Genomic DNA, 106,401 nt, shown 5'->3' with positions numbered 1-106,401 from the left:
ACCAGTTCTATAGAACTGGTCCGAACCAGGGGCAACCCATCACTGGCATAACTGAACTCCAATAATACAATGAATTTAGTCAATAATATCAAGTTTTAGGCTTGATGTTGAATCATAGATTTCATATCAGAAATATCTGGATGTATGTTGGGATATTCTTGCTTTTTTTCCCCCCATTCCTCACCTTTGGTTGTTGTTAGTTGTGAAATCGTGTCCGACCCATCGCGACCCCATGGACAACATTGCTCCAGGCCTTCCTGTCCTGTACCATCCCCTGGAGTCTATTTAAGCTCACTCTGACTCCATTCAGCCACCTCATTCTCTGCCATCCCCTTCTTTTGCCCTCAGTTGTTCCCAGAATTAGGCTCTTCTCTAGTGAGTCCTTCCTTCTCATTAGGTGGCCAAAGTATTTGAGTTTCATCTTCAGGATCTGGCCTTGTAAAGAGCAGTCAGGGTTGATCTCCTCTAGGACTGACTGGTTTGATTGCCTTGCGGTCCAAGGGTCTCACAGGAGTCTTCTTCAGCACCATAGTTCAAAGGCCTCAATTCTTTGGTGCTCAGCCTTCCTTATGGTCCAACTTTCACAGCCATACATTGCAACTGGGAAAACTATCACTTTTAGGGGAATACAAAGAGGAAGAACAATACACACATATGCACACTTTTGTGCCATTTTGACTGGTCCTACTTTCGGTAGATTTTTGTTCTTCAACACCACTGATTATGACTGTTTTTTATCTTTTTTCTAAAATTTAGTTTTCCATGGCCTTAGCAGTTTTATAGACTCGCTCATTCTTTTTAGAATTTTGAAAAGAACAAACCAGCTAAGTTAAGAAGTTGTCACACAGAGCATTTAGTTCAGCTTGGGACAGATTTGTAGTCATTGGCAAATCTACTTGAATCAGGCATGGACATGCAAGGAATGGCAGATTTGCTAATTTATTTGATGCTAGTAAACCAATACAGTATAATTTGTCCACTGACTCAGATAAGGAAATGAGTGATTTGTGCCCCAAATGGTTTTTAGCCTAAATGTATAGTTGGGGGAAATGTTCAGGAAAGGTAGGCATATTGACAGCTGTGTTAGTAAACAAAGTCTCTGCTGAGCAATAATGTTTTAAGATGTAAGAACCTACAGTTGCTACTTTTCTAAGGGTTTGTGAACAGGCTATATAGATTGGAGCCTGTTAGGCAAGAAAATATTTATTTTCTTGTGAAACAGTGCCACCTGATGTCATTTTTTAGAAATTTGAAAATTAATGGAGCCTTTTTATTTAAAAATGAAACATGTTATTTGGATCTTTTTCTAGATAAGAATACATGAGATTGCAAGAATTGTTATTACCAGTAGCAGATAGTATGTCTATAGGTGAACAATAGACTAAAGTTAATTAAGTTGCTGGCCTAGAAACCAGGAAATTATGAATTCTAGTCCTACTCTAGGCATGAAAGCCAGCTTAGTGAGTTTGAGTCACTCCCAGTCACTCTCTCTTGCCCAATCCACCTCACTGGGTGATTGTTGGAAAAAGAAGAGGAGGAAGGACTATTATATATATTTGCCACCTTGAATTACTTATAATGGTGGGATAAAAATCTAATACATAAAATAATAATCTCCATCTAGCAAACAAAAGGCAGGCATTTATGCTTTTCTTTCAAGTTGTTAACTTCATGTGAACAGAAATTATTAAAAATATGATTTTGTATTGCAAAGACCATGGCTTATATAGGTTTCAAAGTAGTTCAGATTTGTTATACTTGTTTTGCCAAGGGCACTGAAAAAGAGTAATACATCCAGTATTACAGTAATAAACTTTCATACATCAGATGTGTTTCAGATTTCCCAAACAATATGGTAATTTGGGCTAATGTACGACGGACAGTAGTATCCACTTTCATCCAGGTATTTAGGAAAATGCAGCACAGGTAGATGTAGGCATGGCCAAACTGATCATAGCAATAATGCAGGAAGGAAGGGATGAAAGTGTTGGAATGGTCCAGGATGACTGCTTGACAGTGAGGGAAGAAAAAAATGGAAAAGTTCTGGAGAGAAAGTGGTTAAAAAAATAGGCTATTGCTTCCCTTCTTCTGATGTGCTGTGGCTCCATTTTGTTCATTTAGTATCAAACAAAAGATTAAGAATCCCACTCGGATGAGTGAAACCATCCACAGAACAATATCTGCTTTCACAGCATCAGCTATGTGGAAAAAACTACTGTGTTAATCTTCAGCCTTCAATTCTACAATTGGTAAGAGAATAACATAAGCTGCTGTTCAATAAAATAAACACATCCTAAAGAATATATTTAGAAAAATAAAGTCCATAGGAGATTAAAGTTAATCCAAATGAATTGGAGGACAAACAGATTGCTAAGAGATAAAATTCAGTGTACAAAGCATTACCTCAGTTTCCTTGTAATGGAATGATGGCAATACAAGTAAATCATCAAATATTATTGTTTGACGTATGCATCACAAACGTTCTTTAAAACAAACAGGATCTATGTATACATTACAATTTTTATCAAATATTAGCCATGAGATTAGATACTTTCTCATGATATTATTTTAAATATGAATATAAATGCATAATAACTAGCTGACAGAAGAGAAAGATATGCTTTATAGGACTGAAGACTATTTATGGTATCACAAAAAGTGCAAATAGATACAGATGCATAAAATAATCAGAATTATATGGTATCTGTGGATGCCAATGTGTCCAATATCTCCCCTAATGCCCACTAGTTTCTGTGCCTCATATAGTTTGGAATATATTTAAGGTATTTCATTTAAAGGAATAAATACATGGGAATACAGTGTGGTCCAATGCAAAGCACAAGTCGAGATCATAAGTCACTTGTTCAGCAAGGCTTCTGGCTTCCCTGCAAATTCCTAACTTATTCTTTGAAATTAAAATGTAGATAGTTTCAACCCAGTATTTCATTTAGAACTTTTTCCATCTGCCTTACCAAGACCAGCAAAAGTAACAGAAAGTCTCCTGAGTAGTTGAAAGGTATGATGGAGGCATAATCTCACTCATTTGCATTCTGATAATTGAGAGGTTGTGACAGGCCATGGCCATATGAAGTCACTTGGTGAGCGTGTTTTTAACAAGAATCTGAAATTCAAATTGAATTGTGAAAGCCTATGACCCTAACAAAATTACAATTACAAGTGATCAATTTGATGGGCAAACTTCAGTGGCTGAATGAAGTATTCCCATTTTCTCTGCACAATGGGAAGATATGTTAATATTAGTATCAAGAACTTCAATAGTTTTTTTCATTGCATCTTGTTTAACAAAGAATGTTGTGGGCTTACTGGAATCCTTTGTTTATATAGCACAAACTTGAGATAATCATTAAGTTTTAGAGATGCAGTGAGATTAAAGCATCTGTTTATATAGTTCTATTGTTCTATCCTTACATTTTGGAAGACTGTTATTACAGGTTATTAACTGAACTGTGAGACAAATTGAATACTTTTAGATAGCACTTTTTTAAAATTATGTTTCCATAGAATGGAAATTTACATTTGTATAAAGGAAGAGGATTATCTGTGCCCAATTTCCAGCTAAAAGACCTATTCTTTATTGCTGGAAGGGAATAGCCCTAAGGACTCAATGATCTGAAAGTTGATGCTAATGGCAATTTATAAACAAATACTATAAACCCACTGATAGAGATCAGTTTTGTATAGCTATGTTTCATAGAAATGCTCATGTGGAACATGCATGTATTTATCAGATTATGAAACCATTGCAATCATTAATCATTGATACCATACCAACTGATGGATAACCTCTTCCAGTGGCTCTGTAGTTATCTCCCCAGGATTGCTTAAACAATTTTCTTAAAAAAGAAAGAATGGGGACAGGGAAATACTTATCTAATATAGCTGAATTAAAGGAGTGAAAGTACATAGACACACACAGAGAAACACAAATATACCCACCTATGAAGAATGTTATGTTGGCAGTATTTTTAAAAAATATTTTTCATAATATTGTTCACTTCCTTCTTTCTTTTGTATTCAGTTATAATAGGCAAAAAATCCTTAAATGATAACAATGGTTCATTAGTCTGAGAGATACAACACTCAAGCCTTTTCATATTACACAAATGCCACTAAGACAAAAATGAAGAAAAAAAGTATCTATCTAATGAAGACAGTCTTCTGATATCACTCAAATGTTTGCTCGTCAGAAATGCAGGAACTAGAAAGGGGGAAATTATTAATTTAAATTTACAAAGATGTAAAACTTTAATAAAAACATAGATTTATATACTTCTAGCCCAATGTGGGGCCACATTGATGGCAGGGTTATTTCTGTCCAAGTCATTCTTTGTGCATATTGGTCCCAGGGCCAACTGTTGTTTGAATAGTGCCACATTCGCAGTAAATATCTTTAGAAACCCTCATTTTTCATATGGTTTTTAATTCTAGCCAAACCAGTGTGTGATCTATTTAAACATCTCCAAACTCTCCACTCCTCTGAACCTCCAGGCAACTCCTCAAGCAGTTCTATCCAATTATGAAGATATTTAATTTAAAGTTTCCATCTTTTTAATCATTCTCTTTGAGGTGTTCTTGCAGACAATTTGAAATCTTCTTGCAGACATTTCTTTGCTAGTAAAAATGTCTCCAGAGTTTTTCCAGACATATTATTTTCACATAAGCAAAAGTCTTGCTCCTTTTCAGAACACTTGAACGAGCTGATGACTGGGAATATTTATTGCCCACCTCAATTTGAATTTCAAAAAACTACCATTAATATCATCCCTATGATCTAATTCATTATGAAAGACCAAATAGCGAACATGTGTTTCCTTTTCTAGGTGTTTAGATTCAAATGATACGGTCCAGCAAAATGCATGCTGTAATAGTCATAAATTCATGATCCATAGATGAAGAAAAGTGTATCATTTGAATTGGAAGACATCACAATGAGGCTGATTGTTTCAATTACCTATTACCTGTTTTTAATCATCAGAGCTGCAAGTTAAAGAAATTAAAAAATACTATTTTTATTTTAATAAAAAATTATTCTGAAGCAAGAACTGACTCTTGATATTGTTAACTGATGTAATTCATTTTTTGGAGGTCTTGTAACTGTACCCATGGTTAGCAACCTAGATAAAAATATATCCAATGGCATTTGGTTTTACACATCAGGCCCCTAATGTCACTGTTTCATAAATAAAAGAACCCCTGCACCCACAAAGTCTCTCCAAATTTTAGGTGTAGGTCTACCATTGCTGAACATAAACCTGCGGTGGAAATTAACATATTGAGGTACATCCAGATTTATACCACATGCTGTCATGATTATGTCACATTCCAATATTCATACATTTTTTCTCAGAGTTAGGTCCTGATCTGACACAGTCTCGGGACCAGGAAAATAAACAGAACTCATATGGACCAAATCAAAACAGATTTGGGGAGGTTAAAGGAGATGGGCTGCTGGAACTGGACTACAAAAATCTGATCCACCAGATACAGAAATTCTAATGCTTTGCTACTGTTTGATGACCGTCTGCACTTTATCAGCCGGCATCTAATATCCTTTCCAGGAAGACCCTCAAGATCTGCAGAAACACAAGTCACTTTAGAAACTACTTCAAAGAAAAGAATCCTACTCGGTTCCCAGCATGTAGCAAGAGCAGAAAGGGAAAAAAAGCCTTCTTGCCCAGATAGGTCATTTTCTGACGCTTTGCACTTCTCAGGAAAGGAGAACTTCCTATATTGTCCCGCCCTCATTCCATCCCCCCCACAATCAAATTTAAAACCAAACCAAACAACAGTAGGTTTAGGTTTAGGTTTATTTGGATTTATATACCGCCCTTCTCCCGAAGGACTCAGGCGGTGAACAGCCAAAGATAAAACACATACAATATAAAATGTAAAAACAATTTAAAACATATTAAACAAATTTGGCCCATACTAATTAAAACACCCCTTTTTTAAAAAGCAAATTAAAATTAAAATTAAGCAATTAAAAAGAGTTAGGCCAGCCCACCTTGTTGGAATAAAAAAGTCTTGAGGGCACGGCGGAAAATGCATAAATCTGGGGTCCTCCATATCTCCGGGGGGAGCTCGCTCCAAAGGGCAGGTGCCCCCACAGAGAAGGTTCTCCCCCTGGGAGCCGCCAGTCGACACTGACCGATGGCACCCTGAGGAGCTCCTCTCTGTGGGAGCGTACTGGCCGGTGAGAGGCTACCGGTGGCAGAAGGCGGTCTCGTAGGTACCCAGGTCCTAAGCCATGGAGCGCTCTAAAGGTGATAACCAATATCTTGAAGCGCACCTGGAAGACCACCAGGAGCCAGTGCAGCTCGCGCAGGAGAGGTGTTACATGGGAGTGCCGTGTCGCTCCCATAACCACCCGCGCGGCTGCATTCTGAACCAGTTGGAGCCTCCGGGTGCTCCTCAAGAGGAGCCCCATGTAGAGAGCATTACAGTAATCCAGGCGGGAAGTGACGAGGGCATGAGTGACCGTGCATAAGGAGTCCCAATCCAGAAAGGGACGCAACTGGCGAATCAGGCGAACCTGATAGAAAATCCTTCTGGCCACAGCCATCAGATGTTCTTCTAAAGACAGCCGTGTATCCAGGAGGACACCCAAGTGGCGAGCCCTCTCTGTGGGGGCCTACGATTTGCCCCCAATAGTCAGTGATGGCACCAACTGGCTATATCGGGACGCCGGAAACCACAGCCACTCGGTCTTGGACAGGTTGAGCCTGAGTCTGTTTCTCCCCATCCAGATCCGCACGGCCTCCAGGCACCGGGACATCACTTCAAGGGCATCATTGGGGTGGCCCGGGGTGGAGATGTACAGCTGAGTGTCATCAGCGTACTGGTGGTACTTCACCCCGAAACCACGGATGATCTCACCCAGTGGCTTCACATAAATGTTGAACAGAAGGGGCGAGAGGATCGACCATTGTGGCACCCCGTACACAAGGCACCTCGGGGTCAACCTCTGTCCCCCTGCCAACACAGACTGCGACCGGTCAGAGAGAAAGGAGGAGAACCACCGCAACACAGTGCCCCCCACCCCCAACTCTTCCAACCGGCGCAGCATGATACCATGGTCGATGGTACCAAAAGCCGCTGAGAGGTCTAATAGGACCAGGACAGAGCAATAACCGCTGTCCCGATCCCTCCAGAGATCATCAACCAATGTGACCAATGCCGTTTCTGTGCTGTACCCAGGTCTGAAGCCCGACTGGAATGGATCTAGATAAACGGTTTCATCCAGGTACTGGGGAAGCTGTCGCACCACCACACTCTCAACAACCTTCGCCACAAAGAAAAGGTTGGAGTACTAACACTGCCAGGTCCAGGAAAGGCTTCTTAAGGAGAGGCCTCACCACTGCCTCTTTCAAGGTGGCGGGAAAGTCACCCTTACTCAATGAAGCATTAATAATCCCCTGGAGCCAGCCTCGTGTAACCTCCCGAGAAGCCAGCACCAACCAGGAGGGACACGGGTCCAATAAACATGTGGCCGTGCTAAGTCTACCCAGAATCCTGTCTATGTCTCTGGGAGTCACAGGGTCAAACTCCTCCCATATAACATTCTCAAGACCTGCCTCCATCACCCCTCCCAAATCTACCCAGTCAGTGTCCAAGTCTTCCCGAATTTGAGCGATTTTGTCATACGGATACTGCACAAAGTCCTCGGCCCTACCCTCCAAGGGGTCCTCCCGCGCTCCCAGATGGAACAGGGAGTGGGTCACCCTAAACAGGGTGGCCGGGTGGTTATCTGATGATGCAATAAGAGCGGAAAAATGGTTAAATTTTGCTGCTTTTATCGCCACTAGGTAGGTCTTAATATGAGACCTCACCAGTGTTCGATCGGATTCGGAAAGGCTGGCTCTCCAACCGCTCTCCAGGCGTCTTTTCCAGCGCTTCATCTCCCTCAGCTCCTTGGTAAACCAGGGAGCCAAGTGGGATTGGCGCCAGGTCAGAGGCCGCAAAGGCACGACCCAATCCAAAGCTCCAGCGGCCACCCTATCCCAGGCGGCCACCAGGTCTTCAGTCGAGTCGTGAGCCAGAGCCTCAGGGAATGGCCCAAGCTCCGTCTGGAACCTATCCGGATCCATTAGGCGCCTGAGGCAGAACCACCTCATCGGTTCCGCCTCCCTGCAGCAGGGTGTAGTGGTTCGAAGGTCAAAGCGAAGGAGTGATCTGACCATGACAAGGGCTCAATTACTATATCCCCTATATCGAGATCACTCAGCCACTGACCAGAGACAAAAACCAAGTCCAGAGTGTTTCCCCCCGTGTGAGTAGGGCCATGAACTAACAGGTCCATAGCCGTCATGGAAGCCATTAACTCCCGAGCTGTCTCAGACGTTTCACCGATGGATGGCAGGTTAAAATCCCCCATGACCATAAGCCTGGGGGTGTCAACCGCCACCCTGGCTGTAATGTTGAGCAGTTCGGGCAGGGCCACCGGCACATGGCAGGGAGCCAGGTACGTAATCAGCAAGCCCATCTATACCCATGACCCCACTTCACAAGGAGGGACTCACATCCGGCAATTTGAGGAACAGTGGCTTCCCTCGGACCAAGACCTTCTTTTATAACAACCGCCACCCCCCTCGCCCCTACCCTGTGACCTCGGCTGATGAAATGCACGGAAACCAGGTGGGCACATTTCAACGAGGGAGACCCCCCCTCCTGGCCCAACCAGGTCTCTGTGATATCCGCCAGATCCACTCCCCCCTCCTGAACAAGATCACAAATGAGGGGGGCTTTATTTACCACGGACCTAGCGTTGCATAACATCAGCCGAAGCCCGGGCCCTGAGGATCTGTGCAACCTGGGGAATGAGAAGAGCATTGGGGGCTGTAGCACGCCACCACTAGAAGACAGTAAGCGTGCACTCCAACAAGATCTGGCCCCCCTACTCCCACCATATCTGCCCCTCCCACCCACAGTACTGATGGAATGGCCCTCATCAGTACAAACTCTAACCCCCTCCTTGACCCCGAGCCCCGCACCTCCCATGCCACGACCCCCAGCCGGACCAGGCCCCACCCTCAGTGGGTTATCCCCCAAACCCACAACCCTAGTTCCAATCCAACCCTCCCCCCCCGGAACCCCTTAAAAATTGAGCTAAAAATTTAGATTAAAAACCCCTCAACCTCCTCTTCACCGCATGCCACCTCTCGAGGTTCCAAAACCCGTCATCAAGGTAGGCCTTCGATAGTGTGGAGGGCCAGGCCTATGAGAGGAGGGAGTCTCACAGCACAAGGAGCTTGGCCGCTGAATACATTCAATAGCCAGGGGTGGTGATAACATAACATATGGCCATAGGGTCAATGATGGTAATCCGAAATCAGAGAAAGGTCCCAGAGAGAAGTGCAGAAACTTCAGGTGTAGGTTAACTGGACTCCACTGTCCTCTCACAGCAATGGGAGGAGTCTCATACCGTTTTACCACAGCCGGAGAAAAATAACCAAAACCACCCTCTCACAGTGGCTGGCCAGGACTGGAAATGGCAATGGATATAGATGATCCGTCCTGTCCGATAGTAAAACAGCAGCAGAGGTCCGACTCCCTTAGTACATGCGTCCATAAGCAACAATTCTCTTTACAGCAAAGAGACACATGCTGGAATATAAAGCTGAGTACAGCTCAGAATATGGTGATATTAGGAGAGAATAAGATGGATAAGATGGATACTAAGGAGATATCCCAAAGCGGATGGAATTAGTTTTGATGTTAAAGGGCCATAATGAGGCCAAAAAAACCAGGCCAGAGGGGGAGGGAGGACGGAAAGCAGCATAAGGGCGACAAAATTGCCATTCCTCAGCGGCCTCCCCACCTCTCTCCCAAACTCCCTCAGATCTTCCAGGTCCCAGAGTTCAGTTTCTCGTCTCTCCCAGGTCTCAGTGGGGTTTTTTCAGTCAGTACGAGGGCTGGCCCCCTAAGATTGGGCCAAGCACCCTATGACAGCCAAACAATTCCAATACAATCCCATGGTAAATGTGTGTGCTGAATAAAGAGTATTAGCCGTCAGGAAGGAAGGAAGACAAGCAAGGTGTTGGAAGAAAAATCCAGGTCCAATTCCAAGCAGGGAATAATATGAAGGCTGCTTAAGAAAGAAAGGTCAATTTACTGATGAGCAGAATCAACACACACAGCGTGCAGTTCTAGGACAGCTGACATAATGGAGTTGAGAGTGCGTGGGTTTTTATACCTTCTTGATTCCTATGGGGTCATGTATGGGTCATGAATGGCTGTATAGGCAGAAGGGGAAATGCAAATCCTAGGTGTTTGTCTGAGCTAATCTTGTCAATTTTTGGATTGCCTAATTGTGACGCTTATCTGGAGTTTCTGTCTGACCCAGTCTTTCTGAATGGATTACCGAATCTGCATTTCTAAAAGCTGCCCTCCTCAATTTCTGTTTTGGGCAGGGCTGATTTCTGCCTCCCTTAAGATTTTTCCACATTTCTCCCTTAGGGGAAATATTCTATCCTGCCTTTTTAATATTCCTCAAAATATTTCATTCTCTAGGAAGGTGTTTTCTGACTTTCTACAAGGGCAACCGGATCCCTGGCTAGGCGCACATCGCAGTGTTACCAGAACGGAATCTCGTGTATCCAAATGACCTACTTAAGCCTCCCCATCCCCTTCACTTCAGCGGAGAACATGCACAGGGGCAGTTATTTTGTTGCGATCATCCAAAACGAGAAAACATGCAAGTGATAAGAGCCGGCGATCCCAGCATAGTCTATCTTCTACTCACGGAAAACACCAGACAGAACTATTGCAATTGCCCCCGATGGCCCTTTTTCCCCGTGCCAGGATAGGGCAGGTCAACGAGGCCCTTCCGACTAGACGAAATAAACGAGCACGGACAAGAAGGCCCCAGCCCAACTCTCTTATTTATTCTTTCTCAATTATTCCGAAGGAAGAGAAGCCAAAATACACGAACTGCATTCCAAAAGCCAGGGGACCTTTCTCTCCAAACAAGACTTGCGAAAGGCTTTTTTATCGGACCTTCAGCCTCTGGGCAAAGGAGGAAATAGTCCCGATCGAAAGGGAAATGAGATCAGTTCCCAACCCATTGCAGAACTGGGCTTGGTTTCGGCTGCCCGGCGATATAGACAGTCCGGTGCCGTAGCTCGGGCTTCCTCCTTCCGCAGACAGCCATGGGGTGCCGGACTGGGCTGCTATATGTCTGCTTAGCGTTGCAGTTGATGGGGGCACAAGCGAGTAAGGACCGCGGGGAAGAGGCTGAAAGTGCGGATTTCCTGAGCCACCGGCAGTACGAGCATTTGGAGAAGCAGCTCGGGGCCGTGCAGGACGTTTCCCGCCGGTACTGGCACTTGCTGGCCTGCCAGGTGTGGCAGGAAGGCTGCGAGGAAGAGGAGGAAGGGAGGACGCAGCGCAAGGAAGAGAAGGAAGGCAGCAGAGGCATCCTGGGACAGCACGGTAGGGTCTCCGCGGGGTTTTCCCCCTGGCGCTTGCTGCCTCTCTCCTTGGCGAATGGCCGCCGGCTGCACACTTGCAGCCTCCAACTCCCAGAATTCTTACCGTGGTCTCCAAGGAAGAGAGGACGCGGAAGTGCTGCTCTTTAATGCAGACTTTTAGCACCATTTCTAAGTCTATGCTGAACGTGCTATTACAGCTCAAGCGGGCATAGAAATAATTACGTTTTACATTAATATTTTAAAGCTTGGGGATTCAGTCGGATATCGCTCCCTTCCTCTAAGAAATGACCAAATAAATTGATTAAAGGCTAAAGTAAAAATGCTCCCTGAACTACCACAAGATTTTACTAACACCGTTCGTAGGTTTAATAAACTATTTTTATGCCGGTTTATCTAGGGATTTTGATAAAATCCCTAGATAAACGTGGGCGGTGAAAAAAATCCTCAAGAGTTTCAGGGGAAATGGATTTTTTAGTCTCCTAATAGGGAGCTAATTCTCTCATAAACAAAGGCATGACAATGAATGGGACATCAGGGGATAAAGACTTATCCAATTCCAATCTCATCTGAATTACAGTAGTGGGAACTTTCCATGTGTGGCCTCTTTATTTTCAGCAAAATATTATCCATCTAGATATTATCTATTCAGCAAAATATTATCCATCCATCCAGACTTAACCATTTCCTTCCTTCTTAGAACAGTGTTTCTCAACTTGGCAACTGTAATAGGCATGGATTTGAAGATGCTGGCCAGGGAATTCTGGGAGTTGAAGTCCCTGTCTCATAAAGGTGCCAAGATTGACAAACTTTTCTAGAACAAACGGATGTTCTTTGCTCATGTCTGGTCTACTTCTACAATTGCTTCATTATGGGTGAAAGAGCCAAAAAAGGGATCATAGGGAAAACACAGGCTTCGATTTCTTGTAACTTTGCATCTGATTACTGAAATCCCTGTGTTCTTTCAACTGGCTATCCCAGACTGGCTGGTTTAGTTTAGTGTTAAAAATAATAGTAAGCCCTGAAAAGTGGAATTGTAGAAGAAGAATAGTAGACAAAGCTGCAGCAAAAATGAAAAGAGAAAGTGTTGCCGTGCAGTATTGGTTACTTTGGGCAAGTGAATAGTTGTTCATCAGGCGCATTGAAAATATAAGAGCTAACAGCAAGATTTGTAAAACAGATTGAGAATGGGGAACAAGGTAGAAGTTTTTTCAAGCCAACTGCCTAGGAGCAATTCAAATATTTCTTTTCCCAATCTGGTGTTTTTACCTTTTAGATTGGAAGTTACCCATGGTGACTGAATTAGTCTCAACCTGGTACTGTGGTTTTGGCAGGTGCTGCCCAACAGGAGACTGCAGAGTGGTCAACAATATCACAGGTAAAGACTTTACTTTCTTCTTATTTTAATTCCTCCCCTCCTCCATGTTAAAAATACTGCATTACTGAAGGTCAGCATTTATGCTTCTGAAATTTAGAAATGTGATCTGGGAGTGCTACACAGCTTTATTTGGCTTAAAGGCTGATCAGCTTTGCTTTAAGCAGTGTGGATTTTGTGTATTTTTAAAAAATAAGTTATAGTATTCAATATTCTTTTCCTAACTGCATCTCTTTTAGTATAATACTATATCTTTCTGGAGGATGACAAAGCTATAAAACCAAAATCTTTCCCTTATAGTTCCAACACACTAAAGTTGCACTGTTCCTTTTTGATTTGACATGGAGACCAATTCTTGTCTTCTAATGATTGAAGCACTGAGATTGAATACATATTTGATCAAATTAATTGGAAAGAAATGGTGAACTGAAGGTGACTCTGCTAAAAGCAAATAGATTGGCTCTTCATAATTCCTCTCCAGACAAGGAGACAACTTGAGATCGCCCACAAGTGCTCTGTACAGTTTCTCCTCCAATTTCTCCTCCAATCTTCCTCTGGGAAATGAGGAAATAGCCATTTTGCTCAAACCATAATTTTCACCTTTAATAAAAACTGGGTGTGCATATTTCCTTCTCTAATCACTTTCAGAAATATTTTTTGTTGACTGTTTTCAGTCTCAATTAATTCTTAGGTTTTGTCATGTTTTCCAAGTTACTGGCTGAAGCAAAGGATCAGAGATAAGAGATAAGAATTTACATAGAGAATATGTACTATCAAATGCAGTTATCAGAAATCTTTTCTGAAGGACTATTAGAGATTTCACACCCACATTAAGCATATCTTGTACAGCTACAAGAACTACTAGTTTACATAAAGAAAGAAAGAACAGTGAGGTGTTTTGACAAGTGGATTTTGGAGCCAAGGCTATAATTTGTTGTTTCAGTGTGCTTTTATGCAATCCTTATATTTGACAGTTCGAGCTCAAGAGAATTCTAACTTGATCTTGTGAATCCTGATTTCTAGCAATGTAAGGCTTCTGCAGTTTCCAACATGCCATGCAAGAGATTCATCCTCTTTTTTCCCCCCACAGGCTTGGAACTGGTTCTGAGCAAACGACTCCATGGCCAGCATTTGGCCAAAAAAATTGTCCTGAAAGCCATTCAAGGTTTCTTGGAAACACCACAGCCAGAGAAAGCACTAACTCTTTCTTTTCATGGCTGGTCTGGTACTGGCAAGAACTTTGTAGCTCGTTTAATGGCAGAACATCTTTATCGAGATGGCCTAAAAAGTGACTGTGTTAAAATTTTCATCTCAGTACTTCATTTCCCTCATCTCAATTACATGGACCTTTACAAGGTGAGAGGATATTTGTATATTGTGTGTCTCTCTGGGTGTGTGTTAAGTATAGTGCAATTTTAGGGAGGGGGTGTTATTTAGAAGTCAGGCATGCAGAAGGTTCATGGATCAATTCTTTTATCTTGGGAAATGTACAAAATAAGGAACTTCAGAATTCCTGGATGTTTACGGAACACAACATTAGTGAAATTTGTACATGTTACAGCACATATCCGCACAAGTTGCCTTGATTGTCATTCCATGGGTTATTATACACTACTGGTTTTAAAAAGCCCTAGATTGCCTAATTAACTTGAAAGTTAGCTATGTTCATATGAATCTTCCTATATCCAAAGATCTGCTTGGGTTAATCCTGCTGCGGTTTCTCTCTCTAGCAAAGGACATAATGTCAATGGCCTGTCCTTAGGGATCCAAACAAAATAGTGTAGCTTGAGAAGACTAGATCAAAGCACATGAGTTATTTGGCTCAAGATACAAATAGTAAGGACAATATCATTGATTTAAGGATGCTCAAAGGCAGGTCAAAGTTTAAAAGTCTGGGTGAGTAGGCTGAATCATGGGCCCCTATTAATATGAATAACATCCAGAGTTAGGTGGCATAAAATTTTATTAATTATGATTGGCTGCGTAGTTGGCCAGATCTTTAGAGTGAATTTGGCATTTTTGTCCATTTCTTGAGTTCTAACCAAGGATCTGGGATAGAAAGATAGTGTTTAATAATATTAATAATATTGTTCCTGCTCTTAGCCATTGCCAGATCTTGCTGTTATCTGCTTAGTCTGCTAGTTTTTTGTTTACTGGTTTTGTAATCCTTTGCCATGCCATGTTTCTTTTCTTTTCTTCAGTTAGTCTTCTTGAGGGTCAGTTCAGTTTCTCTGATATTTAGTAAGCCTTTATAGCGTGCTATGAATGATTGTAAATGACTATGACTTTATGGCAGAGGTCTCCAACCCCTGGGCTGAGGCCTGCCTTGAGCCATTCAGAATCAGGCTGCGGAAGTGGTGGGTGAGCGCATGCACATGGTGTGCACACAGGCTCCATTTGCACAAGTGATGGGTGCGTGTGCCCACCACTCACACAAATGGAGTTGTGCATGTGCCTGCTTCTTGCATGGAACCATCCCCACTGCCACCCACCCCCGCTGGTCCGCAAAGCTGAAAAGTTGAGGAACTCTGCTTTATGGCATCTTCACTTTCCTCAAATACTCTGCCAATGTTTATCCAAGGAGCTAAGCATTTCAAACTAAAAAAAAGAAAAGTCCAGTTGCCATAACTGGACTTCTGCTTCCAGACAACTCTATCAGGATGACTGAGAATCTTAATTGACAGTTTAAAAGTTGTTTGTAAGCCAATAACTGGATTGTAGTTGCCAGGGGTTGCCCTTTTGTTGGATCTTTTATTATCAGGTAAGTTTTGCCAGAAGTTAGCCATTCTTCAATTTCACTTCCTTGTGGTATACTGTTAAACTGCTTGGCCACGAGTGAACACAGACCAATCATATATTTCAACCAAAAGCTATGCAATTCATCTTCATCTGGTCCTGAACAATTCTTGATCTTCCTTACCCTTTTCTCTACTATTTCTGCTGTTATTACAAATTCTTTCATTTCAATCTTTTTTTATAAAAATTCATACCCACCTCCTTTAGCCAGGCTGCATTCTTACTGTACTTCTTTGGGTTCTGCTCCAAGAAATGTGCTTTGTCAGGCAATCATAAAAGCCTTTTTGGTGGGAATCACAGACCTTTAGATCACTCTCCCTTGGAAAATATTTCTGGTTCCCTCACTAATAGCATATAAACAAAGATTTTTAAATGAAAAAAACTTTTGGATTTTGTTGATAATTTCATATTGACTTCATTTTTCTTGATGTTTTACAGATTGCTTTTAAAGGTTATTAAGGCTGTGTAATAAGCATCCATTCTAAAAGAGGGGATATAAAGCCATACATAAATCTCTGGCTACATCAATTTTATTTATGCCATTTTAATCATTTTTTCATGCCTATTTTCCCTGTTCACTCAGGTCGAGCTAACAAAACAAATCACTGAGACAGTTGAACTCTGTGAACAATCCTTATTCATCTTTGATGAAGCAGAGAAGCTGCACCCTGATCTCCTCAATGCCCTCGAACCATATGTGGGTCACCATGGCAATGCTGACAAGGTTGATTATCGGCGGTCCATCTTCTTATTCTTGAGGTAAATTTTGTTTTGAGTATAAGAAACAAATCCTAAGTCATATTTTCTGGGGTCTTTTCAGAATATTAAAAGTCTGAGCTTTTAATATTGAGGAGTAATAATCCAGGGTAAAAAAAAATGAGGTAGAAAAATCTAGAAACATATTAATACTTCCACAAGTTTATTTCTGAAACTTTCTTGCCACTTCCATTAGCAGATCCTGAGTTGCACTTTCTTTTGGCCTAGCCTAAAAGCTGAACTTTGCAAAAGCAGTAAGATTTATTTCTGTCCTTTTACAAATTCTGTATAGTACAAGTACAGAAACATACAGGACTCTCTGACTCTATTATCTACAATGTTGCTGATATTCAAGGATACACTTTAGAGAGGAAAGGCTCGTGTTCTTAAGAATACCTCTGTCTCTAATCAACTCACTAATGATACAATAAATAACATTTACTATAAAATATTCATGGGGTCCTGACACTAGGAATGAAAGTCAGGAAAAAAGTTGTATCACTCTCAAAATTGCTTCTTTGCAATTCGACTTGAATATATTGATTTAAATCTAATTGGTAGGTGGTGAGTCCTAGCTGAATTTATTGGGGCTAAGCAGAGTCAGTCATGTTTAAGACCGTGCTTGGAAAGCTACCAGGACTGTAGGTCGGATTAAGAAAACAAAAAACCTCCCAGGAAAAAGCATGAGCAGGAGTTAGCAAACTTACTTCCATACTACAGTGAAGAAAACTGCATGACTATGTTCAGGTAGTCAACAGAAGTTTTATTAACCAAAAGACCATATTTATCTTTGCCTAACATCTAAGAAGAAGCTTTGAACCTTAAATTAAAATCTCGTCTACCTTTATTAAAAACTGGCCTGCTGATAATGATAATCGAGTTTGAAAAGCAAATGCAGTGGTACCTCGGTACTCATTGTTAATTGGTTCCAGGAAGCGCAATGAGTACCAAAAATGATGAGTACCAGATCTTTTCTATAAGGAATAATGCAGTGAGTCACAAGGCATCCAGCGTTGACAAATTCTAGCTTGTGTGTTGAGTACGTGATGAGTACCGGGACAAAATTTTCACATCAAAATGCCTTGAGTACCAAATTTGATGAGTTTCAAAGCAGTTGAGTACCATTGTAAGTCAGTACAGATACCACTGTATCTGCCACTTTTTGCTACCTATATTTCTTTGCACTGGATCTTTGAAACTAGTAAGATTTGTGCCAATTTCTTTTTTCTGATTTATTGAGACCTAAAGGCCACTGCTTTTTCCTAAGAGGTTGGAGATTTACCAAAGTGAACCAAATCCCTCATTGAAAATCCTCTTTAGAGGGAAGATAGCAAACATGAATGCTATTAATGCACTAGGTGTCTTTGAACAAGCATTTTTTTTCTCAGTCTACCTATATTCCACAATAATAATAATCCCCCAAAAGAGTGAGAGAAAAAAGAAATGGGTAAAGAAATCATGCTCCACGTTTTTATCTCATTCCAGAAAACAGGAGGTTAAAATGCACATATGATTGCAGATTGCCTGTCCTTACATTCTACCGCAAGCCATTCTGGGTAATTCAAGTGAATTCAAACTGATTTAATGTGTCAGTAGAAATGAGAAACTTTCACCCTCAGGACTTTATTGTATAATGACTAACAACCTTGCCCTGTGATACTATTGTGAATATAGGACAAGATTTATATATATAGTTATATATAAAGTTTATATATAAAGGTTATATTTTGCTGCAACTGCTAAATTCTGTCGGTCAATGAAACATAGGTAGTCCTTGACTTATGACCACAATTGAGCCCAACATTTCCATTGCTGAGCAAGACAGTTAAGTCAGTATTGCAACTTTTTGCCACAATTCACTGCAGTTAAGTTAGTAACACAAACGTTAAGTGATTCTGGCTTCCTCGTTGACTTTGCTTGTCAGAAAATCGCTGAAGGTAATCACATGATCCCAAGACACTGCAACCATCATAAATACATGCCAATTGTCAAGTGTCCAAATTTTGATTTTGTGGGGATGCTGCAGTGGTTGTAAGTGTGAAAAATGGTCATAAGTCACCTTTTTTCCAGTATGTTATAACTTTGAATAATCACTAAATGAATGGTTATAAGTTGAGGACTACCTGTAATGTTTTTTTTTTTTTTTACCCAGTAACACTGGTGGAAACATCATAAATAAGGTGGCCCTGGATTTCTGGCAAGCTGGTAAAGCCAGGGAAGAGATCACCATGGAATATTTAGAACAATTCCTGCGGAGAGACCTGCTGGATTCCCCAGGTGAATTGCTGTTTGTTCCTAAAGCTTTACCGCCACTGCAGTTCTAACTCGGGTAGTAATGCATTGTCTTTTGCAAAGATATTGATTGAAAGCAAATGTAAAGTTATATTTGCCCATACACAAATAATATCAGTGCTTTTTTAAAAAGTATGTTAATTTTCACCATTCTAATAACTGCAGCAAGACTTTTGGTGGCGCAGTACTGGAAGAAGGAAGATCTACTATTCAAGAATGGACATTAAAAGTAGTAAATTTAGCAGAAATGGCAAAAATTTCGGCATATCTAAAGGACCACTCAAATGAGAAATATATGTTAGAATGGAAAAGATGGATTGATTATATTCAAGGCAAATATCGGACTAAAAAATTTCAAATAGCTCATGAATGATTAGAGAGATTTTATAAAGTACTTAAATTTAGTTTAGTAAAAGGGGAGTTAAAAGTTCAAGAGGGGGATAGAGGCTATAGATAATTAGCTTATGTTAGCTTATGATTGTCAAATGTTATACCCTGTATTTTGCTCTGGGAAGTGGAGGAATGGATAATAAGGTCACAAGCAATAATTGGAGGGATCTGTTAACACATACTGTGACAAGCCAGGTTTTATTTTTCTTCAAATGTATGCAGTTTCTCTTCTTGCCTGCTGATTAATAGGCACTCACAAAAGATACTAAGGCATGTTAGTCTAAAAGAAAATATTATAGCATCTTAATACCATGTTTCATGATATAAGCTTTTTTAAACTACCGTACTTTTCAGAGTATAAGATGCACTTTCCCCCCTCAAAAAAAGTGAGTGGAAATGTCTGTGCATCTTATACAGTGAATGTTGCCAAAGCCCCGCCCACCCGCCGGCCCCCACCCTTCGGCTTCTGCCTCCCAGCAATTTACCTCCTTGCAGCAAACAGCAAGGTCAGTTTCAGCACAGCCTGATTTAGCAGGAGCAGTTGATTGGCGGTTGGATCTGCATCCTGGAATATCACCTATCAGTTGTTGCAGGCTGTGGGGATCACTGCCGCCCATTGCCGCTGTCACCTGTTGCCACCTCCATGCACCCCGTTTTCAGCCTCTGCACATCCCATTTTCGGCCCATTCCAGGTGGCGGGGATAGGCGGTGGCGGCTATCCCCGCCGCCTGGAACAGGCTGAAAATGGGATGCATGGAGGCCGAAAGCGAGATATGCAGAGGCCGAAAATGGGGCACGCAAAGGCAGCGATAGGTGACAGAGCTGATGGGCGGTGCCGGCGCTGATGGACGGCAATGATCCCCGCAGCCTGGAACAGCTGATAGGAGCTATTCATTGGCGGTGCCTCTGCAAGCGAAAACGGAGCTTGCGAGGGCCATGTGCAACTCTCCCGAGCTCCATTTTCTCTGGCAGAGGATTGCAGGCCGTCACAGCCGAAAATGGAGCTCGGGAGCACTTTTTCGCTTGCAGAGTGCTCGAGCCACCACAGGCGCCTGACACAAGTGACATCGAGCTGGCCACGACCACCCTGGCTATGCCCACCCTGGCCCCCTGAGGTCAAACACAATCCTGATGCGGCCCTTAATGAAATCAAGTTTGACAGACACCCCTGTTCTAGATACTCCATTTCCATTTCCTTTCCTTTGTGTGTTTTACTCTGCAAGATAAGAGGTATAAAATAGAAAGAAAGAGGCAGAGTAAGCCTCTTCCCTAAATTCTACTATAGTGGCTCCAACCTTGGTTAGTCTACCAGAAAGTTTTCAGTTTGCCATTTATTCATATGGATTTTTACATTTAATATCTGTTTTTTTTATATTGCTGTTTTATCTCATTGTCGGATGCCACCCCAAAGTTGGTATTGGTGAGATGAGCGGCTATAAATAAATGATAGTGTTTTTTGTTTTATTATATAAAGCAGCTCTAAATCTACAACAAAGCCAATATAATCCTTTGTTGCCATTAACTTGCCTTCTCTTCCTCTTCATCAAATCGTTTTTTCCTGCTGTTTTTAAATTGCAAATGTATGGGAACAGACTTATTGTAGTGCTATGAGGTACCCTATCAGCAACCTGGTTTAAAATGCTGGCACAATGCTTAAGTTTCCTCATTCCACCCTCAAACAGTATGATCACATCACCCACACAATTTTTGACAAATCTACAAGGCTTAATGTGGCTCCTGAAAAGATCATTGTCTCCTTTGACATAATGTCCTTATTTACAACCATTCCTCCTTACTTAGCATACAAAGTAATAGAAAAAAAAACTAGAAAAGTACCAGACAGATCAGAACAGCGTAACCAGGACACAAATCATGAAACTACTCCAGTATTGCCAACAAGGAAAAAATAGCCTATCACTGTTGCTGGTATTATCTTAAAATAGGCCATGTGTATCAAAGATACTATTAAAAATAAACTATTTTGGCCTCCCCAGTAATGCCAAGTAATTAATTACTGTCTACCCTGGTCAATAACTAAAAAGCAGGAGTTACCAGATGAATTGTGCCTTTCTTTCTTTCTTTTTCCAGATGCCCACAATTTCCTTCATCAGGAAAACCTCATAGACTTTCTGGTACCTTTCTTGCCTTTGGAATATCACCATGTGAAGCTCTGTGCTCGGGATGCTTTTCTTGCTCGAGATCTACAGTTCACTGAAGAGATGCTAGATGAAGTTGCAAGGACGATATTTGCTCCCAAGGGGAAGGAATTATTTTCTGCTCAAGGTTGCAAATCAGTATCTCAGCGTATACACTAGTTTCTTCTTTGACAGGGGAAGGTGACGATGATTGCAATTGAGTTTGTTCTCTTTTATCTTATACAAGGGACACATATTTTATTTATTACACTAACTAGTGTAATATTACCTTCGTTCCCCATATTATTGGGGTTGCCCAGCTAAAAAAGGTAAGAAAACTCCATTATGGATATGGAATCTACATGAATAGTATTACTGAAATAGTAATATATCCAGAGTATTTTTCCAATACTGGTTACAAATGATGCTTTTGGATCACATATTGTTATCCATTACATTGAGTGGATTTTCAGATAGCCTGGGGAGAAGACCCCCATCTAGAAGATGTGAGATGGACTTAATTTTATTTCCAGGTCTTAGATAATTGACAATGATTTGAATCAAGCAACTTCCTATTCTGTATTCTTAGTGTGTGACTGGGTGAGGAGCTATCGTATTTTCTTACAATGCAATCTACCTTTTTTTCCACAATCCTTGTGTCGAACTAAGGTATGAAGGAAATATTTTGTCCCTTATTAGAGGCCTGTTGTCAATCTTTGTTTTATATATATTTAATATCAATCTTTTAAATATCATTTGATGTTGCTAAAATTGCACTTTTCAGAGTATACATATCAAAAGACAAAATATGTCCCATTCTTTTTATTATAACTTTTACAACAGGACATACAATATACTTCTAGTCCAGCACTGAAATTGAGCAATGAGGTTCCAGTTCTGTGATAAGCACTCCTTGCATAAGCCACTATTTGCTGGTATTGAACTTCTGTCAACCTTGTAGATTAAAATGTTGAGTGGAGTGTTGCTTTTGTGGGATACTGAAGTTTGGCATTTACAGCAGGACACTTGCTTTGTCAGAGTAAATATAACACAGATTTAGCTGCCAGATATACTCGGTTTGTAAGAGCTAAGTACAGTATGTACATAGACTGTACACACAATTTAAGTTTCAAAAATTACACAAACCTTGTGCAAAATTGAGCCATATGTGGAAGACCAAGTGTCTTTGGGGCAACGTAAGTGTCCCCAGAATCTGATTTTAGTACAATCCCAATTTAGAAGAAATGTTAGATTATAGATTTTAGGGCAAATGATAGAAATTGGGTTTCTTGTTCTCACATTTTAGAAATAATGCTTCACAATTGTAAAATAAAGGTAGATCTCACTTGGCAATTATCTCAAGATGATGAAGAAAAAGTAACTCTCAGACACATTTGCCATTAGAGTCAGTACATGTCTTGTGCCTGACCTTCCCATCACAACAACCCCCACTTAAACAAGTGATCTTTTCCTGAACTTTCTATCACAGTGTTTTTTTCCCCCAAAATGCTACCAGCAAGTTAAGAAGCCGAGATCTATTATTTTAATTAGCCAGTTGTCAGCTGCTGCCTGTAACTGACAAGTATTTAGTCACTTTCCCACATTTGGTTTTTGTCTCCTATACTGCTGGCGGCTCAAGGCCCCAAGTAAGCTAGGCAAACAGCTGGTGCTGGTGTGCTTCTTTACATGTGTATTTCTCATTGTGTAGCTGCTTACTCTCTTGTAATCCCTTTCTTTCCAATAAATGTAAATACAAACATTAATTCCCTTCTTGCTAATTATCCCAGCCTCACTTTTGGGTGAGCATTCCAAAAGGGAAAAGGGAACAACAATCATGGGCATAGTCAGAGTCATGTAGTGCTAAAATGACAATCCCAATTATATCTTTTAAACAAGATAGGGAATACTTTAAAATCTGCAGATAGGTAAACAGTTGTGCATTGTGTGTGCCAGGCAGTCATGTCCCATTTCTTCTACAGATTCTGTGAATGCAAGCACATAGACCTAAACCTCCATTTAATTTTCAGAGTGGCTTGTTATAAAAGCTGTGCAAAGCATTATGGCTAACCAAAAAGGTATTACACAAATTGTTGACATTTTGTTTGCTAGTCAAATGTCAGCAATGTTGTATTTACTCTCTAGGTTAGCTTGCTAAATGATATAACATTTGTAACCTGTGACTGGAGGTGAAGAAAGAGAAGATATACAGTGCAGAACAAAATGTGCCTTGTTATTCTAGAAATATGAACCTGTCTTGTGTTAGCAGCTTCAGCAGAGCCATTTCCATTTGTGTACAACATTTCAGCATCTGAATGGGTGCCGGTAAACTCTGTGGATGATTTCCAAAGAAAACCACTGAGAGTTCCTTGAATTCTGACTTGTAACAAATCATTTGTGACGGCTTTCACATGTTCAAGTCATCATACATGTAAGTGTGAAATGCCAAACCAGTTCCTTTTTTAATCTTGTAGATATGTAACTGCATGTTTTTCTTTGAATTTCATTATTCACTCAGTCACTATGCCCTAAAAGAAAGTAACATGTCCTGAAATTTAATTGCCAATAAAATATTGCAATTTTTATTTAAAACAAAATGCAAATTGGCAAAAATGTCTGGAACAGGCAGAGGCAATGCCTCTAAGGGCCTTACTTACATCAAGTTAACACTGTTTGCAGTTCACAGTCAGGAAATAGTGAAAATTTAAATTAGAAAAAAAAACCAAATATATTACAAACAACAACAAAAAACAAAATAACATTTGACAACACTAGTAGTGTGGGTTTTTCTGTGTGAGTTACACATTTCAGTTTCACCCATTTTAATCCTCAGTGAATTCAACTAATGGAGTGCTGGGTTGATTAATATCCTTAACCATCCATACCCACCCACCCACCCGCCCTCTGGAAATCTACTCCTTACACATCACACAATGTTGGCCATTTTTGCCCTAGGCAATTTCAGAGAAATAAGACATTCCTAATATGCCACCTTTCTGGATTAGAGGAAAAGGCCACATTTTCACATCATGAGTTGTACTTGAACCAACTGTGCACAGGTAACTCTTAATACAGTACTGTGAATGGGAAATAGAAAGTGGTGTCTGATCATGCTCATTGCTTTAGTCATGTCAGCATTTCCAAAGTCTGTATTTTAAAACAAGCATGCCATCCATGAAGAAGCAGAAAAGGGGTTAGCCAATAGTCTACTTGCTTAAAAGAAAGACTAAGTGTTTCCACGGTAATTTTTAACATAGGGGCTCATCATATATCAATAGGAGACTGAGCACTGAGTAAAAGAGAAGGGTTATTTCTCTTTAATCTTTTGTGGAGAGGGGTCATCTTAAATTAAGGCTCATTTCCTTTCAGTTAAATATAGTTCCAAGATCCACGCAGTCTAAAATAGTCTAAAATAGATACATTGGGATGTCCAGTAGCTTCTTGGGAAATCTAGCAAATGAGCAAAATCAAATCAATAAAAATCTTTCCTAGATTGCACTGAGAAGAGGAAAAAGGGATTGTGCTTCCATTCAAATCAAAAGTAGAGGGAAAGAAAGCATATCACAAAGGTTCATCCATTTTTCCAAAATACAAGTTTTGTAAATTGATCGCAACGTTTAAACAATACTTATATTCTGAAATACAAAGATTGGACAAGCTTTAATATTTAATTTTAAAGCATGTATGAAATATAAATTTAGCAATTTTTTTTTCACAAGATGAACAACGAAAGTTTTCCCTTGTTTTTGACAAAAAAAAAAAATTGAAGGAGGATTTGAAGGCATTATTTAGCCAGCTTCAAAGACAATGACCAAACAATAACCTGTTTTTAGTGTTTTCCATATTTAGTGTTTTGATGATATACTTCAGAAAATAGAAAACTTAGACTTCACATCTCATGCTACTCACATGGTGTCATAATATACTATTAAGCAGAACAACTTCCTTAGAGAATGAATGCTTTATCCTGCTTTAAGACCAGAGAATCAAGGAAAATGTTACTGAAAACGCTAATTTTCAATGCAGAGCTGTTGATAGCCTACAATCCTCTTGATTATTGACCCCCTAAAAACTGTCCTGTGAAATTTCAGCAGCAAACCACTAAAAAAACAGAGCAGCAATGAGAAAATCAAACAATAAAAATCTGTAGGTTTATATTTTTTTAAAAAAACCTGCATGACACAATTACCTTAGTAATTCTACCTCTAACAGCTTGCAAATTGTTCTTGCAACATCATTCCTTCACTGGAGCCCTTAGTTATCCAAAAATTAGAACTATTTTTTGAGCACATAAGATCCCTGCCTTAATGGAAAGATAATATTTCACTATTTTGCAAATCCATGGGCTCAGGAAGTTCCTGTCTGCCTAAGGCCTCCCATGGATTTTATTTTGAGACGATTTTACTGGAGAAGCCTGATATTTTTGTATACATTTTGTACTATATTTTGAACTAACTGGAGTTTGCCAATCAATTTTCAGTGCTACAACTATTTAAAAAATTAATTATAAAAAAGTATGATAGTACACTGCTCTAGAATTTCTGCCATTAGGAGCACAGCAATATTATTTTTGAATGAATTGTATGTAATATAAAAAGGCTATTTCACATTATGCAAGAGGACTGATTTGCTTCTTACAGTTCCAAGGCAATCTGGGAACATTTTGAATTGAGTAAGGAACCAATCTATGTATAGAACACAAACTATTCCACCAACTAAAACCAGAGTTCTCTCCTAAGATTCCGTTAACTATTAACGTCATCCCTTTTCCACAAATTGACTGTAGAAACTTCTACCAAAGGTGCAAATGAACAGAATGCATTCCTGTTATGTTTAGCCAGAAGAAAAAGAACTACACCTTAGATTTACAGTGAATTCATTTCTGAACCACTCAGCTTCAAGAACAGCATACATAATAATACAGTTCTGCCCCTCATATCTTCACTGTAGCAAGGTAACCAATAAAAGACATGAAGCACAAATTTTATAACAACAAAATAATAAAGGCAAGGTTTAAGCATTATTGCCTGAAAAGCAATTACTTGAGCAAAAGATAACATCTTCCTACTGTTATCAAGAAAGATCAAAATGGTAATCTGAAACTCATGTATAACCAGAAAAAATTCTCTGCATATCCAATGTTTCAGTACAGTACAATCTCAAGCAGCCTTCATTCAAATAACATCCACATTTTTGTTGGATTATGCTAAAATGTACTGTATGAGAGTTGAAATTAAACTATCATGAAGGTACCAGTTTGGGACAATGGCTTTAAAGCTTTCAATGCCTAGCAGATATTATTCACAGTCCCCTAATGATTCCTGGGGGGGGGGGGAGGGATTGACTGCATTTCCAAATATAGTGACTTTCAAAAGCTATTTTGCTCTTATTACAGAGAGTGGAATGTGAACTGTCTCTATATTTAATATGCAAAATAATGCCAGGATTCTGCTTCTTATTATGCCACCATCTAAACTGGGATGAGAAGCTAAAAACAGTCAAAGGTGATTGAGAAGCATCAGAAAAGATCACAGAAAATATTAAGAGATATCTGCCTCGAGTTGGAACTTGATCACCTCTGGTTAAACTTTCATATTTAGCAAATGTGGACTTAAACTATATAACAATTGAAATGGAAAAAGAAATAAAACTTGCACAATCATAACCATTTTGTTATAATTAGCTTCCTGTTTAAATGGAGTAAATTTCATTGATTTCTTATATTTTTGAATAAAGATGTTACCAAATTTCTTGACTGTAGAGTGTTGATTGTCAATAATTTATTGTTAAACCTTCATATAGTGGAAGACTGGAAATATTTCAATAAATCAGAATAGAACAGGGAGGGAAATTGGAGGTCTTCTAGTCCAACACCCAGCTCAAGCAGGAGACACTATGCAATTTGAGACAAGTAGCTGTCCAATCTCTTAACTTCTGAAGGCAGGTTAATTGTTCTCACTGTTAGGAAGTTTCTCAATTCCAGGTTGCTTCTTTCCTTGATTAGTTTCCATCCATTGTTTCTTGCCTTGCCTTCAGGTGCAAGTATTCTGGTACTTAATCCTTCAGATGTTATTGGGATTCTAAATTTCATCAGCCCTATGGTCAGGGATCAGGAAGATAGATAGAATTATTTATTGGCCAAGTGTGATTGGACACACAAGGAATTTGTCTTTGGTGACAATTCTAGTTAAGGAGGACCACACTTTCTGCATGAGAACATATGACCCATATGTTAACACAACATTCTATCTAAAGATGAGGAAAATAGCTAATTTAGTTGTTTGGATTTAGCTAGATATTAAATTTTACTTCACACATTCAAGGAAACTGCAAAAAACTGAGAAGTGAATTAATTTCAAGTACAAAGTGAGTTTTGCATTATAAATCCACAAACACACGAGACTTTGTATGCATAATTTTGGAAGGGTACCTGATCTACAAAATGCTGGAATGGGTGGTAATATAACAGAGAAGTACAACTGTCAATGTTTCTCTTAATTATCATACATATTAGTATCAACTTTAATCTTCAGTGTCATTTGCTTATCTAAGGCAGCACCCAGTCATCAGAAGAAAATAAAAGTTTGAGAAGTACATAAAACTAGGGAGAAAACCCGAGTGGGAATTCTCAAACTACTCAAGGACCAAGCATGTTCATTTGACATGAAATGCTAATAACTTGAAGGAAGCAAGGCAAGACAATGGCTGGAAACTAATTAAAGAGAGAAGCAACCTGGAATTAAGGAAAAACTTTCTAACATTGAGAACAATTAACCAGTGGAACAGCTTGCCTTCAGAAGTTGTGGCTGCTTCATCACTGGAGGGCTTTAAGAAGACTGGACTGGAGCCATTTGTCTGAACTGGCATAGGGTCTCCTGCTTGAGTAGGGGTTTGGATTAGACCACCTCCAAAGTCTCTTCCAGCTCTATTCTGATTGATTGAAACAGGTGAAAATGTCTTTGGGGTGATTTCTTCTATTCACTCTCCCAAATTTTGGAAATGTTCACCATTATACCAAAAATTCAAGTTTTCTGAACTAATGCACAGAATCTGTTTCAGCTTTCTTAGCTTTCCTCCCAAGCCATTGTCAATTATTTCAAATTTCAGAAATTAATTGATAGATTGCATTTTTTTTCACTTGGTGAACAATGTATAGCCTGATGCAGTCTGGCCTAAGAAGCAAAAGTGATTCTTTTCATTTTTCCATTAGCATATATTGTATTGTGTACAGATTCAATGACAACTTTGTATCCACACAATCACTAAAAGGTTCTCCATAAAAATCAATATGCAACATGCAATGTTTTAAACTTTCAATACTTAAACATGACCAATTAAAAAAATTAAAAGGTATGTGAAATTTGGCCCTAAATGAATTTAGATTAATGCTTCTAATTGATGAAAATAAGATACTAAGAAAGGTGCAGTGGCAGGTAGAACTAACTGCCCGAAAAGCTAATGAGAAAATGTACCAAGGAAACCCTAACAGAACAGTAAACAAAGGAGAAAAAAGATAGTAGAGCTTTTTCTCACAGACCTGTTATGAAGAAAAACAAAAGTAAGGTGTTCTATATATTCCTTCTTGTGCTCTTGTGATTTTCCAAATCACAGGAAGTAATTGTTCCATTCTGTTCTGAACTGGTCAGAACCACTTAAGTATTATGTCCACTCCAGTACTTAGCATTTTATTTATTTTATATCACACTTCTTAATCACCCATTTCCCTCAGAGGAATATAAGAAAAATATAGATGACTATAACAAGTAGAAAGAGAAGCAACAAAGATGATCAGGGACTGGAAATCAAGTGCAACAGGAGAGATTGAGAAACCGGTCAATCTTAGTCTTGACAAAAGACGTCTCAGAAGGGAATAAATACCAGGGCACAGAAAAATGGTCTTAATTTTCAGCAAGCCGTATTCCTGCTGAATGTTAGAATAATTTTCAAATAGGAGGACCAGTTCAACAGTCAAATCAGTTTTTGTGAAATAGTAGAGTTTCCATTCACTGGAAATCTAGTATAATCTGAGCAAACATTTGTCAGGGATTGGACTCAATGGTCTAAATAAACTATGTCAATGATATAATCTACAATTCTATGACAAACTGGATGATTTTAACAGTCTGGTGCAAAAGAAGTCTGCAGACATGAACTGCAGTATATACCTGGAAGGTAGGTAGGGGTGTGTGTGTGTGTGTGTGTGTGTGTGTCTGTGTGTGTGTGTATGTTTGTACATGTGAAATATCAGAGAAGTACATTTTCCCCACCTCAAGCTACTTGTTACTTACCAGAACAAAGTCAATTTATTTTGGAACAGTAATTTCAGTGACAACAGAATTAGAACTCTGTGAGGGAAAGATTTTTAGATCCCAGATCTAAGATCCCAGGCAAATATAAAGTTGCAGGCCCTTGCATTTTTAAGACAGATTTTGTATTAAGAGCAGCATATGGTGAACGTAAACATACTATATAAACCATTGTCCAACATGTAAATAGTATACGAATAACTCAAATTCAGAATTCTCTCAGGAAAGCAGAACAGTAACTGAAGACACAATGGGCACCAGAAGCCAATTCCAAAAGCCATCAAGAAAAAAAATTGTCTGCATGATGAGAATGGGTATCCCCTTATGTCAATGCGATTATTGTAGACACATGTATAGATATCCATTTTTTTCTTGCTCAGAAATGGAAGAAATTGTGCACTGGACATCTGCAGCATGTACTGTTCTCTAAGGCTGTGCAATAGTTTGGATTCAAAATGGGAATAATGATTCCAGATAGGGAAAACACTCCCATAGAACCCATTGAAAACTACTTAAAACCTCTGCATGCTGGCGTGTTAGCTATCGCATAATCCTAAGAAAAAAAGACAAACTGAAAACAAATACTATGTGAGTAGCTCTGGATGCTCTTTAGCATTTCCCCCTTTGGATCTGAAGCATTGTGGAGCCTGCTTATTCTCCACTATGTGAAGACCTTATTGTTCTGAATCAGAAATGGAACCCAAATGTGCTTTCATTCTGTGAGTTTTCCCTCCTCTAATAATACTGCTTGTTCAGTGTAATTTGTGGAAAACTTAATGGCAGGATTCTGGCTAGTATGAATGTGCTTTTAATCTCCTTCTCCAGACAGTAAGGCTAAAAAACCTTCCATTTATGTATGGTTTAAGGCTGAAATGAACCCACTTGTGACTGAGACCATACCATATCTAATTATTGGTAGCCAACAGCTCCAGAAAACAAAATGGTATCACCATGTTATGTGGGGTGGGGTGGGGTGAATCAGGATTCCCAAGACATTTCAAACAGGGACTCCATGATTTCTTTCTATTAAGCCTTTCAAATATCAAATATCTTCCTTGTTTTGTTTCTTGACAAAAAAATTAATGGGAAACCACAGCTCCATTTTTCCACAGTTTGTTGCTGAATTTCAATAAACAGAATGAGTTCAGGGGATCTGGGATAAACAAAAAAAGAGGCCTCATGGAAGCATATAGCCTGATTTCTCTATCTTTCAGAAGCAAATGTGTGGTGCAAATGCTAGTTTAAAGTCACATTAATCACAGAAAAAACCCAATATCATTTACTTAACATCAGTGGATCTTTGAAATTAGTGGTCCCGTAGCAAGCTGACTTTAGAAGATGAATGAGTTTTGCAACTGGACTACTTGAAGGGAGATGGCAGCATGTTTATAGACTAATCACTTATAATGAATCCATGTGCAGGCAGTGTCTTGAAACTATAAATAAAGCAAAAATCTAAACAAAGAATCCATATCAGCAATACACCTGAACTGGTATTCCAAGAGCAAATTTATAGTTCTACTAGAAAATATGAAGGCCTCAGGTCTCTAGTTTTCTCAAAAAGAAATGACATTAAGGTAAGCACAATTAAAATAGGAATGTAGAGAACACTAGCAGCATTCTGCAGTGTTTTTAATTCAAAAGAGCTCCTCAAGGTATAGCAAAGCCACCACTGTACCAAAGTTCAACGTCAGAGATAAATTAAGTTTCTTGGGCATGCTATCCTCCAAAGAACTCAAGTGATTGCCATTGGTTAGCTAACCATGCTATGCTACCCACATGGTGATGACCGCAGTTTGAGTGTAAGGTGTGATTGTGTGAAATCCAGTGGCAAGTCTGCTTAAATTGTCATTCAAGATGCTGTGAAAGAGTGAACGTGTGAGTGATTAATATGAGATGGGGATGATAAAGGGGGATGCATTTCATATTCCAGCTCTTTTGTTTTCCCTTTTTGCATCTATGATTACAGCAACCAATTGCACTGCAGAAGGTCTACCAGACAGGCTAGTACATGCACTTCCTACAGTGCCAATCTTTTTTTTATATATATAAAAGACTTTCTCTCAAAATTATCCTCTCTTTCTTGGAAAGATCTAGTTGACTTCCAATGGCACCTCTAAGCCTTTCTGATATGACCTCAGAAAGTTAAAATACAGAGTAGTGCAGAAAAAGAACCCCATCTCTTGTCCAGTAATTCTAATCAACTGGAAAAGCATCAAAGAGAATAAAGCACCTTATCAAACCAAAGGTACCTTCATGGAATCTCCTTCCTCCCAGAAGTGAACAAGAGCACAAGCTCTATTTTTGCAATTTTCTCACCAAGGCAAATTCTCAATATTTTTCCTGCCTCAGCTGCAATCATCTGACCCCTGTGAAACTTTGCTTCCCTCTTATCTGCCCCATGTACTGAGATGAACCTGTAAACATGTGAGCTCAGTGATCTGAGGTACTTCACATAAAACTTACTCAAGTATCAATCTCTTCTTTCAAAACATTAACATAGGGAAAAAATGATTAGAAGAAGTCACTCTGACTCTTCTCTCAATTTTGTGAACTTTTTTTCCTCCTAAGCAGATGGTTTGACAGTAGCTACCTCTGAACAACATCACTGATTTCTTGAACACAAGACAATAAGTTATTAAGTACAGGATTTGCTCCAGGCAGATTAGCAGCCATCGACGACACCTGCAGTTCCTGCAGGCTAAGTTCCAGTTTGCTTACGGCTTCCCGGAAGGCAAATTTGTTGCGCGTTTGGGGGATGCAATCCACATAACCTGAACAGTAATCTAATAGTTGGTGCCCAGTATCCACCAGCTGGCTATTTGTGGTAGGCTCTGCTATGGCACTGGAGAGGAGGTCTGCACATTCCAAAAGCGCCTCTTTGCTGATCTTGTCTGCTGAGATTCTCTCAGCTGTCTGTTTGGTCTTTCTCAGAGCAACTTTAGCTCCCGCTGTGCCATTTGCCATTTTAGCAGGTGACGAAGACAATGGCAAAGGCACTTGAGGTGGAGGCATTATTGGCCTTCCAGCTTTTCCACCAGTAGGTGCCACTGTTACCTTTTTGCTGCCCTCACTATCTTGCCCATGCTGTACCAATGCTCCATTATCCAACTCTTCTACTGTATCTGAGGTACCTGGAGGCTGATGAAGGAGCCTCAGGACTCCTTGTGGTGGCGGAGGCGGAGGAGGAGGTGGAGCACACTTTGGTTTTATCCGTCTGGGTCTATCCCTGTCACTAGAAGCAGTGCCCTGATGCTCAGATAAGAGCTTGAACCGATTCCCCTGAGAGTCTGTGCCAATGAGCTGCACCTCAGCTGGTGTATGCTTTAAAGTAGGTGAGATGAGAACGGGCACTTTGTGATTATGAGTGGTTGGAAGTATTGCTGCAGCCTTGGCTGGAGAAGGCCAGCCTGGTTTTTCTTCTCCTTCTACTGAACCTTGTCGTATCCCACTGTTTTTTTCTTTGCTTTTCAGGCTTGCTGCTGCTGTTGGCCCTTGACAATCCTTCTCTGAAACAGATGTGTCCAGAGAAGGAGTCCTGAGAGGAACAGCTGTAGCACCCCTCGGCAGCAGTTTAGTTTTTGGTCGGCTTCTGGTCAGCGTATGAATATCTTCACACCTTTTAGGGAGAAGATCATTGGACTTGTCTGTGTTCTCCTCGGGCTCGGAGGAAGTGGATACTGTCCTTTCCAGTTGAACTTTGGACCTGTGGCAATTTCGGGGAAGAGTCATTGCCATTCTCTCCTGCTCAGGAAGACCTGCAGACATGGAAGATGTGGAGTTTGATCGGGGAAAAGGTTTTGAAGCTTCATCACCTCCAGTGGGCCTCCCAGCTCGTAAACCAAATGTCTTTTTAATCAGGCGAGGTGTAAAGAAGCCTGTGAGGCCTGACCAACCACTTCCAATGCTTGTGCCCCCACTGCTGCCGCCACCACCACCATCTTCCCCATAGAAGTTCCGCTGTGCAAAGCTCCCAATGTAACACTTGGATAAGCAAAGATTTCCATCTTGCTGGGAGGGAGTAAATGAAAATCCATCAATATGCTGCAATGGACCAACTCCGGAAAAATTACCCGTTAATTCATACTTCTTATGAGCCTGGTTTTCCATTTCACGGAAGGAACTGCTGCGTTTGGGAGGTGTAGGGGCGTTTTTCTTTTTCATAAACGAGCTAAAGAAACCACCTTTTCTGTCTCTGGTAAAGGTAGTTTCTCTAGTATCTTCTAGCAGGCCACTAGGTGACTTGTCTCTCTGTTTACGAGGTAGTGCTGGGGATCCGCTGGTCTGCTGTGTGCTTCTGATAAAACCTAGACAAAAGAACAGAAAAGTCTGCTGTTCATGGTGATGCAGTAACTTTGTGCCTCCTTCACACTGAAAGGAGAGGAAACAGCCTTGCTGTTCACCAGAGAAATACTATTATTTAACTTTTAAAAGAAATAGAAGAATGGGATTTGGTCTGCAGAATTATCCTTTTTGCCCAGCAAAAGCAGAAGAATTGATAAGTGGCACTGAAGCCTTAGAAATCTTGAGTCTGTGCTCTTTGCTGTGAGGGAAAGCATATTTAAAAGGTTTCTTTTTCCTCTCAGCAATCAGGATATGTGGTCATGGATACATCACTGATATCTGGCACAGCCCTTCCTTACTTTTAATTTCCTAGTCTTCTCTCCTTATCTTGACTCCAGTGATATATATTGATTTCAGATATTCACTAGCATATTATACAAATGAGTAAATTTCTCTGTATTATGTTGCTTAAATTTCTTCTGTTTTATTATGGTTATTACTGCATTCTTAGCAAGAAAAGCAGTTAATCTACAATTGACTGGATTTAGGAGGGGAAATATTAGGGGGAAATATTACTACGACATTGCTTTTAATACAAAAGTCAGATTAATTTAGGAGCTCGCACATTCAAACTGATCTAATATATAATCTAAATAGCTGACCAGATATTCTGCTTCCTCCACCATCCATAAATACAGACGGATGTATCCACTTTTTATGTCTATTCACCAGCAGAACAAATGTAATCCTCATTTTAATTACTTATGGATATTTAAACCTGTTCCAGAAGATTGGTGCACCATTCACATTATATTTCAAGAATTTTTTTTTGAGAAGATGAGAAATCATGTGCTGCAATGTTAGTTGTAATCCAATTTTTCAGAATCTTTCCCTTTCTTTGAAATATTACTTCCCAGGACCTGAGTCCCTGAGTCTGGACCACTCAAATAACATACCTGGAGCAGAACTTGATGCAGAGTGCTCTATGATCTCCTGTGCTCCTTCAATATTCTCTTTGTTTTCTGTTTGTTTTTTTAAGGTTCTAGTCTTGGAAGGAAGTATAGGTAATCGAGGCAAATATGGAACTATTGAAGAAGAAGATGCGGTCCTTCCAAGTTCTTCTGCCACTTCTGTAATAAACATGCATGAAATAATTTGTATTCATTAATTACAAGTTGCTTCAGTCAACCAAATCTAAGCAAGAGGAGAATCAGCTGAAGTCAACGCAACAATAAAGTACTGTACAACGTGTACAACAAAACCAACATGGTATACGACTGCAATCAAAAGTTTATTATTAACCATGGAAATGATTAAATGTTCCCTGCGACACAAATGCCTTTTGAAACAGTGAAGTTTTTGGAATGTTATGTTGCCTCGGGGACAACTTATTCCAGAGGTGTGCTGCTCTTATAAAGAATACTTATTTTGAGGACCATTGTCACCGTACCTTACGTAGTTTGGATCTTTTGCACACATTTTCCATGCTCTCAGATTTGATGGGCAGATCTATATAGGATGAGTGGACTTGAAGAAATGCAAGGTACATAGGGCTTTATATATAATGACTGGCACAATGAAATGCATTTGGAACTATATTATTAGCCTGTGCACTTCCTACTGCAATGATATTATATGCCAGTATTGGGATTGCCCAACTGAAATTTCCAGATAGTGTTCAACAACAGCCCTGAATGAAATTATAATAATCCATAAGGGAGATGTAAGAGCAACTATCTTCCGTGTCCCATCTAGGTAAGGTTACATTCAGTTCAACAACCGAAGGTGGACAAATGCTTTCCTGGTTATAATGTCCACCTATCGTTCTAACAGGAGCTATGAGGACTATCAAAGTGCAGGTCTGCTCCCAATGGGGAAGCAATTTCACTGAGAGTAAAAAACGATATAATCAATGTATTATAGCAGAATTGGTGGGTTTCTAAATGAATACCCTCTTTCTCTTGCCAGGGCTAAATCTGAATCAGTTATTCCACATCCAGGCCCTGACAGGCAACAGATGATGGATCAGGGCTTTCACTGCAACCCACGTTTGGCCATAGGGATGCACAAGTAGATTTCATACTGCATAAATGGCACAATTAGGTATAAGACCAAGCCCTGAAGCAGCATGTGATAGATTGCACAAGAACCCATTCTATAACAATTAACTGGACTCTCCCACTCAGGAAGGAACACAACCACCATAATATACAGTGGGGCAAAAAAGTATTTAGTCAGCCACCAATTGTGCAAATTCTCCCACTTAAAAAGATGAGAGAGGCCTATAATTGTCATCATAGGTAGACCTCAACTATGAGAGACAAAATGAGAAAACAAATCCAGACAATCACATTGTCTGATTTGGAAAGAATTTATTTGCAAATTATGGTGGAAAATAAGTATTTGGTCACCTACAAACAAGCAAGATTTCTGGCTCTCACAGACCTGTAACTTCTTCTTTAAGAGGCTCCTCTGTCCTCCACTCATTACCTGTATTAATGGCACCTGTTTGAATTTGTTATCAGTATAAAAGACACTTGTCCACAACCTCAAACAGTCACGCTCCAAACTCCACTATGGTGAAGACCAAAGAGCTGTCGAAGGACACCAGAAACAAAATTGTAGACCTGCACCAGGCTGGGAAGACTGAATCTGTAATAGGCAAGCAGCTTGGTGTGAAGAAATCAACTGTGGGAGCAATAATTAGAAAATGGAAGACATACAAGACCACTGATAATCTCCCTCGATCTGGGGCTCCACGCAAGATCTCACCCCGTGGGGTCAAAATGATCACAAGAACAGTGAGCAAAAATCCCAGAACCACACGGGGGGACCTAGTGAATGACCTGCAGAGAGCTGGGACCAACGTAACAAAGGCTACCATAAGTAACACACTACGCCGCCAGGGACTCAGATCCTGCAGTGCCAGACGTGTCCCCCTGCTTAAGCCAGTACATGTCCGGGCCCGTCTGAAGTTTGCTAGAGAGCATTTGGATGATTCAGAAGAAGATTGGGAGAATGTCATATGGTCAGATGAAACCAAAGTAGAACTGTTTGGTAGAAACACAACTCGTCGTGTTTGGAGGAGAGAAAACGCTGAGTTGCATCCAAAGAACACCATACCTACTGTGAAGCATGGGGGTGGCAACATCATGCTTTGGGGCTGTTTCTCTGCAAAGGGACCAAGACGACTGATCCGTGTACAGGAAAGAATGAATGGGGCCATGTATCGTAAGATTTTGAGTGCAAACCTCCTTCCATCAGCAAGGGCATTGAAGATGAAACATGGCTGGGTCTTTCAGCATGACAATGATCCCAAACACACCGCCTGGGCAATGAAGGAGTGGCTTCGTAAGAAGCATTTCAAGGTCCTGGAGTGGCCTAGCCAATCTCCAGATCTCAACCCCATAGAAAACCTTTGGAGGGAGTTGAAAGTCCGTGTTGCCCAGCAACAGCTCCAAAACATCACTGCTCTAGAGGAGATCTGCATGGAGGAATGGGCCAACATACCAGCAACAGTGTGTGGCAACCTTGTGAAGACTTACAGAAAACGTTTGACCTCTGTCATTGCCAACAAAGGATATATAACAAAGTATTGAGATGAACTTTTGATATTGACCAAATACTTATTTTCCACCATAATTTGCAAATAAATTCTTTCCAAATCAGACAATGTGATTGTCTGGATTTGTTTTCTCATTTTGTCTCTCATAGTTGAGGTCTACCTATGATGTCAATTACAGGCCTCTCTTATCTTTTTAAGTGGGAGAACTTGCACAACTGGTGGCTGATTAAATACTTTTTTGCCCCACTGTAGTTACTTCAACTATCAATATTGATTGAGGCAGAATATAAATGTAATAAATAAATAATAAAGTAGGTGGTCCAGTAAGCATCACATAATACCAAATACTGCCAAAAGGTTTGGATTAGTATAATCAAGTGATCTGAAGATGAAAAATATGGTTTCAATTCTATGTCCAGGTCTAAATCCTGATTGCAACAAGTTTAGGCAACAGTTTTTCTAAAGCTCTTTGTAAGCTCTTTGTTTTTTAATATAAGGGCCAAATTATTTAATATGTTTTAAACTATTTTTAAACTTTATGGAAATATGTGTTTTATTGTGGCTGTGCACCGCCCTGAGTCCCTTGGGAGAAGGGCGGTATAAAAATTTAAATAATAAATAAATAAATAAATAACTGTTACCCTACTGAAATAGAGAGCAGCAAAGGAAAGGGAAAGAAAGAGCTGGTGCTAATAAGAGATGATACTGTGAAGTATATTCAGTATATATTCAGTTGCATAATGAGATAGTTTTAATGATTTCAAAATGCCAAAGAAGCAATATATTAGGCCAGTGATGGAAAACCTTTTCGGCACTGAGTGCCAAAAACAGAGCGCTTCGTGAGCACTCACGCTCATCAGGGTCATAGCCGGAAGAGGAGCTGCCCAGTGGGAATGTGCATGCCAGATAAGGTACTTCTTGTTTCCTGCGCACAAGTCTTCCACTTTCTGGCGTACATGTGCGTGCCAGAAAACGGAAGACCAGCTCTTCCAGTTTCCGGCACTGCTGCACACACAAAGGCCAGTTGTTCCTCGCATGCGCATGCACACCAGAAACCCGGAAGAGGAACGGGCGATGCCGCGCATGCCAGGCGACATGGCTCCCGGTGCCACTTCGGACACGCATGCTATAAGTTCACCATCACGATATTACACCATATAATATAGTACTAATAGCTAGTTAGCAACAGACTTTTTCAGACTCTAACAATTCTGAAGTATGGTTTCTAAAGAATCAAACAACAGAATTATAGAATATCTTGAATTTTATTTGAAAATTTTTTTTAGAATGTGCAGAAATAAGAACACAGCATCTAAGTGTGACTCATTGGAGCAGCTGTTTCTCTTTATAGAACCTCATATGGGAATCGTATGTTTCATAGTTTCCTTGCTCTGAACTAGGGGAAAAGAACTTGATAAGACTAATTTAAACCATTATTCTCAAATTAATAAGTGGACCGGACACAACTAGTTGTTTGCAAGGAAAATTGATTCGATAATTTTGTATCACTGTTGATTTAAAAAAAAAAACCATAGACGCACACAGCATGATTTGGGAAAAAATACACAGAAAAAGTGCATACTTGTTAGAATAAATGAATACATGCTTTGGCTTGTATATTCTTCCCCCCACAATTAACAGATGAGGAAAAATAATAAACACAAGATTTAAAATCTCTTCCTTCACACATTAAAAGCAAAGTGAGAATGAGGATAACTCACAGCCTTAGGTTTGTGTGCAAGTCTTCTAGTGGCTCAACTTTGTAATTCTAACATTTAGTATAGGTTTGAACTGGACAATTGTCTAGATTGTTTTATAGTAGAAATCCAGTAGCCTAACAAAAGGTACTCAAATTATTTTGATTACATTGGGGAAGCAAAAAAAAAAAGAAAAGCTTATTTCAAAAATATCATAGAAACTTCAGAATAAGTTAGCAAATAGGTCCTTACCTTCAGAAATGCTAGAATCATGAAACATGGTTTCAAAAGCTTGGTGAGTTTCAGCAAATGAAGGTCTATCTAGGGGATTCCATTTCCAGCCTACAATAATAATAAAAAGCAGCAGGGAATTACTATTTCCATTAGAATTTGCACTCTAATTCCCACTATTCTGGAGCAAAAGTGTCTTCCACTGTAACTCTGGCAACATTTTTAAGGTTCTTATCATGGTTTATTGCATTCTACTTCTCAAATATCTTAAAATTACTGCCAACATTTCTGAATGTAAGAAATACCTTGATATAGCTGTGTAGTCTGGTATTCCCTTTCTAGTACTGATCAGCCAGATATTTTTGGAAGACCCAGAAAAAGGGCCTGAAAGTAAAAATCTTCTTTATCTTGAATGTCTGGTATTTATGATGCTGAAGGTTCCATTTATTTATGATGAATAATAGCTGGCCATTCTACACATAATTAGCTAAACTCAATTAAAGTCATGTAAGTTGCTGGTCAGAACAACACTGAACTGCTACACGACAAATAAATATGTCTTCATTTACTTTGAACCTTTACAAATTTCTTCTAATAGCAGCAAATGGGTAATTGAAAAAATTTAGAACACTCAAGCATCATTTATAACTTAACTAAACACAACTTTTTGGTCTTTTTTTCTGACCAAAATAATCCAGATGCTTTAATTTTACCTTTTTTTCCAGTAGAATAGTAGAATATTTAACTTCCCGGTTGATTTGTAGCTGTTTTTAGTGCTCTCATTTTAACTAGTTAGTTTTTAAGGTAGAACAAAACGATATCGTACATCCTTAGGATTATCATTCTCTTCTACCTTAAAAGTTGTACTTATTCCACTTAATATCTTGAAAAAATATTTCTGAAAATTTCAACTGGCCCAGGTGGTCATTGCCTGAAATACAGGTAGTTCTCGACTTACGATTATAATTGAGCCCAAAAGTTATTTTTACCGCATTTTATGACCTTTCTTGCCACAGTTAAGTAAATCACCATACTTGTTAAGTTAGCACCATAGTTGTTAAGTGGGTTTGGCTTTCCCATTAACTTTGCTTGTCAGAAGATTGTAAAAAATGATTGCATGACCTTGGGACACTGCAACCATCTATAAATATCTGAATTCTGATAATGTGACCTTGGGAATGCTTCAAAGGCTGTAACTGTGAAAAATGGTGATAAGTCACCTTTTTCAGTGCTGTTGTAACTTTGAATGGTCAGTAAACGAACAGTTGTAAGTCAATGACTAGCAGTAGATCTATAAAATTGATAATACTTATTTTTTAACTTCCAGGTCTACTTCAAAGCATTGATTTTTAATGGAAAATTTCTCAATGAATTGGCATATTTAGAATGGCATGTCTAAAGTTATGTATTTCCAGCACCCAGAATCACTTTAACAGTGAGATGAGGTGTTTAAGTCTAATAATATATTTTTTTTAATTTGATTTATATGCCGCCCTTCTCCGGAGACTCAGAGCGGCTTACAATGCGCTAAGCATTGTATAAATAAATAAAATGAAATGTCTGTATATTAATTCAAGGAGTGACCCAGATTCCTTTACCATTTAAAGTAGGGTTAAAAATTGGGCACCTGGATTTTCCCAATTCTAAGACCTTTTAAATACTAAATTAAAATCTGCTTTAGATATAGGCTAAAGCTACTTTTTTAAAAATTTCTATTTTTTACACTGGGACTGCTACTCTCCTTTGAATATGATGCAGTTTTAATTTTAATATGTTCCTGTTTGTTTTTGTGTGTTTGGCTATTTATTAGTTCTTTAAATTTTGTAGTTACATTTTGATATTCAAATAAAACACTTTGTGCAAGTAAATTCAAATATGCAATCATGTAAATGTCACATGATTAGGACCTGAGCACTTGACAACCTGATAGCAGCATCACAGCAGAAGCAGCTATAATGAGCTTGGGGTGCCTCAGGAAGGTGGACAAGGCTCTGGGAAGCCCAGCACAGGCCACCAAGAGTGTCTCTCCACTCTGGCACTGAAAATTCTCGCTGCAAGCAGGATTTTCAATACTGGACTGGAAAGACACTCCTGAGAAACCTGTACTGGGATCTCCAAAGTCCCCCACCCCACCCTCAGGCACCCCACACTCTTTACATGGGATTCCATCCACTTAACCTACAAAATAAATTAATGATTGCAAGTAGGAATGCTGGGATTGCAGTCACTGACAAAAGCAGTCATGTGGGCAATCATATGACATCTCTCTTATTGACTGCTTTGCTCAATAACTGAGATTCTAGTCCCAATTGTGGTTGTAAGTTGAGGACTATCTGTACTTCTACTTCATAATAAATATATATGGTATTTGATCTTTGCCATCCTTTCTTAATAACTCCATGAGTGTTAACCTTCACTATCCATGGAGCTTAATTATATTTATACACACACACAAAGACACACACACTATGATTTCTTCTACAGTATCTATAAGTGTGCATATGTTTATATGTGTAAATGTATGCATGCATGCACACACACATCTCCATCCTGGACCTTTTTAAAAAAATCTCAGATCCTCCTGGAGTGCAATGTAATTTTTACTAAATTTTTGCACATATTATTTTGACTAAATTTAAGGTTTGACATAACTTGGATGTCTATTGGATAATCCACAAATCTAGATCCAGTGTTGAACTTAGAAATTTATTTTGATATTGTTATTGGGTCATTCACCCGTTTACTAATATTAAAAACAGCAGAGGAATCTTAAAACTCCATATAAACCCATTTGTTCCAGTGAAGTCAAATAAAAATTTGGGGTGGGAGGGGGGAAAAGCCTGTTTCCAAACATATTCAGAAGGTCAGGGGATCCCATCCAATTTTCAGCAATTCTCTTTTTATTGCAGACACCCATACCAAAACCTATACTGTTCAGGAGATTTCCTCATCTCTGTTAAACACATTGTATTTTTAAGAGGACGTAGCACACTACAATAAGGGAGCAAAAGTAACACAGTTTCCTTGATAGGCTACTGAATGAGTCCATATCTATGTTTTAAAAGGATCTTAAATGGTTTTGTTCCTGTAATCATGAAGTTATGTACTATGATTTTCTATCAATTCTATTTCAGTCATATTAGGAAACATGAAACATTTATTCAACCTCCTCAAAAGAAATCAATTTAAGGACCATTCAGTTTTACAGAAGCTGTCCACTAGTAACAGTTTTTCTGTTCACAAGAAACTGCCTGTATATCAACAAACTTATTATCATATATAATAATAAATGCTAAATGTACTTGGAAAAGTTACCAAGACTTCCAGTTGCATTTTTTCAATTTACATAAAAATCAGAGCATTCTACTCACATGCTCTCATGAGTTCATAGACCTTTGGTGGGCAACCTTCAGGCTGTTCCATCCTGTAACCTTTCTCCAACAGATCATAAACTTGAGAAAGGTCAATGCCAGGATAGGGGGACATTCCATAAGTGGCAATCTCCCACAGCAATACTCCAAAAGCTGCAAATTAAGCAAGAATGTTTAAAGCTGCATTGTTTAAACAACACTGATTCTTCTTATCAAGGTATATTGAACTTCTTAACTAAAGAAATACTATCCTGAGAATATAAAAATAGCCCAATGTAACTTTATAATCCTGATTTACTTACTGATACATAAAAGAACTCTGTACTAAAGGACTTTTTCTCTTACCCCAAACATCTGATTTGATTGAGAATGTGTTATAGGCCAGACTTTCCGGTGCTGTCCATTTGATAGGAAACTTTGCTCCAGCATGAGCTGTATATGTGTCTCCTGTCATCAGTCTGCTTAATCCAAAGTCAGCTACTTTCACCACGTGATTTTCTCCCACCAAACAATTCCGAGCTGCTAGATCCCTATATAAGCAAAAAATACGAGAAAATTAGCACCTCTATTTTATTCATTTATTTGTATTCCATCTTTATTATTTTTAGAAATAAGGCGGCGAACATATCCAACATATCTTCCTCTTTCTATATTCCCCACAAATATCCTGAAAGTGTATGACTGGTCCATACTAGGATGTTAGAGGAGGCATACAAATATTTTAAGACTGGATTCATGGAGATAAACTGGAAATTGTTAAATAATGACTTCTGAGATCCACAATTTTGGAACTGTGAGAATCTACAATAAATACAATATATTTCTTCAATAAAACATTCATTCAGGAATTCTAGGTAAGTAATAGTAATAGCAGATAAAGTAGCGGAGGGCATAGCCCATGGTTGCAGCAGAAAAGTTTGGTTCCCCAAACTCTTCTCTAGATCAAGGAGAGAACCAAGATCACCCACAAGTGGTCCTTACAGAGACTCCTTGTGAGACCATAAAGCAGCAGTCTTTGGTGGGTTTCAGAGATCTGGAAGTCAAAAGAAACTCAGCTTTGCCCAAGCAGCAGTTCGGAGCCTTCAAACAGACATTGAGTTCATACATTTCCTCTTAATCATTTCAGGAAATGCCTTGTTAACTGCTTTTGGGAAAGCAAGAAATTTTAGAATGACACATTTCATTTTACGGTATGATTTTCCTTCAATCCCTAGTGAAAGAAATTTTATGTAAGTTTAAGAATTTGAAGATTTTTTTTATTTTGAAATGAACAGTAAAAGAATGAGTGGAATGTTGATTTTGGAACGTTGCAAACGCACCAAGGAATCAGATTAATTACCATTAAGATTGAGAAGCTAATTATAAAAATCCTTACGAATTGTTTAAAATCCTATTAAAAATATATGAAAATTTTGAGTCTAAATGTAAGAATATAATAGATAAGCATTGGGCTAGAAACCAGGATATCATGAGTTCTAATCTTGCCTTAGGCATGAAATCAGTTGGGTAACCTTGGGCTAGACAATCCTAGGAGGGAAGCAATGGGAAACTACTTCTGAAAGCTTGCCAAGAAAATTACAAGTCAACATTGACTCAAAGGCACAAAAACAAATAAACCAATCCTAATTGGCTATGCAGGCAGGAAATTTGAATTTCCAACTAAAGTTGGAGCTTGTTTGATAATGCAATTAGGCATATCAGCAGGTTCCATACACAATTTCAACCAGATCAGAGAACCGCAATTTGGATGATTTTACCTCTGAGCAGTTTTATCTTCTAGAATGTACTAGGAATACTTGATATTAATGGGAACACACAATGTAGATCTACAGATTATGGGGATGGCAAAATAAGTTATTGCTTTTGCTCTAAAAATGGGAAAGACTACATCTATTGTTCCTACTCATGAACAAGATGATTCGTTTTGCCAGCATCTTTAGAAAAATCTTGAGTATAGGATCTATTCTTTCCTGCTGCAAATACTGCCAGCTTCCACACATTCAATGAACTCTTTATAAACTATCGTGATGGAAAGGAGACACTGGCATCTCCAGCCAGTTTTTAATTTATGTAGCTTTTTATTGAAGCACCCTAAATCACCCTTGGCAATTCCTGCAGTTCTTGTCAAGATGTTTTCTATGCACACAAGCAATTCAGTGTTTACTGGCAATATGGTTCTGTAATGGAAAAAGCACAAACTCACAAGAATAACTCAAATAAGTACCATATTTATTGACAGACATTCCTAGCAAAATAATATTCATCAGGTCAGGTCAGAGTTAACAATGAGTAAAGAACAACAAGGAGAGAAGAAATCCCCACAGAAAGTATAAATAAAAATAAGCCAATGAAACTGAACCCTAAAAGAATTAGGATACACAAGAGGATTTTCTTTTTATGCAACACACAATTTAATATTTGAATTTGCTATCAAGAGAGGTGCTGGCTACCAGCTTGACTTGCTTCAAAAAAGAACTGGACCAATTCATGAAAATCATGGGATCAATGGTTATTAGGCTTGACATTAGTGTGACTGCCTGCCTTTGAAGGACATCTGTGGGGAAACTAGTAGGCTTCATTGTGCAATCAACTGACCACTGTGAAAACAGAATGCTAGACTAGGTGAGCCAGGGATCTGATCCAGCAAGGCACTATTTATGTACTTATTCCTTGAATACATACCACCTTTGTAAGTGTTGAATGTTTTCCCTTCAGGATCTTGCCTCTATTTATGTCCTTTCTGACTGTTCTTTAAAAAGCCTATCCTTATGTTCCATCTTTCATGATCCTTAAATATAGCATTGGTTGGGCTTTTGATTCGCTTAACCATAAAGCTGTTCCTGTAAATGTTGTCGTTTGCCTGGAACCGAAACTGGGTGCTGTTGTTGTAGGGAAACCTGTATGCATCTGATGGGAATGTAAATGCTAGCCTATGTTAAGCCTATGGATATCTACAGGTCACCTGGTATAATGATTGCCAGATCACCATTTGATCAATCTATATAGGTTTAACTCTGCTGTCCAATCTCTGTTTTTCTTGGAAACAATTAATAAAAATCAAGAAGGCTCCTAAGAACAGTTTTTAAAATGGTATCATGACCATAATTTGTCCATAACCTTGGTCGCAACCCAACTGGTCGTGACCCGAACATAATTTTGGAAATTTGGCGCTTACAAAAAAAATGGCGTGGAAGGGGAAATCAACCGCGGGGGGGGGGGGGGGGGGGGAAATTGTGAATTTTTTGGTCAGAACCTGATTTGGTCATAGTCAGAAGCGTTCATGACCAGAGGTTCTACTGTACTTTCTTTATACCATTAATGTTTATTAAATGCTTGATGCACTGGGGAGGACAGATATCTAACTCAGTTTCTCAGAAGTTATAATGTTGTTCTAGGCACGTCTGCTAGTTGAGTTGGCTTTCTAGATACGACAGAATTTCTTGAAGTAGTCTTCCAAACAGATCTTTTTTGTGTCATATTGAAGGTCATTTGATCTTGTTGAGACTGGAAGAGTATGTTTCAGTTTTTGCCCAGCACAGGATCAGTAGGAATGTTAATGCCTGTTCTCTGAATGAAAAGCAAGTTTCTGTTGCAAATGTTGGACCATTTATCTGTCTCATGTTATTTTAAAGAATTATGGGCAAGATCTTTTCCTTCCTCAAAAATATAGGGAATACGGGGATTTGCCAAATCGGTTTTCTTCCTGCAAGATTTTGGAAGCAAGGATAGCTTTGGACAGATGGTCCACCTCCCAGATTTAAGTAATCATCCCAATGAATTGTCCTGCCCTACATTCTGGATGTTGAAACCTGGAGGTCATACATAGAAGATAAGCCATGAAACACTTGCCAGCTTATTCAGGCCTTTTCTCAAGTGCTTTATATCTGCTGGGAAATCTTGTAGCAAAAATCAGCCCCACAGTGTCAATGAACCATCACTACTTTATTATGGCTGTTGATGGGTGTTTTCTATTTTTAAAATCAGTTCCAGTGACTGGAGCCATCAGGAGAAGAAGGCAAAGCCTACAAAATAAAAAGGGGGACTTCTTCACTAGAGAATAGAAAGGAAGTTTCTTTTCACAATCATATAATTTTAATCTGAGGTCAAATTAATCTTTTCCTGTTCCTATTCTGATACTCAAGAATCTTCTCATTGTCAGTGGAACTAGTTCTATATAAATGCACTCCTGTAGGGAATGGTGTATGGAAAGCATATGGCTCTCCTAGGTCTCTAGTGCTGCTACAATGTCTCCCAAATTTACTTCTGAACTGCTAATGGATTACAAGAGAAAAAATATTAAATATGAGGTCACTGTATGAGTTGTATTTAATTCCATTTAAAATGAATTCCATTTAAAACACACTAAGATTTTATTCTGATTCTCATTCATTTGGTGGATAAATCTTATTACATTTAGGTCACAACAGATTCTGAATCCCTACACTAATTAAGAACTTTTTTTAGCTTCTAGTATTCCTAACTTAATAACATTAAGGCACCATATTGAAATTGTTTTAATATTTCAAATTTATGCCAAAACCTTGCACCTAAATTTCCATTTCACATGGATGTTTGGATTTTAATAATATACTAAGTTTAGCAATACATCCTTTTGAGTGATGTTTTCTTCTTTGAAATTGAAGCTCAGAGCTAGTAAATGTACAAGATGTGTTTAATTCTGCCTAAAATATTTTTTATCCAAAATTCATATTCTTGCCTGTATCAACAGAATAGCAATTCTGACAATAGAAAATCTAGCCCAATTCTGATGACAGAATACTCTAGCCCAACAATATATTGTATCCATGGTGGAAGTAATTCAGAATATAAAATGTAGTCTCTAAAGATTCATAAAACACTTATACAGTCAAGATAGGGGGCGTGATGGCTCAGTGGTTAAATTACAACTGAGCTTGTCAGTTGGAAAGTTGACAGCCTGGGTTCAAGACCCAAGCACTGCACAATGGGGGGATATCCCATTCTTGCCCCAGCTCTTGACCGCAGTTCAAATGCATTGAAATGCGAGTAGATAGGTACCACTTCGGAGGGAAGGTCCTGTGCACCTCAGCATATAATCATGTTGGCCACATGATCATGGAAACATCTTCGGACAATACTGGCTCCCTCGGCTAAGAAACAGAGATGAGCACTGTTCTCCTAGAGTCAGAAATGACTGGACAGGGAAAACCTTTACCTTTACCTTACAGTCAAGATGAGACATATTTGGGGGCAAAACATATACATAGGTTTCTGAGCTTTCAAATATATAATACATTACGTTACCGTGGGAAAGAAACTTGCTATTTGTCCTCAAAATTAAAACAATTATAAAACTAGGGCAAGATCCCTGAGATTTCCTTCAATTCAAATTAGCTTGGAATAAGTCTGATCAATCAAATCCTATTATACCTTCACCCTCAAGATAATGCACTGCAATTCACAGATGCATTCTTATATTCCTCCTACATTCCTGCTTTACTGAATGTCAAGGTTTTCTGCTGACCTGTGAATAAAATTCTTCTTCTCCAAGTACTCCATGGCAGAAGATATTTGGGTGGCCATATACAGCAAGACAACAGCAGTCACTTCTTCCCGATTGCACTCTCGTAGGTAGTCCAGCAGGTTCCCATAGGGCATATATTCGGTTACTATATAAAAAGGGGGTTCTAGGGTGCACACACCTGAAGAAACATAGAAGAGTTGGTAAATCCTTATGTACCTACAATTTTGCAATAAAATCTAATCAGTAATTGTCAAAACTGGTAGCACTGCAATTATGCCAAAAAGGAGGATAGAGAGAAAGGTCAGCAAGATGTGGTGGCAGGGGGAGAGAGTCATAAATGAAGCAGGCCCAAATCTTTATCATATGACTGTGGGGAATTGGTCATAATTTTGAGGACCAGTCATAAGTCCATTTTCAACGCCATTGTAACTTTGAACAGTTGCTGAACAAATGAATGCTAAGTAAAAACTACCTGTAATTATATATGGTCCTCGGTTTAATTTCAAATAAACTACTTCAAGAGTTCATTTTCTATTTCTGGTAACAGGAATCTCTCATCCATAACTTTCTACTTAGATATTAGAAACAAAACAAAACAAAGCAAAGCAAAACAAAACAAAACAAAACAAAACAAAACAAAACAAAACAAAACAAAACAAAACAAAACAAAACAAAACAAAACAAAACACAGCAAGACAGATTATATAGAAAAATCTGTTTGCCATCAAAATTAAGCAACAAACCATTCTGCTTTATTTTAATGATAAATTTGTTAGCAAAAAGACATCCACATCAAAGCCTCTAATGTGGATAACAGGTGGCGCAGCTCTGATACACATGAAGCAGTGGCAATTGTTTTTTTTTCCATTAGCAAGATGATTCTATAATCTGGAGGCCATAATAATATTTCTAGTTCTTATGGCTATGAAAAAAAGTGGGAATATATATTGCAATAAAAGAGATTATTTATTGAGAATAAACAGACAAAAGACTACACTAAATTTTGGGCTGGGAATGCAGGTTACAATTGGTTGAAGCTTGGAGGTTTTGTTTGCTTTAACCATGGTTCTGAATCTACTTTAAAAAATACATTCCTTTTAGGCATTTGCAGAATAGGAGATGAATTTCAAGCTTGAAAAATAACAAGGGGGCCTTAACTGCCAATTCCACCTCTGAACTGCTTTAAACACATTTGCACAGGTTCATAGATTGAGGGAAAACCAACAAACACACATTAATTAATTAATTAATTCCTTCCTTCCTTCCTTCCTTCCTTCCTTCCTTCCTTCCTTCCTTCACATAAAACATAGGAACCAAAAACTGCAAAGATTGCAGTGGGATGTCGTTTACTTTAAGCAGATGTAGTCTTTTCTAATAGTATATCAATCAAGTGTGTGGAAAGCTGGAGAGAAAACTCTCGTGCCTAATGAGCAAGATCAGCGAACACAATTTCATCAGAGGAAAGCTTTCCATATTTAGAGTTTTGTTCAAACTGGTCCAAAGCAAGTAAAATTTAAATACTATGCCTCAACTGTTTGATGTGTGCAGTTGGAATGCAACAAATATATATTTAAATAAAAAGAGAAGTGTGATCAGTTTTGTACACTCACCTAATAACTGTACTAGATTTGGATGCTTGATTTCCTTCATGACAGAAGCTTCTTTCAAGAACTCTTCTACCTCCATAGTATCTTCCTGGAAGTTTGATAAGACATGCCTCCTCTTAATAACAGCAATTAATTTGCACAGATATTTGGGAGCAGATGCCTTATTACAAGGAGGGCAAATGACAGACCAAGGTACATATCCAATTTCCCAGCTCTTTTTTTCCTGGTTGCCAACTCAACCATAATAACAGGAAAGTAGGAGCATACAATGGAAAGATCATATTCAGGAGATCAACACTTCTGCAATTGTGACTTTCTGAATGTTTCTAAATCCAAAAATGTCTATCTACTGGTTGCACTGTATTTCCAGAAGTGACCAGCTGGTATTCTTGGTTATCTGCTCCCAAAATAGGTATTCGCAGATACATCATTTCTTAATTTACATTAAATATTTCAGAAAGTAATACTTTAGTTACAAATATCTGAGCTTTTCCAAATGGATTAACAGTACCGTATTTTCCGGCGTATAAGAAGACTAGGCGTATAAGACGACCCCCGACTTTTCCTGTTAAAATATAGGGTTTGGGCTATACTCGCTGTATAAGACTAGCCCTCTTCCAATGCACACCAAATAAAAATTAAAAAACATCAACTGGCTCACCCACAATGTAAAAGCACCTGTGCTAGACCCAAAATGGCCCCTGAAACAAGCAGGAACCTCACACAGCCACAAAAAGCCCCCCCCCAAAAAAAACTTTCACACTTTACACACACAAAATTCCACATACAGCTTTGTGAGATTTTGTGTGTTTGTGTAGTTAGAATGAAACACTACAGAAACACACTAAATCTCAGAAAGCTGCACAAATATTATTTTATTTTATTTTTATTTTTATATGAAAGCTAAATTTAAAACTTCCTAAACTTTAAATGGCTAGGTCTAAAAAAAAACCCAATTAACTATTTTTTTAAAGCTCCCAAAGCGGAAAAAACTTATCCAATAGAACAGGGGTCTCCAACCTTGGCAACTTTAAGACTTGTAGACTTCAACTCCCAGAATTCCTCAGCCAGCTTTGCTTTGCTGGCTGAGGAATTCTGGGAATTCTGATTGCAGGCAGGGAGTTGCTTGCTGATGGAATGGATCGCAAGTAAGCGAAGCAAGGCAAGCGTTGCAACTAGCAGCTAAGGTAAGCAAGCTGGAGGGGGAAAACTTTTTCCTTTTACATGGCTCTGGCGATCCAAGCTGAGTTGATTAGCTTTTTTCCTTTTACATGGCTCTGGAGATCCCAGCTGAGTTGCCTGATTAGCAGGCACCTCAGCTGGGATGGTCAGAGCTTGGCTTGTCAGAGCCTTTCAGGCTGGTCTGCCTGGTTACAAGAGGACGGCACCCGGCGTATAAGACGACACAGACTTTTGAGAAGATTTTCATGTGTTAAAAAGTTGTCTTATACGCCGGAAAATACGGTACCTCAAGCAAATGATGGAACATCTTTTCACTTGTAAAAGTACATTTTTTGGAAGGTTAATCTCTGCAGGAAAGGTTTTTTACATATATATACTCTGAATTAGCCTGTGAGCCGTAGCAAGATAGAAACGAAGCACTGTAGCAAAACTGAGATGCAGGATCCATGTTACTGATAGCATGTGTTGTATATATGTATATGCACAGTGGCTGTCCTAACCAAGAATTTGAAATTTCCAGCTTACAGAAAGAAGGAAAATGTCAGCCAGTTTTAATAGGCAATTTCCATTTCCTAAATGTACGGAGGGAGAGCGTCTCTATTTGTACAGGTAGTCCTCAACTTAAGACCATAACGGAGTCTGGAACTTCCATTATTAAGCAATGTGGTCGTTAAGTGAATTGTGCCCAATTTTATCATGTATTTACCATGGTTGTTAAGCAAATCTGGCTTCTCCCATTGACTTTGCCTGTCGGAAATTGGCTGCTGAGATGCTGTAATCATCACAAATGCATGTTGATTGCCAAGCCCCTGAATCACAATCACGTGATCACAGGGATGTTATGATAAATGCAATGACTGGTTGAAAGTCACTTTTTTCAGCACTATTGCAACTTCAGACAATCTCTTCATGAATGATTTTAAGCTCAGGACTACCATTAAAAATCTGCCAATATTAAACAGCCCAAGTTCGCAAGGTTTGTGCTTTTGTAGTCACAAACCCCTGATATTCATGACATCAGTAGACAGACAAGTATTCTAGACCTAGCAGTGTACACTTCAGATGCATTTCAATAACACCACAATGCTCTCATGACTGCAGTCATACCTTGAGTGTTTTCACTGCAACTGTAAGGTTATATTTCTTCCATACCCCAACATACACTTCACCATATTGTCCTCCCCCAAGTTTGTGCTTCATGGTGATATCTGTTCTTTCCATCTCCCATTTGTCATGGATGGGTGACACTCCATAGACTGTGGGCTTATTGCATTTGGGTGCTGGGTAGTGCAAAGTTGTTACGAGGCCATCAGCTACCGTTGAGTGATGGTGAACTAGTTCTGCCAATGTGTTAAAGCGACTTTCAGCTGTTACATATACCTGTTAAAGAGGAAATGAAGACCTTATATAAACTGGTCAATGTGCGGCATGAAAACGTAAGCAAGTGAGAAAAAAATATTCTCTCCAAATCATTATCCTGAAACAAAATAAACAAAAGTTTATCAAAACAAAACAAAGCCTTATGAAATATTCTGAGTATTAAGAGATAGCCCTTATTTTTGAGCACAGAAAACAGAGGAAGCAAAGACAAAAATGAAAATTTGTGATTAGAAGTGGAGAAAGAAAAGATTACAACGGCCCTTGGGAATCTTTTGATTTTTGTCAGCAGCGAACCTATCATCTTCTTTCCTGTAAAAAAGGGCTACATGTAGAAATATAGACAAGAGTGATTTATGGGGAAGATGGTGGACTGAAGATGGCTCTGAAAAAAATGGAGCCAACATTTGCAGCCATGAATAGGAGCCAATGAGTAGATTGACTCCTACAATCCTCTCTGGATAAAGAGAGAGTACAAGATCGAAACAAGTTGTTCTCCTTGTGAATGCTTTTCATAAGGAAACTGCAAGATAGGGGTCTCTGAAAGGGGTATGTGTGAGTTTTATATTTGTTAAGAGAAGATGAAGAGATTATGATGAGGTAGGAAGCTGCTTTATTGGAGGACTTCTTTTTCCTTTTCTTTTTTGCACTTTTTTCTTATTTTAGTCTGTACTAGCTGGATACCTGTGCTTTGCTACGAAACTATGTGATTGGGCTTGCTAAATCAACATTTAAATCTTGAAAATTAATGAATAGTTACGATTGGCCTCTTCTCTCCCCTTCTCTTCTTCAGCCTTGCCCCACGGAACCCTATCCTATCCTATCCTATCCCCCTTCTCTCCCTCAGGCTTGCTCCACAGAAACCTCCCCTATCCTATCCCCTTCTCTCCCTCAGACTTGCCCCACAGAAGCCTCCCCTATCCTATCCCGGTTGCTCCTGTGCAAGTAAAACTCCTCTCCTCTGCTTGTGTTTTTGCATTTGGAACAGATTTCTTTTCAGGTAGGGAGGGGGGAGTAGAACTCCTTAGCATCAGAGTGTGTTAATCATAATATAGGAAATACTAATGCTCTGATGGTCATTTCAAAAAATCCTTTCTTAGTGAGCACGTAGAAGCCAAGAGGAACATACGTGGCAAATTTCAAGTTTGTAGGCTTTACGGTTCTGGAGATTTGTGATTACGGCGTGAGTATTTTTTGCTTTTATATATATAGATTATTTTTTATTGCATCTAAAACTTAATAAAATTATTACAAAAAAATAGAAATAAGTATTTCTCTCTTAAAATCTCTCTTTTTTCTCTTTTTGGGAATGCATGTATACCTTAATACTTCAATGTTACAATCTAATTCTTGAGTGGAAAGCTTCCAACCATTTGGCTTAATTCAAGTTTCCCAATCCAGTCCATGGAATATTTCTGACATATAGCATTTCAATCGCAATTCAGATAGTTTTTGACTCCTATCTACAATTGGGATTGGACTTTCTGCTTATAAACAATGTGATTGTTAGAAGAAACATGTGACTGCATTACTTAGTGACAGCAATTCTAGTACTCCAAGTTGAGGTTGTTAGGCTAGGACAGCCCATTGTTAAATAAGTGCCTCACACTTCTGCTATCCTGTGTTTCAACCACCTCCCCTGCATCTATCTCTCCCATCTCTGCCCTTTTGACTGCCCTGAACTCTGTTACCTGATCCTGCTGGCCTCTGACCTTTGCCAACTGGCAGCTGACATTTGCCATCTTCTTCCTCCTGGTACATCTCCACCCCAGACCACCCCAATGATGCCCTTGATGTGATGTCTCGCTGCCTGGAGACCGTGCGGGTCTGGATGGGGAGAAATAGGCTCAGACTCAACCCTGCCAAGACCGAGTGGCTGTGGCTCCTGGCGTCCCAATATAGTCAGCTGGTGCCATCGCTGACTATTGGGGGTGAATCTTTGCCCCCCAGAGAGAGGGGTCGTAATCTGGGTGTCCTCCTGGACGCATGGCTGTCTTTAGAAGAGCATATGATGGCCGTGGCCAGGGGGGCTTTTTATCAGGTTCGCCTGATTTGCCAGTTGCGGCTCTTTCTGGACCGGGACACCTTGCGCACGGTCACTCACGCCCTGGTCACCTCCTGGCTGGACTACTGTAATGCTCTCTACATGGGGCTCCCCTTGAAGAGCACTCGGAGGCTCCAACTGATCCAGAATGTGACCACGCGGGTGGTTATGGGCACGACTCATTGTGCTCATGTGACACCTCTCCTGCGTGAGCTGCACTGGCTCCCAGTGGTCTTCCGGGTGCGATTCAAGGTGTTGGTCACCACCTTTAAAGCGCTCCATGGCTTAGGACCCGGGTACCTTCAAGACCGACTTCTGCCACCAGTAGCCTCCCACCGGCCAGTCCGCTCCCACAGAGAGGGGCTCCTCAGGGTACCATCGGCCAAGGTATGTTGGCGACACCCAGGGGGAGGGCCTTCTCTGTGGGAGCTCCTGCCCTGTGGAATGAACTGCCCCCGGAATTGCGCATGATCTCCGACCTCCGTGTATTTCGCTGTGCCCTCAAGACCCTACTGTTCCGCCAGGCCGGGCTATCAGTGTAAATGATTTTAAATTCGGTGTTTTAAATTTTTGGGTTTAAATTTGGGCCGAAATTATTTAATAATTTTAATTATTTTTTAATTGATGTCTGTATACATCAATTGATGTAAATGATTTTAAATTGGATGTTTTAAATTTTTGGGTTTTAATTTGGGCCGAAATTATTTAATAATTTTAATTATTTTTTAATTGATGTCTGTATATTTTTGTGTTTTAATAGGCTGTACACCGCCCTGAGTCCTTCGGGAGAAGGGCGGTATAGAAATAAAATTATTATTATTATTATTATTATTATTATTATTATTATTATTATTATTATTATTATTATTATTATTATTATTATTATTATTATTCCAAGGTCCAGGTGCTGGGAGAGTGTGCAGCCCTGGGATATGCATGATAAATATGGCAGAGTGGTGAAGACTTGTATGCTGAAGGGGGCTTGCCAGGCCCTGCTAGAGAAGAGGCACTTGGCCAGCAAGACATGATGCTATCTCCTGACAAGGAAGGAAGCTGGTGCCACCTTTCCAGTGAAGGTAGAGGCCGTGTGGGAGATGTTGATTAGGGTAGTAGCAGAGGTGGAGGAAATAGTGGGATGTAAGCTTCCTGCAGATGCAGTATACACTCTGCAGCTTGTGCTGGAAGATCTTCTGGGAAAACTAGCCTGCAGGCTTCAGAGAAGGATAGAGAAAAGCCCTGCATGGGCAAAGCCTACCTGCAAGCTCTCTATTCACTCCTGGCCCAGCCTTCCTCAAGCAAAGCCTCGCAAAGGGCCAGTAGCTTCCAATATGCTGAAACCAGCAGGCCAGTTCTCAAGGAGTGCTTTTGGTACACACCCTGCAGCTCACGTTGCTGGCCATTCATGAGATTTGCAGGAGGAAGGCTGGGCTGAGACCAAGAAAAGGATTTGTGAGTTGGGCTTGCCTCCATCCCTCGCTGAAGTCTGCAGACTAGTTTTCCAGAAGCACTTTCAACACAAGTTGCAGAGTGTATGCTGTGCCTCTGGAAGTTTTACATCCCTGATTCCTCCAGTTGTACTGCCATCACAAACAGCCCCTCCCTCACAGTCTCCACTGTTGCGCAGGAAACTGATGCCTGCTTTCCTGGTGACATAAAGCATCATACCACACTGTCCTGCTACTTCCTCTTTGGCCAGGCCTGGTTAGCTTCCTTTGACAGATGAAGCTCTGCTACCCTACTGCACTCACCACTTGCCTCCCAGGGCTGTACATTTTCCCACAGCCTGGATCCAGGAAGAAGACAGTGAAAGTCAGGTGGCCAACATCCAAATTTTGATCAGGTGACCATGGAGGTGCTATAATGGCTGCAAGTCATAAGTCCATATTTTTCCAGTACTACTGTAACTTTGGACCGCTTGAATGAATGGTTGTAAATTGAGAACTACCTGTACTGTCATCTTAGACTTTGCTTCTTCTGTATTTTCTGCTTCTGATGTTTGCTCCAGGTACTTCGGCCTCCCAATGATCAAGTAGTTTGTCCAGAAAGCAACTGGGAGATCATTATTATTTTCTGGAATAACATGTGACTACTTGATCTTGCTTCCTTTGGTTATTTTCAACTTGATTATTAGAGCAATATTAGTCCCTCTTCACAATATGCCTAGCAACTGACCCTGCCTACTATCTCCAAGGGATTTATCTAAAGAATTAGGACTAACAATTTTTATTTTTCAAGAAATGAACCCACTATAAATAAGAATTTCTATGCTTTCTATTGTTCACCCAGAATGATCGGAGTATACATAACTTTTCAAACAATATTTCAGCCAGGGGACGTGGTCAAGGCAATGGAAGAAAAATCTTTTGCACTCAGTCTCCAACAAGCAAAGTGAAATACCCATGAGTGGATTGTCGGAGCAGTGATTCAGGAAAAAGATTAATAGAACCAATTTACACTGCTGTAAACCTGTCACATCAAAGTTAACTGAATTACTATAAGAGTAATTTTCTCATAGCTCAGTATCTGAATATATCTCAACTCATTAGTTATATAGATTTAACTTAATAGTTTGTCTCCCAAGATGAGTTTTTTCAATTTCTGCAAAATAATGCAGAGGGGAATGATGCTGCTAATGAAGAGAATAGAAAACAGAACCTATTATTTCAGTGCTTTCTTGATGTTTGATCAGTGGCTAATCAACTTGCTCATGCAACACAAAATCAGAAGAACATCCCTTGCTAGGAAGGCACTTATTCTTACAAAGATAGATGGAATTACAGAATAGGAAGCATTTGCTTAAGAACTTGTATATTTAAGATTTATTTGGCCCAAACGTTATATACATATATATTGTACTTATACAAAAAAAGTCTCTCAGAACAGATTTACCTTGCCATCTGTGGTGGTATTGATCCTGTAGTGGTAAACACGTCCCTCGTACCTGAGCGAGATTGACAGCTGTCCTGGACTGCTCTCACTTTCTCGAACAAGGAAGCTGCCATTAATGAGGCTGCTCAACAGATATTCAGCTGCACTGCGTGATACTGGTCCATGATACCAGGAATGCTTCTCCAGGCTGTTTACTGGAGTGATGTAGTTACTTGGCACCCATCCTTGTCCATTCTTGGAGCGTACTTCACTCCATTCACCATTCTGATTGTAACCCAATACACGTAGCTTCTCACCTAAGGCAAAGAGAAGACTCCAAATAGATAAAATGGGATTTATTTTAAAGTTGAACCTTGTCCTAATCATAGGACATAGTCTTGTTCACACAAACAAGAACATCATGAAGTAATAACACCTAGAAATTAAACACAGAGAGTATATCTTTGTGTCCCATGTCAACATCCTGAGATGTCTCTCACAAAACAGATAGAACAGGCAATTTATTTGTATTACTCCATAAATGATAGCTTTATAGTTTTTCTGCTCTATAATTTTTACCATGACACATCACCATATTGCACAACAAGTTTCCTTAATATTCATCATGGATAATCTTATACAATAAACATTGACCTGGTACACTAGTAATACTATTTCCAATGTGTTTAATTTAGCACAATATACGAACCTGCTTATAATGACTTAGTACTGCATGAACCAGGCCACAGTGAGTTGTTCATCAAAACACAGATTAAAATATTCTTGCGTTAACATGTGTGAACTACACCATTATGTACATCTGATATTAGGCTTATAAAAGTGTGAAACATTTAAAAAGTATAGGAATGAAAAAGTATCATAATTACGAGCAGTAGAAATTGGACAGCAGAATAGCAGACTTGGGAATATGAAAATCATATGCTTGAATGATCAAAGGAGACTGAATTCTGTAAATCAGAAGAATTTTTCAGTTCCAGTACACACCAGAAATATTGAGGATCTCAAATTTATTAGGACTGAGACAGATACTAGTTTGAATTATTATGATCAGACCAAACCAAGTAAAAACCCAAGGTTATAGAAAATTAACTGAATGAAATGAAGACAGATTGTTGGGTGCCAAGGTATCGACAATGCAGGATACCAAAGTGAATGCTTGCAGATCTTTAGATACAAGAGAAATAAGATAATATGTCCATTTACAAAATGGTTGTCAAAGGAGACTTGCCTAATCCCAAAATTATCACCAGACAATGAGTATGATCATCTTGAAATACCCATCTCTTATGTCACCCAGTTGGTATTCCAATATTTAATAATTTTACAGCATCAAAGATTTTAGGAAAAAGCTCCAACATTTTTTTAAAAATCTTCGTCCGAGAAGTATGTAAAGATAACCTGGGGCTTAAATACTATCTTGATATAGTGTTTACATATCAGGAGTTAGAGACTAGATAACCATTCTGCAAAGTAAAAAAAAAATTTTTTTTTAAGGAGCAGGTAAGCAAGGTAACTGTGATTGATTATAGTGAAAAGGGCATCAAGGCTAAGAATATTTACCTGGACAGAATGGGCAAGAGATACCACAAAATCATAGCAGGTCTGTTATCCAATGCAGTTTAGATGGAGAACTGCTGTTATGCCTCATTTCTTGAATCAAAAGTTACTACAGAAAAATCTACAGTGTGTTCTAGTACCAAATTAAATAGTACACTGTCACAGAGAAAATAATTCAATTTCTAATAACATATATTTACCAACTGGTAGATGCACTGACAATGCAAATATGGAACAATAAGTGTATCTAATGTTATTTCTGTAAGTGTCTTGTGGATTTGAACAAAAAATTAATAAAGTATAAGCCATGTTTATTGGCTATGCAATGAATCTGAAGTCAACCGAAGGCAAACAGGACTACTCTATCACATACATACCTCAAATTCAGGGAGTCCACTTTGAAATTCAAAGTGTTCTAGAACCCTGGCACATAATTCTTTTTTGACCAGGACAATCAAATTCAAGGTTTTACATATGATTAGTCATTTTGACATTCTAATAATAGTTGCCTATTTTTGACAAATCACATTATAAAATACTATTTTAGATAAAAAAATATTTTCACAGTTTAATGAAATAAAATATTGAGCTTTAAAATTTTAATTTTTAAATCAAATGTAAATAAATTTTGGGCTGATTTCATTTGCCAAGAAAAAGATAAAAATATAAAAGAATATATTTTCCTACATTTAAAGAATTTAAGAAAGTGCAATCCTCTCCCTTCTTGATTGAAAGTTGTAAGATATATTTAGTTCATTGTATGCTCAATGATTTTCCCACATTTTATAATCCTAAAATTTCTGTGCCCTTCATCTTTTCCTGTAATAATTACTGCTGTGGCATTTTCAATAAGTACATTTTATTACTACTGTTACTATTAAACAGACCTTACTATTAAGTTAGATCTGTTTCTTATTACATTCATACATACACTCATAGGCATAAACAGGAGGCAATTATGTTTTACCTTTGGTGATGCTGAGCGTGTTGTCACCACTTGCTACAAAATCATAAAGTGCAACAAAAAGATTGGGGTCACTCTCAGTGGCTCCTAGAAGATTCTCCTTGGAACTCCACCTGATGGCTTCATTCAGTGCCTGTGGTTCAGTGTCACAACCAAAAGGGCGGTGGAGAGCCTCTGAGAAGAGAAGAGAAGAGAAGAGAAGAGAAGAGAAGAGAAGAGAAGAGAAGAGAAGAGAAGAGAAAAAAGGATTATTTTATTTTCTTTGAAATATGATAATATAGTGAATGTAGTCCTGAATGGCACATAAAAATCAAGTTTAGATACAATTTCATAATCAAAAGACTAGCAGAAATAATATCATATAAAATTTAAAGTCTTCTGCTTAAAAGAATTAGAACTTTTAATCTCATACATGCAGTGATTAGTCAACAGGAATATTATTAAGCACATGGAACAATGGAATGGAAAAAAAGATTGTGGAGTTATTCTCCTGATCTGCACATAATCAGCAGCATCTAGCATCCACTTGCTTGCCAAGCTAGTGAAGCTCCATCAACTATTAATGAAACAAACATTAAGAGCAAACTGAATGACTGAGAAAATGTCATTAACATCTGATCACAATCCACTTTAAATTATGTATCTGTGCACTCTTAAGAGACATACACAGAGTACAGAGATATTTATACTAGATCAAGAATCAATATACTATTTAACAAATAGTATGCTTACTAATTGCCTCATTCAGTCTGTAATGGAGTTAGCCCATTATGTTCATAACTTCATATGTTGTGATAGTTGTAAAATGGTCACATTACAACCTGATTTTATGACCTTTTTTCCAACTGACATTAACAGTAACAGAGTTGGAAGGTACCTTAGAGGTTATCCAATCCAGCCTCCTGCTCACACAGGAGACTTGTATGGGCACAGTTTTGCCATAAATCGGAAGTGCTGGTTTTCAGCAAAACTATCAAAAAACATGGTCATATGACCTGTGGTATGCTGCAAACAGTTGTAAATGAAGTCATGTTGCCGAGCACCTGAAATTTGGTCATGTAATTGTGGAGGGCCCCCAACTGTTGGAACTTCAAATCTGGGTCATAAATCCTATTTTACAAGTGTGTCATAACTTTGAATGGTTGTTAAGTCGAGGACTACCTGTACTGATTATATCTTATCACATGCCAGTGGATGACCTCTTCTAGTGGCTTTATGGGGAGATCAGATAGCTGCTTAATGGAGGGCTGAGGTCTACCAACTGAAATCAAATGTAAAAAATTCTGAATTCTTGGAGATGATCCAGAATGTAACTGAGACAGCAAGCAGAATCAGAATGATTGTATTCTCTCATCCAAGATTTACCACAGACTGACCAATATAGTTTTAGTTTAACCTCCAATCAAAAATTACATTACAGAAATTGTCTATAGTAAGAAGCCAAAAGATTACAATAATCTCAAACATCTCAATGATTAATTTCTTTCTTTAATCTCTTTAAGAAACTCTCTTACAAATCTCTTACAAATATAATGGAAAAAAGAATGTTAAAAGGTCTTAATAATTACAATTGAAACAAATGTTTCTTCTAATATATTACTTTTAACAATGCTCACCAATTACTAATAAAAAGATGGCAAACTGCCCATCCTCCGTTCTGAACCAGTAAAATCCCTGTAAATCAAACTTTAATACACTTTTAATCCTTTCAAGAACCACATTTTTACATAGTGGTAGAATAAGAGCCATGAAAAATATTGTTTCTCAAGCATACCTTTCAGATCAAGAAAATTGGAAGTAGACGCCTCCTCAGAAAAGGAGCAAAGTTGCTCATCACACTCTCTGTCAAAACTACTTGACTGAAGCACTATCTCCACAATCATGCTGCTTCTTACAGAAAGCCAATCCAACCACTCTCCCAAATCCAAAAGTCCTCCTGCAACACAGCATGCTATGCACACTACTGAGAAGAACAGAAGCCAACAGGAAAGGCAAGACAGTTGGTGTGGGAGGGGAAGCAGTGAGCAAAGCATTCTTTTTAGCAACTGGAAACAGGAGACATGGAACTTTTCCAACTGCTAGGAATCAAAGAACAAATTATACGTTCAAGCATTTCTGAAACTGATAGGATATAACAGTGAAATTAATTCACAGTTTAGAATTAAGATTGCTGAATAGAAAAGATTCCCCCCCTCCCCTAGTTGACATTTAACATATATTGACAAGCAATATTTTTCAGTGTGTATAAAATTAAATCATGATTTTGGTGCGAACTCTTCATGAGCTACTAATTTATACCTTTAGGAAAGGACAAATGTCCAACACCAGCTGTCAAATTTGCTTGGCTTTCAACTTGATACAAGATTGCATTCGGACAACACAGCAAGCCTGGCTTATGGCTAGACACAAATGCATCTGGACAACTCACACTACAAATGGCAGAACTGTAGTTTTTACCCATTATTTTATTCTGTACATCATGAATATTCAGTGCAGGTAATTTCCATTTATGACCATAATAGTGCCTAGAATTACAGCCACAAGTCATGCCAATTAAGAGGATCATCATGTGCCCAATCTGATTGTATGACTTTTTTTTTGCAGCGGTTAAACAAACATAGCGGACATAAAGTGAATAGCCTGGTCATTAAACAAATGCCACAGGCATTATGTGAACCCATTGTTTACAATGGCATTTTTTAGCCAGAAACCAGAAGTAAACACTGGTTTCTGGAAAAAAACCCATAATAAATCATGGTCACATGACCGCAGGACACGGCAAATGGCTGTAAATGAGATATAATTGCCAAGCACACAAAACGCAATTCCATGATCTTAGAGGGAGGATGCCAGAACTTCAAATCTGGGTCAGAAGTATCATTTGGGGAAGTCTGTCATAATTTCAAATGGTCACTAAACAACCAGTTGTAAGTTGAGCACTACCTGTAACTGCACTATCAGTTTCTATATTTTCAGTGTCTATATTTTTAGGGGAGATTGTTGGGAGGGTGCTTGGCATTTAGCTACAGACAGCCCTGGATGAAGCAGACTAACTCTTTTGAGTCTAGGATCAAGCCAAGGTACAGTACTGAGATGGCATTGGTCACAGGAGCAGATGACCTCTGGTGGGCACAAGATGGGCAACCATCCTGGACCTCCTGAATTTCTCAGTGGCTTCCAATACCACTGACCATGGTATCTGGTAATGTTACTTTTTTCAGTGCCATTGTAACTTTCAACAGTCATTAAATGAACTGTTGTAAATTGAGGATTATCTGTACTGTTATTTTCAAAACAGCTACATCTCTAAATGTACTTTTCCAGTGAAGGCAGTACATTAGAAGTTGCAGTACATTCATTGTTGAAGGCATTGAGGAATCTTGTAAAAAAAATCCCTGAAATGATGACCCACTTGGTCACAGGTTGTCTAGATACAATTAAAGGTTTCCTGACATAGGGCCTAACTATCTCAGAGTCTGTCTATGTTCCTTAGGGTCTGCCCATCCTGTTTTGATCTGATCACTGGTATGCTCCAAGTACATTAAATAAAACAATGTCATTTGACTCAGGAAATATGCCTTCTTTGTCTGTTCCTGCCCTCTGGAACAGTATTCCCCCTGAGAGTTTACGAGTTCCACCCTAACTTGTAAAAATGCCGATGAAAGGTCTTAGATTAACCAACCATGGGATCCTCGAGAATATTCTTGTCCTAAGGGATCTTTTATCCTATGCTAAATCTTTTGTGTTGCTTATCTTTTGATATTTGATGTTTTTACCTGTTTTTGCAATATATAGCATCTGATATTGTTTTGGGTGGCCATACACATTTCACTAATACTTGTTTCAATGCAGCCTTAAATACAAATTTATATAAAATATAAAACCTACTAATATTCTAGTGTGTGCACAAACATCTGTATTTCCAAGCCATTATAATTAACCAGTAGAAAAAGACATATGAATTATGTGTGTCAATACATTGTTAGACTGTACAAAGACCTATTTGATTCTAGTATATTAAGAGTTTAATTTTCATAATAAACCATTAACATACATGACTGTTCAGGAACCATATAAGTTGCAAAATGTAAACTGAGACTTAAAATGGCCTGGATTTACCATTAATTCACCCTCATTTCCAATATCTATTAAATATTCCATACCTGGCTTTACCTCAGGACAAAGGGCACAAACATGTTCAGCAGCTTACAACATAGCAAGTTAAAACATTATGCTTTCTATCCTCTGTAAATCAAAGAAAACATCCACATTCATCCCAATTCAGGACATATTTCATTGATCATTATTTTAAGAACCTTCCTCCCACACAAAATGAAAGCTAACTTGACTGCTATTACATCACACCATCCTTTGGTGTAAGTGGAATGCCATAAAACACTTATCAGCCCAGTATCAGCTGTTTGTCTTGAGAGGCCCCAGTAACATTTGTCTCTACCACACCTGTCTTTGCAATTTACCAGTCTTAACATTCAGTTGTCTATACACACCAAGAAGAATACCAAAAAGAAAACCACAGGGAAAACCAATATTAATATAGAGCAAAGTCTCTGCTAATTTAGTTGTTATATACCCCCACCTCTGAAGAAATCAATTATATCATATTGCTGATGGCTTCTCAGAAACATAAAATCTTTGTGAAAGCAACCTTTGACAACACAGTATGCAGCATACTAGTTATGATTCTAATAGGACACAAATACTACAGCCCATATCTTTACTCAAAGTTGTATGTACCAATGTAAATCCTACTATTTTTTCTTACCCTGGAATGACTAGAAATATAACCTAGAATCCTACAAATAATTGTGATAACACAAGAAAAACATAAAATAATTAGCAATATTTTGCAAATTTTAAAATTTACTATACTTTTGCACATCCTCCAAGTCTAGCTGTGCTTCCTCAATGCATTGGTGGGATAAGTAAAGAATGCTGGGAAGAATATAAATAATCCTACTAGAATCATCCAAGACCTGAAGATCATCCCAACTGCCCAGCTAAACAAACAGCCACCTATAGTTGAGTCAGTCACCCTCTTTCAGCCCAACTCACCTCACAGGGTAATTGCTCTGGGGAAAATAGGAGGAGGAAGATATGTTGGATATGTCCGGGCCATGAGTTATTTGTAAAAATAATAAAGACAGGAAATAAATATATAAAGACTGTATTTGGCAGCAGCAAAATATGAAGATACTTGAGGTACAAGGTCATTTTAACAGCTAAAGCGTATTTCATATTTCATCTCAAAGGCAATGAGAATCCAATGCAAAGATCTCAGCACAGAAGTTAAAGTATTTCAAGCAAGTATTTCAGGCAAGGTAAGGTATCTTGTCTAAAGTATTAGACAAGAAACAATATTACAGCAATATCTGAAAAACATTAAAGAATAAAACAGACCAGGAAAATCCAAGGAAAGCTTTCCTATCCAAGGAAAATCAAAAGTCTTCCAAAAATCTCTGAATTCAGATGCAGGTTGCAACCTCAAATTGCTATACTAGAGGACATCAATGGACCAAAAATAACTAATTCAAAGAAGATCACAGAAAAAAGGAAGGAGAAATTTGGTAGTAGCCTCTAGTACTAAAAGATAAAGTTAGACCAGCATACTGGTCACTACCAAGTAGGAAGGCTACAATAATTAATAGAATATCTATAGCAAGGGTGTCAAACTCAAGGCCCGCGGCCTGGATCTGGCCCATCGGGTGCTTAAATCTGGCTCGCGGGGCTAGCTTGGAAATATCAAATGAGTGGCCCGCGGTACTTCTGCAGGCCAAAACACTGAACAAGTTGGAATCCAACACAGTCCTATATGGAAAGGGAAATGCCAGATATTGGAACTGGCATTTGAATAGGAACATGAGGAACTGGAGGAACATGAAGAACATGAGAAAGCCAAAAAATAAAAAATAAATAAATCAGTACGTCTGTAATTGATTATAGAGAGGCTTTGGTTGTGTTGACTAGGCCAATCTATGGAATGTCCTTAGCAAAAAGAGAATACCCGTATATCACATTGTCTTCAGGAGAAGCCTATATACAAGACAGAAAACATGATCTGAATGGATCATGGTGAAACTGACTGGCTTCAGATTAATAAAGGAGACAAGGTTGTTTACATCCCCTTACTTATTCTATCTATATATGCAAAATACATACTGAGAAAACTGGATTGAAGAAAATGAGTATGATTTTAAAATTGCAAAAAGAAACATCAATAGACTTTGTTGTGCTGATAGCTAAGAAGCAAATAGTCTGCAAGTTCTAGTAATAAAGATCAAGGAGCTCATTAAAGAAAATGGGACTAATATTATATATTAAGATGACCAAACTCATAACAAAGAGCAACTAGGCTTACAACTGACAGTGAAGAGATACTGGTGGATAATTTCTACATTTTAGGATCAACTGTCAATGTTAAAGGAGGTTAACAGTCAAGAAATGTGTTGCAGACTAGCACTTGTTAGAATAACAATGACAAAGGTGTTCATATGTCATGGTTTTGTGTTTATGCCTAAAAATATCAGAACTGTGCAGGCAATTGTTTTTCCTGTTGACACTACATGGAAGTAAAAGCTAGACTTTGACAAAGCTAGACAAAAGAGTATCGGTGTTGAGGATTCCTAAGAATACAATGGATAGCCAAGAAAACAAATCTATGACTTTTAGTACAAGTCAAACTAGAGTTCTCACTTGAAGCACAGGTGATTTGGGTTAATGGATCATACTTCAGACACATTATATGAAGCTCTCTGGAGAGATTTAAGATCTCTCAGTTCCCTTCCAGACCTATGATTCTATAATGCCAGGAAAGAAGATGATGACCAACAGCAAGCTGCATAAACCTAATTATAGCAGTGATGGATGCCCTGTTGTATGAGGGATCTTCCTGGAGAAAATCTATAGTATGGTTGCTAAGAGTTATCATTGACTTTGTGGCACAAAATAAAAAAAATACTTCTGCAGTGACATATTGGACAATTAATTTGTTTTTTTCCTGCCTCAAAAGCATATAAACAGGCAAGATCAAAGATTTGGATAGGAGGGAGCGAAAGAACTCCCAATTACTTACAGTTTCCAATTTGGCAGGCTGGAGGTACAGCTATAGCCTGGATCTAAGAATCTTGCAACTCTGGGAAGTTCCCCACAAACAGAGGAAGCACACCAGACAAGGTAGCTAATTGATAAAAACAAGCTAAGGAAATAGTGAATCCACCCCCCACCCCTCTCCAACTAAGACAGACAGTATGTGGCCAACTGGTACAGTTACTAATTTTAATAGAAAATTGTTTTGCTTAACGTAAAATTGTGTTGTTACAGTAGCTCTGATATAGTTTTATACCAGGATAAAAAGAAAGAAAGTACCACAGGTACTAAAATGCAGTGATTGGCAGGGGTCTCGTACCTCCTACCAACAAGAATATCTGAATTTCTGAAAACACACTGAAGTCATTCTGTAGTTATGACAAAGCACAAAATAATCATTTACCAGATAATAAATTGATCAGAATGCTACCTATCACTTCTACTCCAATCTTCTCAAATGTCACTTTTCACCTTAACTTGCTTATTTTGCCAAATGAACAATGGACAATTTTTCAAATATTTTCACCTGACCAACATTTTTTCTAAGAATTCCTTTTGGAATCCTATAAAGCCTAGAATGATTCTCAAAATTAACATAATACTGAAGGCTAGTACTATGATTTGTACCATGCTAATTTCTCTCCTTTTCTAATTTCAACAAAATTGAAATTTCTAATTACTCAAAGTACTATATATATTGTGCGCGTTTACGAAGGCTTCTATAAGTTGACATTCTGTGCATCGTTTAAGATCTGTAGCACACCCTAGTGGAAAAATAGAAGTAATTATTTCCCCAGGTGTTATTCTACTTTGCAATTTACTAAAATTGTTTTTAATCCCACCTTTAAAACATTAAGTCTAGGTATGAGTGAAAGTTATAGCAACCAGTAAAGTAGAGGTAAGAATATCTGATTTCTTGTCAGTTTAGCTACAGAGTTCAAATGAAATCCAACATTAAGCAAGCAGACTTCTACTGACACAGAACTGACTGGAGAGAATGCAGATTATTTGCTTCACCCAAAGCTCTTTGAAACTACAACCTGCTTATCTTCTCAATAACCTTGCTAAGAAAGGGAAAGTTGGAGCCTAGACAAAAGTCATCTAATAACAATTGTTGGGTCCAGCAAAGTAGGGAATGTACATTCATCTCTTTTGGAGCAGATGGCACTCACTTTCTCACACAAAGAAGCATTAACCATCACATGTAGCCATCACATGCTATCTCCTTGGAAATTTTAATCAATCAAGGAGGCTGTGGATCAAGCATTGACTTTAGGTCAGTAGAACTCAGGATCCTATTCACTTTCTCAAACACTTCCCAAATAACCAGACAAAGTCTCAATTTAATTTATATGATCTTGCCCAATAGGAGTGCAGTTTTAGACAAATCTGATCAATTTTTTGTACTAGATACTTAAAAACAGACCCCATAATGACACTGCAGATGTTCCTGTACTTCATGTGGACCCAGCAGAGAGTTCAAAACTTTGAATAGGGTTGTTAAGACAGCTATCTATGGATGCAATAAGAGTGAAGAAAATTCTTATCAACACAATATAATATCTGATATGGGCTCTTACAGATATTCAGTCAGATTCACTCTATTGTTTATTGTTTATTTATTGGTTCAATTTATATGCCGCTCTTCTCTGGAGACTCAGGGCGGCTTACAATGCGTTAAGCAATAGCCTTCATACTTTTGTATATACCTGCTTAGAAGGGCTTTCGGGGGGGCCCCTAAGTGGTGTTCTTTTTTATACAAAGTCAGTTTATTGCCCCCACAAACCGGGTCCTCATTTTATCTACCTTGAAAAGATGGAAGGCTGAGTCAACCTTGAGCCTGGCGAGATTTGAACTTGCAGTAATTGCAGGCAGCTGGTGCTATTTAACAGCACTTTAGTCTGCTGCGCCACCAAGACTCTTTTTAAAGGCTCTATTTTTTCCAATAGTGTTCTAGGCATCTCTTCTGTCACTCCATTCCTGAGACTCCTTAGAAAACCAAAAAATTCATTGGGATCTATGAATAAGGGACGGTCACATACAAATAACCTAGTCCAAGGTAGCAGCCACCTGCCCATTCCAGGTGGCAATTAATGCCTCAGTTGAACTAGCCACCAGATCTTTAGGAAGTTAGTTTAGAGCTTATATTCACACAGAAAAGGAGCTGCTTTCTTTAATATGCATGAGGGGACAAAAGAAGTATCAAGTTTAAACCCCTGAGAAAATACAGAAGTCCCTGACATCCTTGCAATGCACTAGAAAATAATACCTGCATGCAAGATTTCATTCTTGTCTTCAATGAAGATTCTAATCTATCCAAGCAAGTCTCTGATCCCATCAGCAAATCAGACTAAAAATATATGAAACCAATTATTTATTGCTGAGTTCCTGTATGTTCAGAGGTGAGTCTAGACTGTGCACTCAGTTCTGAGATTTGAATTTTATTCTGGAGTCTCTTATGTTATTGTATATCATTATAAACTGCATTCTCTATTATACAAAAGAAAGAGCAAGGTGAACAGGTCTGATCATAATGTCCCCATAATGATCTTAGTATACTGCAGTTTCGCTGTAAACATCAATAAGCCTAGATTGAAAGAGATGCCTGAAGATCAGACACTAAATAAACAATTATACTTCATAAACACAAACATTATATCAGCTCCCTGGAATCATGCATAGCATAATCCTGTGTTCAAGTTCTCCTTTTGAATGATTAGTCAGAATGAGAACAAATTGATGGATTAGGTCTGTGGTAGACCTCTTAATATCTCTTTCTGATCACTGACCATATATCAGGGAGATCTAAAAGATACTTGCTTGCCTCTCTGAAATATATCTTTAGTTCAATCCACCTTATTTCAAATGTGTCACCTTAAACTCCTAGAAAAGCTACATATTTTTGGTAAATAAATACTTTAGATAAATAGAACTTGAAAATGTAAAGAATCCCAAGTCAGGTTTTCACTATTCTATAGTACACTCATCCAATATCCCACAGTAACAAATTAAAAACTACACTATAGAAATAAACATTGCTAAATTTAGATTTTTTAAAAACGAATCCAAGAAAAAATGAATAAACAAGAAAGTCTTTGTAAAATGAAGCTTGAAATCAGGAGCTTGAACTGGGTTTGTTCCAGTAACAGAGCCAAGTTCTTTAAAATAGGCTCCAAAAGAAATTAAAAGGTCATCTTTCTAAGAGCAACTCATAGAAAAGACCAATCAAAATGATCAGAGAACTGGAGCAGTTTTGCTGCAAGGAAAGATCTCAGTGGCTGAGTTTTTTACTTTAGAAAAAGACAAATAATAATAGTTTATAAAATCAAAGTGCCCCATTCTCGCAATGCTTCACGAGACCTCATTTTCCAAATTGTGTACACCATTCATTCTGCAAATCAAGCACCCCCATTCTACATTTAAGATCTTGAATGTCAAGGTAGCTATTTCTGTTTCACTTAAAAGTTGCAATGAAATTTCCAAAACGGATAATGCTAATACAACAATGCTTGTCTTGTGGTTTACAAACCCTGCCAGGAAGAAACCTCAAGGAATTTGTAATGTAGTTAGTTGCCCATTTATTCCACAGAAATTATCTTCAGAAATCATAAGATCATTATTTTTTGTTAAAGAATGAGCCATTATATAACACTATATAAAATTTACAGCAGAAAGAAGTTTAAGATGATGCTATGAATACTGCAACTTATTATTTTACAGGGTTGGGATTGATTTATAGTGAGAACTAACTACAATTTGATTTAGAGCTAATACTGAGCAGCAGTTAGTCAAATCTAGAAGTGTCCAAAGACCTTACAATTTCATCTTAGTTTAAACTGGAAGGTATCCACTGCAGTCAAGAAAATTACTACAGAAGACTAGTTTCAGGCTGTGTGCAAACTCTCAGCACTCAGCTTGCAATTTTGCAACCCAGTAGAGCATATTTTTCATGTGTGTGTGTAGGGGTTTGTTTTTCTAGAAATAAAGATGAGAATGGAGGAGGAAGGCTTGGAGGTGGGGTGTGTGTGTGTGTGTGTGTGTGTGTGTGTGTGTGTGGAACTGAACTGCTCTAATTTTCACCTTTAAACTATTAAAACAAGGCAGCATCACAAATACTGAACTGACTGTTTTAACAGGCCATTGTTAACAATTTACCACTAAAGATAATCCTTACAATTGCAGTCAGAAATCTTGTTGTAAGTTGTTGCACTCATAAGTCGAGGCATTATGTAGGCACCTACATAACGGCACCTTTTTTAAAAAACATTTTTCGCAGTCATTAAACAAATGGCGTGGTTGTTAACTGAAACATCTTTCTGACAAAAACCACCAAAAAGCAGCAAAAAAATTGCAATTTACAGTCATGTATCCACAGGATGCTGCAACTAGTTGCAAAGACAAGCAAGTTGAGGACTACCCATATTCAGAAATTACAACAAGCAGCAGTCAGTCAATAATAGAAGCAAAAAGTTCCAAAGCCGTTTCTTCTGTTTTACAGAGAATGGGAAATCTTGAATCTGCATGTAATTTTGATACTAAAAGCAAAGGATGCATATAAAATAAATAAGACAATTTGTCACATCCTGTTGCCTGGATCATCGAAAGATGGCATCACATCATTTGTGATGTCTGCAAATGTTGATACATAATAATTGATAAAGACAATTCTTCTACTAAGAAGAAGATATTTTGCTAAATTATTTGCAATAATTAATTATTGTGAGAGTATTAAGACAAGAATTATGAATTCATTTACAAAAAAGGACAAGTGTATATATTGAGGGCTATGAGAATATACAAAAAACACCAAACAGAATATAATGTGGAAAAAAAAGCTGTCTACTAATTTGCCTTTTAGAAACTAACAGTTATTTCAGATTTGACAGGTACCTAATGTTTAGATACAAAAAAGTACACATTCAATTGAAAACTCAGATCTATGCTGGGAACGATTTTAATGAGTTTTATTTATTTATGTAAATTTAGATGCTGCTGAAACTCCAGCTGATTTTGGGAGGATCACAATATATTAACATAAAAATTCAATATAAACCAAAACAAGATGGGATCTCATCACTTTAAATATCAACAAAAATAATAAGTACATCCAACAAGGGGCTATACCTATCTCAAGCCAAGGCCTAGGAGAACAATCACTTTTTCAAGATTTTACAGAATGCCAACAGGTTGGGAGCCACACATATCTCAGGGCAAGTTCACTTTCCAAATGGTAAGCATCTTTTATCAGGCAGCAAATGATAAAATGTTCAGGTGCAGAGAATACACAACAATACCCATTCATGCATGGCATGAAATTTCTGGCTTTTTCTTAGTATAAGAAATTGAGCCTTCTGACTTTACTTGGCCACAGGTATAATATTGAACAATAAACCACTGAAGAATAATTTAAAATGCAGCTACCAAAAAACCTATTTTCATTTCCAGTCTTTTCCCTTTGGGTGGGGAAAATGATATCTGAAGGAAGAGCTTAAATGTTTGTATTACATTGATATAGAGAATTTTTCAGTACCGTATTTTCCGGCGTATAAGACGACTTTTTAACACATGAAAATCTTCTCAAAAGTCGGGGGTCGTCTTATACGCCGGGTGTCGTTCTCCTGTAACCAGGCTCCTGTAACCAAAAGACTCTGACGAGCCTTAAATGGCTCTGGCGATCGAAGCTCTGACGATCCCAGCTTTGCCTGCTAATCAGGCAACTCAGCTGGGATCGCCAGAGCCCAGAGCCCTGTAAAAGGAAAAGTTTTCCCCCTCCAGCTTGCTTACCTTAGCTGCTAATCGCAATGCTTGCTTTGCTTCGCTTGCCTGAATCCATTCCATCAGCAAGCAACTCCCTGCCTGCAATCATGCAGGCAGGAGTTGTGGACTTCAACTCCCAGAATTCCTCAGCCAGCAAAACAAAGCTGGCTGAGGAATTCTGGGAGTTGAAGTCTACAAGTCTTAAAGTTGCCAAGGTTGGAGATCCCTGTTCTATTGGGTAAGTTTTTTTCCCCTTTGGGAGCTTTAAAAAAAATAGTCAATTGGGTTTTTTTTAGTTCTTCTTTTTTAGACCTAGCCATTTAAAGTTTAGGAAGTTTTAAATTTAGCTTTCATATAAAAATAAAAATAAAATAAAGTAATATTTGTGCAGCTTTCTGAGATTTAGTGTGTTTCTGTAGTGTTTCACTCTAACTACACAAACACACAAAATCTCACAAAGCTGTATGTGGAATTTTGTGTGTGTAAAGTGTGAAAGTTGGTTTTTTGGGCTTTTTGTGGCTGTGTGAGGTTCCTGCTTGTTGCAGGGGCCATTTTGGGTCTAGCACAGCTACTTTTACATTGTGGGTGAGCCAGTTGTGTTGTGTTGTGTGTGTGTAAAGTGTGAAAGTAGTTTTTTGGGGGGCTTTTTGTGGCTGTGTGAGGTTCCTGCTTGTTGCAGGGGCCATTTTGGGTCTAGCACAGCTGTTTTTACATTGTGGGTGAGCCAGTTGATGTTTTTTAATTTTTATTTGGTGTGCGTTGGAAGAGGGGCAGTCTTATACGGCGAGTATAGCCCAAACCCTATATTTTAACAGGAAAAGTCGGGGGTCGTCTTATACGCCCAGTCGTCTTATACGCCGGAAAATACGGTAGTTATTAAAGTGAACAGCCAATGAAACATTCTTGACTTATAGCAGGGGTGTCAAACTCGTGTTGTCACGGCATTGTCACGTGATGTATCACAACTTTTTTCCCATTTGCTAAATTGGGTGTGGGCATGGCTAGCGCATGACACATCTGGCCCACGGCCCACAAGTTTGACACCCGACTTAATAGTATACCAAACATCAGCAACACACAAGGCTGTAAAAATACAGTCTCAAATTATGCTAACATAAAATTAAGTGCACTATTAACTACAAGAAGAATTCTAGGATCACAGGTAACAAGAAATTAAAAATAACGGAAATTTTGAGGACAATTCCAGAAAAGCAAAAAAATAAAGGAAATGGCTAACCCAATCATAGTAAAAACTAATTTTCCTGCCACAGCTTGTATGCTCAAGGTTTGGACTACTGCCTAGCACAATTAAAGCTGTTTAAATGCAAAAACACAGCAGGGGTAGTGTTCATTACAACACGGTTTTCCCAAATGAAAAACAAACCTCATCTCTCAAGTATTAATTAGATTCAGCCAAGTTGTAACTAAGCTGCTAGGTCACTTCTAGAGGGCCCGGGTATCTTTAAAGTGATGCTGTGGTCTGTTCTTGCAGCAATAGCAAACGTAACAGCAAGCTTCCCTCTATCCACTTCTTCTTCTTGTGACATATCCGTCATCGGATGTTGGTGATCATGTTGGCAATCCTATTTTTGTCAACAACTGCATGAAAAAGTGCTGCTGAGTTTTGTCGAATCCAGTCCCTTAGGTTTTGAAGCCATGATGTTCTTCTGCCTGGACCTTGTTTGCCTTCAATCTTTCCCTGGAGGATTAAATGAAGGATGCCGTATTTTTCTGGGTGTCGCAATATCTATCCACTCTATCCACTGCAAATTTGTAATCCTGGTATGATTTACAGTTACACTATTTATATATTTATATATTTACAATTTAGGGTTATATGCTGCAGCATCAGTTATAAATTTCAATTAGGATTTTAAGGTAGAATGTATTACACTCCACCATGGATACATTTAAGGTTTTGAAAGAATTTAATTTTTTTTAAAAGTGCAAAACAATAGATCAATTATTTTTTCTCTTATTTTTCAAACTATTGATAAGCTACATAGTAGAAATAGTTTTATATCAAGTTAAACTTTGTAAGTATGAACTACAACTTCTGACTCCTCTGCGTTTTAGTATGTACAGGTTGTTCTTCCCCTTCTGCAGATAAAACAGTGTATCAAAAGTATAAATGAAAGCATTTTTTCTAAAGTCCAACTTTCAGTTCTATTCAATCAGGCATCTTAGACATGTACTTGTGTGCAATTTATTGTATAAATTTAAAAACATGTACTCTATTTTAAATCTACTTGTATTTACTCTTTCTAATCTAAAAGTAACAGAAGGGTTTGCAAGTAGAGATAGTCCTCAATTTACCACAACTGAGCCCAAAATTTAAGTGAGTTTTGCCTCATTTTACGACTTTTCTTGTCACATTTGTTAAGTAAATCACTGCAGTTGTTAAATTAGTAACATGGTTGTAAACTGAATCTGGTTTCGCAACTGACTTTTCTTATCAGAAGGTCGCAAAAGGTGATCACATGACCCAGGGACACTGCCACTATCATAAATGTGAGTCAGTAGCCAAGCATCTGAATTTTGGGATGCTGCAACAGTCATAAGTGTGAAAAACGATCATAGGTCATTTTTTTCAGTGCCGTTGTAACTTTGAACGGCCACTAAGCAAATTTTTGTAAGTTGAGGACCATCTGTATTAATGGCAAGGTTTCCTCTTTCTCCAATTCAGTCAGAAAACTAGCAGCTGGCCTTGATCTAACTAGTGATCTTCCTGTAATCCCATCTTGCATCATTTCAACCTCACCAAAGAAGGTCCTACAACAGGTTCTCTTCAACATTTTCCCAATTGTGCTATTGAACACTATAGATTTCTGATTACTGGTACCCTATGAACTAAACAAACATTCACCAGACCTAACACTGCCAATTCTATTTTAGGATCCCTCATCACCCTTTTTCTGCACTGAAACCAACAATCTATCTTCAACAGCCACTACAGCTGTGTCCATGTTAACCATGTAAGCTGTCAGCCAAGACCTTCACTTCCAATCTTCTTCCTAGAGTCGTCCCTCCCTTTTGTCCATCTGTATCTGCTACCATTCCTTCTCATATGAGAACTGCTATCCATCAGAATTTAAACTAATATTTATTCTTAGCTCCTTATGAGCAAACCAAAATCAGGAAGTAAGTAAACTTTATTCAGTCAATGACCAACACAAAATAAGCTGAGGCACAGTCAAATAGAAAATACAAGACCTTAAAACATCTCAAGTCAGATGTAGAAGTAGCATAATAGCATATTATGACAGCAAAATGTATCTCTTAAGACCAGAGTAATTCTCAAGAATTACTTAGTTTTTTAATATTAAAACTGTAATATATAAAACTGAAGCACAATGAAATTAAAACCATTACAAAATAACACTTTAATTATAATCTATAAAAAGGTGCTATGAAACTGAATAAAAATCAATAAAATTATCCCTTTTGCTTTTATTTTTGCTTTATTTTCATAGGTCTCAAAAAATTCACAAGATGCTTATCCAATCTTTCCATTTGTTTGCATAATACAGGTAAAATAAGATTGGTTCAAAAAGGACAAAGTGAATACAAACATTTTTGTTTAAATATCTGTATGTACATATATTGTGAAAAGCCAAAAAGCAGCTGTTGATAAGAACACCATCATATCTTGTCATTCCCCAGAACAATATCTTTGTGAGATGGAAAGATATGTATACTGAAGAGATTTGCACTAAATCTTTAAATAGAATAGAATAGAATAAAAACGTTGGAAGGGACCTTGGAGGTTTTCTAGTCCAACTCCCTGCTTAGGCAGGAAACCCTATACCCATGATGGCGAACCTATGGCATGCGTGCCGGAAGTGGCATGCAGAGCCATCTGTCCGGGCATGCCAGCCGTCACTTGTTGCTCTTCCGGGTTCCGGCGCAACAGCTGGTCTTCATACCAGAAGACCAGGTGATCGGTGCGCATGTGCGCACTGGAAACCAGAAGCTCAGCTTCCCTGAGTGTGCATGCACGCTGGGGAACTGCTCTTCCAGTTTCTGGCGCTCCCACACGTGTGCTCCCATTTCGGCACTTGGTGTAGAAAAGGTTCGCCAATACTGCCCTATACAATTTCAGACAAATGGTTTTCCAATCTCTTCTTAAAAACTTCCAGTGTTGGAGCATTCACAACTTCTGGAGGCAAGTTGTTCCACTGATTAATTGTTCTAACAGGAAATTTCTCCTTAGTTCTAGATTGCTTCTCTCCTTGATTAGTTTCCATCCATTGCTTCTTGCCCTGCCCTCAGGTGTTTTGGAGAATAACTTGACTCCCTCTTTTTTTGTGGCAGCCCCTGAGATATTGGAATACTGCTATCATGTCACCCCTAGTCCTTTTGATTAAATTAGACATACCCAATGCCAGCAACTGGTTTTTATGTGTTTTCGCCTCCAGTCCCCTAATCATCTTTGTTGCTCTTCTCTGCACTCTTTCTAGAGTCTCCACATTTTTTTACATTGTGGTGACCAAAACTGGATGCAGTATTCCAAGTGTGGCCTTACCAAGGCATTATAAAGTGATATTAACACTTCACATGATCTTGATTCTATCCCTCTCTTTATGCAGCCTAGAACTGTGTTGGTTTTTTTGGCAGCTATCCCACACTGCTGGCTCAGATTTAAATGATTGTCCACTAGGACTCCAAGATCCCTCTCACAATTACTACTATTGAGCGAGGTACCACATATACCGTACCTGTGCATTTTGTTTTTCTTGCCTAAATGTAGAACCTTACTTTTTTCATCATTGAATTTCATTTTGTTAGATAGCACCCAATATTCAAGTCTGTCAAGATCCTTCTGTATGTTAAGCCTATCTTCTGGAGTGTTGAAAGCTTATTTACTAAGTTGAAACATTTTTTTACATTTACACACTAAAAAACTATTATATGAATTAATTTCAATAGTTTTTTCTATTAACTCTTAGCAGCTGGATTATACATTTTAATTTAAGAGACAGGTACATATTTATATCTATACCTACCTGTGCTTATGAGTCACACAAAGACAATCTGGGTTGGGACAATTGTTTCTCAACCCAGGAAAGATTCAAAGGGATTTTTATCACCCATAGAAAATATATTTCCTCAACAATGACTGTCTAAAAATCTGTACCATTATTAAGATCTTATACCATTTGCAATCTTCTCTCCAATTTCACATGTAATCATAATGTAACAATATAATCATAATGTTTCTGACTGAACATAAAGCAAGAAAAGCAATTCCTCTTTCTAATAAATGGAACCTGATGATCAACAGGGATACTTTAAGTTCTAGTTTTTCACCTCCTAGTCAGTCAGTGGAAAATTGTTTATAAGAAAGAAACCAGTGTTTATAAGAAAGAGGACTCACAGAAGTACATGTGTATTTTAAAGATACAAATTACAAAAATTAAGAAGAAACAAACATTGAATAAAATATTAAAAATTACTTAGTTAATAGACTTCTGATATAGCCCAAAAAGTTGCAAAGGCTGAAATTTAACAAATACTAAAAAGAAAGACTGAAATAAAGGGTCACAAGCATCAATCAAGATGTGCTTAGAATGTGAGCCCTGAGCACAAAAATATATGGGCACTGATTGTAAGGCCCAGGTACAGTCAGGGTTATGGGTTAAAGAAAACTTTTATAGAACCATAAATGTAAGTAAAAATATCTCCATGGGAACAAGAAAATGGATATAAATAAAACCACAAAGAACAGAAGGTTGAAAACTTTAATAAGAAAACAAAAGGCAGAGGGCATTTTGCCTTCAAGACTAATAGCCATTGGTCGCTGCCAGACGGTCCCTCGGGACTGCCAGCCCCGTCGCCTGTAAAGAGCCGCCTTTACATCTGAAAGGCGGCTCGAAAAACTCCATTTCCATAAGGAAATGTGAGACAGAGCAGGTGAGGGCAGGTAGAGACCTCTGCGAAGCCCCCAGGGTTTTTTTTTTTACTCTCGGGGGATGAAGCAGATGAGGCTCCCTATTTCCCTCGCCGCCGCTTCGGGCTTCGGGAGACCTCTGGCTTTTTGCAGAACCAGGCGACGAGAACAAGCATTTTAAAGAAAATTAACAGATCGTTTATTGAAAGAGGATGAGATCTGGACCTGTGACCCTAAATCGCAAGTATTCTCATTTACTTTACAAAAGATATTGAAGAAAGGAAAAAAGAATTTTAAAATGGCGACTGCCGAGGCTTGAGAAGGGGCTGAAAGGGAAAGTCCTTCCGTTTCTTAATAAGCCACAAAGTAGCGGAATAAATACTGCTGGCTACAATTGAAGAAAAAGTACTACTTTTATGTTTTCTTTTTCCTGGAGATCTGATACTGATCTTGTTTGGAAAGAAGCTTTCTTTTTTTTTCTTTTCTTAAAAAAGAGTTTGTCTGTGTGGAAGTATGGCGTTTGAACTTACAAAGCCAGATAAACAAGCAGTGGGGGGGATTCCCCTATCTACAAACTACGTGAACAAGTTTTAAACCTACAAACTCGGAAAAATGATTTTAATTTAATTGAATTTCTTTTGGAGGAGATTGTAAGAAGGGATGAGATTGTGAACCAGAATTTTGAAAAATTCAAGCAGGAAATTAAAGAATTGGTACAATCAAAGTATGATATTTTGCAACGAAAGATTGTAAAAATGACTAACGGTTTTTCAGAAATTGTTACAAGGTTGGCTACAAATACTGACTTATTAGAGTCTAAAATGGAGGAAACTGATGACAAGATTTATAATTTGGACAATAAAATACAAAGAATTGAAAATGATTTGATAAATACTCAAGACAATAGCTTAGAAGAAAAATCTAAAATGGAAGCTGATCATAAGACTTGCAATGTAGAAAATATAAAACAATGGATTGAAAAGGAAGTTTTAATGATGCAATATACCTTCACAGAATTTGCGATTAGACTGAGAGGATTACAGGAAAATAACAGAGGTGATTTAAGGAAAATATCTGCTGAAATTCTGGCTGGGATTTTAAAGGTTCATCCTGAGGAAGTATTTTGCAGGATTGACAGAGTGTATAGAGTAAATTCTTGGATTGCAAAGCAAAGGCAACTGCCTAGAGATGTGGTGATTACTTTACAGACAAAGAAATAAGAAATAATATTGTGCAAAAATCTTTTAATTCTACTTTACAACTGTATGGAAGAAAGATTTGGATATATAAAGAGTTACCGCCTAAGATCTTATTGGATAGAAAGAAATTTGGATTCCTGGTGACTGAGTTTAAAAAACGAAATATTTTATTCAGGTGGGATGTTCCAGTTGGTGTAATATTGAGATATCAAGGAGAAAGATACCAATTAAATACTGTTGAAAAAGCGGAAGAATTTTATCATAAGATTCTGAAAATGAGCTCAACATTTTTATGCACAACACAAGATAAGCAGGAGGAGTTGGAAATAATGGAAAAACATCGAGTTACAGAGGTCTTGGTAGATGAATTGCCTTTGGATCCTTTAGATGTTTCAGTTGGACTACCTATAAATAAGAGAGAAGCGGTGTTGGATTCTAATGTGATGACTCATCAAGTCACAGACAAGCATGAAAATCAATCAGTTGATACACAACTTATAGAAAAGAAACATGAATGGCGATCTAAGCCACAAAAGCAAAACCAACAAGATCAAGTTATAGATCAGAATGAAAATTGAACAGTTGATATACAAATCATAGAAAGGAAACCAGGATGGAGATCAAACCCACAAAAAGTAAGGAAAAAAAGAAATAGGTCTCACAAAAACAAAAATTTTTAAACTAGGCAACAGCGAAGCCAGTTATCTAAAAGATGATTGAATACATGAAAAGACAGTTGAGGCGAAGTATTGTTTAATATCATCCTGAGGAGAGTGACAGACCTCTGCAATGCCGTAATTTTGGGATGTGAAAAGGGCCTTAAACTGTTGGATTGGAATTATCTATTTTGGATTCTTTGATAAATGTATTACGTTTATGCTGAGTTATATGGCAAGAGAGCTACGTTGGGGCACGCAGAAGATCTGGTTGTTACCCCATTATGATGGTTGGATTTAATAATCTTGAAGAAAACCACTACTACAGATACTATATGGAATACAATTATAATGTCACTCGGGTGGTTGGTTTTTTTTTATATATATATACATGAAGATATTTATTACTGATGCGGGCAGATGATAACTGATGATTTCGAACATTCTGTTGGAATTAGGATGTGATGTTACCCTAATATGGGTGATGGAGTTAACAATCCAATGGAAAGACATCAAAGAAGATATTATATGGATTACAAGTTAAAGTCATTGATTTTATTTATATAAGGGAATATTTTTTCTTTAGAAGGGTGGGCAGAATAATAAAGATACCAAGAATTGTTATATATGGAAATTTTGTAGGGAAGTGGGTGGAGACAGGCTAGCTTACTGATTGTTTAGTTTTTTTTTTTTTTTAAAAAAGGGAAGTTTCAGAGAAATATTTATGGGAGTGGAGATGGACAGACTATGAGTTGAATGAATGTTGAATTAGGATTTATTATATAGATTTATAGTGGAAGGCTACTTTGAAATGTTATATTAATATACACAAAAGATTAAACGTTAAATTAGGATTTATTATATAATTTTAAAGTGGAAGGTAGTTTTGAAATGTTATATTAATATATGGGGAGGAGAAAAAGGGCAGATTATTGCTAAATTGGGAGTTATAATAATAATTCTATGCTAAACCAGAAGCTATTACATAATGTTATAGTAGAATGTTATTTTGAAATGTATAGTATAAGGGGGATATAATAATATTATTAGAAAGAAAGGGTCAATATTTGGGGGATGGAGTAAGGGGATGGTAAAGTATTATATAATCTGTTATGAATTTGGATTTTACTTTGAAGAAGTCACAGGGGGAGGGGTGGAGAGGGGGGGTTGGGGGGAGAAAAAGGGGGAAAAATCTGTATTTGAAAAACTTTTTCAATAAAGAAAACAAAAGGCAGAGAACAAGGAAGTGATGTTTAAAAAAGAACAGGGTATTTACTTGAAAACAGGAGTCAAACACAAAAAAGAATTATAAACTTTCATTAATTTTACCTGTAAAAAAGTCAGCAGAAGATCGGATAGATTTGTTTTCATAAGAACAGAAAGTCAAGATAGCAAATGAAATCATGCTCTTCAGAATGCAGGCTCCTAGGGCAAATGGTTTTTAACACTCTGAAATACCATACTCTTTTATTCTACAGTAACAGACAGCTTCCAACAGTAGTAATAAAGCAAGGAGGAAGAGAGTAGACTAGGGTAAAAGAATAAGAAATGTGAACATTTCAACTGACATTGTCTATCTCTCATTCCACTGTGCTAAAATAAATACTATTGCTCATTTCATTTATCTTCAAGAAAATCAATGAAGAACTATAAAACAGTTCTGCGTGTTTCCAATAGCATGCACATTACATCCTTGCTACATGAGCTGCATTGATTACCAATTTGTTTCTGGGTCCAAACAGAGTGGTTGGTGTTGACTTTTAAAGCCCTACATGACATTGGACTGGGTTATTTGAGGGACCACCTCTTCCCAATTTCATCATCTTGTCCCACCAAATCTAATGAAATGTGTATGTTATGGGTTTCACATCTAGGGAGTGAAATTATTTGATGAAAAACATCAATTTATACAATCTGAATTTATATAATCTCAACATTTATATATGATAGAAATTTATATAATCTCAAAAAAGACTTCAAGAACAAGTACAATACAGATAATACTAAAATTGTTACAAAATTCAATTTTGCATCATAGTCAAAAATAATTATCTGTATTTTTAATAAATTCTTATGGAAAAACATTGAAAAGCAATTCCAAGTTAGCAACATTTTCTCGTTGCAGATACTATTGAGTTTGTTATTACTGTTTCCTTGTTCTACTGTAGTAGATAAGAATTTGTTTCCACATCTGTAACTTGATTTCAACAAGCTGTGGAATGAGATTGAGAGAATAAGCAGCAAACTAGAAGCCTGATAGGCTTCAGGTCAATGATTACTTTCCTCTCTGCTTGGTATTTTAGATAAGAGATTTTCAAAATTTACTGCCAGAACCCCCTGATTTAGAGACAAAGCTCTAGTGAGAGAAAATTGGCTGTGCTAAAGTGAACTTTTTTTTTTGTCCTTAGTCTCTCATCAACTTCTCTCAGAACCCTAGGATTTCATAAAACAGTTTGAAAAGCTGGCGGACAATGGATTCCACAGTACATCAATGGAATGAATGTTGCTCCCAAAGTGAACAGTGAGCTAAGGGTAGGAATGAAGAGACTCCTGAAATTCAGCATGGCAAAGCTGGCTATTAAGAAAATAGTAAAGGGGTAAAATGGCTAACTGATAAATGAAATGCACCACATCACTTGCCAGTGATTCCTACACAAACCTTTCAGGAAGACAAAACCTATAGTCTTCAATTGCTAGCTAGCTAGCTATAAGGAAATGTTTTGTAGAACATAACTGAAGTTTAAATCCTGAGAACTTCTTGTTCTGTCATGACTGTTTTTTTTAAAAAAAAACCAAGCAAGAACATTTTCTTTGCTTTCCAATCATAGGCTCAAATGCATTTCCTGACTCCCAATCCTACAACTTTATTCAATGATCAACCAGAGATAGATACCGTAAAGTACATGTCTGTGTCTTCTCTCATTTACCAAGGCTTGTTTCTGGTTAGCAATCTATTTGGGAGAGTATTTTCCCTCCTCAACTAAGTATCATATCTCTCCTCTGAGAGAGAAGACTTTTTCTCGTTCTCTGAATGCCCCCTGCAAAAAAAAAAAACTATGCCCAAGTTCTATTAAATAATTTATTTTGCCTTACTTATCATAATGAAAAAGTTGTTCTTATGATTTGAATTGCTATCTAGTGGGAATAGTAGTAAGATCATTGCTACCCATAACATGGGAAGGAATTAAAGGGGACATTATGTTAGCAGTTGTATGGGTTGTGATGCAAGAAGATGCATTATGAGCATGTCCACATTGTTGCAAGTTAAGTGGTTCTTTCATATATGGAGAGCAAAATATCATTTATTAGTACAGCTATAAGGTTTTAACAATATTTCCATAAATTTTCTCCAAGTCACTGTCTATATGGCTTTTACTTTTTGTTTTAATGTTTTTGTAATGTTTTGTATAATTGTTCAATTTTTTTTGCATTAATTGTAAGCTGCCCAGAGTCATGAATGGGAGATAGCAGTTGTATAAATTGAACATACAAATAAATATATTTACATTTAGTGCCCTTCTGGGGTTCTCAATGGTGTGCTTTATCTTTCTATACTACTCAATAGAGGACATAGGAGCTATATTGATAGCATATCACCCCCAGCAATATGGAATGCAGACACCATAAAAGAACAAGAATGCAGAAAAAACCATTTTTCTTCTCTTGATGCATCAATAAGATTAAATACCATTGGACATGCCACTTACTAATTATCTTATCTATACACATTATGTATCCTCAGGGGAGTGACCTGTGTAATTGGCTTTCACATCACACATACATAATGAGTTCTTCAGAACAAGATGTACAATTGAGGTTCCACAGCTCAAGGAGTCTAGGAAAATGGGGTTTCTGAAGCTTAAAAGCCACTATTGTAAATTTGAAAATTTCTCTAATAATATATAAATATATAAACTCTTATTTCCTTTTATGTTCAAGCTGAATTTAAGTATCACTTGTAGAAACTCAAATTACAACAAATATAGCAAAATACAAAACAGGTATACAAAAACTACTTCAAATTATTGAATGCCATTCAAGATTGCAAATCACCCTGTGATATTTAGCTGAATAAATATTATTTGCCACTTCCAGACCAGATGCAAGATACAACATAAATCATATGATGGTGATAATGGCCTATTTGGGCTTTCTATAAAAATCACATGGACTTCCAACCATAGTAAAGTTGTACATGACCCTAGAATGTAATATTGCACAATATAATATTTCATTGTGTCTATCACATCACCATAAGAGAAAAAGAGTGACAGGAGAAACCTTCTTACCTTGCTATACCAATAAGGTCCAAAAGCATTGGTTCTCCCACCTTCCTAATTGCACAGCCTCCCAGTTAGAGATGCTAGCTTTTTGTCTTCTGTTCTCATTAATATCAATAAAAGTCATAATGAAACAGGTTGTTAACCTGAGAAGAGTAGACACATCATTGCAATTCATCCAAAGAATACAAAAAGAAATCATGATAAAATGACTATCACAAAACTAGAAAAAAAAGGAACATCTGGGGCACTTTCTGGGCTACACGATAGAAAAACTTTATAATTGCACTTTGTGGCATACATCTTACCAACACTATGAATATACTTGAAGCATTTTAAATGGGACCATATGACAGAAAACACTGTTTCAGATATTAATGAGGAGATAGGCCAACAAAAATACTTCAATTTTATTGTGACTACAAAAATTAACAAACAGGGAAAGTAATATTGTACTCATGAAGCAAGGATCTCATGTGAAGTACATTCAGACTGCAAACAAAGCACCGTTAGAAAGGACTAAAAAGCATCCCATGAGTGCAACCATTAACAAATATAACCCCAAAGGGTCATAACCCTGTGCAGTACCATATGCTACTAACATAAAAACACTCTTCCTAACAATTATCAGTATATGCACCTGGAAAGTAAACCAAAGCAAGTTATACTTCTGAGAAATACTACACACATTTCATAACCTGAAGGGGTAGCCATGTTGTATGTCCTCTGACACTTAAATTGAACATCAACTCATTTATGGGGAACAAGCACTTTTCTATACCGAACGAAACCCTCTTTATGAAATGCACGAAGCCGTTTCTTAAATATTAATCAGTGAAAATGAAGGGGGGGAGGGAATAGCGATTTGAGCCGACACAACACGCTTCACTGCAAGTGGTTTCTATTGTCACCTATGTGCTTAAACTGGAATCCTCATCTATTAGCATCAGATACTGAAGGCGGCACAAGAAGGGGAAGGCTGCTGCTGCTACCTGCTTGGGCGCTTCCCAAGGAGTTCTAGCCGGCCACCAGATGAAGCAAACCTTTGTCTACTGTGGGGAAAAAAATAAGTTGGGAAAAATAAGGCGAGGGGAAGCAACCCCAGCCCTGCTTCATGACACCCCCCACCCCATTTCCAGCCTCCGCTTTTGTGCCACACCCACCCGCCTCCAGCATCTGCCGCAACCCACTCCCTCCTTTTCCCTCCCTCCCGCCCTTCCTTCCTCTCTCTCCTGCCCTCCCCAGCCCTCTTCCCACCTTACCGTGCTGGGTGAAGATATTGAAGCCGCTGTCGGCAGCTCGCGGAGCGGCCGTTTCTCGCCTCCGGCTGGCAGGCCTACTCCCGCTGCTATTACTCCCACGAAGCCCTCTGGGTTGAGACTGTGGCTGGGAAAGAGGCAGCAGCTGCTGCTGCTGCTGTTGCGGCGGCGGCGGCGGCGGCTGATGTTGAAGCGCAGCGGCACCCGGCTCGCCGACGCGGCCCACCTGCTGGCCCATCCCCGCTCTCCTCCCGTTCTGGGCCCCCGCCAGAGCCCTCCGTCTCCTCCTCCTGCTCACATTCCGCCCCCTACCCCGCTTTAGGAGCCGCACCCGGCGCTTCCCAGAGCCGCTCTGCCTCCTTCCCCCTCCTCGCCGCCGTTCTCCGGACAGGCCGTCACGGACTCGCCCCCTCAACCCCCGCAGCCGCCATCTTAACCACCGAGCTTGGGGAAAAGGACAGAAGGACTCCCTCTCTCCCACCTCCGGTCTTCCAGGGACGTCGGTAGCTCCTCCTGGCCCCGCCTCGCCTCCGCCTGCAGCACCGCCCCGAATCGCGGGTCGTCGAGGCTGGCCCCGCTCATTCCTCACACGCCTCGGATCCTTTCTTTGGCAGCTTGCTGGGAAAGCCGAGAAACGGTATTTAAACAAATGCCCCAGAAGGTTCGGATGAAACAGATAAATGCTCTCAGGTTATTCTCAGTTCGTAATATCCCACGGTAAATATACTAACATCGTTTTTTATTGCGCTCTCTCAAATGTAGGATCGCGAAGTACATTTCAATTAATGACTGCATTTGCACAATCAAGTGCAATAATGAATTGTATCCTGAGAGGAATCTGTCCAGGGCACAGAAACGTTGCAGTTAAGAGGAAAGGTCTTAATTTCATTTCGATGGAAAGATTTAGTCAAAACTGGTATAGTTAATAGTGGTTTTTAAGAAAAGAACGGAATGGAAATGCATAGGAGGTGGAATGAAATGAAAAAGCTTTTCTCTCTCTCTCTTTTTGTTCTATTAAATAGTCTCACTTATCAGCCACAATTGGGACTGGCAACTTGGTTGCTAAGCACTGCAGTCACAAAGTGGAAAGCTGAGGGATGGATTTAAAATCTTACTTCCCATTCCATCATTAAGCAAAACATTATGTGGCCACAACTTTTGATTTTTCTTCCACCCTCAGCATTAATTCTGCTTGTCCAAAATTGGTGTCCCCCCACCCTGTCCCCACCCCAAAGGCAATCTCATGACCATGGAACACTGTAATGGTTGTAAATATGATTGGTTGCAATAGTTTTTTTTAAAACAGTCATATTATGAGCAGTCGTTAAATAATATATAACAAAGAAATGGTGAAACTAGAAAACTATTTTTAATTCTAGGATTATATAAAAAACACCCTAGTGTTTCCCCACACTTTTAAGTACAGATGGTTATTTTAGTTTTGGTATTTTGAGAAAATGAAATCTGGTCATCTGCTAAAAGATAAATTGATGATGACAAAATACCTCTGACTCATGTCTCATGATGGTTTATAACAGGAGTGTCAAACTCGATTTCATTGAGGGCCACATCAGGGTTTTGTTTGATCTTGGGGGGCCAGGTTGACTGTGGCTAGGGTGAGCGTGGCCAGCTCGATGTCATTCATGCAGGGGGTGCCTATGGTGGTCCAAGCTCTCTTCCCAAGCTCTGTTTCGGCTGTGAAATCGGAGCTTGGAAATGCCGCTCATGACGCTCACAAATTCCATTTTTGGCTGCAATGGCTTCCTGCAACACTCTGCCAGCAAAAACAGTGCGGGCGGGCCGCACACACTCCCAAGCTCCGTTTTCACTGGCAGAGGCACCGCGAGCTGGTCCTTTGCTGTTTCTAGGATGCCTGCGGGCCAGATCTAAGTACCCCGCAGGCCGGATCCAGGCCCTGGGCCTTAAGTTTGACACCCTTAAATGTTTGATACCAACAAGAGGGACAGTTTTCTTAGTTCTGGAATGCATTTCAATGAATGCTGATGATTCTTGAGAACATTCAGCTTTGAGTCACTAGTCTGAAGTTGGAACACCATCAACACGATGATAAAAACTATCTGCCCCCCCCCCCACCATGGGGGAAAAAGCTGCCAAAAATGGATATAAGGTGACATCATTGGCCTGACACAAGAAAAAATGCAGTTAAACTTGCAAATCCAACCAAGGTGAAAGAGCTGACAAAACTAATTCACAAAATGCTGAAAAGTGTAAAGGAGATATTTTAGGATTGGTGGAGGCATCAGAAGGGTGTGGTGGTTAATGAACACTCTATTCAACCTTGGAAGCAGTTTCAGGGAAGCAGAGCTGCCCCAGCTCAGTCATCACTATTGCAATAAGTTGAGTTGCTGAAACAGCAACCAAAGTGGTACAACATTGGATACACCATTTTGATTTACTTTTAAATTGTTATCCACCTGCAGTGTTAGAACAGGAACTAGATAATCCAGAACCACCTCCTAATATTGTACTGTATGTGAAGCTAAGCCAAGCGAAACAGATGTTTCTGCAGCAAAAACAAAGCTGCAGGACAGACCAAGTCATTCTGAGGTTTCTGAAGCCTGGGGGAGAAGGTGGCTATAGTAGTTGATTATATTCATATGTTGTTCTTAGTGATATGGAAAGCAGAATTGACATTGCTACTGTACCCATGTTTAAAAAGTGTGACACTAAGTCAGCATGAAAACTATTGCAGAATCAGCCCCTGTCTGTACAGCAATTAGAAATGTCCCTGTGCAGATTATCAAGCATATCTAGAGCCAGTGATAGAATTCTCCACCCAGAAAGACCAATGTGGCTTTAGACTGGGTCATAGTGGTGTGGATCAGATTTTCACTATAAGGCAAATAATTGAGTGGAAAGGTTAAGGAAAGCAAACTATTGCTGTCTTGATTGATTTCAAGAGTGCCTCTGACAGCGTTCACCAGAGGCCAGTATAGAAAGTTCTTTGTGATCAGCATTCCTAGCAAAATCATACAAGTTCATTTTGCCTTTTATGATGGTACAGTTAAAGTACATGATGACAAAATCAGTCCCTTTGCAGGCAAAGCACAACTGAGAAAATAGTTTATGCCATGATCCTTATTGTTCAGTGTGCTATTACATTGAATAATGGAGAAAAGTAAGGGAATGTTGTGTGAAGAAGTTGATAATTGTAATTTAGATAACACTGTTTTCATAAAGAAATCAGAACTAAAAGCAAAACAGGAAATTGGATTGTGGATAAATGTAAAAGGGTTCAAGGCCATGTCGACTAATGGTACATGAATTAAACTTCTGTTTAGTGGTGAGCCAGCTAAGCAGGTTGATGAGTTCAAGTTCTTAGGTTCTTTGACTCCTACATCTATAGTTGTGAAATCTACTAATAGTGATTCAAGAGGTAGTAGTACTCAAGCAACTTTCACCAGCATATGATGATTCTTCTTCTGGAAGAAGAAAAATATTAGCCTGAAAATGAACCTTTGAGTATTCAATACAGCCATCATGGCAGAAGCTGGAGCTGTTTCAGATACATACCAACAAGTTAGCAAGTACAAATTCACACACATTTCTCTCCCTCCCACAGAAATAATAGAAAGAAAGAAAAAAAGGCTATATGTTAATACATTGGGAAGAAAAAGAGAGAACCCCAGGTTAGGGATTCACTAAGGGTTGACTTACCAAGTAAACAGCTTCTCCAAGTTACCAGTTAACCTTCAGAGGCATCTAGGCTGTATAACTGCGATTTCTGCATCTGTTGCACTCTTATTTATTCTTTTATTTTCAGCAGTTTCTGTTCTTATCAGCAAATGTAAAATGAGGGCATTATCCCCCAACAGGTAATTATTTAAGGGGGGGGGACTAAAGTAAACAGTATTATTTATTAATTATTTAACTTGATTTCTATGTTAAATTAACCAATTTCTAAGGCTTTTATCTGATGAAAGGGAGCTGCAGCTCAAGAAAGCTTATATCCGATTTTTGTTCTGATTTTAAGTGTCTCAGCAGAATATAATAAAAAAATTAAAAAGTAATAAATCAATTTTTTTCACGGTCATACTCCAGAACAGATATATATATATATATATGTATGTGTGTGTGTGTGTGTGTGTGTGTGTTTGTGAACACAAAAACTCTGTCAGAAAAGAGGAACCAACTTCTTCCCTAGTCCAACACCTTAAAGCCACAGGACATGAAATTGATTTTAAAAAAACCAGAACTATCGCCAAAACTGAACACTTTAACAACAAAATAATCAGAGAAGCCATCGAGATAGAAAAACGTCCCCACAGCATGAATAAGATGATACCTCCCGCCTACCAGCCATTTGGAAACCCGCCCTTATTGACAAACGAATCCCAAACACAAAGAATAACACCAGACCCACACTCATGAAAACCACACAGGATGTCACCTCCACACATCCACGGAAAAAAGCAAGCCCAAACCCATACCGATGATGAGGTTTGACCACAAACCAGAAGCCAGACCAAAGCTGCATCATTAACCACGTTAAACTCCTCCAATCCATACATGAAGCAAACTGACACACTCCATGAAGATGTGGCATAACCACGAATGCAGAGCCAAACAAAAGCAACGCAGGCCACGAGTTCAAATCCTCCTGCAACTCAGACCAACCTGAGCACAGCCAAGCCCCCACCCTATCAGAACACACCCCCAGCCAATCAGAGCACAGCCAACCCCCACCCGATCAGCACAGCCAAGCCCCCTCCCAATCAGAACACACCTCCACCCAATCAGAACACAGCCAAGCTCCCACCCAATCAGTTCATTGCTCCTAGAAGCACAGGACCGAAGACACCAGCCTGAAAATGACGAATGAGACTTTGTCGAAACGTCGCCAAGGTACTTCCAATTTTACGTGGAAAAAACCCGAATAACTGAAGATGACAGGGTTGTGAGCCTGTCGAAATGTTGCTTTAAGAAAAACTTTTAAAGTCACTGGTAGGATTTTAGCTGAGGTTTTAAAGGACCTTGCAGAGTGCTCTATAAGGATTTTTAGAAGATTTTAAGCTGGGATTTTAACCAACTTATTTACAATGACGCGGGAAAACACCCAAGATTTTAATTTTTTCCATATATATATATATATATATATATATATAGCAAGTCCCAAAGGTGCTTTTTCCAAAAAGCACCTGGACTTACGTGTCCAATTGCCTTTTGGAAAAAGCACCTTTGGGACAACCATGCCTGAATGATGGAGAATCTCCATAGACAATTAAATAGCAAGGAAAACAAACAAGAAGAAAGCAAGTAGCAAGAGCCCTGGTAGCGCAGCAGACTAAAGTACTGCTATTAACATCAGCTGCCTGCAATTACTGCAAGTTCAAATCTCACCAGGCTCAAGGTTGACTCAGCCTTCCATCCTTTCTAAGGTAGGTAAAATGAGATTGTGGGGGCAATAAACCGACTTTGTATAAAATATACAAAAGTATGAAGACTATTGCTTAATGCATTGTAAGCCGCTCTGAGTCTTCGGAGAAGGGCGGCATATAAATCAAATTAAAAGAAAAAGTAGTATTAATCATTTACAACTACATTCAGCAATTCAAATCCTCTTGTTTTTAAGAGGCGTGTTTTAAGAGCACTAGGTTACTGAAGTAACATATACCATTCCTATGAGAGTATATGACGGATGGCTAATGTCACACAGCTAGACAAGTGCATGGCAATTTTATGATTTTATCAGTGTGAAAGCTCAAATAGATGCATTCATTATTTGAAAGTACCTCATTAAATCTAAATAGGCTTGTAATCTGTTTAGATTTTTATCATTATTATTTTGTGCCTTCAAGGCAATCTTCCCTCCTGGCAACTGCCAGGACAAGTCCAGGCAGTTTTCTTGACAATTTTTTCAGAAGTAGTTTGTCATCTTCCTAGGGCTGATGAGAAGTGACTTGCCCAGCTGGCTTTCAGCTGGCTTTCACACCTAAAGCAAGACTAGAAACCATGATCTTCTAGTTTCTAGACCTCTGCCTTTCATCAGTACACTAATCTGACTCTCTAGTTAAGACTTGGCAGTAATAAAATATTTTCACACTAGAGATTGCAGAGTTGCCATGGAAATGGTTAATTTCGAGGCAAATATATCTCTGTTCCTACATGAAATAGTGGGAAACAGTGAGCTGTTATACAGACTCATAATCAATTTGTAAAAAACAGATTTAGAAACAGTTCAAACTACAGGTAGTCCACGATCAAATTGGGACCAGAATTTCCTTTGCTAAGCAAGGCAGTTGTTCAATTTTGTGCCCAATTTTACATTTTTTTGCCACAATTGTTAAGCAAATCACTGCAGCTGTTAAGTGGATCACAATCATTTAGCAAATCTGGCTTCCCCCATTGACTTTAATTGTTGGAAGCTGGCTGCACATAGTGATCACATGACCCCATCATAAAACTGCTTGCCAGTTGCCAAGCACTCAAATTTTGATCACGTGACTATGGGGCTGCTACAATGGTCATAAAATGTTTCATTACCAATACTTTTTAATAAGAAAAGTTAATAGGTTTAAGGAAAGACAAAGCTTTGTCTATAATGTCTATAATAGACATCAGTGGTTGAAAATCTTAGTTTTGGGAGACAATGAACAAAATTTTTTATTGCTGTTTGTTATACATCAGCATCCGATGCTTCCAAATTCATAGTATTGTCTCTTGCAAGAATTCTGAACATTATTTTTCTAATGTCTATTACTACCATGGATTCAGGTATACAGAGTTAAAAATCATACTTTGCATCGTGGCTTACACTAAATAAAATTTTTTAAAAAGTTCTGAAAGTGAGAAAGTTCTCCCCCTTCAATAATAGGAACAAAAAAAGGAGATAAATTTTCAAAATTATTCCTTATTATTAAAGTGGGCTTCCAGGGAAGAAATATTAAACTGACAACTGTAGCAGAATGAATAGCCAGTAAGTAGACTGGGTCTTTGCAATCTCTCTCTGGATAAGGAGAGGATCTGAGATTGCACACAAGTGCTCCATTCAATGCTCCTCATGAGAAGACCATGAGATGGTCTATTGTGAGTTTAGAGCCTTGGAAGAAGTAGGAATAGCTAGCTTGCTCAATCCATGGTTGGCATCTTTAAGGATACTGGATTCAAATGTTTCTTTTTCTAATCAACTTTCAGAAATTGGTTGTTAGCTGTTTTTCAGCGGTTAGAAACCTTTGGATTGACAAATTTTACTGGGTACCCTAATCATTAGCAAAAGAAGTTTTAAACAGAAATTTATTTATTTATTTTGAATACATAGGTAGGCCTCAACTTATGACTTTGTTTAGTGACTGAAGTTTCAACAGTACTGCAAAAAGTGACTTTTGACTAGTCCTCAACTTAGAACTGTCACAGCCTCTCAGCAATCATGTGATCATGATTTGGGTGCTTGGCAATTATACATATATGATGATTGTAGCATCATTACAAAGATTCCAGATAAATTTGAAATAGGATTTTGAAATTATAGTATGCTTGTGGGAAAATATTTTTGTTTTGCATTCTAACAAAAAACAAAACAAAACATGATAGGATGGGACTTTGAAATTTGGACACCACCGGGAACTAGAAGGAACTAATGAAAGCATTGATGAAACAGCATTTAAATTTGATTAGTATAGAAGGAAGCAAAATATTTTAATGTTCAGCATACTGAAGAATATTTTTGAGCATGGATCCAGAATTTAATTTTAGGAGTATGTTTCTATAGACAGGCCACGTTTAAAAAAGTGTTCTGGAGTAACAAGTTTTACCAGGCAAGATTAAATCTGATCTGAAAGTGGATTTAAGACTACAAGAATGACATTGAAAAAGATGTTATACTGGATATATAAAAGAAAATAGATACATAAATAGCAAACTAAGAAGGTGACCTGGATATTCTTCCTACATTGAATTTACAAAAGAGGTTTGTTAAACCTTTGAAGAATTTTATGAGAAGGGACAAAGTTTAGTTTGCCTTAGTTTTTTTTTATTGTTGTAGTAGTGTTTAATAAAATTACTATTAAAAAATAAAAAGTGAAACTGTATAATTGTTATTGCAACTCCCATTTGGAATTGAAGGCATCTATAGCTAGCTGTGCAAAATCCTCATCTGTCCAACAGGCTCCTGACCTGTCTTTCAGAAAAATATCCCCATTTTAGGCCATTATATCATCTACTTTCCCTTTTATACAGCTGTCAGGTACACAAAGGGCCTATTTATCGGTGATCCTTGAAAAGCAGCACCTTCAAAGGCAGATGGGCCCATATCATATATAAAATAAAGACTCTTATTGACAAAAAGCCCTCCCTACATACAGAGGCAGGCTACTGAATTAGGGGTTCCCAGCAGGAGTTGCCTAATGAGATCAGCATCCTGAAATTCATGAATGACTTTCATCTTCAGGAGTGAATGAAGACAAGGGGCAACTCATTTGTGGGAGATGAAAGGAAAATAATTCCTCTGAACTGTACATCTGCCTATTTGGCATATTTCCTTTGAGAATTGTTTTAAAAATAAATAAATAAAGCGGAAGCAGTGTAACAGAAGGTAGGATGAAAACATGACTGAGGAAACATCTTATTAAAGAAGGTGATGCAACAGGAAGTTGATTGCTAGGTACTGAATGGAACATATGTATATTTGCCACAAACTTGGAGCTACTTCATACACTCCAGATTTATGAAATTCTGAAATCCAGAAGACTCCTACACCAACATCAAAATTGACCCAGCTACAGTACCTCAGGAAGTGAGAACAATGGGCAATGACATAGATTCAGTCAAGTCTCAGTTCTCTCTCAGGTAGCCATCTTCCTGAGCATCCGTTTAGAACTAAGAGATAGCAATTGACTAAAAGTTGTACAGCTAGGCCATGGTTATTTTGAGTTCAAATAATGCAATATTTGATTTAGTGGGAATTATGAATTGATACCAAGTAGCATCTAATGCAACACAAAATTTAGTTAACAAACCTAGCACATGCATGATTACAATTGGAGTTTTAGATGCTGTTAATCTTTGCCTATGTGAAACAGAGAAAAGGAAGATTCCATAAGAGAAAAACAATAGAGGTGGTCCTCATTTATCAACTACCTTGTTTAGCAACCATGAAAAAATAACTTTACACTCATTTATGACCTGTGCAACATTGAACATATAATTGCCATTACAGTCAATGTGTTGTCCTATATCTGACCTGTTGTTTCTCTCCCCTGCTACCTTGCAAAGCAGAGAGATTAGAGAGGAAGGGATTACAAGAGAGTAAATAGGCACAAACTGGTGAATACCCAACAAAAGCAATGCACTAGTGCTGGCAGCTGCCAAGTGCATTATGCAAATAGCCTTTTATTCGGGTTAGCAAAAATTCTGTTGACACAACTCTGCCACCAATCCATGTGGCCCTCAACCTTCAAAGAAAGCTATTTTTTAAAACAAAATATTCCACCAAGCCGAAGGTAAGCTGTCTGTGTCTGATGAAAAATTGCATCCTAAAATACTCTGAAGGCTCAGAATATAAAACAAATATGGATAATCAGCCTAATTTTTTAAAAAAATCTTTTAGGATCATGCACTAGGCAAGATAGAATTCTATTGAACTTCAAACTTGACATTTAATCTTGTAATACCCACAATTATGGTTTCAGCCAGCAGATTTACTACATCCAAGCTGCTGCAGATAATTCAGTTTCTAGTGAAACCTGTTTAGTCACCTACCAGTAAATTGTTCACTAACAGGAAGAGTCTTCCAAGTAGCATGAAAAGAACCGGAATGTGAGACCTTAGTTTGATGTTGGATAATACTGAAAATCTGCCAAAGTAGTTTACAGAACAATAAAAAAAACCTCCTTTCTGGTTTACAATCTATTCTGGCAAAAAGAGAAAGGCTACAGTTCTTAAAGCAGACTTCTTATAAAAAGCTACTGGTTTGGAAAGGGTTCTGAGAGAACACTAAAAGAAACAAGAGCAAGCAGAGTTGATGGCACTGATGTGCTTCTGTTCTCTCTCCTACAGGCTGATAGTATGTTACACACATACACAGTTACACACCCTTTGCTGACAAATGAGGCCAGAGGACACAGGGCATTCAAGTCGTAGACTCAAGTGCATTCATTGATTTCAAGTTTAAATTCCAAAGTCTTTGATTATTCAACAATAATAACATTCCTTTCAGAAACTGAAGCAATGTGTGTGACTTTATGTACTACTGATATGAAGTCAGGGTATATTAATCATGCACTCTATGCAACCCAACCCAACAAAGCTAAGTGCTGTTCATTGAAAATAAGTGTCATCATAAATGGATCCACTCATGTTATTAGGAATTGTCACTGCCACCTCCCCAGATGGCACAGATTTAAGGACTCTTCTGGTGGCTACTCTCTGCAAGATGTTTAATTCAAAACATATTGTAGAAACTGTTAAGGAGGATGACTGTCTATGGTGACCTTAATACTTCCAAGAAGTTACCTTGTAGTAAGATGGGCGGCATATAAACTTTATAAATACTATTACTCTGGACTTTACCTTCTTCTAGAGATATATGATAGTGTTTTCAAGACAGTTGTGAATTAAAACTCATTTTGCCTATTTCACCCATTTTTTATGAATCTATCTTCCCGAGTCCACAATTTTAGTTGTGCTTGTGTGTCCTCTCTTAAGCACTTTAAAAGTAGCTGTGATCAAAGCAACTTAGAAGATAGGAGAAAAAATGTGGCTGAGAATAGGGTGTTTACTATAAAGATATAGAGATTATTTCTAATTCGGAGAGCTTTTTTAACAACTTGGAAAAGACAAGTTTAGTAAGTATTTGAGACCAGATGAAGAGACAGGAGAGTGAAATTGTGTCATGCAAGCTGGGGCAAAATGATGTAATTCTTTCAGCACAGTCTGTGTTGAATTGGCCAGAGGATCTTAAAGAGGCCCTGCAAGAGCCCCAGTCTTTTTACAGCCCCAGCTAGTGTCCTGTGAGCCTGGCCAAAGTCATGCCCTTTAGATAGAACCAGGAGCAGCAACAGAAGGCTGAGGTAGTGTTGATGAATGACATAGTAAGTCCATGTGGTTAAATCCTGTGCAGCCCCCGTTTTGTTAACTTGTCTCAAGCAATACCTAAAACATTTGCTTAAAATACACATTTAGTTCTTCACAAACCTTATCAGATGAGGATGTACACTCCCATTAGAAATGGAGTTAATAATCATGTCAGAAGTTATCAAAAAATTTCTTTGAGAATAATGTCATGTTATTAAAATCTTTATTCACATAATACTTATCTATGCATAGCCTGATCCTTGGGAAACGCAAAACTGAGATTCGTTTTCCCTTTTCCCAACAGCTTCTACTCGTATCCACTCCAAAAGGCAAGTCTCTGGCAGCTTCAAGGTGAACATTTTGTTTCAGCTGCCATATGAATAAGTTACTTCTTAATAAATTATTTATTTTCTTTTTTAGCAACAGTTCCAGTTCTTCAGATGCAAGATAGCCTACTGTCTGTTCGAGCACAGGATGTCTCTTCCACTTTCTTTATTCTTAAAATAGCATATAAAGGAAACATGAAGTTATTTGGAAAGTCTCAATCAACCAGCAAGATGTTTTCCTCCCCAACAGTATCTTCCAGGTGTAGATTCATTGTGATTGTACACTTACTATGCACCTACAAAAAAAACCTTTTAGCCAGACATAATTGGGGGGTATTTGATAGAAAGTCTGAAGCTGGTGACCCTCATAATAGCAACTATTAACCATTATCAAGTTACCGTTCCTGTAATTTGAGACATTTAGCTGAACCAGTCTGATAAAAATCAACTTATTTTGAAAGTTCTTTTTGTTAAAGTAGGCATAATACATGGGTGTAAAACTTGATCACGTCACATAACGTATTGCAATGTTTTTTGCCTTTGCAGAGCCGGGTTGGGCATGCCCTGCGTGTGTTGCATCCGGCTCACAGGCTGCCAGTTTGACACCCGTAGTATAACATTATCAATAGGATTTGGCATTAAGCCAACTGATAGTTTAGGCAACCATCTTAAGACAATTACTGGCATAGGCTGAAAACATGAGCCTTAAAAATGCTGCAGTGTAAGGGAAATTATTGAAATAGATGCAAACATGATAACATTACTTTTTGTACCTATGGGCATTAGGGTCTATTTTCAAAAGAGGAAGCATGTCCAAACTGATTTTAAAAACAATTAGAAGTAATTGATAAACATTTGGACCCTGTCTTTAAATTCCTCTTAACTGACATCCAGGATATAGCTGTCAGAAACATTATCTATCATAGAAAATCTCTGAGGTTTCCAATACAAGTTTGGTGAATAATAGTTCAGGGCATTAAACATTGGAGTTAATGTACAAAATTGTTTTCCACACATTTCCCTCCAATATCTTTGGCAGGACTATCAGGTGCATGAATCAAAACCAAGATACATAAATTTCCTGAAGCTAGAAACATAAATTACAATTCCTGCTAATGGTCACAAAACTATGGAATCACAATTTGGATCAAAAAACAAAAACAAAAGATATGCATCTAAAAATATCTTTAGTTCAGCTCAGACCTTGAAAATGAGAGACAATCCTGAATGCCTGACAGCGTAGCACCTGCAACTGCCTTACAGTAGTGGATAAAACATTGTTTTTCCTTCCGCAGGCACTCATCATGTCTTCTTAGATTTTCAATTTAGATCAGAAGTTTAGCAACAAATCCCATTTGTTTGTTTGTTTGTTTGTAAATCTACAGCACTGACAGGACATAAAGTACTGGCTCAAGCTCCACTTTGTAGGAGAAATATTGGGTTCAAGGCAGCAAGAACCCTCACATTTGAGAACACAATGATTTGCACAAAAATCTCTGGTTAGGACTTTGCAGCATTGTGCAGGCCTGAGTAATTTCAGCCTTGTAGATGAACAACAGGTTTCAACAGTAATCTAGAACAGTCCTTTTCCTTCAGCAGTTTTGGATTTAACAGAACACCGAACACAATTATACATTCCCTTGTGAAGTCCTTTAGAAAATTTTAGCAACAGATGCATGGATGTATATCTATCAGGAGAGGCAGTAAATCTCTTCAGTATCACATTTGCCCTTTACCCCCTCCGTCACTTTTCTTTTTTCTTTTTAAATGGCCAGTATGGATGCCTAGATAACGTATTCTTTAAAACCCTGAATTAGACTAAAATATTAAGATTGTACTTGGAATCGGTTAGAAGAATAAGATCTTTTCTGGAACAAGCATGTACAGTATTAAGTGTCCCAATACCCATCTCTTCACAGGAAATCCCAGGAGAGCTCTCAGTGCAACATCCACTGCCAGCAATGGAATCCAAGAAGAAAAACAAAAAGATATAGGGCTACCCAAGGGGAACTTTCTTGTCTTCAACAGCGCTTTCAAACTACAATTGTTTCTCTTCTGATGCAGAAATTCTGTTATTTAATTCCAGTTTATCCTGCCCATAGCCATGCAGAACCAGTTGTGCTGTTTTCTATTTATTACTTTTAAAAAATAATCCCCATCAGTTTCTCTTAAAGCTACAAATGGGAAAGTGTCATTCTATCTTCCACCAATACAATGTCTGGCCCAAATTGATCTGTACATTGCTTTATTGTAGCCAAGATGTTCAGAAGTCGTAGGTCCAGGGCATCCATATGGGAGGCAGACAGCACAGGTGCAATAGGGTCATGAGACATAGCAGTTTTTAAGGCAGACTTCAGGACTCCGTTCTTTATATAGTTCAACCTGTTCCATGTGGAGACTCTGATACTGCAAAAGAAAAACATGGGAGTGTAACAAACCTGGGTTTATATTGGAAATCCAAACCTTCAGAAGTCTTCCCAAAGTATTTTCAATACTTTAAGCTCTTTAAATAACAATGTTATTTCTTAATCATATAAACGTTACTACACTAAAATCTACATTGAAATAAACACAGAATATCATAATTTACAAAATTACAATGAAAAAAAGTCTTCCCAAAAGAAGCTTGTCACAGGATTTACTTATTCAGAGCTGTGAACTAATGTGATATTGCAGAAACAGTTTTTAAATTAAAATTTATAAGCCTATATTTAATCAAAAGTAACATCCTCACATTACTCCCAGGGAAGTGCGAATAGATGATAAAGTGCTAAGTTGCATACAAATTCAATTAGCTGCCCTGGATATGAACTGTAAGTCTAATATTTGGTAAAGCTGTTGCAAAATTATGAATATAAAGAATGATACTATGGATATTTAGATGTGTGACACAATTAACAGAAGTTTTATTTTTTCCAACAAAGGAAACCTCATCCTCAGTTCATGACCTGCAAGATCTTGTTCTTGTATCCATGAAATAATTTTCCTTTACATGGACCCCAGAACTTAAGTGATTGTTACATGCATTATGTGAAAGGCAGTTTGCCAGCAAAATCCTGATTCCTAAAAATGTTGACACTCCCTCAAGAAAAAAGCTGCAAAGGTCAGAGGGAATGTCTTTCTCCAGCATTAATTTTTAATGCTAGCCTTCTTTCTTTAAACAGGTAGCTGTTCCAAAAGTTTAGAGAATGATACATTAACACATAGGCTCTCATTTAGATTCTAAAAACACATAATTGTATATTTAACATTCTAAAATATTTTCTCAAATTCTGAAGTTGCCTTGGACTTACCATCAAACATAAGAACTCAAAAGTACATTAAATAACATCAATATTGCTTTTAAGATAATATTCAAATAAGTCAATAACTTTTTATTCTTTACTCACATGCAACACTGATAAAGAGGTGCAAGGATGCTTCTCTCATCCAGGGAAGGATTTCCAAAACTGAAAACCAGATAACAAAATGAAAAAAAAAAATTCCCTCTGGAAAAGTCTGTACAACATCTATCAGTAAAATGAGAGATGGCAACCTTATCAAAGGTTGTTGAGTGAAACAATTTTTTATGTTTTTAATGTAAAAAAAGTTTAATAAAGTGTTTTTAAACAAGTGCCAGAAATGGAAGAAAATTAGCAGTGTGCATCCATAAACACCAAGACAGAAGACATGAGGAAAACTGCTTAATCTCACAACACATGAACAAAGTTTTAACTGGGAAATTGTGAGCTTCCTAGAACAATCTGAAGCTAAAAACATTAGGGAATTCTTGGAAGATTGCATTCAAATAAATCAAAAGAAATAAGACATATTTACACACCATTTGAGAGATAATAAAAAAGCTAAGAATAAAAAGCCTAGAAGACATTATTTTCAAGTGACAACACCCAGATAAGCAAGAATTAATACTAAGCACACAATCAAGCAGAAAATAATACTCTAATTAAGAAATTACCAATGAGAAAATATAAACCAGGAGCAAGCCCCAAACTTACTCACTCTGGTGCTATTACCTAATTGTGTAATGACTCTCCCTTTAAAATTTTTAAATCGTTTTAATCTGTTTTATAAATTGGGTGTTTTAAATTTGTTTTCGGCCAAAATATTTAATAATTTTAATGGACTTTTAATGTTTGTTTTATCTGTATTTTATCTTGGCTGTTCACCACCCTGAGTCCTACGGGAGTAGGGCGGTACAGAAATTTGATAAATAAATAAATAAAATAAATAAATATGTCTGCAAGCCAACAACCAAGCTCAGAGAGCACCAAGGACTCCCAAGTCATTCTCATAAATAAGAATTTGAAATGTATAAGGAATTCCTGATATTTCAGTTAGCTTTCAAACTAGGTCAAACCTTTGGACAACCTTAACACTGTAGTAAGTATGATAAACCAATTGTAATCTGGCGGCAATTATTTTACTGAAGGAATTTGCACATCAGATAACGCTATTCCTACCTTTTGGCATTGTCAAGTAGAATAAGCATACTGGCCCCTTCATCATCCTGAAAACTTTCATAATGGTGTCGGTCAGCATTCCCAATCAGATAATCAAAGATGGCTGTATCAATGATGTCAAGAAGCCGTGGGCCTGAATCATAGGGTGAGGTCTTCTTTACAGCATCACAGTAACTCTCATCATATTCCCATCTGAAAGCAGACACAGAAACTCAACCAAGCACTGTTGATCTTTAAGATTTATACTACAATTATGTAACTTCAAAGGGTTGAAAGAGACTATTGCATAATAGGGAAAAAAAAGAACTGCTGTTAAATTTAAAATAAAATCTCAAAATCTGTTTGATAAAAGACCATAGCAAAAAGATGGCAAAATTGCCTCTTCTACTTCATTTTCTCTTTTAACATAAAGGTTTCCTCATTTATTTTCAGCTTTTAATTCATAAATGTTGATTGGCAACATGGATATTCAGGAAAACAATGCGAACTAAGAAAGGATGATCAAATTGGAAGACTGATTTTTGATATAAACAGACTTGAACTGATTGAAACCAATACATAGATTGGAATTTCATTAACTGCTGCATGTCATACTTCAATTCATGGACTAATGCATAATGAAACTGACCCAAACTTGAAACAAACTGTTTCATCCTTTCCTAACACAGAATAGTGTGGGCGCTATTATAACGGTAGCTAACTCTTATCGGCAGAAAGTAGAACTACTGCTGTTGAAAACTCTTTGAAAATGGATTTAGGGATTTTCAAGCAGATAAAACACCTCTCAAAATCCAGGCCCTGTGCTACCATGCCAGCCCAATAAACCTAAAAAATGATTTTGCTTTAGAAAACGCAAAGGTTAACGAAAGAAAAGACAAAAAAGGGACCTTCATTTCTCATTCATCTTTGAAATCTTTTGCCTCCTAGTTTCTCAGTGTGACTTCGTTCTTCTGCATAAAAGGTACTGAGTTTTAACGATTAGTTAGGTACAACATATATCAGCAATTTAAAGCTGATACCTCCTTTTGCCTTTATAATTTTAGTCCATTCTCTGGATTGACCAACTGAAATGGCAAGGACATAACTGCTGTGAACTTCATACCTGGCTAACTTGCCCTCCCGGTATGTCCTGCCCCATGGATGCCGATGTTTCTGAAGAGGCCATACATCTGGGAGCCAAAGAGTGAGTGATCCTTCCATGGAATCTCCTTCAGCACAAGCTGGTTCCGTTTCCCGGCAGTAGTAGCACTTCCCATAGAAACAAGTATTATTACCTGGAAAGCAAACAAACATTAGAACAAAGCATCTTAGACCTAATTTAAATCCTGATAATAATTATTTTAACACTTCTAATTTGTAAGAACTTGGACTAGTTAAGAAGCTTTCTGGGAAAGAAACCAGTTCTAAAAGGGTTGATTGGATGATCTTCATCATCTGTTGCTGTTGGAGCTGACCTCTCTGGAAGTAATGCTTAATTTATGAGGGTTGTTTATTTCTAAACAGAGTTGGATTGTATAGTAATTTTATCTTGCACAGTCCCCACCTCCCAGTTCTTTCATTAGTTTGGAAAGAGGCTTCAAATAAACAAGGAAACACCTTTCTATGTTGATAACTAAAAATCTGGCCAAATGCAATAGGAGTTATCTAACTGAGATATGCATATTTCAGAGAAATTATCTGCTGTTGCGTTTGGCCAGATTCCAAAGAATGGCATATCTTCATATTCAAAAAGAACCATCTCAAAATTTAAACAGTCTTCTCTTACTGTTAAAATAATTGAGTAAAGGTTAATTGCAAGTAGTCTTCAACTTGCAACAAAAGGGCCTGGAAAATTTGCCATTAAGTGAGGCATCATGTGACTGCACATTATTTTGCAACCATTTTTGCTATAGTCATTAAACAAATCACAATGGTCATTACGCAAGACATGACCACAACTTGCGGCTTCCCCTGCAAGTTTCCCCATGAACTTTGCTTGTTGGAAGCCGGTTGGGAAGGTTGCAAATAGAAATCACTTGACCCCAGTATGCTGCAAACATCAAAAATGTGAGCCAGTTTCCATGTACCTGACTCATTAAGCGAGGCATCATGTGACTGTGAGTACCCTACAAGGGTCATAAATGCAAGGGCCATTGCACTTGGTCATAGGTCACTTTTCTCAATTGCTAAACAAATGGACATGTCAAGGACTGCTTGTACAATATACTCTGATACAAATATCAGAGAAAGTATTAACATGTCAAATACAGGACCTCAATGGAAGTTTTATTCAGGAATCAAAGTAATCTATGTGTCCTGATTTACTTCTGATTTTCCACATTTGAGATGAGAAGTGTATTACCACATTGTGCTTACCAGGACTAAGAGGCATGTGGTGTTTTGTCAAGACTGATGTTAGTCTCAAATTAGATTTTACAATCTAAATGTGTGAATTCTATATCATTACTAGCTCTAATATTGGTACAGACCTTTATTATTAATACGGAAAAAAGGAGATAATTTGTATATATGACAGAGGGGGCTGTTAAGTTAAAAGTATGATCTCAAGTGAGCATTCTTCAAATTGTATTTTCCCAAGGATCCAGGAATGTTATTAGAGACTGGGCCTGCAGAATTTGTTTTTTTTTAACCTACCTAAAGTCATGAAAGTACTAAGCAACTGTTCTGTGGCAACAGGCTTGATTTCTGTGCGGAGGTTCACGAACCTACCAACCACGAGCGGAGCCCGCCGGAAGCCTAAGATTCTGTTTCAACGAGAAAGAATAAAATGAAACAAGATATGAACTCATATAATATAATATAATAGAGAGTATAGGCTGGACCTGGCTATGAAGTCTGTAGGAATCACCCAGTAAGTATCCTCAAAGGTTTAAGGTTCCTGAGATGTTAAAAAAGTAATTTTAAATATAACTTCTTAGTTAGTAATATCTTATGTTTTGTTTTATTTTGAACTGCAACTGATAATTTTTATTCCTCTTTTGAATTCTATAAATTTATTGAATTAGAAATTGAGGTTAATACAAACTTTTTGCTTCTTTGATCTTATTCATGTGCCAGACTTCTGGGTATACTTGGCTCATAAAAAAGGATCTGCCAGAAGTGCAACCTTTTAGGCTTGGATTGTGTTTAGGCTGTTTATTAATTGCTGTAAATCATCAAAGTGGTGGCAGCTCATTTGCTTCTGAAATATATGGAAAATGTCTCACAGCAACATAGAAGGACCAATAATTCTTGAATTGAAGCACCAGAGATTTCACAAGATTGACCAGAATAAAAGTTGGACTTAATTTAGGTTTAAATTTAAATTCATTGGGGAAGAATGTGTCAGACTGCTACTCTGTACTCATTACTGAAAACATGTACTGAAAGACCTGAACAGATTGCCAATTTTTGTGGAGCACAATTTAAGAATTTATGCATTAACTATTAAGGGATTATCTTGAAATAAATCTGCTGAACATCGTCCCCCTAAAAATGCTCTCACTATTTGAGTTGGCCCTGAACACAAAGGATACGGCTTTCTCCCATGGAATTCACTCTCTTGAAATTCTACCCCCTATTCCAGCAGAAGAAACACCTTTTTCTTTTTAACTAGCCCTTTTAAAGTTTAAATTGGTTTATAATTTATATTAACTGATTTTATAAAAGTTTAATTCTTTATGTTGTCTGTTATTGTTAGTGTATCATCCTAGCACAGGGCCCATGCTAATCTTCCCTTTGCCAATTTGGCTATGTGCTGCCAAAGTGAGCACATTTTATTTTGTTAGCCACTTTAAATGCCCTTTGGATAGAAAGGTGAGGTGTAAATTGAATGAATAAACTAAGTATATTGTATCAAAGTATCAAAATTTTACCTGTCTAGATGGAAGGCTGCCACCTCTGCATTATGTCTGTCATAGCCAGCATATGGCTCTCCTTCTATTACATAGTCTCTGGGATATCTAAAAAGTATAAAAAGATAAGTGATTATTTGACTAATGGATTTGATTTCAGATTAAAGAAGAATCTCCAGTAAACAACCACTCTTCTTCATCCCAAGGTAGTAATGAGAAAAAAAGTAATTCTGAAGAACTTTTCTCAGTGCCAAGTCTTCTAGCAATTAGATGTACCGGTACTGCCACATATAAAAGGAAATACCTCACAAACACTTCCATCCCAGAGGCACAGGCTTGTTTCTTACTTAGAAGGAATGGTATGGGCCTTCAGCAAACATCTATTCATTATCCTGATCTTAACTGCATATTCCTTCTATTAGGGAATGATGATTAGGCACTCCTGTTTGGGAAAACCTAATGCAAATTACGTGCTAAGGCATGTAATTTGTTACTGCATTGTGTGAATCTGCAATTCTTGTTTTACGTTCTACACGATGTAAAGTATGAATGCAAACTTTATGACTTATGCACAAGCTACAACCTTGTTCAAATTCAGCCATTAAGCTGTTATCAGCCATTAAGTAGATAACAAAAAGAGTACAGATGATATTATCTGTGTCTGAAAAAGCATTTTACCTCTTAGGTTTGAAGACAACTTTCTGTCCACCTTCTAGCACAAGTAGTGCTTTCAACTGGGTGCCCTTATAGCCCACATCTGCTTTGATGATCTTCTTGGTAGCCATAGCATGCATCACTGCCCCCAGTTCTGGTGTTTCCTCTGGGTACACTTCACGTGGCA

General features: G+C 38.2%; 3 protein-coding genes and 1 pseudogene across 5 annotated transcripts in view; 1 reads left to right on the top strand and 3 right to left on the bottom strand.

Moving 5' to 3' along the window:
• The first annotated feature begins 11,120 nt into the window (after window positions 1-11,120).
• Window positions 11,121-21,506, top strand: TOR3A (torsin family 3 member A). The gene is made up of 6 exons (XM_070939251.1): window positions 11,121-11,451; window positions 12,724-12,825; window positions 13,913-14,178; window positions 16,202-16,377; window positions 18,527-18,651; window positions 21,145-21,506. The coding sequence occupies exons 1-6, from the start codon at window positions 11,169-11,171 to the stop codon at window positions 21,369-21,371; spliced, it is 1,179 nt and encodes a 392-aa protein (XP_070795352.1). The 5' UTR covers window positions 11,121-11,168; the 3' UTR covers window positions 21,372-21,506.
• Window positions 21,507-32,055: 10,549 nt separating this feature from the next.
• ABL2 (ABL proto-oncogene 2, non-receptor tyrosine kinase) lies at window positions 32,056-86,148 on the bottom strand. Of its 3 annotated transcripts, XM_070939250.1 has the most exons (13): window positions 86,110-86,148; window positions 85,914-86,037; window positions 59,769-59,939; window positions 57,245-57,540; window positions 52,042-52,314; window positions 49,756-49,840; window positions 48,146-48,323; window positions 42,988-43,172; window positions 42,643-42,795; window positions 39,293-39,382; window positions 34,735-34,908; window positions 33,568-33,801; window positions 32,056-33,252 (listed from the first exon to the last, which is right to left on the bottom strand). In XM_070939250.1, exons 1-13 carry the CDS (start codon window positions 86,146-86,148, stop codon window positions 32,084-32,086), a joined length of 3,171 nt encoding a protein of 1,056 aa, XP_070795351.1. In that variant the 3' UTR covers window positions 32,056-32,083. The 3 variants fall into 3 exon arrangements, with proteins under 3 accessions (XP_070795351.1, XP_070795350.1, XP_070795348.1); XM_070939249.1 differs by having other exon boundaries at window positions 32,056-33,801; XM_070939247.1 differs by having other exon boundaries at window positions 32,056-33,801; window positions 85,914-86,148.
• A 10,999-nt stretch (window positions 86,149-97,147) lies between these two features.
• The window catches only part of FAM20B (FAM20B glycosaminoglycan xylosylkinase), a 15,013-nt gene continuing 5,759 nt past the window's right edge, over window positions 97,148-106,401 (bottom strand). Inside the window, exons 2-8 of the mRNA XM_070939246.1 lie at window positions 106,239-106,401; window positions 105,582-105,668; window positions 104,362-104,471; window positions 102,830-103,001; window positions 101,728-101,919; window positions 100,657-100,716; window positions 97,148-99,673 (exon numbers count right to left, since the gene is read on the bottom strand). The exon at window positions 106,239-106,401 is cut by the window's right edge and continues 363 nt beyond it. Of these exons, the coding sequence (XP_070795347.1) occupies window positions 99,442-99,673; window positions 100,657-100,716; window positions 101,728-101,919; window positions 102,830-103,001; window positions 104,362-104,471; window positions 105,582-105,668; window positions 106,239-106,401 (1,016 nt within the window). The 3' untranslated portion in view covers window positions 97,148-99,441. The remainder of the gene's footprint in view (window positions 99,674-100,656; window positions 100,717-101,727; window positions 101,920-102,829; window positions 103,002-104,361; window positions 104,472-105,581; window positions 105,669-106,238) is intronic.
• Window positions 105,379-105,477, bottom strand: LOC139316066 (U6 spliceosomal RNA; annotated as a pseudogene).

This window comes from Pituophis catenifer, unplaced genomic scaffold (assembly GCF_029215685.1).
Source record: "Pituophis catenifer annectens isolate HBS135680 unplaced genomic scaffold, rPitCat1.0.hap2 SCAF_3, whole genome shotgun sequence".
Lineage (NCBI taxonomy): Eukaryota > Metazoa > Chordata > Lepidosauria > Squamata > Colubridae > Pituophis > Pituophis catenifer.
Note: the sequence above shows the minus strand (reverse complement) of the source record. Positions and strands in the feature narration are given on the sequence as shown.

Coding starts and splice junctions, on each gene's coding strand:
- ABL2 (XM_070939247.1), bottom strand. CDS start 86,148: ATGGGCCAGCAGGTGGGCCGCGTCGGCGAGCCGGGTGCCGCTGCGCTT. Junction 48,324..49,755: donor AAATCTAGTACAGTTATTAG/GTGAGTGTACAA, acceptor ATGTTTCTTCAG/GTGTGTGCACCCTAGAACCC. Junction 43,173..48,145: donor AAGAAGAATTTTATTCACAG/GTCAGCAGAAAA, acceptor TTGCTTATATAG/GGATCTAGCAGCTCGGAATT.
- TOR3A (XM_070939251.1), top strand. CDS start 11,169: ATGGGGTGCCGGACTGGGCTGCTATATGTCTGCTTAGCGTTGCAGTTG. Junction 11,452..12,723: donor AGGCATCCTGGGACAGCACG/GTAGGGTCTCCG, acceptor TTTACCTTTTAG/ATTGGAAGTTACCCATGGTG. Junction 12,826..13,912: donor AGTGGTCAACAATATCACAG/GTAAAGACTTTA, acceptor TTCCCCCCACAG/GCTTGGAACTGGTTCTGAGC.